At 33.8% G+C, this 140,987-nt stretch overlaps 16 protein-coding genes, 3 long non-coding RNA genes and 1 pseudogene across 29 annotated transcripts in view; 14 read left to right on the top strand and 6 right to left on the bottom strand.

Annotated features, from left to right (window-relative positions):
* Window positions 1-1,462, top strand: part of LOC144548768 (uncharacterized) — a 7,548-nt gene extending 6,086 nt beyond the window's left edge. Inside the window, exons 4-5 of one of the 3 annotated variants that reach the window (XR_013509462.1) lie at window positions 1-772; window positions 947-1,459. The exon at window positions 1-772 is cut by the window's left edge and continues 91 nt beyond it. This is a non-coding gene — a long non-coding RNA (uncharacterized LOC144548768). The other 2 variants (XR_013509461.1, XR_013509463.1) reach the window with 2 other exon arrangements.
* LOC144548797 (uncharacterized) overlaps window positions 1-5,465 on the top strand; it is a 21,007-nt gene extending 15,542 nt beyond the window's left edge. The window contains exon 3 of the long non-coding RNA XR_013509480.1: window positions 5,298-5,465. This is a non-coding gene — a long non-coding RNA (uncharacterized LOC144548797). The remainder of the gene's footprint in view (window positions 1-5,297) is intronic.
* Window positions 5,466-17,645: 12,180 nt separating this feature from the next.
* LOC144549074 (pectinesterase-like) lies at window positions 17,646-20,046 on the top strand. The gene is made up of 4 exons (XM_078297827.1): window positions 17,646-18,435; window positions 18,563-18,819; window positions 19,147-19,443; window positions 19,515-20,046. Exons 1-4 carry the CDS (start codon window positions 17,708-17,710, stop codon window positions 19,913-19,915), a joined length of 1,683 nt encoding a protein of 560 aa, XP_078153953.1. The 5' UTR covers window positions 17,646-17,707; the 3' UTR covers window positions 19,916-20,046.
* Window positions 20,047-22,767: 2,721 nt separating this feature from the next.
* On the bottom strand, window positions 22,768-24,525 carry LOC144549139 (protein neprosin-like). Its single transcript, XM_078297876.1, has 5 exons — window positions 24,404-24,525; window positions 24,083-24,313; window positions 23,918-23,971; window positions 23,661-23,813; window positions 22,768-23,377 (listed from the first exon to the last, which is right to left on the bottom strand). Exons 1-5 carry the CDS (start codon window positions 24,455-24,457, stop codon window positions 22,994-22,996), a joined length of 876 nt encoding a protein of 291 aa, XP_078154002.1. The 5' UTR covers window positions 24,458-24,525; the 3' UTR covers window positions 22,768-22,993.
* A 5,221-nt stretch (window positions 24,526-29,746) lies between these two features.
* On the bottom strand, window positions 29,747-31,082 carry LOC144548882 (receptor-like protein 45). Its single transcript, XM_078297593.1, has 2 exons — window positions 31,016-31,082; window positions 29,747-30,096 (listed from the first exon to the last, which is right to left on the bottom strand). The coding sequence occupies exons 1-2, from the start codon at window positions 31,080-31,082 to the stop codon at window positions 29,747-29,749; spliced, it is 417 nt and encodes a 138-aa protein (XP_078153719.1).
* An 840-nt stretch (window positions 31,083-31,922) lies between these two features.
* LOC144548881 (receptor-like protein EIX1) lies at window positions 31,923-33,710 on the bottom strand. Its single transcript, XM_078297592.1, has 5 exons — window positions 33,492-33,710; window positions 32,961-33,107; window positions 32,571-32,735; window positions 32,328-32,471; window positions 31,923-31,981 (listed from the first exon to the last, which is right to left on the bottom strand). Exons 2-5 carry the CDS (start codon window positions 33,046-33,048, stop codon window positions 31,923-31,925), a joined length of 456 nt encoding a protein of 151 aa, XP_078153718.1. The 5' UTR covers window positions 33,049-33,107; window positions 33,492-33,710.
* Window positions 33,711-36,357: 2,647 nt separating this feature from the next.
* GC4 (golgin Putative 4) lies at window positions 36,358-43,255 on the bottom strand. 2 transcript variants are annotated; one of them, XM_078297503.1, is made up of 15 exons: window positions 42,891-43,255; window positions 42,492-42,590; window positions 42,278-42,391; window positions 41,921-42,040; window positions 41,660-41,774; window positions 40,952-41,016; window positions 40,690-40,860; window positions 40,486-40,587; window positions 40,277-40,396; window positions 39,710-39,982; window positions 39,541-39,606; window positions 39,143-39,345; window positions 38,915-38,969; window positions 38,432-38,611; window positions 36,358-36,723 (listed from the first exon to the last, which is right to left on the bottom strand). In XM_078297503.1, the coding sequence occupies exons 1-15, from the start codon at window positions 43,125-43,127 to the stop codon at window positions 36,490-36,492; spliced, it is 2,154 nt and encodes a 717-aa protein (XP_078153629.1). In that variant the 5' UTR covers window positions 43,128-43,255; the 3' UTR covers window positions 36,358-36,489. The 2 variants fall into 2 exon arrangements, with proteins under 2 accessions (XP_078153629.1, XP_078153630.1); XM_078297504.1 differs by lacking the exon at window positions 42,278-42,391.
* A 7,527-nt stretch (window positions 43,256-50,782) lies between these two features.
* LOC144549205 (rust resistance kinase Lr10-like) lies at window positions 50,783-53,457 on the top strand. Of its 2 annotated transcripts, XM_078297934.1 has the most exons (3): window positions 50,783-51,578; window positions 52,090-52,113; window positions 52,216-53,457. In XM_078297934.1, exons 1-3 carry the CDS (start codon window positions 50,801-50,803, stop codon window positions 53,298-53,300), a joined length of 1,887 nt encoding a protein of 628 aa, XP_078154060.1. In that variant the 5' UTR covers window positions 50,783-50,800; the 3' UTR covers window positions 53,301-53,457. The 2 variants fall into 2 exon arrangements, with proteins under 2 accessions (XP_078154060.1, XP_078154062.1); XM_078297936.1 differs by lacking the exon at window positions 52,090-52,113.
* A 1,141-nt stretch (window positions 53,458-54,598) lies between these two features.
* Window positions 54,599-57,515, top strand: LOC144549233 (rust resistance kinase Lr10-like). Its single transcript, XM_078297963.1, has 3 exons — window positions 54,599-55,264; window positions 55,689-55,888; window positions 56,231-57,515. The coding sequence occupies exons 1-3, from the start codon at window positions 54,633-54,635 to the stop codon at window positions 57,259-57,261; spliced, it is 1,863 nt and encodes a 620-aa protein (XP_078154089.1). The 5' UTR covers window positions 54,599-54,632; the 3' UTR covers window positions 57,262-57,515.
* Window positions 57,516-67,764: 10,249 nt separating this feature from the next.
* Window positions 67,765-70,656, top strand: LOC144549065 (uncharacterized). 3 transcript variants are annotated; one of them, XR_013509557.1, is made up of 5 exons: window positions 67,765-68,235; window positions 68,757-68,857; window positions 69,744-69,829; window positions 70,101-70,250; window positions 70,401-70,656. XR_013509557.1 is itself a non-coding variant. In XM_078297821.1 (4 exons), exons 1-4 carry the CDS (start codon window positions 68,106-68,108, stop codon window positions 70,507-70,509), a joined length of 426 nt encoding a protein of 141 aa, XP_078153947.1. In that variant the 5' UTR covers window positions 67,768-68,105; the 3' UTR covers window positions 70,510-70,656. The 3 variants fall into 3 exon arrangements, 1 of the variants encoding a protein (XP_078153947.1); XR_013509558.1 differs by lacking the exon at window positions 70,101-70,250 and having other exon boundaries at window positions 67,767-68,235; window positions 68,803-68,857; XM_078297821.1 differs by lacking the exon at window positions 70,101-70,250 and having other exon boundaries at window positions 67,768-68,235.
* A 5,357-nt stretch (window positions 70,657-76,013) lies between these two features.
* LOC144549215 (rust resistance kinase Lr10-like) lies at window positions 76,014-78,715 on the top strand. The gene is made up of 3 exons (XM_078297946.1): window positions 76,014-76,850; window positions 77,365-77,388; window positions 77,483-78,715. The coding sequence occupies exons 1-3, from the start codon at window positions 76,073-76,075 to the stop codon at window positions 78,568-78,570; spliced, it is 1,890 nt and encodes a 629-aa protein (XP_078154072.1). The 5' UTR covers window positions 76,014-76,072; the 3' UTR covers window positions 78,571-78,715.
* A 900-nt stretch (window positions 78,716-79,615) lies between these two features.
* Window positions 79,616-82,824, top strand: LOC144548941 (rust resistance kinase Lr10-like). Its single transcript, XM_078297680.1, has 3 exons — window positions 79,616-80,298; window positions 80,757-80,956; window positions 81,564-82,824. The coding sequence occupies exons 1-3, from the start codon at window positions 79,652-79,654 to the stop codon at window positions 82,679-82,681; spliced, it is 1,965 nt and encodes a 654-aa protein (XP_078153806.1). The 5' UTR covers window positions 79,616-79,651; the 3' UTR covers window positions 82,682-82,824.
* A 2,660-nt stretch (window positions 82,825-85,484) lies between these two features.
* Window positions 85,485-87,439, top strand: LOC144549127 (acyl-lipid (9-3)-desaturase-like). The gene is made up of 2 exons (XM_078297869.1): window positions 85,485-86,603; window positions 86,911-87,439. Exons 1-2 carry the CDS (start codon window positions 85,523-85,525, stop codon window positions 87,228-87,230), a joined length of 1,401 nt encoding a protein of 466 aa, XP_078153995.1. The 5' UTR covers window positions 85,485-85,522; the 3' UTR covers window positions 87,231-87,439.
* Window positions 87,440-89,231: 1,792 nt separating this feature from the next.
* LOC144549209 (protein BCCIP homolog) lies at window positions 89,232-92,734 on the top strand. Of its 2 annotated transcripts, none has more exons than XM_078297940.1 (7): window positions 89,232-89,538; window positions 89,873-90,145; window positions 90,227-90,436; window positions 90,529-90,594; window positions 91,073-91,168; window positions 91,948-92,004; window positions 92,360-92,734. In XM_078297940.1, the coding sequence occupies exons 1-7, from the start codon at window positions 89,242-89,244 to the stop codon at window positions 92,456-92,458; spliced, it is 1,098 nt and encodes a 365-aa protein (XP_078154066.1). In that variant the 5' UTR covers window positions 89,232-89,241; the 3' UTR covers window positions 92,459-92,734. The 2 variants fall into 2 exon arrangements, with proteins under 2 accessions (XP_078154066.1, XP_078154065.1); XM_078297939.1 differs by having other exon boundaries at window positions 89,232-89,544.
* Window positions 92,735-94,865: 2,131 nt separating this feature from the next.
* Window positions 94,866-98,902, bottom strand: LOC144548942 (mitochondrial carrier protein MTM1-like). The gene is made up of 10 exons (XM_078297681.1): window positions 98,546-98,902; window positions 97,462-97,542; window positions 97,216-97,350; window positions 97,070-97,129; window positions 96,807-96,977; window positions 96,506-96,599; window positions 95,872-95,963; window positions 95,631-95,780; window positions 95,476-95,534; window positions 94,866-95,362 (listed from the first exon to the last, which is right to left on the bottom strand). Exons 1-10 carry the CDS (start codon window positions 98,762-98,764, stop codon window positions 95,227-95,229), a joined length of 1,197 nt encoding a protein of 398 aa, XP_078153807.1. The 5' UTR covers window positions 98,765-98,902; the 3' UTR covers window positions 94,866-95,226.
* A 4,125-nt stretch (window positions 98,903-103,027) lies between these two features.
* CB5LP (cytochrome B5-like protein) lies at window positions 103,028-105,321 on the top strand. Of its 3 annotated transcripts, none has more exons than XM_078297788.1 (6): window positions 103,028-103,156; window positions 103,999-104,086; window positions 104,198-104,238; window positions 104,365-104,442; window positions 104,569-104,660; window positions 105,055-105,321. In XM_078297788.1, exons 2-6 carry the CDS (start codon window positions 103,999-104,001, stop codon window positions 105,119-105,121), a joined length of 366 nt encoding a protein of 121 aa, XP_078153914.1. In that variant the 5' UTR covers window positions 103,028-103,156; the 3' UTR covers window positions 105,122-105,321. The 3 variants fall into 3 exon arrangements, with proteins under 3 accessions (XP_078153914.1, XP_078153913.1, XP_078153912.1); XM_078297787.1 differs by having other exon boundaries at window positions 103,055-103,156; window positions 103,967-104,086; XM_078297786.1 differs by lacking the exon at window positions 103,028-103,156 and having other exon boundaries at window positions 103,913-104,086.
* A 4,209-nt stretch (window positions 105,322-109,530) lies between these two features.
* LOC144549130 (uncharacterized) lies at window positions 109,531-110,938 on the bottom strand. Its single transcript, XR_013509581.1, has 3 exons — window positions 110,720-110,938; window positions 110,407-110,633; window positions 109,531-109,726 (listed from the first exon to the last, which is right to left on the bottom strand). It is a non-coding gene; the product is annotated as an uncharacterized LOC144549130 (long non-coding RNA).
* A 4,302-nt stretch (window positions 110,939-115,240) lies between these two features.
* On the top strand, window positions 115,241-117,456 carry LOC144549057 (L-type lectin-domain containing receptor kinase SIT2 pseudogene; annotated as a pseudogene). The gene has a single exon (XR_013509553.1). The product of XR_013509553.1 is annotated as an L-type lectin-domain containing receptor kinase SIT2 pseudogene (transcript).
* A 4,440-nt stretch (window positions 117,457-121,896) lies between these two features.
* LOC144549219 (desmethyl-deoxy-podophyllotoxin synthase-like) lies at window positions 121,897-125,409 on the top strand. The gene is made up of 4 exons (XM_078297949.1): window positions 121,897-122,208; window positions 123,671-124,113; window positions 124,243-124,426; window positions 124,583-125,409. Exons 1-4 carry the CDS (start codon window positions 121,933-121,935, stop codon window positions 125,201-125,203), a joined length of 1,524 nt encoding a protein of 507 aa, XP_078154075.1. The 5' UTR covers window positions 121,897-121,932; the 3' UTR covers window positions 125,204-125,409.
* Window positions 125,410-133,491: 8,082 nt separating this feature from the next.
* Window positions 133,492-138,659, top strand: LOC144549223 (desmethyl-deoxy-podophyllotoxin synthase-like). The gene is made up of 4 exons (XM_078297952.1): window positions 133,492-133,800; window positions 135,736-136,178; window positions 137,579-137,762; window positions 137,856-138,659. Exons 1-4 carry the CDS (start codon window positions 133,525-133,527, stop codon window positions 138,474-138,476), a joined length of 1,524 nt encoding a protein of 507 aa, XP_078154078.1. The 5' UTR covers window positions 133,492-133,524; the 3' UTR covers window positions 138,477-138,659.
* Window positions 138,660-140,987: the final 2,328 nt, after the last annotated feature.

Below are 140,987 nucleotides of genomic sequence, written 5' to 3'. Positions count from 1 at the left end.
AAGAGTTGCATGGTGCCTTGGTTTTTTGTTTGCTTTTTAAAAGTTATATTCTCTCTTTTTTGTTAACTTCTTTTTTCAATTAACACATCAGCAACGAAGAAAATTATTGTTATTCAAATTATGAGTCTGTGGCTTGAAATTTGTTTTAATTGATTGTATTTCCTCTAGTTGACACGGTTAAGGTTGTCTTATTAAAGCATTCACTTCATGAGATAGAGATGGTAATATTACAGGGAGATTTAAAAAAAAATTTAAATTTGGTATCAAATAATATGGAGATTCTTAAAAAAATAGTTTAATCTTGGACCTATACATAAGACTGGTGTCTTCTTATAATTTTACTGTAGCTTTTGTTTATTTTTCTCTTGGTGAAATTCAGGGAGGCTATGATTCCTTGCATCCTACTTGCTTTGGGTGGTAATCTTGTCGATGATATGTATTTTTTCTCTAATATGTTATGTTTTTGCTAAGAAAAATGTACATTGCGCACCTAAAAATCAAATTTCTTTAGAATCACTAAAATAAATGGTGATTTGGCTGTAACAAAATTCATGATAAAATTCCATAAATAATCATGATTTTTGGCAAATTTGAGATTGAATTTCAGAATGAGAATGTGCATATTTGCAATTAGGTTTAGAATTGGGAGCTTGGATTTGAAATGGGGATTGCTAGTCCCACTGGTTTTAGGATGAAAATGTTGAGGTGGTCATTGTTTGCCATATATGGAGCTTGAGACAGCCTTTCAACCCTTCTCTGGCTTATATTAAGGGTATTCCATCTTTTTAAATTTGTATAAAAGTTGATTTTTATTTCCCGAGTTTACTTTCTGATCTTAATCTGTTATGAAGTTTTACACAAAGTGATCAATTGACTTTCTAATCTCGTACATAATGTTTGATTCCCGTCCATGTTTCTATAATTCTTTCTCCTTTTCTTCATCCAGTTAGGGAGAAAAGAAATTGTGGTACCTCCATTCCTCCGTGACGGGTGCAGTTACTGGTATGGAACTGTTTTTTTAGCACAAATGGCTCTAGTTGAGCTTGTATGAAAATGTTATATTATGGTGTGGGCTAATGCAACTATTTGGCAGCAACTGCCATAAATTTTCGAGAAAAAAAAAATTGTGGTATCTCTTACTGCATGGGGAAAGGGATATAGTATAATTGTTGTTTATGAAAAAATAAATGAGCAATATGCTCTTTATTTCCGAGTTGATTGACTCATGAACAGACCAAATTGCTTCTTTTGAATAGTTCCAGGACGAAATTTATGTTTCCCAAATACAGTGGAGGCCAACTGTATGCTTCGGCCTAATTAAATTTTTAAAACTTTTCTTATTTTTCAAGATTCTTTTGGGCACTTTCAATCGAGTGAATTGGGCATTCATAAAGGAGGGTTGCATTCCCCAACTGTTTGAAAGTTTTTTTTTTTTTTTATCTTTTTCTTCATTCAGAAGGAATACCCACTGTTAGAATGTCACCATTTGCATATGGATGGTCAACTCAACAAAGAGATGTTAGAAACAGATAATTCATTGCCATATTTTTTTCATACATTAGCTTCTTCCAAATTCTAATGGGTTGCTCAAGTTTTGAAATTGAAAATTTCAGATTACATCAGTTGATGTGTCTCAAATTGAGGACTCACTTCTTGTCAGTTTTGTCCTTGTAAGTAACTTTGACTTCAAACTACGAATCTAAACTGTTGAAATTCAAGTACTTCGTGAGTGATGCATTTACATGCAAAAAATTTAAAATTTCGAATTCATTTAGCACATGATCAAGCAGTAAAAAAACTGATGAAAAAAATAAAACATAAACCAATTTTATAAAAAAATAACTTATATTCTCAAGAGGTGAAATAGTTCTCGTTTTGTACACTAATTCTAGCTACATCGAACTGAAGTGTTTTCATTTACATATATAGAGAAAAACAATGTCATCGAAAATGTTTCACAAGCGGTGAAATATATATTGTTAATGAGAGCACTAATTTGTGCTGTATATATGTTATTGAGAGCATTAAGTTTATTGAAGTTATTTTTTTTAAATGTCACTGATAGGTCGCTGGAGCTATTAGGTCTTGACTAATTAAAGTTTTTTTATTTGTTATTTTGATAGTCACACCGGCCATTTTTATTAATACCCTAAAAAAAAAAAGATTTTTTAAAAACTTCCCTTGCATCCTGTTTGTTTTAAAAAATGCCCCGACTGCTTGGCCCACGGGCGGCCCAGATCTTCTAGGTTTAGAGTGTATGCCAAAAAATAAGACATTTGATATATTTATGAAGTAATGTCGTAACTCTTTATAACTTTGATTTGGTTTGTCAGTTAGATATCACAAGTTTAAAGATAACACCAATTAAGGACTTGGCCTTGATTCTAAAAAAAATATTTTATTCAAATATACACAAGAAAATATAGTTAGATTGTATATACATATAATATATTATATATACATATATTATACCGATTTTTTTATTTATATCCAAAAAAAATATAAATTTAAAAAACTAATCAAACCTCACGTCAATTTTGAAAACTACCCAAACCGGAAATTTTTTTTCCGGTTTCAACACCAATTTCCGGAAAAATTTTTTCCTGTAAATGGATATTAAAACCGGAATAATTTTTTTCGGAATTTTTTTTCATTTTTTCGTTTTTATAATTTATTTATTTTTTGTATTGAAGTATTACAAATATTTAATATATTTTTTTAAAAATAGATGGAATACTATATAATTTGATTTATTCGAAAGACTACTACAAATAATCCGGATCAACATTTTTCATGCCGGATTTGAAAATAATTTGAAAATACCGATCGTTGAATGCCTACCGTTGAACGAAAACTTAAACTGAATTTTTGAGATACTAAATGACATTTGTTTGAAATTTTGATGCCTCATTTTTTTCATACCTCATATTTTATATTTTCGTTTTCAAATTCCAAATTGTCGATCCGAACCGTTCAACAAAATATTTATACTAAATTATGCATGGTGATGAAATTTTATATTTTTTGGAATTTTTTTGCTATTTTTTAAGATAGGTACAAAATCACTGTTTTTGAACCGTTCAAAAAACAGTGATTTTCTACCCATCTTAAAAAATAGTAAAAAGTTTTCAAAAATTATAAAATTTGATCCCTAACCATATTTTAGTATGGATATCATGTTTAACGGTTCGGATCGATAATTTAGACTTTGAATATGAAGAAAATGAAGATATAAAATATGAGGTATGATGAGGTATGAAAAAAAGAGGCATTGGAACCCTCGTTTAGTGCCTCAAAAATTCAGTTTAAGTTTTCATTCAACGATAGGCATTCAACGATCGGTATTTTCAAAGTTTTCAAAGTTCAAACAGTCGATCCAAACCGTTCAACATGATGGATATTTTAAAATGTGCTTGCAGATCAAATTTTACATTTTTCTAAATTGTTTTACTATTTATTAAGATTGGTACAAAAATTCAATAGTCTGGATATAGCGATTTTGTTAAATACTTAATAAATAGTAAAAAATTCAAAAAAATATAAAATTTGATATGCAAGCACATTTTAACATATATATTATATTATATATACATATATATACATATATTATATTATATATACATATATATACATATATTATATTATATATACATATATATACATATATTATATTATATATACATATACATATATTATATTACATATACATATACATATACATATATTATATTAATTTTTTCTTACGGCCGTAAAAAATCCGGCATAAAAAATGTTGATCCGGATTATTTGTAGCAGTCTTTCGAATAAATCAAATTATATAGTATTCCATCTATTTTAAAAAAAATATATTAAATATTTGTAATACTTCAATACAAAAAATAAATAAATTATAAAAACTGAAAAATGAAAAAAAAAGAATCTGAAAAAAAAAATCCTAAAATCGGAAAAAATTATTCCGATTTAAAAAAAAAAAAAATCCTAAAACTGGACAAAATTATTCCAGTTTTAATATTCATTTATCGGAAATTTTTTTTCCAGAAATTGGTGTTGAAACCGGAAATTTTTTTTCCGGTTTGGGTAGTTTTCGAAATTGACGCGAGGTTTGGTTAGTTTTTTAAATTTATATATTTTTTTGGATATAAATAAAAAAATTGGTATATTATACATATATACATAGCCCATGCAGCAAATGTGGCGCATGCGGCATTTGACCTCTTGTTACATCTGTAATTTAATTACGAACCTTCGATTCGAATTTATAAAAGAAACAGACTTTAAAACCAATTAAAAGAAACAATTTTTATATTCTGAATTGTTTAGGCCATTTGATTCATTCAGCACGGATCTTAAAGCGGCCCCATTAAATAAACCCTCCCTCTCTTTCTGTCCTCTCCCTCCCTGTATGTGAGACCCCCTAGCCCCGTCCCCTTCCTCTCTTCTACGCCAAAACCAGAAGGGCTCCGCCCCCTCCCCTCTTCCGTCGCCGGCGAGCCCACCAGACCCGCCCCACTCTCTCCTCTATTCTTCTCGGTCCGTGAAACCCCACCACCCTCCCCCTCTCTCTCTTTTTCTGCCTCCCCTGCCCCTACGCACCACCCCTCCTCCTCTCTCGCTAACCCCCGCCACCACCACCACGAAAACCTCCCTCTCTTCTCTCTCTGACCCGTGGACCCCCTCTCCTAACTGATCTCTCTCTCTTTTTAACATTTTGCCGCTAATTTCGTGAGAATCCGAAAACCCTAGAAATTCGGGTTGTGCCAGTATTTGCAATTTCGGTTTCGCTTGTGCTTGTGCTTTCTTGCGGTTGACATGGTGCTTGCTTGTGCCCGAATGAGACGGCCGTGAGGCGAGGCGAAACCCTCTGAACCGGTCGCTTTCTTTCGACATTTTCTCTTTCGGATAATTTCTAAAATTCTTGATTTGTGTCTTGACGAATCGATTAATGTCGTAGAACTTGAATTGACTAATTATCGAAGTACGGGTTGTTGATTTTCCCGACTCGATCGATTTGCTCGAATAAATTAAGTATAAGGGACTATATTGCAAAATGATTTTTATTAAGGGTCTGAATTGTAAAATATATGACCATTGTGATTTGTATGAATTAAATGGACTAAAATGTAAGATATGATTTGTTGAAATGGTGGCCAGCCATGTATATGATTTATGCATTGGACTTTGATTTGGCATTTGAAATAAGATTATGGTAAGGAAAGTATAAAGAAAATAATATCACTCAAGTAAGCAGATCGATCGTCGAACAAAAGAAATTAAATCAAGTATATATGTTAATATAGGTGTAGGCTCGGTTGAGCAAGATTTTGCGGGACCATTCGAGATGTCCGAATCGTAAGCGCGAGATACGCTCGTCGTAAACAGGTGCGGGATTCTTGGACTTGTTTGATACTTTATTTTCAGGAATTAAACTGTGTATTCGTTTGTCATGTTGAATATCATTGATTGCATTATTGAATTGTGTAAAACATTTGCATAGCCCAATCAAATTAAACTCGAATTGGTGTGACTTGAGTGATTTGCATGCTGGTATGGTTGTTGGTTGTGTCGATCTATTATGATCTGATTTTTGATTGAAAGTCACCACGAACTATGTATGTGAATGGATTTACGAAGTTAAGCACTTGGATCCAATGAATTTGCAAAGTCGGGCTGTATGCTGACTTTGATTCCCAGCATCCTAATGGCCTTAGGTGAACGGCCCTCAATGTTTCCCAGTACTGGTTGGGACGAGGGAGGGTGATTATGTTATGATATGTGATTTGAAATCGTGGGTGACATTTGTAACGTCTGTGGCTCGGTGGCATTCTCCTACGTGTTAATGCATTTGGACGGTCAATTGAATATTACAAACATTGGAATGATTCCGAAGAAGATTTTCTTTATATGATTTGAACCAGAGCTTAATAAACGGTTAAGCCAAGCGATTACAGATGGGTGTCAGATAAAGGGTCCAGCTCGGTGGAACGTCTGTAGGTGTCAGTAACCCTATAGACGAGGGTTTGATAAAGGGTCCAGCTCGAAAGAACATCTGTAGTTGCTACAAGCCCTAATGAGTCGAGTTAAGCCAAATATGTGTTGTGTTTGAAATTCATCTTGGAAATTTCGTTAACTGTGATTCATCTGATTAATTGTTGTCGAGCATATGCATTCCTTTTTATTATGAATATGAATTGATTTGAATTGTTGTTGTATGGTTTCATTTTTTAATATGGAGTTTGATTGCAAGTCCAATAATCTAAACTGTGGCAAATTTTGCACTGAGAATTTATTCTCACCCCTACCCTTTGGGTTATTTTCAGGTTTATTACACAGATACAGAGAGACGGTTCTGGATTTCGTGTGACAGCATAACCACGTGAAATTTGGGATGTGGTTATTATGCAATGATGTTATTGGTAATGCATATAAAAGATCCACTGCCTTGCGTATATATATGTCTTAATAAATATACGCGGCAGGCTGTTATACCCGGGATTTGGGGGTGTGACACCTCTGCTGGTAAATCAGCCAGTTTGGACTGATACAGGGACCAAAATGCAAAAGTGATTACACTAGCATGTAGAGCATTCAAAAATACATAGAATTGATACAAATTTCAATTTATTTGAATTTTTCTACAGTTAGTTATGAATTTCCAAAGTTCAGCTTTCGAAAAACTTTAAACATCCATAACTTTGGCTAGGAAAGTCGGATTTGGGCGTATGACCACTTTTCAGAAAGGGGGGGGGGGACGAGACGGATCCGAATATCGCCCAGGAATCACCCCCGAGCATCCGAAGCATCAGAATTTAAAAAAAATGTCGTTTAGTGCCTCAAAAATTCAGTTTAAGTTTTCGTTCGACGGTAGGCATACAACGATCGGTATTTTGTTTAGTTAAAAGCCTAAGAGATTATTCAATAATTATCCATTTAATTATTTTATAATGTATTTACTATTTATTGTGTTTTTTGCCTATCTCCGAGCAAATAGTATATGTTGACAGTTAGCAAATAATCCAATTATTCTCTAAAAAAAAAAAAAAAGTTGACATCATTGAGGCAATCTAACTATATTTTCTTGTGTATATTTAAATAAAATAATTTTTTTAGAATCAAGGCCAAGTCCTTAATTAGTATTATATTTAGACTTGTGATATCCAATTGACAAATCAAATCAAAGTTATAAAGAGTTACGACATCACTTCATAAATATATATCAAATGTCTTATTTTTTGGCATACACTCTAAACAAGAAAACTTTTTCTTCACAAAATTATTTAAATAAAAAATATTAAGATCTCAAAAAAAAAAATAAAAAAAAAGAGGACCGCCCGGACCCCAAGCAGTCTAGTTCCTAGTGGACTGCCCATGGCCCGGGCGGTCTGCTAGAAGATCTGAGTCCCCCGTGGACCATGCAGTCGGGGCATTTTTAAAAAAAAAAGAGGATGCAGAGGCAGTTTTAAAAAAATCTTTTCTTTTTAGGGTATTAATAAAAATGGCCGCCGCCTCGAGTTACATCGATCCTTACAATTTTCCAATTCACACGTGTTATTCAATTTCATACGGCCGGTGCATATATATATATATATATATATATATATATATATATATATATATATATATATATATATGACTAGCTAGATAACATATTAACATGAGTTATATACTTTTTAATTATCAGGTCAGTCAATTACTAGTCGTTACCACCTACTTTTTAATTATTCCCCAACATGACAATATATATGTTACTTGCAACCATAAAAAATTTGTAATAACTCTACATGGTTTCAAAGAAAGTTGGTGGATATGCTCCACTTTAATAATAAAAAAAAGCAACTCTGCATATATATAAGAATTTAGGTGCAACAGCTATATAGCCTAGCTAGCTTATTGACTGTTTTATATTTTTTCTTGACCGTCATAGACAAAAGATTTTATGATGACCTAGTTAGTACTGTATTTCATGCAGCGACGTACTAAATTCCAAGCGTGCTTCATTATTAGTTAAAAATAATGAATGAATGGATGATGTACATCGATCAACAAATAAGTTATAATTGTTTTTAAAATACCTGCCTATGACACATTCTTATATATATAAGAACACATCTTCCTTTCATTCAAGAGCTTAATTGCTATTGCTAGCTTGTCCATCTGAAAAGAAGCCGAATTTAATCTCTCTTACTGTTAGCAATTTTTCTTCTTCTTCATCTTCTTCTTCTTCTTCTTCTTCTTCTCCTTCTCCTTCTTCTTCTTTCATACACACACACACACACTTTTGCTGTGTTCAGAAATAAAGGTGATTAATTAATTCTCTTTACTTTAACTAAGGCAATTTATATATTTCTCTTCGTTGCACTTCTTTAAATTGTTTTTGTTTAGCTGTCATCACTCGATCATCAGTCGGGAAAATTGTACTGATATATACAATAAATATTAGATTAATTTCTTTAGAGAAATGTTAGTATATAATTCTGTCAAAACCCTGACCCCCATAGAGAGGGCGCGTTTGCTTCTCATTCAAATCGATCGCCTGAAATTGATAGTCAATTCTTTAATCTAGCTACCTCTCTATCATTCTGGCATACATGCATATTAATTAACAACTTTTATATTATAGATACATCGGATCAATGTTGAATTCAACAGCACTGCAGAACTCGAAGAACAAAAACTATCTCTTTATTGTGTGCAGCAAAGGGCTGGAGTTCAAATCTTGCGACAAGTGCAAGGACCCCATAAAAGATGAGATCTTCTTTTGCAACAAATGCAAGAAGTGCCTGGATTTGAAATGCTCTGGAGTCAAGAAAAAGGGCAGAATAAATGCCTGGTTAAAACACGAACCCATGCTTCCTGCACCTAAGGAGCTACCGAAGAGATGTTCTGACTGTTTGATATCTATGAGATCCATTGTTGGCAGTAATATCAACACAAACCGGTTTGAATTAATTTAATTAGTTCTAGTTATATATCATTAAGAGATTATCTTTGTATCGGAAGCATAAGTTGCATAACCAAGTTGCAATTAATTTATTTAGTTCAAGATATACATCATTGTAAGATTGACTATGTTTTTTGTGGTGTTTTAGAACGAACCCGAAAAGTGCGGCCACCATTCATCAAGAACCTATAGGACCCAGTGTTGCCAGCATCAGCAACAGCACACTCAGGTTTGACTAATTTAATTAGTTCTAGTTTTATATGATTAAGAGATTGTCTTCGCATCGGCAACATAACCATGTTGCAATTAATTTATTTAGTTCAAGATGTACAGCATTGTAAGATTGTCTATGTTTTTTTTTTGTGGTATTTTATAAGGAACCCGAAAAGTCTGGCCACCAATCATAAAAAATCCAGTGTTGCCAGCATCAGCAACAACACATTCAGGTTTGAATTAATTTAGTTAATTCTAGTTGTATATTTCTGAAAAGATTGTGCCCGCATCGCCAGCATAACCATGTTGCAATTAATTTATTTTGTTTAAGATATACATCATTATAAGATTCTCTATTCTTTTTTTGGGTGTTTTTGAAGGAACCCGAAAAGTTTGGCCACCATTCAAACAACGCAAAACCCAATACGATCCAATGTTACCAGCAGCAGCAGCAACACAAACAGGTTTGAATTAATTGAATTCATTCTAGTTGTATATCACTAATAGATTGTCTTCGCATTGGCAGCATAACCAAGTTGTAATTAAATTATTTATTTGAAGATATATATCATTATAAGATTGTCTATGTTCTTTTTTGTGGTGTTTTAGAAGGAACCCGAAAAGTCCAGCCACCATTCCTCAAAATCCTTTAGCATCCAATGTTGCCAGCAGCAGCAATGTCAGCACACTCAGGTTTGAATTAATTTAATTTCTTATAGTTGTATATAACTAAAAAGATTGTGCCCGCATCGGCAGGATAACCAAGTTTTATTTAATTTATTTAGTTCAAGATATATATCATTATAAGATTGTCTCTGTTTTTGTGATGTTTTAGATGGTTGGCCGGCGAAGTGGGAAGCTATGCGAAAAACACCCTAATTAGCGGCGCAAACAGGTTTCAATTTATTTAATTAATTCTAATATATCATAAAAAAGGTTTCTTCCCTGTTGTAGCATAACCAGATATTCAATTAGTTCAATTGGTTCAAGCTATATATCTTTAGAAGACTGCCTATTTATGCTTTAATTTATGTTGTTTGAGAAGGAAGCTGAGCAGTTCATATTTAATATGTTTGTATATTTTTACAGGATACTTGAATCGACTATTCAGCCTGACCACGAATTGTCGGGGGACAAGAATTACGACTGTTGGGTTCACATAAACAGGTCGGATCATGAGCTGCAAAAGCATAACGGAACATTCTATAGCTGTTTCGGGTGCCAAAAATATAGTTTGGGGCCCCACTATGCATGCCGGAATTCCTCTTGCTCTGTCCAGCTCCACGAAGATTGTAAGTCTCCTCATAAATTGATGATGCATCCGTTCTTTCCTAAATCGAGCTTTTCTTTCTCTTCTTCGCCGAAGATCGAGTATTTCCAACACCGCACTGTAGTCACCTGCAATGCTTGTGGAATGAATGTAAATGGTTACTTGTATGAGAGCCTCAACGGGTATAAGAAATATTTGCATCCTTGTTGTGCAAATTTGCCACGCCAGATCATATCTGGAGAGAGTAAAGCCACCATGGTGCTTCAACCAAATATCAACTCGAGCTGCCCCTATTGCAAGCAAGCAAATTCTCAGATATGGTCGTATGTATCACTGTCTGGTAAATTTCACCTGCATGTACCGTGCATCATGCAGATGTTATCTGATTTGATGAGTAGCCATGTTATTAGCAGCACCAGTCTGCTGACAATAATACCTCAGAGAACTGAGGAAAATTACAGCATGACCAAATATCAGTTCAAGATTGCAGCTGATGGCGAGAAGAAATGGGAAAATGATTTTACAAAAAAAGAAATGAAATATGTAAAAATTGCATTAGGCGCGATAATTGCCATGGTCTTAGGGGATCCGACAACCTTTATCTTAAACTGTACTGTGACGTTCGAATCCTAATTAACTCCTTTAATTTGTTACCATATGATTGTACGCGCGTTACCTATATAGTAACTAAAAGGGGGTAAATAATGTTTGTTTGCTGGTAATTAATAAGATTTGGTTTGTATTTGGCAACTGCAATGGTATTGTATATGTAAAATGAGCATTCTTATAATCAATTTGGAGAGAATAAATATGAAGTTTTAATTTCCTTTTTAGATTTTCAAATTAGGAGGAGGTTAAGATTAATTGGTTATAAGTTGCGAACTTCCCTTTCCGGTACATGACAAAGAACAAGAACACAACTCCATGCATGTCCCATTGCTCTGCTACTTATCACATTCTGATCCATTTTAGATTTCGCTAAATATATATAACTAATTTCTCTAAATTGTATATGCACAATGAGTTGTGCCATTATTTTTTTTTTGTTTTGGCTTAAAGTGAATCAGGCCAGTCTTATTTATTTTTATTTCTCTATTAGTTGGGATTTGATATGTTGTTTAATCAACATTGAAATATTCATGGAGAGGAAAGATAATCAATTCATTCTCAAATTAAAACACAAGAATACAAGCAGCATGAGAAAAAAAAAAGTGTAGATTCGATAAATCTTCAAAGAAGAGAAAAACAATTCAATTTATGATGGGAATCAACAATGAAATTGCTAATTGGTACGGAATCACGTAAAACAAGCATAACAGCAAAGGACTTGTTCATTTTTTCACTAATTTATTGTTTTTAATTTTTTCTATTTTTTGTTTTTTGTTTAAATTTTTCTGAACTAGAAGTGGCTGCATTTGGAATGCGCTGGAGTCGAGAAAAAGAGCAGAATAAACGCCTGGTTTAACCACGAAACCGTGCTTCCAATTCACACGTGCTAATTATTCAATTTCATACGGCTTAGCCGGTGCATATATTAGTTAATTAACATGACTTGTATAGTTTTTAATTATCATATCAGTCAATTATAGTCGTCACCTACTCTGTATAGCTAGATTACTCAACTATTGCCCAACATGACAAATATTATATATGTTAATTACAACCATATAATAATTTGTAATAACTCTAGCCATATATATGGTTTCAAAGAAAGTTGGCGGACATGTTCCACTTTAATAATAAAATAAAGCAACCATGCATATATATATATATATATATATATATATAAGAATTTAGGTACAACAGCTAGCTAGCTTATTGACTGTTTTATATATTTTCTTGACCGTCATAGACGAAAGATTTTATGATGACCTAGCTAGCACTGTATTTCATCCAGCGACGTACTAACTTCCGAGCGTGCTTCTTATTATATACACACACACACACACACACATTCTTAATTATAAGAACACAGTACACCCAAATATCCCAATCATTAATTACTTTCTTCCATTCATTCAAATGCTATGGTTGAAAATTGTAACACAAGATGGGTTTAGAAGCCCAATAGATTTCAGGCCCACATTCCAATTATTTTGTTTTGTTTGATGAGATCTCCATTTTTCATTTCTTTACTTGAAATCAAACCTAACTACATAAATTATTCCTCTTCAATATTAATACTTGTGATTATGATTATTTTATATCATTATATGGAGAGATAATGGTATTTGTGTGTAACATTTTGAATAAAAAGTTTGGTCTAGAAAGAAAAAAGTTTAAAATGACAAGTTATAACAACATGATCATTCACACTCAAAAGATAGAAACTTCATTTTATATCAAAATATAAGAGTCAGTAGCTCATTGATAAAAAAAAAATTTGAATGCAACAAAGCCGCTCTTCGGTTCTTCAAAACCTATCAAATCGTCTTCAAACGACAAATTCAACCCATTCAAACCAATCACTTACAACAGTGCTACGTTCACATGTTAGTTTGTTAATTTTTGTAATTTATTTTCAATTAATTGAAACGGTCAAAATATAAAGAATTTTGTATGCATTTTAATATTGAAAAACACAATCTCACCACAACAAGCCAATAACAACTCAAAGATTTTCAAGTAAAAGAAAACAAAAAATTAAAAATTGTACTCCAAAAGAAATTTATGGATCTTTTTAAATTAAAGAGATTTGTGGACTTATGGATAAAATTTATTTCTCGATACCTACAAATATTTTAGTATATATTTAAATTTACATTTTACAAAAATTCTTGAGCAATTGATTTGTTTGATATATTCCTAATTGTTTGATATAATTCACAAGTAACTTGCCTGCTCCGTACACAATTACACATCGATCTCCTGAACCATATGTACAGATCACAAAGTGAAATCAATTGATTGCTAATATGAGCCAAAACTATTCTTTTTTAAGTTAATAATTGAAACTGTTCATTGGTTAACATATTATACAACCACAACATATATACCCTCTCATTAATTAATTAATTGTAAAAAGTATAATAATAATTCATCAATCAATAACAGCCTCTCACAGCCGGTAACTGCATCCCTCAACAACCGCCACCACCACCGCCACTGCCAACTCCGTCACCTCCACCGCCTCCGTCGCCTCCACCACCACCGTCACGGTGATATTGAATTCTACTTCCCTGCACCGGCAGCTGCATCCTCTTATTTATTCTTCCACAACAAAATAATAAACCAAGAAATAAACCCATAAATAATAATACCACAAGTAATAATATTTCAATAGACTTCTGCATGCTGTCCTAAGTTTGTGGCGGGGTATATACGAGAGATTTCTATCCAGCAAAACTAATTTTGTATATGTAATGTAATTATATATAAAGGATCTCTCTCTATATATATAACTAGTGCACCACCGAGTTTGGCATATGTATTAAAATATTCCATTGCTGAAAGGTCTCACTTTGATTTGTTCAATTTTGCATGAAAGTTGAAAATGATTACAATACGTATGAAATGAGAAGTTGAAAAGGTCAAGGGAAATATTTTAGTGGTAAAATTTAAATTATGATATTCAGTGCTATAAACTTATTTTGCTAACCTATCTACTACTCACATTCTGATTCATTTTAGATTTCGCATATATATATATATAGAAACCTACTAGCATGCTACGCGTAGCATAGAGGGCAACGGCTCAATATTCGACTTTTCAAAATCCTAACGGTTGATCCGAACCGCTCATCTTGTTCTCCATATTAATATGTGTTTGGAGACCAAATTTTACATTTTTTGAAATTTTTTTACTATTTTTTTAGATTTATTGAAAATCACTATTTTTTTTTTTGCTTTGGAGCGCTGGGAGACAAAATGAAAACCTAAGTTAGCATGTCCCGACTGTATCAGACGTTTCAAGCCGTATCGGCGAGTTTCAACGAGGTATCGGCGACTGTTTCAAGAGGTAAGGATACACCAGCTCATCTGATATACCAGCTGGCGTATCAGGTACATATCGTGGATGTGTCGGTAGAGTATCCACAACAACAAAGTAGGCATTTTTCGCGAGAGAAAAAACGCATTTATGACGGAACTCCGTCGTGAAAAGTACCGTCGCAAATAGAAAAATCACGTTTATGACGGTACTCCGTCGCGAAAAGTCAATTTTTATCCTCGCGAAAAGTGCTTGTCTTTTATAGTGATCGGTGTCCAATATGTGTCAAACATGGGTACGAAGACTATCCAGAAGTATCAAGGTAACACAGCTAACATGACCTACTATTTCTAACATTCTGCTAAATCAAAGCCTGATAAAAATATATGATGAGATGAGAGGCATACAAAACAATTCTCCCCTTGACTTGAAATCTCATCCAGAAACAAAAGATCCCTATCATCCAATGCCTTCAATATCCGACAATAATAGCCATTATCCTCCGCACATGCCAAAGCACAAAACTCATGATGTCAAACATGTTCGAACTATATCATCCAAATAAAAAATCCCTAAACATCCAAAACACCAAAGTACCAAAATCCGATCTCGAAAATCACCAAAATTGGAATTACAAAGTCACTAAAGTTGGAATTACCATAACTCAACTACAATCACATAATCTACCATAAAATCATCCAAAATCTGGAAATCACTCGCCATAAGCACACATTTGAATCCATGATAACATAACCATTACCAACCAAAACACCATTTCACCAAAATTGCTCGATTATCAAAATCCTCCAATAACCAAAATACACCAAATCACCCAAATACCGAACCACTAAATCACCAATTCAAATTAACCATATTATCAAAAAATTGAATTACCTGAAAATCATGGCCAAAATGCTCATAATGCCCCATCTTTAGTCTGAATTGACTCGGTGTATAACTTCACAAACTAAATCCAAAAATGGCCATGGCGTGGCCAAAAGAATCGACTCACACGACTTGATGTATGCATTGACTAAGCAGTTCAACAAGAGAAATTGATAATTAACAATCGTGTTAACACATCCACGAACTCAGAAGCGGAAGAGGAGAGGGATCTGGATCAACATATCTTAATAGCAGAAACACATATTAAACTTCCTCCTTTTCTTCTTCTTTTTCTTCTTCGCCATGATTGAACCCTCTTCTATCTCACCAAGTTCTGATACCAATTTGATAATTTTTTTACTTAATATTTTTACATATATTTTTTTTTTATTGTTGTGCTTTCTGGACCCACTTTCTTATGTAGCCTCGCAAAAAAGAATAAAAAAGAGAAAAAAAAATAGCAGTACATAGTATTATTAGTGTAAATTTGCACTTCTTTTAAGATTTTAGTGCAGAGCTTTCTTATTTTGCTTCAAAACCCTAGTGTTGGTTTTCCTGGGGACCTGGATGTATATGTTACATATAAAATCTCGGGGCCGTACAAGTTGACAGTACACATGAACGGAACTGTAACCAACAAAGCGACACCTGTCAACCTTACTCAACATAGCTACTGGAACCTAGGCAGTCACGACAGCAGTACCGTCCTGTCCCACATGGTTACTGGTACACCTTATGATTTTAGAAAGCCAGCATCTGTTGGGAGTTGTATTGATCAAATATTGGGAGGGTAGGTGACATTTTTGGTTTTCTCCTGTTGTTAATTGTTTATGACTTATGAGTGTGCTGGTACTGTCATTAGTACCAGCAGATGTTTCTTGGAAGCACAGGTGCGTGTATCAGTATAAGTAAGGTTAAGTAACCTGTACCATTAAGAAGTCATGGTTCGAAACCCAGATGGAAGAAATCATTTTTTTTATAATAACAAGGGTATTAAATAGTTGGGTGGCTTGACCTCCAACCTTTACTCAAAAAGTAAGCTGTACATTTCTAAAGCATACAGGGGCTACTTTGGATATCAGTATTGTCATAATGATTTGCCATCACACAAGAATTAGATCAGATCTATATCAGTAGTTCAGTACTGGTACATGAATTTACTAGCTGAATTAGCAATACTGGCACGGAATGGTACAAAATAAACCAAACGAGTGGAAGTCCTTGCACAGGTTTATATTGAAATGTGGTCTAATTCCAAGATGTAAAATTAAGAAAATAATTTCATAGGTTGGTATAGACCAAGTACCTATCAGTACAGCACCTAGTAAAGTAAATCATACATTCAAATGCAAAAACAGGTATGTCATCAACTATGTGCTAAGTTCAGCCCCCAATGCACATGGGATGGGGAAGGTGGCAGCGGTTATGGAACCCGCAGTCAGGACGGGCCCTAGAGCTGTGGGCCAACCAGCCATGTTGCATGTGCTTTTTTGGGGTATTCTCTCTCTTTTTTTCAGCTGGAAAAATGACATTTGCATATAGAGTTAATTTATTTTCCTTTTCATTTTATTTTGGTGAGTTCCATATCCTGTGCTGCTGATAGCTCCAACTGACTCTTCCTTAGTTGTTCTAGTTGTTATTTTATTTGTATTTTGGGCATATAAGAAAAATGTAGAAAGTTCTCTTTTCAGTATATGATCAATCAATGGTCAATGGTTATAACGCAAAGAAAGGAAAGTCAGGAAATATGATAGGCAAGGTCATATTTGTTTTATGCTTATATTCAGAAGCAAAGTCAGGAAATATGACAAAGGGGGGCCAAAATTATATATTTTAAACATAAGTATATTTTATAATATTTTTCTAAAAGAAATGACAAAATTAAGAAGCATATTTTGAAAAACAATTTGAGCTAGATGTAGGCAAGTGCCTCCCTCTGCCACTACTTATATCCGATGTTAAAATATTATTAATTTATTTTATCCAAGTCCAAAAATGTTTAACATGGTCTTAACAACAATGAAGATATATTGAAATTTAAGTAAGAGAAAAAGAACCGTCTTAGTGCTCGGCCTTATGGAGTCTGTATCACCCTGATCTCTCTAACTTGTATAGTATTGAACATATTTTTTTTTACCCAAATGTGCTTACATAATTTACTCTAGATATATATATCTAGATATCACCAACAAGACACCCCTAAAAATGGAAAATATAAAACACACTGTTGCTCATGCAAATAAGACTGTTAATTTAACCCGAAGAGGTTCCAATGATAGTTCTATCTTTAGTTAATTAGGTAACATCTCCATGTATATATAACTCCCTTAATCCTTTCTCTATCATCACAACTTCACAAGGGAATAGTCGAAATTGGGGGAGCTTGAATCAGTTCAAGCTCTTCTGCTCTTCTGCTCTCCTGTGCTCCTATTGATCTAGCTACATCTCGCACGGAAAAAAAAATACACACAAAATGGCGAAAGAAACAGTTGCTAGTCTTCTTGCATCACTTTTGGTGATGATCATAGTATGTGCGGGTGAAGCTAGATCTGACATCCGCACCTCCAACAGGCCAAGGAACTCTTTCTGCTCAACAGCTCTTCACAAAGAATCATGTGAACTCATGTTGTTTCAACTATCACGTAAATCCTCGGGATCACAGGACAGTAGATTCGATGCCTCATTGGCTCAAAGCCCGTCAGTGCAGACTGAAGTTTTTAAAAGTTTCATCGAAGCCACGCAAAAAGAGTTGACAATCGCTGTCAACCGCTTTGCTGATGTTACTAACAACAAAATGGTTGGTAGATCAGCTGCAGCAATGGCCGATTGCCAGAAGCTCCTCACCGATGCTTTACATTATGCAAAATCTGCGGTTGATCTTTTGGGAGACAAAGATATTGAAAGTTTGACTGCTGAGGCCAATAATATCGTTCACATGTTGACGGCATCAATGACATTTATGTACACATGCGTGGATGGCTTTGAGAACAAGAAACTAAACTCAGAGATGGATCAGATTTTGAACAATGCTACTGTGACAAGTAGCAACGCTTTGGGGGTGATCAATAGCATTTCGTCATCCGTTGCAAAGACCAAATCTCACGTTGGAGCAAGCAGGAAGCTATTGGGTTATAACTTAGATCGACATGGTTATCCCACGTGGTTATCTGCTGGAGACAGGAAGTTGTTGCAAACTGCTAGGTACTTTTGTAACCAACCAAGTTAATGATGTACAACATAGAGTCTAGCGCAAAATATTTTTTAACCAAGTTTAAGGTAATTTTTTCAAAGAAAGGTAATTGATTAAGTATTACAATTTTTGTTATAGTTTGAAGCCGGATGTAACCGTGGCAAAGGATGGGAGTGGTGACTACATGACCATAAGTGATGCAATTAAGAACATCCCGACCAATTACATGAACGACCGATACGTGATTTATGTCAAGGCTGGGGTGTATGAGGAGAAGGTTCTGGTGCCGATGGACAAGCAAAAGTTGACCATGCATGGTGATGGGATGGACAAAACTATTGTTACTGGGAAAATGAGCGATCAAGGTTCAGTCACCAAGCTCGAATCCGTATTCGGTAAGCCTCTTGCTCTTCCTCTTCTCTTCCTCTCCGTCTTTCTTTCTTTCTAGGTCGAACTAACCGAAAACATTATCATTGTACATTTTGCGAACCCAAATCGATTGTGACAGTCACATATATTGCATGTGACTTTGTTTTTTCAATTCTACAATGCAATGATGCATCTACATATATCTCACAAATTTGATCTACAATTTTATAAAATATCCATTAATGATTTTTAAACATCATGTAACACAAACATATATATATATATATATATATATATATATATATATATATATATATATATATATATATATGTATGTATGTCTCACTCTGCAGCGATAGAAGGACAAAACTTCATTGCCAAGGATATGGGATTTAGTAACACTGCAGGGGCAAATGGGTTCCCGGCCGTGGCAGTTCGCACCAGTGCAGAATACATTACTTTCTATAATTGCAAAATTGATGGATTCCAAGATACCCTTTATACCCACACAGGGCGACAATTCTTCCGTGATTGCACAATTTCTGGTACCATTGACTTCATCTTTGGAAACTCCGCCGTGGTTTTCCAGAACTCTAAAATCGTTGTAAACAGTCCACAACTAGGCGCACAGAATGTCATCACCGCTAATGGTAAGAATCTCCAAAGCTCGAATATATATTAGTTTCACTTACTGGTTATTAATCGTAATTTGTTTAAACAGGGCGTACTGACCCGAATATGAAAACGGGAATTGTATTTCACAACTGTGAGATTCTTGCTGCCAAGGATTTTGAAGCAAACCGCTTATCGACTGCAAACTTTCTTGGCCGACCATGGAAGGAGTACTCCGTAACCATGATCATTGAGTCCACAATTGGCGACCTAATCCATGAACAGGGGTGGATGCCTTGGATGAACACCAATGTGGGGCTAAATACCTTATCCTATGGGGAATACGGCAACAAGGGACCCGGTGCCGCCACTGAGAAAAGGGTGAAGTGGGCTGGATTCAAAGTACTCAGGAAAAGCGATGCAGCTTATTATACTGTAGCATCTTTCATCAATGACAATAAGTGGTTGGATTCAACGGGAATTCCCAGTACTGCGGGTCTTATGAGCTAACTAATTAATTAAATTTATACGCGGGAGATTAGGCATGTCTGCCCTGTTGTAAATTTTTACGGGTATATACCTCGCTAATGCTGTGATATACGTGTAAATTTTCATATAATGATTTGCCATCACACAAGAATTAGACCAGATCTATGCCAGTACTGGTACTTCATGAGGTACTAGCTCGGTTAACAACACTGGTATGGAATGGTATAAAATAAACTAAAAGAAGGAAAGTCCTTGCACTGGTTTATATTGGAATGTGGTCTAAGTTTCAAAATATAAAACTAAGAACATAATTTCATAGGTCGGTATAGAATATATCATTACCCGCGATGCACATAAGATGAAGAAGGTGGAAGCGGTCTGGGACCCACAGTCAGGAAGGGCCAGCCATATCTATTTATATCTGGACCGTTCGATCGGAATCCAGGCCAATCCGACCTGAAATGAAATGCACAAGGTCCCTTTAATACTCGTGAGGATTCTGATAGGACAGTATAAGTTCATTGTTGAGCACAACACACACTAACTTTATTCAAAATGTTATGACACAATTCATGTCACATGTACAATATAGAGAAATTAAATTAGTTAGAATATAGTGGTTAAAACATTATTTTTTTAATATTTTCTCATTAAAATTTTATAATTTCATATTTATCAATTCAAACTCAAATACTTTATTAATTGAATTTGGCTATGGTAATATGTGTTTTATCGTGTTATGGACTCATATTTCTATTTTAAAAATTCAAAAAGTTGATATGAATCATTCAATATGATTTTCATATGGAAATGTACTTGCAAACTAAATTTTATATTTTTCTATATTTTTTACTATTTTTCTAGATGGGCAAAAATTGTTGTTTATAGATGGTCCGAAATTTTCGAATCAAGTAATTTTTTACCTATCTAAAAAAAATAATTAAAAAACCCAGTATTTTTAAATGCAGCCGCATTTAAAAAGAGACTCAAATTTGAAAAAAATACTACATTTGTGGTTCATGCGTTGCTTTCAAATTTGAAAAAAGACTCATGACTTATAGAAGTATGGTAAAGAGCACAAACCACTAAATTAGAACAACATGACATTATAAATTAATTTTATTTATATATATTCTTTTAGCAACTCATAAACTTATAGTAAAACCATTTTTTGATGACATCGGATTAGATCTTACATTTTCAAAGTCCAAACAATTGAGCCAAATCGTTCAACATAATGGATATATTAAATTATACTTGTAGATCAAATTTTACATTTTTTTTGAATTTTTTACTATTTATTAAGATGGGTACAAATATTCAATGGTTTGATAACAATGATTTTGTAAAATGATTAATAAATAGTAAAAAATCCAAAAAAAATGTAAAATTTAATCTGCAAGTACATTTTAATATATCCATTATGTTGAACAATTTGGATCGCTGTTTTTACTAAAATATATCCATTATGCAAGTACCAGTACATAGTAGTCATTTTTTTACTAAACACCAAAAAAGATAGTTTGAAAATCGCTTTTTTTTTTTTATTAAAATTCTGCACCATTAAAAATCATCTTAATAAATATTAAAAAAATTCCAAAAAATGTAAAATTTGGTCTCCAAGCACATTTTAATATAAATTAGATATCGAACAGTTTTGAACTTAGCTAGTCTCTCTCTCTCTCTCTCTATATATATATATATATATATATATATATATATATATATATACACATGTATTTGTATATATATGTGTGTGTATAAAGTTGGACTACGATGCTTCATCAAGTAAATCAAGTGTTTTATCACGCCTATATCTTTAATTCTGAAGTTTAGAAAGTCGATATGAACCATTCAAAATGTTCTATGTTTTAAAATACATACTAATTAAATTTTATAGAACATTAAGTTTAAAATAAAAGTCATCTCACAACAAATAAAAATGACATAAGTGAGTAAATATTATTACGTAAATATTGTGTATATTGTTGAAATTTAAAATAAAAGTAATCTCACAACAAATAAAAATGACAAAAGTGAGTAAATATTATTACGTAAATATTGCGTATATTGTGGAAAGTGCATATAAATTTTCATTTATTAAGAACCAAAACCCAACTCTCGAGCTCTCGCAAGTCTAACTGCCTCCGCTCCTTATATATACTATCAAACTAAAGTAAGACCCTCTTTGTGGGACTAATATGGAGACAAATATCCGAAAAATGCCCAAAAGAGCCCAAGTCCGCTTTCTACTTGTCTTATTATTTTTTCTTAAGAATTTCAATAGACCAGAAGACTCCAAAATCTGCTCAAGATGGAAAATTTTAATTAAAACCCTTGAAGTTAGAATTTTGCTCCGATTTAGTTAGAAATCCACCATGGTCATTCGTAATTCTTACAAAATATTTTATTACATGAGTAAATAAAATATTTATTTCTTAATTTCTTAAAAAAAATTTAAATTCATATGACTCAATTATCCAATAATTATTTGTTTTGTATCCGTATTTGAATCCATATTCATTGATTATCCGCTCCGTATTCGGTTAAGGTGAATTTGATTTTACATTTTAACATCCGTTTTCCTAAAAAAATCCATATTCATATGACTGTAAATTTTTTTTTACATATTTAATTATATTGTAGTATTGTAGACTGTCGGTTAGTCTGCATAATAGACAAAATAAAACTAATCTTTTATATTGTTATTTAAACATGCATGGATATTAATATTTTCAGAACATCTTTTGTTAAACTCGAAAACTAATCTCTCGTTTATCAATTATCTTTTATTAAACTAAAAAATTATAAAAATGCATACTATCAAATGTCATTAGGCAACTAAAAGAAAATAACAAAATTAAGTAAAAAAAAAATTATATGAGACATGTTGCTGAAAGTTGCATACAAAACGCTTACATAGTATGAGATACAAAATTAAAAATACCAACTAATGGAAACAAAAATGGTGCATATAAATAAAGATTGTAGATTTAAGGTCTGATGGGAGCACCTAATGTTTATTATATATTATACTAATACAAACGAAGTCCACCACATGCATAACATATTTTATGCGAACTAGCTTCCTCCTCATTTTTACTGAGTGCAACCGCCTGGTCCACCATAAAAAAAGTGGCGTTGTGCCGAATGCTTAGTTTGATACCATTGAGAGACACTATAACAAGCTGGTTTGTCTATATTGGCAAGAGGTTTATAATCTTTACCCTCAAAACCATTACCATGTTCATCAAATCCAAAGCAATCACTAATAGAAGCTGCTCTATTATTGAGCTCATTGGCGAAACGCCCACTGCCCATCGGAGGTCGTCTCTCTTTGCTGTCGTGGCTGACAAATCCTGTCCATTCAATTGTCTCTGCATGGTTTGACAAAGACTTGAAGAGTGTCTTTGGCCACCATCCTAGCAATTCTCTACCTCTAGAATCTTCTATGTACAATGACCAATCTCCAGTTTTTTCGTCCTACACTTCCGATGATAAACAAGTTCATATCGATATTCCCTTATATATACATCTGATTCCAATGATAATATTGGTCATGCAAATTAACCCTAAATCATTGCAATGCAGACTATGCATGATACAAGTTGAAACAAACCTAATATATAGTCCTATATATTGTACTTGTATGTTATCTATATATACTTAGTATGGCAGATAGTAACATATATATATAGACTATATATTATATATGCAATTGCACATGTTTAATTATTTCATTAGTTTAGGAGATAGCATAGCAAACCTTTTTTATGTTGAGTACCAACAGGAACTCTTCTTTGTCATATTTTGAAAACATACGAACTGAGGTTGCTCCAGGAACAAAACTAGCACCATTCTGTAGTACGAAACCTGGGCATAAGTTATTGTAGCAGCCTGTGGAGTAGTCATTTGTAGTCTGCAACAGAGATTAATTAATTATATATGTATTCCATATTAATTAAATTGAGAGCTATTACAAGACCATTTGCATAAAAAGAAAACAACTTTTGGAATACTTACAGTCCAGTATGTGAAGAAATGCAATGATTTATCACCATAAAGGCTAGGATTTACCTGCCAAAGAACAGATCAGTTGCTACTGGTTAGAAACTAACTAGAATTTCTTAATTAAGAAAGAATGAAGAACAAATTAAATGCAATAATAACATATATATATATATATACGTGAAATCCAGCAGCGATCATTTCAAGCCCTGGTGATTGGTTGGTTGCTCCTATGTAAGCCCCGGAACTTGAAAGACGATCAACATCATTATTTATATCCCAAATACCAAATCTTGCTTTTACGCCATGCCACAGTGTAGCCTGACTGTAGTAACCTGCTCTAATTTTATTGTTAGAACCGCTGTTGGATGTTGAAAATTTGATTCCTGGTGGTGCTCCTGTAAAACCTACCTGCATGTAGGATCGATCGATCATAAGATGTTTTAATTTGTTATGACATTTCAAGGTTAATAAAAACATAATCATATTCATGTTGCGTACCTTAAAAAGACAAAAGAGCATGGTGACAAACACTAACATCCTCATTGAAGCCATGGATCGATAAGAACAAGTAATAATTTCTGATACAGATAGTACGTGCGATTTTGCTTTTATAAGAAGGTTCTAAAATTGAACGAATGAACACAAATTAAGCATAAACATAACCACCCCTTCTTTTTTTTTCGGGGAGAGAACAGAGGTGGGCCTTGCCGCACAGTTGGCATGCACCTCGGGCCACAGCCAACCATACATGTTTTACATATATATTTTATCGTGATTTAAAATCTCATATATAGGATTGTTACTATTTTTATAATGCTGACTTCTTTACTATTTGTTTATATAGATAGAAAATTACTATTTTGAAAAAAAAATTATGGATCATTAATTATAACAATTTTTTACCTATCTGAAAATATAGTAAAAAAGTAAGAAAAATGTAATATTCTGCCTCCAAGGATATATATTTTCATATGAAAATCATGATAAGCAGTTGGGATCGATTCTTTGGATTGGATTTTAAAATTGAAAATATGAATTTCAAGTAAGAAATGACTCTTATTTCATAATGCACCATAGTCCAAGTTTAATAGTTTATAAATCTTTTTTACCGCTTTTTACTTTTATTGGATGAAACCTAGACTCAGTTTCATGTCAAGTATAATTACTGGAAGATGGCTATGAGTTTATCAGTTCCAAACCTAGACTCTGTATATTATATATGACACTAAAACATATACAGGCCTTTCTTGTCCCTGACCGTTTACAATATAACTCCCATAATCACTACTATTAATTTTCTCTGCTTTTCACAGGGATAGCGACAGCCGCCCCCTGGATATTGAATAATTTAGTGGAGATCTATCGGTCCCGATCGATTTTGTCCCCCTCTGAAAATACTTTTGCTCCCTTTGAATGTTTGATTTGTAATTCCGATTAAATTTAGAGTTTAAAATCAAAATAAATTTCTTGAATTATTATTGATAATTAAAATTATAAGGTAGAGAATCAGATATTACAAGTGTGAGTATTAGAAAATATAAGTCAAAGTATTGTTTTTTATCCAGTACATAATTAGTTAATGGATTTAAACATGATTAACTATTTAAATCCAATTCGATATTTTTTTGCCTCCTCCTGACGAAAATATGGGATCCTCCTCAACATAGCGAATTGTTATACAAAGGTTGTAATCATTTCATGGCTTTTGGTTGAAAACCCAACAAATTGAACCGTTTGAACACCCCTAACTCCAAATGCTTCATGTATGTATTCACATCACACTAGAAGATTTCCTGTAAACATTTAATATTTGTTTCTGAATATTTAATGACAGCAGTTTATACTCTCTCAAAGTGTAATAATTCCTGCAAAAACAAAGCAGCAACTCATTCTCTCGCTCTCATTTTCTCTGTCAAACAAAAAGAAAGCGAGAGGAGGACGAGCAGCAGTCAAGCTTGTCAATACCTGACTAATACCAGAATGGACCGAAATTTTTATTAATAGGAAATTAATTAAATAAATACCCATAATGGAGAACGAATCTGAGTTTTTTCGAGATATAGGGAAAACTTATAAATTAACTAAAAAAAAAATTGATGTCCGTTCTGCATTATAACGTCCAGGCATGCATATGCTTTTTCCCATATCAATATGGCCATGATTGATAATCACGGCCAAGAATTTTTTTTTTTAGTTAATTAATTAGTGTGGTGATAGTATTGCTAATCCTGGCCGTGATAGTCCATAACGTCAAGAGGACGTTATAAACTATCATGTTTTCCCTATATCTCGAAAAAACTCAAATCTGTTCTCCATTATTGATATTTATTTAAACAATTTCGGCAGAACGGATGGGTACCAGTCTAGATACTGAACCAATGAGCTTCGCTTTAATGTAACCGGTTAATAGTCCCTCCAGGACATATAGATCGATCTTCTTACGAGTAAGCTTAGCGCATAGTCGCATACTGCATCAGCCAGTGTTTGATTTGATAATAAAGCTCTCAATTCACCTAATTTGATTTCTTCCATCAGCCAGAGTTTGATTTGTTTAATTTGATTTCTTCCATTCACAACAGAAAACACATATATTATGTTAATATTGTAAATATAGATGCACTTTTTTGTAATAGGAATAATGGTTTAGTTTTGGAGTACATCCAATCTTTTAGAAAACAGCATAACAGATACAACAAGAATGAGACATCTTTCGTGAGGATAAAAAAATGACTTTTTGCGACGGACTACTTTCATTCTTCAGCTTTTTCTTTTTGCGATGGTACTTTTCGCGAGGGAGTACCGTCATAAATTTGCTTTTTCTCTCGCAAAAAGTATCTACATTGTTGTAGTTAATTAATTAAATGCATCTAGAGAATAATTGGAATTTTCGATTGAATTAACTAAGTGGAAGTACTCTTCTGGGGCCTCTAATCGGTCATTAAAAAAATAAAAATAAATGCTTCTGTACGGCGGAACCATGAAAACTAAGTTGATATTAATTAATTAATTAACTGCTAATTTTATACCATTTACTGATGTTTTACATGCGTTGATATGTAAAAGAGCTCAAATACAAAATCATAATGATACATACATACATACATACATACATACATACATACATACATACATACATACATACATGTATGTATGTATGTATGTAAATATGGTTCAAGTATATAGTTCAAGTATATCATTTGATAGTTGGCTGATGACATTTGATAGTATGCATTTTAATTTATAAAAAAATTAGTTTTTTGAGTTTAACAAAAGATATTTTGAAAATATTAATATCCATGCATGTTTAAATAACAATATAAAAGATTAGTTTTATTTTGCCTATTATATATGCGTACTAACCAACAGTCTACAATACTACAATATAAATATGTGAAAAAAATTGTTTGTCAGAAATGTATTGCATAATTATTTCTGTCATTTCTCAATTAATTTCTTGGTTAAAATTTTTATTGGCGGATTTCCAAATTTTAATTGTTTGGTTATTTATTGGTAAACAATGTTGTTGGAAGATCAAATTAAATCAGTGATCATGCCTTACAAAATAAACAATGTTGTTTTGGAGCATTTGATCCCTCTTACCTCATATATATACAGAGAGCGAGAGAGATGGACTATACGTTGTAATATGGTTTTCTTTAAAAAAAAAAAAGACTATATATATGTCGTAATATGCATATTAAAACACCTCTTTTAATGCTCATTCATATCTTCATTTTCAAATTTCAAATAGTTGATCCGAAACATTCAACATGAAGAGGATATGAGAAAAAGCTAATGAAGAGACTTATTCATCCAACGGTTCCTAAAACCTTAATTGTTTTAAGGATCAGTTGTATGGTATGGTACATGTTAAAACAATCATTGGGCCCTTATATATAGCACTACTGGTTTTGCTCTGGGGTTAGTCCTATATATACTGATATATACTGGTACCTAATTATTTACATATAAGGTAGATCAAGAGAAGCTTCTCTCTGTGAAGTGGGCCATCCTCATGGTCAAGATCTAGAAGCTTCTCTCTGTGAAGTGGGCCACCAAGAGAAGCTTTCTCCATTTGGTCGGGTATTAGCATCTGACCGCAAAATGTTTGAGGAAATCACTCCAGTCTGAACCCCAACATGATCATGTGCCACTGATTAATATTCAGGAGACATCATTGCGGTGAGCATGGATTCTGATGACCTGTATCAGGATTTCAAGCAGTCCATGCAGGAGATTCTGCATCACTACACCAAGGCCCATCATTGATTTCAAGCATCGGTTTGGGACTGGTTAGAAGAGCTATTGTTTTGTTATCTCGAGCTGAACAGCCAGAGCATACATCGCTACATAATTAAGGCCTTCGCTGATGTGGTGGAAGCTTCTCCCCGGCCCCCTCGCCACCAATTGGATTGATCCATTGATGGGGAAGAAGATCAAATTAATAATTAATTAATTTGTGATGACTCATCGATTCATGAGTAGTAGGATGCTAATTGTAACCAAAAAAACATATATTAATTGCTGTTTCTAATACATTTTTGTTATTGGTCTAATTAATTAGGATCGAATTAATATCAAATGGTCGCCTCAAATTACATAACATATGGAAAGACATTATTTAATGTAGATAGTATATATTTTGTTTAATTTCTTACAACAAGTAATTAATAATTAATCCTTGAGAGGGAGACCAGACCAACTTTCTTTTATTGTTTTGTATAAAATATTTCCTCCTAACTTGTTTGATTAGTCTTAATCAAGGTATCTTTTCAAGTATCGTAGCATGCTTCATTACCAAACTAGCTTCTCATCATTTTGTTTTCCTCCTTTTCAATTTTGGGCCTTATATGAACTGTCCATTGGAAACTCCAGTCAAATCAGGCTTCTCCTCTGTTTTTTTTAGTTTGGGTCTTAGTGTTGGGATTATTAATTGTTCAACCGAGAATTGTGCCGAAATTTTTATTAATAGAAAAAAAGTAAAAAAAATATATCAATAATTGAGAAGCAGTTCGGAGAAATTCGATATGTAAGAAACTCGTGATGATAGAGGATGTTATAGACTATTATGTCCTAATTAACAAATTTAAATTACCGATTAACGGAATAGCGAAAAAAACAAAAAGGACGTGATGCTTAGCAATTTCCAGAGAGCAGACTTCAAATCAGTATAAAAAAAGAATTTTTGTTTAAAATTTCTTTCGCTGGCTTTTTCTTCTGTTTTTTTTTTTACTCATTGGACGTTCTCAACAATAACGCTCAGATTTTTATTTTTATTTTTATTTCCAATGAATTCAGGCCATTGTTTTCTGTAACGTCCATTTTTTTTTTCAATACCGCTGAACGTGATTCTCTGTAAATGTCCAGGACCATTACGTAATTAGTTAGTTAATTATTATTCGTTAATCTGGACTCGTCTATAACATTCTCTGGACGTCATAGACCATCACATTTTTCTTATATATCAAATTTCAGCGAAATCCTTCATCACTCTCGATATTTTTTTTTTCCTATTAATAAAAATTTCAGAGAATTGTGTATGGAATCATATAATATTTCATACTTTACATAATATCTATTTGGGTCCCTAGTTTACAAATAATGACAATTATAGGGTACTCGAGAAATTTGTCAGAAATGCATCAGCATAAAATAAATATGTAAAAGTTGTCTTACATAATTTTTCAAGCCAATGAAAAAAAATTCATAAAAATTTACAATACATCATACATAAATATTAGAAATTTACAATACGTTGTATATAAATATAAGGTACTTATTCAAAAAACATATAATAAAACATATATTTCCAAATTAAAACTAAAACATATGGTCCTTCAACTACCCCCTTCGAGTTAGAGCAACTCCAATCTTTCTAGTCGAAAGAACAACCTTCACATATATCATATCACCATACTGGTCCACCAAAGTAAACAAAGCATAACGCCAATTTCTCTTAAAATAAAGAACAATCATGAAGCCCCAAAAACTGACCACAAAGAAAAGGGAGAAAGAACCGAACAATATGAGAAAATCGATGCCTTCATACCTTCGGTCCTCATTCATTTCATTCGGGGAAAGTTGTGTTGGGCCAAGAGTAGGGCCACAACTTTTTGACAGGGGAGGCCCACAGAGATTCGGATTGCCTTCATAGCTGATATTACCAAATGTACTAAACTGTGCTTCTACACCTAATGTAGGACCGGATAAGTCGTTATATGCCACAGAGAAGGATGTTAGGAAGGTTAGTTCAATCAGCTCTCTCGGTATTTCTCCCGTCAAAGAGTTGTGAGAGGTCCAAATTTTCTAATTTGTGCAATTTGGATATGGAATTTGGTATTGCACCACTTAAATGGTTGCTCGACAAGTTCAGTGTTATCAACCAATTCATTTGACCGATATCTTCAGGAATATTGCCTACTAATTTGTTCGAAGACAAATCTATTATATACACCATTGTTAAATATGGTTGCCCATAAATATTTAACCTTCCTTTTGACATAACTTCCAATCCTACACCCGAATCTACTAATATCCCCCATCTAAGATAATATTGGACATGTAACAGAAAATGGACATCACTAAAGTCCAGCTTCAGTATCCATACAATTCGATGACCATTTCCCGTAACATAAAATAATTGGTGCGCCAATTGATATTTGTAATCGTAGTATGTTGATCCCATATCAATAATACAGGATGGTATTTGTCCAGAAAAATTATTGTGTGATAGATCTAGTAGGCGTAAATATTTGAATTCACATATTTGTTTCGGTATTGATCCTCCAAACATGTTCTCTCTTGCTAGGAGCATAGAAAGATTGGAGTCCATACCATTCCAAATCGAAATCTCTCCAGATAAATGGTTTTTCCCAATGTTTATGATACTTATATAAGAACTATTCAGCCACGTTATTGGAAAGTTTCCGGTTAAATTGTTTTGGCTCAGATCTACATATTGTATGCTTGACTTATTATAGCAAGGAGGTATTGATCCAGAAAACTTGTTGTTTGAAAGATCAAGGAACCAAATGTCTTGCATAACACATATTCCCAACGGTAAGGATCCTTCCAAATGATTTCCACTTAACTTCAATTCTGAAGATCTACTTTGATGTCTAGCACTTCCAATGCAATCAGGTAGAATGCCATTTAGCTCGTTGTTACTGAGGTCCATCACTATAAAACTGGTATTGCAAATGCTAACATGAATCTCTCCACTTATAGTATTATCATTTAACAGTAATTCTATAGCTTGGGTAATGTTGAAGTTTTTAGTGAAAGATCTGTAGAAGTTATTATTTGATAAATCCAGAAGAGAGAGAAAAGAAGGAAAAATTCTAAGAAAATTGTTTTGTATATCACCAGTGAGATTATTAAAAGATAAATCTAGAACATGGAGATTACTTGTAGATATGAGTGGAAGAGGACCATGAAAATGGTTATTTGATAATATCAAGGATGATAAATTTGGAAGCTTAGTGGTAATATTTGTTGGTAATTCTCCGCTAAGAAGGTTGTCAGATATATCCAATATGAAGAGTTTTTCATGAGTTAACAACGGAAGTTGAAGAGGCCCTGTGAAGAAGTTTTTGTGCAAATTTAAATTGACCAAATTCGTATTGTTTTCTAACAACCACACAACTAAAAGAGGACCCTTGGAGCGAGTATTAGAGAGGTCCAACACTTGTAATTTATGTTGAGCGTACAAGAAAGTGGGCTCAACATCAAGAATGCAATTAGCGAGTTCAAGAACCTGAAGCTGAAAAGGCAGATTTACAACTTCGACTCGGAAGCTTGATGACTCTAAAGTTGATATCATCAAAAATTCAAAATTAGAATGATTTTGAAATGACCTCATGGACAGAGTCCCCTCAAGCTGGTTACCAGATAGGGAAAGGTACCTTAGGGACACAAGTCTATTAAAAATGGAGGAGGGAAATTTTATTTGAAATTCATTATATGACAAGTCAACTAGCTTAAGAGAGGAAAGATTTCCCATACAAGGAGGAAGATTTCAAGTTAACATGTTGCGTGAAAGATCTAACTCCTGAAGATTCTCCAGTCGGCATAATCCTATAATATTAACAAAAAAGATCATCAAATAAGATTAATCTATGTGAAACCCATAAGGTCAATTAGAAGACAGTACATTTCTTCATTTTCGGATATTTCTTGTGATAATGAGCTATAAGAGACTGAAAATATTAAGGAACCTTTGAAAATATTAGCTAATTCGACCTGAGTCCTGACAATAAGAATACTATTATTAGTTGACTGTTATATATTATACCATTTTGAGTAAATTCTATAGTGTCAAACAATATCTATGATCTACCGGTGTAGAGAGACCACAGAAATAGAACTTTGTTCTGTTACATTAACAAAAATTTATGTAATTTAGTAATGAATTGTAAATTACCTTGTGATGTTAATGTGCCATTTAGACCATTGTGCGTCAATGCAAGGGCTTTAAGAGAAGTCGACCAATTTCCCAAATAGGGAAAACTCCCATAAAATGTACATCTACTTAGACTAAGCACCTCCAATTTCAATGCACTAAGCTCTGTCAGATTATTCCATTGAAATATCGATAAAATTTAAGAAAAATAAAATAAGAGTATACTTGTCATAAAAATAAAATGGTTAATTTACGAGAGACTACCTTTGACAGCGACATCAATACTGCCTTCCATCATATAAATATCATCCAGATAAAGTGCTCGAAGTGACGATACTTTGGCTAAGGAGGAAAATATGCTTATCGGCGGGAAGTTGTCTGAAAGGTCTAGCATCTGCAGCTTAGTCAAATTGGACCAAGATTCAAACCCTGACAAAAGGATATTTGATAAAGTATATGTCATTCAATACAAAAGATGGATCATGAATACATGCATGGATAGCCTTTCTTAATCAATTAATTAAAGAAGGGAGCTCATTAAAGAAATAAACTTTATTTAATTTAATTGTGTTACCGTTGATAGGCAGACTACTGTTTATATAATTAAAACTCGATCTGGTCAAGTTTATGAAGTGATTAATTGAATATTGTTACCTTTGCTGTTGTTTATAAAATTATAACTGAGGTCGAGTGTACGAAGTGATGGAACACTCGCTAAATCATATATGATGCTTCCGTCCATGTAGTTGTAAGAAAGGTCTAAAATCTCCAACTTCGTTAAATTGGATCATGTTTCAAGTCCTGAAAAAGAACAAGCGAAAAATTGCATTAGGATTTGAATGAACCTTTCTTGATCCATTAAAGAAGGAAGCATGCACATTAAATAAATCATTAATTAACTTAATTTTATTACCGTTGATGGGCAGACTGTTGCGCATATTATAATTATAACTCAGGTTGAGTGTACGAAGTGATGGAACACCAGCTAAATCATATATGATATTTCCGTCGAGGTAGTAATTGTGAGAAAGGTCTAAAATCTCTAAATTAGTTAAATTGGACCATGATTCAAATCCTAAAAAAAAAACAAACCAAAAATTGCATTAGTATTTGGACGAACCTTTCTCTATCAATACAAAAGAAGGAAGCACATTAAATAAATCATTAATTAATTGAATGTGGTACCTTTGCTGTTATTTATTAAATTATAACTGAGGTCGAGTTTACGAAGTGATGGAACACTCGCTAAATCATATATGATATTGCTTCCATCCAGGTGGTTGTAAGAAAGGTCTAAAATCTCCAACTTAATTAAATTGGACCATGTTTCAAGTCCTGAAAAAGAACAAATGAAAAATTACATTAGGATTTGTTAATTTCTTTCTTCTTTTCTTAACAGTAAAATAAAAATGATGCATCAATTAATTGCTATTTTGAAATGATGTATAAGTACTTGTATATGTCGTTGCTGTTTGAAATAAAATAAAAGGACGAACTAAACAGGGGTTGTTGGCAAAATATATACCATATTTTCTTCCCCGAATGGCACGCAAATGAAAAGTATGAGAATATATTATTTCCATAATTAAGCCTTTCGTTTCGCTTTTGTCCATTAATTATAATTTATGGCACATCTATGTCAAGTCCGTTTCACAAGTCGTCTAGCCATCCGACCTAATTCTCTTCCACCCGATTTAATTTAATTAGAGTATATTTAATTCTCTTCATTGTATCATTCACTTGCAACGCCTACTAGTATATATATGCCGATCACGCTCACCGAGTCACGGGAAAAAGAGTATGAATCCCCTAAAGTAACTCAAATTTTGAGTTTGGATTAATTCAATCCGATGTAGAATGCATGTATGGGATCTTTAATATTCGTTCCAGAGACAAATCGGGCGGTCCGGATTAATTCAAACTCAAAATTTGAGCTACTTTATGAAATGCTTCGGATTTCATGTTATCGACCTGAGCAAATCTCTTAAAAATCCATTTAGAGCCAAGGATTCATTGTTATCTGCTGAATGTTTGGTAATGAAGTCCATATCACAAAATGATTCGAAAGGAAAAATTCAATAAAAATCATAGAAAGAAGGAAAGAGAATCTATCTACTAACGCACCCATCTAGATTATTTAATTTACAGTGGGTAATTTGCCGATTTTTTTATTAATAAAAAATAAATAAATGAAATATCACATAAGGGAATCAATTTGATAGAATTTTCATATCTAGGTGAAACGGACCGTTTATCCCATTCCATAGATGGGACAATTTATCATGTTCCGCTAATCTAAATCTAATCTCGTCAATCTAATTAACTAAGCAAAAAAAAAAAAAAAACAAACAGAACGGGACAAGCCATCCCATCCAAATAGGGGTGAAAACGGAGCGGATAACGCTGATACCATATCCGCATCCGTCGGATAATGAGCGGATACGAATACGGATACGGATACGGATAGTAAACGGATATCAAAATTCAAAATCAAATCCATCTTAAACGGATACGGATACGGAACGGATAGTCCACGGATACGGATTCGAATACGGATATAAAACGAATAATGACCAGATAATTAAATTATACAAATATCAATTAACAAAAATAAGAAAAATATATCAGAAAAAAAAAATGGAGACATCCATACAATCCGAAATGGAGAAAGAAATATTAAGAAGAATAACTTGGAGAATGGGAAATAGCTGCGTGCAGGAGCAATAAAATTTAAGAAAAGACTCCACGCAGTACTACGATTAACTGTCCACAAAAATCGGAGAAAAAACAATATCTTTGAGAGAAGACAAAAGAGAAAACATGAGTATTCCTTACGCAATTCAGGGAATATGCTAGCATGCTATGCATAGCATAGAGCCCCTCATAGCAACGCCTTGGATTTTGACTTTTCAAAATCCTAACAGTCGATCCGAACCGTTCATCTTGTTCTCCATATTAATATGTGTTTGGGGACCAAATTTTACATTTTTTTGAATTTTTTTACTATTTCTTTAGATTTATTGAAAATCGCTGTTTTTTATGGTCCATATTTGCTGAAAACAGCGATTTTCAATAAATCTAAAAAAATAGTAATAAAATTTTCAAATAATGTAAAATTTGGTCCCCAAACACATATTAATATGGAGAACAAGATGAACGGTTCGGATCGACCGTTAGGATTTTGAAAAGTCGAAATCCAAGACGTTGCATGGAAGGGCTCTATGCTACGCATAGCATGCTAGCATATTCCAAAATTCAGATATACATAATAATTATTTTGAGCTTATGTATTAAATTAGAGTAATTATAATATCCATCCCCGTCTTGTTCTCCCAATCTGTCCCCCGATCAATCTTCTAAGTCCACTTAAACTGTCGTTACTGATCCCCCGTCTCTCCCTCTCTCTCGTTCTCTTCTCCTCATCTCCGCTCGGTCTCTCTCTGGACGGCGACATGATACAGATCCATTGTTTCTCCACTCGACCTTCCTCCCTTTCACATGTTCAATGAGTTGTGCAATTATTATTTTTGTTTCGGCTTTAAAGTGAATCAGACCAGTTTTATTATTTTTGTTTTGGCCTTTGATCTGTTGTTTAATCAACATTGAAATGTTCATTGAGAGGAAAGATAATCAATTCATTCTCATATTAAAACACAACAATGTAAGGAAAATACAAGCAGCAATGACCAAAAAAATAAATGTAGCCAAATCTTCAACAATGAAATTGCTAATTACTATACTTAAAGAATGAATCATACATAAATTTCAAAAATAAAATAAATAAATCTTAAACTGGACGATAAATAGATGAAATTTCTTTAACAATCCCTCTTCAGTAAAAAATAAGGCAAGAATGAAAAGACAAACAAGCCGAAGCCGAAGACAAAGCCGGTTGCAGCTCTGATTTCTGTTTTCTTTTTCTTTTTTTCTTTTGAGTTGCCATTTCATGGATCACTAGTCTTTCATCCACTTCTTTAACAGAAAAACTTTGGGCATATAAAACTATACATGCATTTACATTGCTTTCTTTAGACACAGCCAGACAAGAAAATTACAAGAAAAAAATTATAAATGCATATAAAGGTAATAATGATCATGACATATAAACAAATGAAATAATTAACCGCACAATTATACATTATAACTAATCTTTTATAGATCAAAATAAATCCTTTCAAAGCAACTATCTTTGCGGTTGTCTCGAGTAAAAAGAGGTTGAATTGAGCGGTACAGTAGAGAACTCAGAGCTGTTTACTTGGTTCCTTGCATAGGAGAAAGCATTGCTATTACTAGTTGTAGTAGAATTTGATGGATCAGAGGTCACAGTTTTATCTTGGTTGCTTGATGAAGCTTCTCTTTTCTCTCTCTCTTCTTCCTCTTTTAGAAGGAAGTCAACCCACAAATCAGCAAATGAGTCCTGATTAACAAAACAAACACAAGCATATAAAAAGATGTGAAATTTATTCAGTTCTTTTGGTTATGTTAATGAAAGGACATATTTGGTAAATATTAAAACAGGAATTTACACTGATATTTACCCGAAATATTTATTAGAGAAATTTAGATATATACCCATCATAACTTGTTCAATTAGATATTTCCCCATCAAAACTTTAAAATTAGTTATTTCCCCATCTAAACTCCCTTAAATTATTAATATCCCCATTTCTTACTTTAATTACTTAAAAATTAAAGCTAATATTACTAAACAATTAAAAGGACAAGATTGCCCTTCAAACAATGTACTCTCTCTCTCTCCCTCTCCCTCTTCCTCTCCCTCCCTCGTTTCTTAATGTGAAAATTGATTCTCTTCTCCAAGAAAACAATGAGCCAATGACAAGAAAAATATTCTGATTTTAGAAGTTTACTCAATGACTGGAAGAACCGTAAAACATTACCTATAGAGGAGAGAAATAAAGAATTACATAGTTTCCTTGAGACTACCGGGGCAATGCATCTGTTGACCCAAAACACACATGTATGTAGAAAAACAATGTTTGATGGAAGAGGAAGAATAAGCTATTCTCATTTTTAGATAGGCTAAAATAATACAATTTGCAATGTACCGTTTTGAACTGTAACCATGAGTATCGGTGCTAAAATTTCAAAAAGATCGCATTGCTATTATATTTCAGATTTTGCTTCTTTTTATTTACTGCTCTTCTTTAGATTATTGGAATTAAATAATCAGATAGATCCAAAACCTTACAAATAATTTGCAATTTAAAAGATGCTTTAGTTCAAAATATTCTTCTTATTACAACTTCAGAACTGTATCAAATTTCATAACCTTTACAAATGCAAAGCACATGATTTAATTATTGCATATTTCATATTATAATGAAAAAACGGGTTCCTGATATCCTTGGCGGCATGTATTTCTCAAAACAAATAGCATATTGTTCATAAAAAAACAATTTTAAAATTGTTTTCGTTCAATTAAAAGATAGTTCTCATTCCTCGTACTTCTTTCTAATTCAATTCGAATTATTGATCCCAAGCCAATAGTATGTAATCAGCTGGATAGCCTCTTAAAAGTGGCTAGTCGTGGGGTTTTTAAGCTGCTAAAGCTGATACTAGATCTGAAACAGATTAATTGTCACACAATACTTTGATGTGGTCATTGACTCAATGTTTCCTTGGAGAAGAAAATCCTTTTTCACAGGAATAAACAAGGGAGAGAGGAAGAGAGAGGGAGACAGTACATTGTTTGAAGGGTAAACTTGTCATTTTAATTGTTTAGTAATATTAGCCTCTATTTTTAAGTAATTAAAGTAAGAAGTGGGGATATTAATAATTTAAGGGAGTTTAGATGGAGAAATAACTAATTTTAAAATTTTGATGGGGAAATATCTAATTGAACAAGTTTTGATGGGTATATATCTAAATTTCTCTATTTATTAATACCCTTTCAAAAAAAAAAAAATACACACCAAAACACCCCCAAAATGGGGGAATTAAGCCAATCTGCAGCCCCCCACAGATTGGCTTAGCGGCTCGGGTAAACGTGGAATTCCCCCATTTTGGGGTTGTTTTGGTTTATTTATTTTTTTTGTTTATGCTACTAATAAAAATTTCGGGATATTTACTATGTTAAAGAAACTGGAAAAAAAAAAAGAGTTCACCTGATTGTTGGGAGAAGCTTGCGTGGATGGGTGGGATCCACCTAAAATGCCACCTACTAATTTGCCAGGTAGACCCAGCACACCACGCACCATTCCTTTGCCCGCTGTAGTCTGAGCAACTCCTATTCTTTGTTTCTCTTCTTCTGAAAATCCTAGCATCCTTACCATCAGATCCAGTACCTATTTTTGAAGTAACATCCATAGTTAGCTAATGAAAGGGAATATAAAGATCATACGCTCCAAATTATACCACCAAAATAATGGACTGTATATTATCTCCTAACAAGCTCGATGTATCATATACATTTCTAGAGAATTTCTGTACTTTTGTGTGATATGATGTTTCAAATTAGGCATTAAACAACATATCTGATAACCTTTTAGCAATGAAGTATGTCATTTTTTAATGGCAGTTCTCTTTAAACACGTCAATAATTAAGGATTTATGATTTCGGTCTTTTGGAAAAAAAAAAAAACAAGTACCTCTTTGCTATGATTCCTCTGGAAGTATGTGACAAGCAATTTAATCACAATACGCCTGAAAGAAACATAGCACTCGATTAAAATTAGCTTTCCGATTAAATAACTGTTTTAGATCTCAAAATAACTAAGGGAAAACAAGCATCTGTAAGAAAATAATTTTCACAAAACAAACATAAATATGCTATACTTGTGCCTGCCCAGAGAGAGAGAGAGAGAGAGAGATGATACCTGTCGACTTGGTTATCGGAGTCGAGGGACATGCGATTAAGGGTTGTCATGCTTTTCTCCAAAGCAAGTTGCAACCTTGATTTATCATCTTCCAGCCTTTGTATGAACCTCTTTGCATCTGCTAACATGCCTTCACTTTGTGAAAGCTTCAATATTGCTTCTTCTTTTTCTCTCTTTGCTATTTCAATACCTTCATTTGCAACCTATTTTCATACAGAGAAAAAACATCTCTTTAGTTTTTCACATAAGACAAAATTAGTAGCATAATATGCTCACTATCATTCTGTTATAATCAAAATTATAGTTTAATAACAAATTGACAAATAATACAATAAATTCTTGATGCAGAATATTTCTGAATTGAAGTTTCAAAAGGTTACAATTGAGTTCTATATTACCCTCAAAGATTCAGATACTTTAGCAACTTCTTCTCTTGCCATAGCCAAGTCTCTTCCTAGCCGTTCCTAAAAATCAATGACACAATTTCCTTTAACAAAAGGTATAAAGAAATCAATAGTAAAAGGGTAAACAATTCATATTAAAAAGCATAAGATAAATATGTGTTACCTTAGCTTCACTCTCTGCATAGTATTGACCAAGGGCAGTTTGGAGATTTAGCAACTCAGTGTTTTTTGACTCAAGAGAGCTCATGCAACTTGAGAGCTTTAGTCTTAAATTGTTAATTAATTCATTTGATTTTTGAATTTCTTCTTCTCTTAAGGCTTTGATCTCTTCTTTCTTGGACATCTCTTGCCTCAAGGCTCTCTCTAATTGCACTATATGTGCCTTTTGGTTCTCCACAGTTGCCTCCAGTTCTTCTATTATTGAATCTTCATTTTCCTGTCAGAAAGAATATTGAAAAAAAAAAAATTAACTTATTTGTACATCTATGAAAAGAATTCAGAAGTCACTCACATTTATCGTTTCGACAAACACTCTCGTATTTATAGGAAAATTTGATATTTTCAGTAATATCTAAATGAAGGCTCCCACATTTCAGAAAGCACAATTTTAAAAAGTACCAGTATGCAACAAAAATCATACCATGATAAGGAACTTGTTGTATTTTAAATGCATGAAATTTAAAGTTAACAATTAATTACAAAACAAAAGGAAAAGAAAAGGTTACCATACTTTATCGAGTAAATGCTGCTTCAGCCGGCCTAATTCTTGCAGAGCCTTGTCTTTTTCCTTACCAGTTGCTTCTAAATTTTTCTCTAACAAAGCTATTGAAGATTTCATCTCTTCTACAAACTTCAGAGTATAAAATGTTAAAGAAGCATTACCAAAACTGAAGTTTCAAAATAAGAATATGTACAAAAGAGATCAAAACAAGAGAGCACCTTTTCAGAGAGCAAAACCATTCCTGTTACACCAGAAGCATTCTGATTGTTCTTCTCGCTAGTTGCACATATCGGTTCCGCTTGAAATTTATCCTTCTCTTGCTATTAGCATGTGTAGATAAGATAAATGAACAGTCAGTCCTATCTATAAAAAATGCACACAGAAATCCCAAACCATATTGAAGTTCAGGAGAGAGAAGAGACCTTGAGCACTGCAATTTCTGTTTTTAGAGCTGCAATCACATTTTTTAAAGTGTCAGGTGATTCCTCTGCTCGATCTGTTTTGGCCCTTGTGATTCTTTCATCTTCAAGTTGTTTTAACTCTGACCTCTTTTCATTCAACTCCATTTGTAACTCTCTAATGTTTGCTGACATCTGTTAACTTCCAATAATTTAATACAAAAATAATACTGATGCTACTAACAGTTATAAAGTATTTTACTGGGGGATTGTCAAATTAGCATACCCTTTCTTTTTCAACCTTCAACTCTTGAAGCTCTCTCTGAAATGATACATTCCACTTGGATTCATCTAAATTTGATTCAAGAATAAATATATCATACAAAAATAAAGAAAAATTAAAGGTGACAACAGAATTTAAGACTGTACTGCATGCATATGTCAGTACAGAATGAACTGAAACTGCAGTCAGAAGTAGGTGTTCATTGGATCTGGTTTATTTGGTTTTCAGCGGAACCGACAAATTTTGGATTAAATGGTTTGTTTTTTCAGTTTAAATGGTTAGGTTTGGTTGAATTTTTATTTTACTTCGGTTTTTTATATTTGGTTCGGTTTAATCTATCTTATTTTGGTTTGACTGATTGTTTTTATCTTGATACATATTTCTATGATTATTAGATGTAATTGTGTATGTATTGATGTTTTGACCTTTGATATCTGAGAAAAATTTTGACCTTTTGAAATTTAGTCTCTCTTATTTGGGTCAACCAAACAAACTGAAAATTACTTCAATTTTTTTGGTTCAGTTGTTATTCGGTTGACAAGTTTAATTCGGTTGGTTCGGACAGACTTTTGAAATCCAAATAAAATTTTGGTTTGAATATTTTAATTTGGTTTTAACCAAACCGACTGTTTGAACACCTCTAGTCGTAGGCTACTTTTGTAAATATTTTTAACTGAGCAAGCTCATATGTTTTAAAAAAAAATAGAGTACCTTCAAACTTATGCATTGTTGTTGTTGCCTGTTCACGCTCTGTCTTGAGTTGTTCTCTCAGTTTCTTGATTTCTAATTCAAGACGCTTGTTCTCTTCTAGCACCTCTGAATATTCCTATCTCATATTATGAAAGAAATAAAAATAAAAAAAACCAATAAGCTTACTAGCAAGAGCTATGGAGTAGTGTTGCATAGCTTCATCTGTGGTTACTTTAAACTTTACATTCACTATTTAATAAATTCATGGCAATTAATGTGTACCTTGTGGACTCCATTCATCTGGGAACTGCCATTACTTTTAGAGGCTGTCAGTTTTGATGAATTAATTCCAGTTAAGCGTGAATTTTCTTGCATTGTTTGTCTTTGCATTTGTCCATTACCCTGTGTTGATTTTTTTTTCCAGATTAGCATCCGAAAAGCTATGTAGAGCGTGAACATCAAATTAAGAAGTTGTTATCAATTTTGTCATAATATCTTCTTTTTTTTTGTAATTCTGGCTTGTTGTAACTCAATTCGGGTTGTATCCATGCAACGATTTCAGCCCAAAATGATACACAGCACAATCGATCAAGATCAGTGATTATGGTAAACTAAATGCAATACAGTCAAAGGGGTAACCTTAGAATTGTTTAAAGCTGATCTTTCGCCTCTTGGTGACATGGGGGTACTAACTTTTGCCTCTAAACTTTTCTTCAAGGTACCATTCTCGTCACGAAGCTTAGAGAGTTGTTCCTGTCATAATACAAAATAGTACGATTTTGAATGGCAAAGGCCAAAACTCAATAAAAAGCAATAGTTTTGGCCGTATGTGAAAGGGATTTCAAAAGAGTACCTCTTTCTCCTTTAGCATAGCAGCATAGTTAAAAGAAAGCGCCTTGATTTCAGCCTCTGATGCTTGAAGCTTTTGTATATCAGCTTTGTATCTTGCAATCTACAATATATATATTAGCACTAGTGAGCAACAGTAAAATAACAAAACAAGTAGGTCTGTTGTCCTCTCGAAAAGCATGAATGCTTGATGGAAAAGCAGTATTGATGTTAATTTACCATACTTTAATTGAAGCGAAACAAGGTGAAACCCAACTTATTACAATACTGTACTGGTCGAGTTGAGTAAAGCCGGTTACAAAAGGTGCATTTAGTAAACAACTGGATATCAATTCCAACTTGGAGCTGATCAACGCCTTCCAAATGCCAGAATAAAAAGTTAAAAAACAATTGGGAAACTTGCCTCGTCATAGGAGTCGTGATCAGAAGCGGATCCATTGGGAATAGGGGATCCAAGGGAGGGAGAAGGAGGAGGAGGAGTGCGGAGAGAGCGTCGACGGCGACCAACGGAGGGAGGGGTTTCTCCGGCGAAGGAGGCGGCGGCGGTGAGAAACTCCGGCGGGTCAGCGGCGTCTTCGTCAGAGAGGTCGTTGGCGATGCGTGAAAGGCTCTCCCTATAAGTCGCTATGGAGCTCCGCATCTGTACCAAATTCTATCTTCTCTCTTTGTAGAGAGATCGGAGATCTGGAGAGAGGATTTGGGGAGGAACGATGGAGTGCGGTTTTCTTTTTCTCTTCTCTTTTTCTTTCGCAAGTTTTTTTTTTTTTTTTCCTCTCTTTTTTCCTTCAACTTCAGTCCTTCCTCCTCTTCTTGAATTCGTATCCTCTGCATTAACTCAAAAGGGAAATGAATCTTGACCATCTGATTTATTTTGAGATTCGTACATACTAGATCTACACTAATATTAAAGAGTCCATATATCATAAGCGAAAACCGAACTGACTCCATTTAAAATCAGACGGTTGAAATTCATTAACTCAAAAAAATTCCTTTTGAGTTAATGCAGAGGATAAGCATTCCCTCTTCTTGGCACTTCTATCGTGTATGAGATGGATTATTTTGAGTTACATAGTAAGGATATTGTTTTATTTCATATTTTTATATCTCTCATTTTAAAGATCAAATAGTTTATTTGAACCGTTCAACATGATATTCATATTGAAATGTACTTAAAGACTAAATTTTATATTTTTTTTAATTTTTTTACTAATTTTGTAGGTAAGTAGAAAATCATTGTTTTTGGACGGATTTCAAAAAATGTAAAATTTAGTCTCCAAACACATTTCAATATGGATATCATGTTTAGCGGTTCAGATCGAACATTTAGTCTTTAAAAACAGAGTTATGAGCGTGAAGTAAAACAAGATCATTACTTCGCAACTCACCATAGGCCAACTCAATCTATATTTATATTTTATGTATTATAAGTGCAACTAAGCTTTCTTAAGCTTCAAAATTCATTGGATTGATTTCAAATGATAATCTGATAATCTAAACCGTTGAAAACACGAATATAGCATTAACATACATTTTTGAAAAGTAATTAATTTAGTATATATTAAATAAAATAGACAAACAATGATAACAAATAAATGTATTAAAATTAACTTGTAGTTCTTTTATTGCTTGAATAGATTTTTCATGAATTATAAATTTTTAATACTTAATTAATTAGAAAAATTATAAATTTTGCATATAAACGTGTCACTCGTGAATAGATCAATTTCAACAGTTTAATTTCGTCATTTGAAATTAATTCGATAGATTTTGAAGTTAAGCTCATGAAAAAGCTTGATGAGAGAAAAATTATAATAGTAATATATATTTAATATCTATATTTATAAAAGTAGTTTGTTTGTAGTATTTCTATATTTATATCTCTATATTCATATATTCAGAAATAAAAGATAAATTGACGATATTATTCTCATCCCTATGTTTCTAAGAAAGTAAAAGCAGCATTTCACCCAAAAAAATAATAAATTGATAGAAATGTTTTGCCAATACTGGATGTGCATGAAAATATGTTGTGATATTTTTGGTAAGCTAACTAGTTTGTGGATATAACCCTCAAAAAAAAAAAAAAACTAATTTGTGGATAATTGTTACTCAAATTATATAAGGCCGCACATTGGGTTGGTATTTGAAAAAGTTTTCTTTAACAAATCTTGAGGGGCGTTTGGTTTGCACTATAGATAATTTCAGAAAATAAAAAAAGTTTCAAAAATTACAATACAAAGATGTATTATTTTAAAAAAAATTTCATTACCATGTTTGGTTCGCACAAGACTATTGTCTTCAGCATTCCAAAAAATATGTTATTATTATGTTTAATTTTTTATCCACTGGTACAGTTAATGCTGAGTATGGTGTACTTAAAGAATCAGATAACTTTTAAGGTCTCTAGACTCTGGTGGCAAATTTCGTAATCATTTCTTGTCTGAAGGGTTAAAGTGAACAAGAGAAGGAAAATAACATAGACCTCAGGATTGGGCCTACGGTCCAGGAAAAGAAACTTTGAATTTAAAAAATATGGGCTGCAGCTTGATCTTGGGCCGAGATATAAAATTTAGTTCTTATCTGAACAGTGGGCTTGTATGCTTAGTTATCTAAATCATGTTTGCTTTAAAATGAATGCTTAGTTATCTAAATATTTTATGTTACACAGGATTCAACCCTTATGCATGGACCAGGGATAGCTTTGATGGATGACATGTCAGATTCCAGCTCCTCCATATCCTCTGCCAACTAGGCGTACAGGGTCTTTTTTGACTATTGGCATGTCTATGGTGTACAGGGCCGAGATATAAAAGTACGATTTTTTGAATACAAAGTATTTATTCATGTAACATAAAATATTTATCATTATGCATGACAGTATTTATCATTGATGTTTTACTGAAAGTTGCAAGTATGCCTGAGAAGTATGTAACATAAAGTATTTATCCATATAATGTAAAGTATTTACCCATGTAACATAAAGTATTTATCATTATGTCTCAGAGTATTTACCATTATAACCCTTCATGAATGAGAAGTTATGATGTGATCCCTAGTATTGAGGCTGTGATGGTGTGTAGACTGCTTGAAACGTCTCGTCCATCGGTCTTTCTGAGCAGACAGCATATCTATTTCCAAGCAGAGCAGGATACGCAACTATTATGAATATACTGCAGAGTGTGGATCCTCTGCAGTTAATTAATGTTTAGTTGATTCAGATTTTAATTGCATGTGTCCACTGTCCACTGTCCACTTCGGACTATGTATATTTTTATTATTATAACTAATTTGATATTAATGATATATAAGTTAAAATACTAATTAAGAATAATCAGTTCGTAAGGGAGAAAACATACTCTGTAGTGTGCATGCATGCAAAGGGAGCCCGACTGCACCCTTCCTCATTTGAGTTGTGTTTTCTCTTCTTGCTCAATCTCTCCAAAATGGGAACATTGTCACTATCTAACGAGCAATATGTACTATTATTAAGGGCATTTTGAAAAAAAACAAGGCAATTTGTACATTCTCTCAAAAAAAAAAATTTATGGAAGCAATTTTCATTAACTCCCTTCTATGGAATTAAAAAAAAATCCATCTTTCTAGTTCATTAAAAAATCTTTTACTTTTTCTAAAAATATTTTTTTAGGAGAAGTTAGTTTATTTCATCTTCACAATTGATAGGATATTTGCATCCTCTATCAAATTATTTTTCTTGCTTAACGCATAATCACTTGAATCAGTACCAGGTTTAGATGACGAGCATTTGAGCATTTTTCTCGCTGAACACATAATCTTTAGATTTAGTTTATTTTAAATAGATTATTATATTTTGTTAGATTTAGTTTATGTTAAATTTATTTTTGTTAGATTTTGTAGAGTAATTTAAAATTTAGTTAGATCAAATTATGTTAGATTGTTTATGTTAGTTTTGTTAGATTTTTGTTATTAGATTAAATTTGTGGAATGTTAAATTTTAAATATGTTCACTTAGATTTATTTTTAGATAGGTTATATTTAATTTTAAGTATGTTAGAAAATCCTATTAGTAAGCAATTAATTAATTAAAATAAGGGAATTAAAATTTTGTTATTCGGATCATAATGTTGACATCTTTTTTTAAGCTTATTCTATTTGAGACTTGCAATTAATGACGTTGTATTGTTAATTAGGCATTGTACGTATTTTAATTAGGATATGGTCCGAAATACGTATAGAATATTTGGGTAATTATTTATAATTGTTGATGGACCGATTAGAAATATTACAATATGGATTAGTGATAAATTATAATAATAAAATGATTAGTTTAAATTCGCATCCCCTGGTATATCTGACAAGCAATATTATGTAATAATTTGCATTATCAATACAGTAGAAATAATGTTCATAAAAATAATTATAAATAAGTAATAAAAATAACCCAAATATTCTATGTGGAAATGCCCTGTTTTAAACTAATTAATCCTATTAAGGTATTAAATTATGTTAGATTTGTTTATGTTAGTTTTGTTAGATTTTTCTATTTTTATGAATTTTCTCAGAATTTGATACTGCATTTGCAATTTTCTAGAATGTATTAAATTATTTAGTATGAACTGTTTTAAAGTACCTATCCAACTAATCAATTTTCTATTTTTATTGGGTTATTAATACAGTAGAATATTCGGGTTATTAATACAGTTCATACTAATTTTATACTGCATTTGGATAATTAAAAGTATCAATTTTTTTTCTTTTATGAATTAGTATTTCTTTTATGCTCATAATAATATATAAAAAAAAGTCACCTATGTACACGAACATTCATTAAATTTGATACTGCATTTACAATTTTTTCTATTATTTTTATTACCCGAATATATACAGTAGAATATTCGATTTTTGTGAACATTTTAATCATCGTATATGATATGTTGTGTGTGTGGTGGCATTTTTTTGTACTAGTGAATGGAATAATTAGTATGAGAGATAGCACTACTAATCAATCAAATACAATAAGTGATCCAATACTATGTTAGAACAGTTATTGTATAATTAAAAGTACAGGACGAAATTAGTCAAATTTCTTTACAAGTTACAAATCTAAACCTAAATTAATGTTAATAAATAGGTAGTTATCCAGATCGAACCACTGCAATTACAACATGGAAAAATGGAAGCGTCAAATATTTTTTTTTTTAAAGAAATGACTTAGCCACCGATTTTCATAGAACCGAAAATCATACAATAACCAGTTTATACCAATCAGGCAAGAGCAGAACAAAACAAAACAGCATATAGAAACCTCCTACAACTAGGCATAACCAAAACAAGTAAACAACAAAGCAACAAGCTATAACAACACCACAAAACACCATAGACATGCCAATAGTAAAAAAAGACTCTGAACGCCTAGTTGGCAGAGGATATGGAGGAGCTGGAATCTGACATGTCATCCATCAAAGCTATCCCTGGTCCATGCTTAGTTATCTAAATTATGTTAGCTTGATTTGGGTTTTATGAGGCCTAAGGTCCTGAACTAAGGGTTTGAGGTTTCTCCTCTCTCTCTCATAATGAGTTGTGTGCGTGCGTGTGGATCCATATCTTGCTCAATGGCTCATATTGTGTGATTTTGGGCATAACGGGTCTGAAAAGGACCTACATGCAATTTCTGGAACTTTAGGGTTTTTTGGGGGAACTTAAACGCTATTAAACTTGTTAAGCAAGAGGTTTTTGCTTAAGTACGTATTCCATAGGTGTGTGATGGTTTTTCATAAAATCCATAACGGGTTATGATGATTCTTTGAACCCATTAATTTTTATACTCTATTTTCTGAAAATGAACAATATAGATGGTGTTACTTGTGTGTTGCTTGTTTGAATCTTGTGTGTAATCTTATCTATCCTCATTTCCTTGCCGCTACCAGTTGATTCTGGCAATATGTCTCCTACTGTTATCAATTTGATGTTCAATGGACTGATCTTGCGCGACTATCTTTTCCCTTTTTAACTGATTGACCTGAACAAAACAAATCTCACCCGATGTCTGCACGTAGAGCATATTGAACAACTGTTGTACCCGAGTGAATCGGGTTGGATTGATGTCTTCAATCCATTACTGAAGGGTCTTTATAAGGATAATAGGATCCATGAAGCTGCAGCCATAGTGCTCTACAAAATGCCTAAACTAATCTTATGAACAGGCTACACACATGACCTCATGGATTACTCGTCAGAGTGTGTTGATACAAGTGTCTTTCCAAACATTCAGACGGTGAAGTCAATTAAATTAGATGAAAAATGTTGGAAAGACCCTTGTATCAACATACTCTGACGATATAATGTTGCTCATAGTTGCCATCGAGATGAGTTTATCCAGTGACTCAATAGGTTAGAAATAGATTGCTAGTCTAGTTTTCCCTATTGAAAATGTAATTAAATTTCTGGGGTTCTATTTGTATAATTATATAATATTCATTTGTTAGAGGGGCTTAATTGCGAATTGGGCTGTCCCAAGCAAGAAATAGAAAGAAAAGAAAATAGAAAGATAATTTTACATAGGACGCGTTCAGCATTGATGTTGGGTCTAATCAAATGCTAATTTGGATTTATTTTGATTGATTTATTTATTAGATGAATGTGGTTTTAGGGGAGAGTCTCTACACGACCACATGGAAGATGGTTAGACTTTCTTTTTTATTTTTATTTTGGTAAAATGTGTTTTTACTTCAATTTGTATTTACTTTAAAACCTGATTATTTGGTGCATTTAATTTTAAATTTTGTACAACTCACTGAGCCACTGTTTCAGATCTTCACAAACGGAGGAACTTTTGTGGGGTTTAAAGACAGTGGTATATTGATTTTTGGTTCCCATCTTCATTCTTAGTCTCATTAAGTTGTTGTTTTATTTGAGCGAAGGATGATACAGTTTTTCATATGGCGAGTCAGTGTACATCTAAATTTAGACTTCTACATGTTTGACAACATGAAACAGATACATAAAATTGAAATTATTGATTAAAGGCTGAGATTTAAATATGCTTTTGATGAGTGACTGAGATCTTTTTAATGAATGCATGGCTCAAAACTTGTCTGGGTGAATATATAGGTGCTTGGAACCTAAAAATAGTCAAGGTGCTTTTAGTAGTGAGGATATATATACTAATTATATTTTGTTGAGGAATCACATACTTGCTGAGATCAATAGTGAAACAGATTCATTAAAAACGGTTAATACTTCTGATCCTAAATTTTCTTTAGAGAAGAAGTCTCACGTTGATTGTGATGTGATAAAGACATCTCTTGACTCTTGGTAAAATGTTTCTCCTTAATTATTTCAATTCTCTGTTTAAGCTTGTTTCAATTCTCTGTTTGGTTTTAATTTTTTGTATAGGGTCTGGTTTTGCCACTTCCAACTTCATATATATATGCATTATATATATATGTTACACTTATTGATTTCTAAAACGTCACGCATGAACTCAAATTTTGTGTGTGTGTGTGTGTGTGACAGAGAGAGCTATATTTGTCAAAACTAGACCCTATATAAGAAAATCAAGTAGACAACTGAAACAAGCTTAAACTTGTACAAGTACTATGGAGAAATAAATATCTTAGCAAGAGATGTTGTTATCACATCACAATTAACGCGAGACTTCTTCTTAAATAAAACATAGATTGCTTGGTCAAAATATTAAGATGCGTTAACAACAGGTTTATTGCTTGGTCAAAATATTAAGCAGCGCTATTTCAAGCTTTGACAGGGTCAAAAAGATGGAAAGGAAATAAACCTGTTGTTAACGCATCTTAATTTCAACATTTCTCTTTCGATTCGAAGACCTCGATCGTGTTGACCTTTTCTATATGTACCCGGTTGGGCCCCACAAAGGAATGACAAATCAATTTTCAGCAACTAAAAGTTGACAAAGCATGCGCAAATGGTGAGGCCCACTAAGGAGGTAAAGCACTCATAAAGCATTATCGTCAAAGAGCCATTTTTTGACCTATATTAATTCTCTCCTTTCACACCTATATTTTGACTATCAATTAACTCCATTCACACTTATATATATGCCGACTTCCCTCTTAATTTTTACTTTTGAGTTTATTCAACAGGACTCACTGTGACTGTGAGAGAGATGTATGCGAAGACAAGAGTAATCTGAACAGAAGAAAAGGTGATTATAAGTTATATATGGAAGAAGAAAATTCTTAACAAGTAATTAAGATAGCATGTAAATAAAAATATTATGAAACGAACACATACCTCATCAAGATTCACTTTAACTTCCCTCCGTTCTCTATTTGGTTTTCTCCCGGCCCTCACATTGCCATGGCTCAACTCACACCGAAAATACTTGCAATCACAGCATTCTTAGTCTCCTATTACAGTACTCCTACCCTTCTGGTTCTGGTGCATGGAAAACAAACATATTTTAAAGATAATTGTCGCCCATCAAGATGCAGCAAGCACGGACCCATTGTAAGGTACCCGTTCCGCCTCGACACCCATGCACCGCACTGTGGCTATGACACCCTCATCCTCTCTTGCTCCGGCAACAACACTGTCTTAACACTCCCCTCTTCTGACAACTACAATGTCACCTCAATAGATTACAAAAAGACGATGCTGGGCATAACAAGATACTCTTGGAACCCTAATTGTCCATGGTTCCAATTTTCTGAGCCCAATGTAAATGACTCTCTCTTCATTCCTCCTATTCCGGTAGATCTCATTTGGCTTGATTGTTCAGACATGCTCACCTCTGTCTCAGATTATCATTTTTTAGCCGGTCCTATGTCGTGCCTCGAGTCTGTATCTGTAGGCCACTTCATCTATGTGGCCTATGCTTATGAAGATGTTGCTTCTATTCCTTCAACCTGCACCAAGACTAAAAACAGCACCTTGCTTACCGGACCCAAAGTAGCACCTTTAGATTCTAGGGAAGATATTTCTCCCTCTGAATTCCAACAAGTGATTAGAGACTTTGCAGCAAGACCAGTCGTTGCGCTGTATTGGAAGGACGATTTGATCAACTGCAGCATGTGTGAAAAGAAATGGTGGCATCGCTGTGAATTCAACCTCAAAACAAAAAGATCATTCTGTCGAGGTGACCTTACAAGTTGACCTTTCTTCTAATAATTTGGATGAAAATTTTGCCTTTGATTCTTTATATATATATATATATATATATATATATATATATATATCTAGCTTTAATTCAAGAATATCGAACCATTTGGCTATGACAGTTTGCATATCCTATTTGTTATATATGTGGAGTCTGGACCATTTATATATTTTGAAGTGCAAATTAAATGACACAAACTATTTCTGAATGTGTGACCCTAGCTCCTGGTCTCTTGTTTTGATATTAAGTCTTAAATTGTCCATACTGTGCATTCTGGTCCGTACGTACTATTTAACTTCAAGCAAACAGTTTGAGGAAAATCCGAATTTTACTTTGGTATTTTAGTTTTTAACTTTTTATAATAATAATATGCCTGCTAGCTGCATGTCTAACTAATTTCGTCATTTAATTTTAAAATTAGTTTACAAAAATAACGAAAATTAGCTTACTCTGAATATAACATATAAAACTTTTGCCTTTTCTTTTTCAGAATCACAGATGGTGCTGAAAGTCGGTATGATTACTCAACATCTCCTGCTATTCTGCTCAAGGATCAGATTTCATTACATTCTATTTAGCTTAAGATCCTAATCTTTTCTTCTTCTTTTTTCATTAGGTTTAACCGTGGGGGCAACATCCCTCATTCTTTTGGTAGTCTTTGCTTTCCTCTATGTACATCACCAGTCTAGGAAAAAGAAAAGTATTCGTCAGAAAATCGAACACTTCCTGAGAAACTACAGGGTGATGGATTCAACCCGATACACGTACAACAATCTCAAAAAGATGACGAATAGGTTCAAGAAAAGAATAGGTGTTGGGGCATTTGGGACAGTCTATAAAGGGGAGTTGCCTAACGGAATTCCAGTAGCCGTTAAGATGCTACATAGAACTGCTTGTGGGGGAGAACAATTTGTAAATGAAGTAACCACCATTGGAAGAATTCACCATGTACATATTGTTCGCCTTTTGGGGTATTGCTCTGAAGGAGAGAAGCAAGCACTTGTTTATCAATTCATGGAGAATGGGTCACTAGATAAGTACATATTCTCCACAAGATGGAGAAATCGCCATTTTAGCATGGAAGAGATGCTTGTAGTTGCTATGGGCATTGCAGAGGGTATCGAATATTTACACCAGGGCTGTGACCAACGCATTCTTCACTTTGATATCAAGCCCCACAATATTTTGCTTGACCATAATTTGGTTCCGAAGATCTCCGATTTCGGTCTCTCCAAGCTCTGTCCCAAAGATCAAAGCTACCTGACCATAAGTGCTGCTAGAGGTACAATGGGTTATCTTGCTCCAGAAATGTACTCCAGAAACTTTGGAACAGTCTCTTACAAGTCAGATGTTTATAGTTTTGGTATTCTGATTTTGGAGATGATAAGCGGAAGAAAGAACACCGACCCGATAAGGGGGGGAGGGGTTCAGAGTGAGGAGGTATATTTCCCAGAGTGGATTTACGAACAATTAGCTCAAGGAAAAGACTTATATCTAGTACTTGATGTGGGAGGCAATGAAGAAATTGCAAAAAAGCTGGCTATTGTGGCATTATGGTGCATTCAGTGGAGTCCAGAAGATCGACCTTCCATGACGAGAATTGTTCAAATGTTGGGGGAGAACTTGCAAAATTTGCAAATGCCTCCAAACCCTATAGTGCCTTCTTCATATTGTATAGATACTTCTGGCCAAAGGAGCTAGGTGTTAGTCATACATGGATGCTTTGTATTATCTTTTTTTAAATCTTTTTTTCTTAAAAGGAAGGATCTTTGCCCCTACTGTTACTTTGCATTTTCTGCAAATAAATAACATTGTACTTAAAAGTTCTTTTGATGAAAGATGAAATTAGTTAAACTTTGATGGTTTAAGTTAATTTATTTTTGTATGTCATGTTGTGTTTCCATCTTCCGAAACAAATTGGGGTTGAAAAATTAATTGACTAAACGAAATCCAGTATATTTGTAGAATTGCCGTCATATATTGTTAAAACTTAAAACTCAAGGTGTTCCACTATTTGAAGATTTAACTGTGGATGACTTAAACGTCTACGGTCTCTAAATTGGTAAAATATGCAGGTGCTTTTTATTTGTAATTTATCCCAGTTTTTACTGAAAATTTGTTTGTTGGATGCTTCTTTGCTTTTGTTTTTAATAGGTTTTATAATCTTTAGAGTGATCATTAAGAATTGGGTTTTAGTACTAGATAGTAATTTTTTTTTTAATAGAAAGATGGAGGTCTAGCTTTCAAACTCACGATCTCCTACACAGAGTTATGTTTCCCTTTGCCACTAGATCAAAGACTGGTTCTTACTACTATCTAGTTAGTTATTATTGTATGTAATAGTTTTTCGCTTTCTAATTGGGTCGTTTTTTATTATGTGTTAATGGAGATTTAACAACTTATTTTAAAAATGAAAACATAAAAGGGCTCCTAGACCATTCAAATAATAGGCTATAGATATTTACTAAAGGTCACATCAAGCATTTACGAAAGTTCAACTCACACGACCTCCTTTGCTTTTGTTTTTGTTCATATTACAAAAGGGCTCCTGGACCATTCAAATAATAGGCTATAGATATTTACTAGAGGTCACATCAAGCATTTACGAAAGTTCAACTCACACGACCTCGTGTGCTTTTTTTTTGTTCGTATTACAAAAGGGCTCCTGGACCATTCAAATAATAGGCTATAGATATTTACTAAAGGTCACATCAAGCATTTACGAAAGTTCAACTCACACGACCTCCTTTGCTTTTGTTTTTGTTCGTATTACAAAAGGGCTCCTGGACCATTCAAATAATAGGCTATAGATATTTACTAAAGGTCACATCAAGCATTTGCGAAAGTTCAACTCAATGACTTTGATCATTCAAAATAGCTTTTGTAATCTCATATAATACGAACATCAATATAAAGGAAAATTCTTAGATTGATACTTATTTGACTTCATTTTCATTGATGCTTCCTCATCATATACATCAGCTATTCCTAGCAACTGGTTTATGTGCTAACCAATAACAAAAAATAAGAAGCATGAAATTCTTAAACTTACTCATTGTTCTCTTCCTCTTTTACAATTTTGGAGGTTCCAGCTCTTCATCATGTGGAGAGCTTGGTAACATCACTTATCCTTATCATCTTCCTGGAAATTGCAAGTGGAAGCCCTTTGAATTGCAGTGCGATGGCAACGATACCGTCCTATACATGGGGGCCACCAAGTATCTTGTAAAAGATATGTCCATAGAAAACATGACACTTAGGCTTGTTGATCCTGACTTACCAGTGGGGGGCTGCCGCTTACCAGATCAACAGATTCTTTCTAAGCATTATAATTTATTTGATTGGTACTCGGGCATTAATATTATCTACTTCTTCAATTGCACGGAAGAAGTAGACGACTCAATGTACAAGCCAATACAGTGTATGGATGGTCCTCGTTCAAGAATTTATGCAGTATATTCTAATGATTCTTATTTGTCACTGAGTATCACCCCCAAGTCATGTAGGTGTGTAGCAAGCTCTGTTGCCGATTCTGAGGTGGTAACGCATTGGAATGACACTGATGGTAAAGATATGATGCAGATGCTGAATCGGGGAATTGTGGCAGGCTGGGGCTCGGACGAATCTTGCTCTCCTTTACAATTTTGCTGGAGTTCTACCAAAAGGTAAACAAAAGTATCTCTTTTGCAGCTCTCTTAGCTTTCTACCCGGTTTACATGGCTAGCAGATATTTGCACTGAATAAAAATTGGTCGAATTGGTGCTTCAAAAAGTCGGATCGTGGACGAGTTTTGTACAGAAACTCGATGGATTCGGTGCACCTGCTGAAAACCTACTGATTTTAATTTAGTAGATTCATGGTTTTGGGGAGGGAGGAGTGAATAGAACAAAGGTAGAAATATAATGTTCTCCATCGCATCAAACAGATTAATTTTAACAATATTTCTGAAGAAACTCTCTATTCTTTTAATGTTTGTTAACATCTATATATTCACTGCCGTAATCTTGAGAAACATAATTAAACAATCACATAAGAAATAAATCAGCATATAACCTTCTCTCTTCCAAACTATTTTGGTTGTCAATGCAGAGACTACTATGATGATATAATGAACGGCTATGATCATTATACTACTGGCGACAAGCTTCTTGAGCTTCTTTCCGTTCAGACACAATTTTTGACTTGCATTTATAACTTGCAAAGGAATGAACCGTATATGAGTTCGCGTGTGGTGTTTGGTTTCATGCTCATATTGCTTCTTCTTTTGGACATTCTTCTCGTTTTATTAGGTAAGCAACGTACCTTTCTAAATGAAACCCCACACGCACATTAATTAATACTCTAACAAGCCAGGTCCAAATGACAGGTTAGATCAATTTTAAGTATATTACTCAATACAATTAATTAAAACATTAATACTTTCCACTTTCAATTAATTTTGAAGTTCAATATCATACTTTTAAAAATATTAAATCCAAGGAGCGCTAGTGCTCCTTCTACCTGAACTTTGGCTTTCCTACTGCAATTTCCAAGCTTGTAACAAAAAATAGTTGTTCCATTTCAATCATCACTCTCTCCGAGTACATTTCATTCGCATATCCATGATCTTTCTTTAACCTTTTTTTTTGCAGTAATAAGGCTTACATTACTTCCACTAGCAATATTTTCGTATCTTCTTCACAAGTACAAGCAAGTTTCTCTATCAATCAACTCTGTTGAAAAGTTTTTGCGTAAACATGAGATGCTTGCTGTTAGACGGTATGATTTCATAGAGATCGCTATAATGACAAACCACTTCAGAGAAAGGATTGGGCAAGGTGGCTTTGGATCAGTTTACAAAGGTAAACTCTTTAGTGGTTGTGAGGTTGCTGTCAAAATATTGACCAATTCATTGGGCGACGGCGATGATTTCATCAGCGAAGTGGCAACAATCGGTAGAATTCACCATGCAAACATAGTTCATCTTATTGGATTTTGCTCGGATGGCTCAAAGCGGGCACTCGTATATCCTTATATGTCAAAGGGCTCACTTGACAAGTATATTTTCTCTTCCCGTAACAATTCTATTTCAGTAGAGAAGAAAAGAGAGATAGCCCTAGGCATAGCGCGTGGTATAGATTACCTTCATCGCGGGTGTCAAATGCAGATTTTGCACTTCGATATAAAGCCTCACAATATCCTATTGGATCATGACTTAACCCCAAAAATTTCCGACTTTGGACTTGCCAAATTATACTCTAGAGAATATAACTTGGTAACAATCAACACAGCACGGGGGACAATAGGATATATAGCTCCTGAGCTAATATCAAGGGCCTTTGGTGTTATATCATACAAGGCAGATGTTTATAGTTTTGGAATGCTACTCATGGAGTTGGCGAGCGGAAGAAGAAATGTCAATAATAATGCAGAGAGCTCGAGCCAAGTCTATTATCCATCATTGATCTATGACCAGATGAAACTTGCAGATGAGACCCTTAATTATAACTTGCACAATAGTGTTGTACAATTTGGAGAGAGAGAAAGAATTCTATATAAGGTTGCCTTGTGGTGCATTCAAACGAGGGCATCTAACCGACCCTCCATGAGCAGAGTGATAGAGATGCTGCAGTGTGAAGCAGATAGCTTGGAGATGCCGCCGAGACCTTTCACAACAGGCTAGCCAAACCAGGTCTGGATCTGTGAGATGCTCTCAAGTTTATTCATCTAGCATAGAGCTGTCAGAAATTTCAGAGGAAATTAGTTTGCTTTGATTAAACAAAAAAATCATAAATAAGCACGTGCTGTATGTGAAGTACGTGAAGTATGTGAAGTATATATCTATGTATACCTTATGTAACTAGATTAAATAATTAACGCTGCCTTAGCAGCTTTGTTATTAACTTAAGACAGAGATTTAAATAATTGGGAGAATTTCACGTATACCCCTCAAAAACTTCAAAATTACGTATTTCCCCCTCTAAAGTTTGAAATTACGTATTCCCCCCTCTAAACTTCAAAAACTCACAAATTTACACATTTTATTGTATTTTATATTAAAACTCATTCTAAAATCTTAAAATACCCATTTTACTCTTTATTAAGACTACTTAAGTCCATAGGTATGAATACTATACCTGTCGACGATGAATAAAATTGCGTTAGCCCTACTGGTTGCCGGCAGTTATTAGATGTCCAAGTCAGTTAGTGGTCCCCTATCGCACGTTTTTTATCTTTAGTCGATCCCTATATATATAACCATGCATGCAAGAGTTTATACATTACCCTGGGACTCTTATTTATGCAAAATAACGCCAACAATATTATAAAATAATTGAAGTCAATCCAAAAATTAACAAATTCAATATATAGTTCATATTAATCTTAAGGCAACAAAGTGATTGTGGAATAATATATATAAACCCTCACCTTCACCGTAATTTTATATATGTTAAGGAGTCAGACTCCTCGTAAAATATCAAATTTATGCTTATAAGTTGATAGTTAGACTTTTATTTTATAGTGTGGAGACTTGAATTCAAATTCTAACTAACACACATTACATTATGCACCTTCAAATTTAATTTTGTAGATTCTTTTCTGATTATCCATTTACCTGGAAATGTTTTGCATTTACATTTGGTATGAGTATGTCTATGTAGTTTGAGTTTGCGTGAGCTATGATCAGTTGAGCGGCAAGCTACATGCATGCTCGATCGATCGAAAGCTACGTGCTTAATCTTATTTAATTTATCTCTTATTAGCTTACACAGCGATGAGAAATTAAGTTCCTTTTCCTCTGTTAATATCGATCTGTACCTACCTGTCCAATACTACTAATATACTTGATATACAGAAAGCAAAGGTCCTCGATCGATCGTCGTATTAACACCATTACCATTAGTTTTAGTTACAAAACACTGGAGGCAACCAATTACAAGTACGTAAGATCTGTATAAATTGTTAAAACAAAGAAATACATACTAGTCAATAATTTAAAAAAACCAATATTAATTGCATTGATTGTGCTGCGTCGTTTTACTTTAATAACAAATTAATTACATGTTAATTTATCATTACCTCTAGTCTAGCTAAACTATATATACCAAAAATTATAATGCAGGATCCATTCCTCCATGTCTCTTAGAGGATTGTGCTCATTGAGCATTCACAATCACTACTACAATTCTCAGTAATAGCAACGGTAGCACTTGCTATATATTTGCAAGCGTAGGAAGGGTAAGCACTTGCAAATATATATGTAATGGCTAATGTCTCCTATTGATCCTTACAATTAATTAATTTTTTGAAAAGTTAGTAGTAGCTAGCTAGGACCCTTGCAATTAATTGAGAGAGACAATTCCCCCTAAATAATTAATTGGGAAATATGTAATTTAGCTAGCTAGGACCCTTGATAATTAATTGAGAGAGACAATTCCCCCTAAATAATTAATTGCAGTTAGTAGTAGCTAGCTAGGACCCTTGAAAAGTTAGTAGTGGCTAGCTAGGACCCTTGCAATTAATGGGAAATATGTAATTTTGAAGTTTTTGAGGGGTATACGTGAAATTCCCCCTAAATAATTTAGAGTAATTATTACATTGATTTCTTATAATCTAAAATATTCAAACTTCATTAGGTACTATTGTAGATATATAACTATACTTAAAATTGAAGGGTATTATGTGCATAAGTTTTCTTCTCCTACCATATGAAGAGCGGAGAGCACAACACAGGGGAGTGGCTACAGCTGAAAAATGGGAGATGTTAAAGCCTTTATACAACCTTCACTTGAAATTAAAAGAATGAACCAAGTCCACGTCTGACTCGTCTATAATTGTTCTGTATGAACCCTCGACTTTTTCTGATCTGCACGATTAGATTTGAATGGTCGTGATATGCTCTACCCTTGATCAAAGGGCTGAGATGTGGGCCAGGTGGCACTATTCACTACTACATAGAAACACATCACTGTCTGGTCAAATCTCACTTTGCCAACAATTTTTGAACCAATGGTGATTGGCCTGATAATGGTATACACCTATGTCATCGGTTGGAAAAACCGATGGGGTTGACTGTCTTTGCCAACGGTTGAATAAATAGACGAGCAACTAACACCATTGGTTCGAGGTGATGAACAGATGGTGCTAATCGCGTGTTCAATTGTTAAATAAGCCATTAAAAAGAGTAATACCATTGGGTCGATGTGATGCACTAGGGGCAGGAATCGGATTCAAATAGCTTAGCGGGTTCAAACACATTAGCTTCACAACCCGTCCTGGTGGAGGGCATCTGTAGAAACCTAAAAATTTGGGAATTCATTTAAGAAATTTATCCAATTAATTTCTTAGAAAATTGGCCGATTCAATGCCTTAAAACCTAATTTTTTATAACAATGAATGTAAACCGTTTAAAACACGAATACTGCATTAATTAACATACAAATTTTAAAATTAATTAATTAATTAGTATAAATGAAGCAGACAAACAATGACGAGTAGAACTAGGGTGTTCTTAAGTTCACCAAGCTCTTTGGTGAACTCAAGTATAAAACCCATCAAATTGACTTTAAATGACGAATCTGAACCGTTGAAACCCGCCTACCTTACGAGTGATGTGTCTACATGTAAAAATTTTAAACATTCGAATTAATTTAGTATAAAGTCAAGCGGTCAAAACATGTTCAAAAAATGAATGCATTAAAATTAATTTATTAATCTTCTAATTTTGACCGATTGATTTTATACTAAATTAATTTGAATGTTTAAAAATTTCAAATGTAGATGCATCACTCGTAAGATAGACGGGTTTCAACAGTTTGGATTTGTCACACCCCGACAACAGGGTTGACAACCCGCCGCGCTGTCAGCACAAGGCGATTCAATCATCATACACAATCAAATATATACATAAATTACCAATGACATAGACAAGAGCCACATTGCATGAATAAATTCAAATTGAATAAACCAATTGAAAATAAACCTACTACGGTATAAAATATGCAAACGAAATACCATAGGAGATTTATTTGAAGCAAATAATTCACTCTGTGGCAAATCCCGCATATCTTCAAGTTCTACAACTTGTACCTGGAACCCATCAAAATGGAAATGTGAGAGATTGAAAATCTCCCAGTACGGTATTCAGTTCCAGTCGAGTTATCCGCAGATCCGACCAACTGAAACCAAAACAGCACTGAGTACCACTACAACAATGTAGATACTTTTTGCGAGAGAAAAAACAAATTTATGACGGTACTCCCTCGCGAAAAGTACCGTCGCAAAAAGAAAAAGCTGAAGAATGAGAGTAGTCCGTCGCAAAAAGTCACTTTTTTATACTCGCGAAAGGTGTCTCATTCTTGTTGTGTACCAAAAATATAGACTACAATAATAATATAAGAATCAAAGAATCTTAGCTACCAATTATCATCAATCAAGAAACTAAAATATAAGTCCACTTCAAGAAATGCTCAATATCGCGAAAGAAAATCAGCAAGCTATAGAAACAATTTATAGCAATAACAATCAAGCAAAATAAATATTATAACATGCAATGCTCATGTGCAATAGATGTAAAAGTTGAATCAAATTTAGTTGTGCAACCATATCATATAATTATGCTTTGTTCAAGACTATCCATGATAGAATAAAATATCATTATATTAGGTAACCATTTTGGTGTTAACAATACTCAGTCATGCGCTACAAGTACAGCGCCTACATGACCCCGGTCATGCGCTACAAATTCAGCGCCTACATGACCGTCAAGATTCAGGTATGAGGTTAACCATTTTGGTGTTAACAATACTAGGTCATGCGCTACAAGTACAGCGCCTACATGACCCCGGTCATGCGCTACAAATTCAGCGCCTACATGACCGTCAAGATTCAGGTATGAGGTTAACCATTTTGGTATTAACAATACTAGGTCATGCGCTACAAGTACAGCGCCTACATGACCCAGGTCATGCGCTACAAGTTCAGCGCCTACATGACCGTTAAGGTTCATACAGGACTACGATCATGCGCTACCACGAATATGGCGCCTACACAATTTCTGTTATGGCCGTAACCTGAAATTATGCGCTTACCCCGAATAGGGCGCCTACATGACTAAAGTTATGCGCTACAAGTTCAGCGCCTACATAACCGAGTCATGTGCTACCACGAATATGGCACCTATGCAATTTATGTTATGCGCTACAAGTTCAGCGCCTACATAACAAAAATTACATGCTTATCCCGAATATGGCGCCTATGCAATTTATGTTATGCGCTACAAGTTCAGCGCCTACATAACAGAAATTACACGCTTACCCCGAATAGGGCGCCTACATGATAATTCATATCATGCTATGTATCATGCATTAAGTATATCATGCAAAATTTATGGTTCAACTCATGTCATGCATTTATGAAAATTACTATGCATCCATATTATGCTAAGGTTCATTTAAATCAAACTCATGCTTTAGCTAATTTGCTTTGTACCATATTATTCACCAACTTATGAAATATATGATCATGTCACAAAAACAAATTAAGCATTCAAAACATGTAGTTTCAAATCCATAGTAAACATTCAAATATAATCTGACCAACGAAAAGGAGAACAACAAGCAATAATCAAGAAAAGTAGCAATCAAGTTAACCAAATCATTTTTCAACTAACCAATTAAATTCATGACATGCTCTGGTCTCAACTTAAGATTCATGCATGCTCATTTTTCTAAAATTACACTACCTTCATGTCTATAGGTTGTCACCATACCGATCGATTTGGTTAACCTAGTACCGAGGATGTTATTATGAGTTCTACAAATTTTGGCATTTATATCAATTTCAGTGCAATTCCTTTGTAATTGGTCAATACCATATGTTATGCTAATTATACATGTCTTCCAAACATGAACCATTACCCAATAATTGATCAATACTTGCTATATGACAATAAAACAACCCAATTTAACCATTATAAGCAAGCAATAAAAATATTAAGCAAACAATCAACAATCAAGAAAACTAAATCAATAATTATAATCTAACATCAACAATCAATAAAATTAGTTGGATGGAGCTAAGAATAACTCGAAATCCGCACCTTAGTAACATCATGACGATGTGATCAGTGCCTCGCTTCAAATGTGTACATGTTTGACAATCGTTCTTAATCCAGCCACGCAGGATTTACGTCTATGTCGAATTAGTAAGGCTTTAGTAACTACAGCCCCTAGAGCTTGCATAATTCCTGACTGAGGCTAAGAACAAACAAGAGATCAACTACGATATAATGACACATCACATAGCCCCTCTTGATTACCTTTAACTGGAATTTTACTAATTTAGGAGACACATCATACAAAAGTCTTAATATGAATAAAATCAGCTTTTGGGCAAAGTAATTATTCATTTTTTTCTTTCTCCAATCAGGTTGCATGAAAATAAAATAATATACTTGAACCATCAGAGGAGTTAGCAAATAGTACTTTGTAAACTTTTTCATATTTCACAAATTTGCCCAAAACTAGATTTATTTCAAACTCAAAGACTCTTTTGAAGTTCTTCTCAATAAGCCTCATTTTAACTTACAAACATTCACCAATTAAAGTGTGTGACACACAATAGAAAATAATGCACCATTAATGGCAGCCAAGCATAATTCTAGCAAAGACAAAGAGCAAGAGAGATAAAGAGTACCATGAGTCAAGATCAAGTGTCAAGTAGTAGCACACACCAGTACACTTCTTTCTATTGCTTTACCCAAGCTAGAACCCTTTCAATTTCTTGACAACTCCAAAATTTCAATTAATGTATCAAGAGGGAAATAGATAGTATCAAGAGAGAAACGCAAGTGAGGTAGGTAAATAGGCGGACTGGACGAGAACAGTAAAATAAAAATGAGTCGGTCTCCAGTTGAAGGAAAATTGTGCCTAAGCGGTCGCCACTGTTTATCTATGTAAAAAGTCTAAGTTAGTTATTTGATAATTTAAATAAGGCCGACAATTTATTTTTTCTTTTCAGATTTTAATGAAGGCCCAAGAGCCCAAGTTGTATGTCATGCTGAGTTTTTATGTTTTCATTTAACTTCTCTATTTAGTACTCCTAGTAAAAGTAATTTACGTATTTTATATAAAAATAATTCCAACTTACGAAAACTCACAAACAAAATCTGAATCAAAGCGATTTATATTTTTACGATCAGAAATTAAATTAATAAAATGTTACATTATCAATTCTATGTGTGTGTGCGTGTGTGTGTATATATACAATGTATAAATTTTAAATTTCTGAAATACATAAGCTTATAAATAAGCTCAACATTTCAGATTATTTTATAAAAGTCAAGCTCGAAGGGTCTCAAGATAGTACTAATATATATATTTATAGTATATTGATTTCAAATTACAAAAATACAAGGTCTATAAACGTACTAGAAAATTAATATTGAAATTTTTCAATGCATTTCACTTCAAGTTGGAGAATTATTATTTTCCGAGTTTTCGAAAACTAGGATGTTACAGGATTCATCATTTGAAGTCGATTTGATGGATTTTTTACTTAAGTTCACCAAGAGGCTTGGTGATCTTAAGAACACCCTAGTTCTACTCAACAATGACAACAAATAAATGCATTGTAATTAACTTACATTTTTTTTATCCCTTGAATAGATTTTACATAAATTATAAATTTTTACTACTTAAATTAATTCGAGATAAGTTATAAATTTTAATATAAACATGTCAGTCGTGAATAGATATTTCAACAGTTTAGATTCGTTGGTTGAAGTCTATGTTGCATGGATACGGGTACGGGTATCGTGTCGGATACGACACGGGTACGGCGACACGGCAATTTAAAAAAATCTAGGATACGACATATTTATTATATATATTATTTTTTATTAATTTATATATTGTATTTAGATAATTATAACTTAAATTAAATTTGTTTAGAAAATAAAGACTTCATATAAGTATATTAAGTATTACACTTACTAAAATATAACATATATGAGTGTTTGGTGTAATGGTTAAAGGTTTTGACTCCCATTTGAGAGGTCCAAGGTTCAATCCCACCTCCAGCAAATTAATTTATTTGGTCCACAGTCGCGGTCCACAGGGGCGGGTGGGTGTCCACGGGCGCGGGCGCGGCAGGGGTCAACCAAGTGTCGGAGACCGTATCAGACGGGTAGGGACACGCCAGCTCACCTGACACGCCATCTGGCGTGTCAGATACGTATCGTATGCATGTCGGAGGCGTGTTGGTGTCGGATACGTGTCGGACACGGATGCAATGGCTTCCTAGGAGTGTCAGGGTAACATAGGTTGAAGTTAATCCAATAGATTTTGAAGTTAAGCTCGTGAAAAGACTTGTTGAGAGAAAAATTATAGTAGTACACTAGTACAAAAAACCCCTTCACCGACCCTTAATCACCGACTATTTTAAGCAAAGCATCAGTGTTGCTCACACTACACTGACTCTTTTATTAAATAATAGTCAGCGTTGTTGTTCAACACTGACGCTTTATAAACAGTCAGTGTTGGTTATCAACACTGACTGTTTTTCCAAAAAGAGTCAGTGTTGAACACCAACACTGACTGTTTTTCAAGCGTCAGTGTCGATTACTAACTCTGACGCTTTAAAAACAGTCAGTGTTGGTGATCAACACTGACTGTTTTCTGAAAAGAGTCAGTGTTGGTACTCAACACTGACTGTTTTTCAAAAGAGTCAGTGTTGAGTACCAACACTGACTCTTTTTCAAAAACAGTCAGTGTTGAGTACCAACACTGACTCTTTGTAAAGCGTCAGTGTTGAGTAGCAATACTGACTCTTTAAAAACAGTCAGTGTTGGTCATCAACACTGACTGTTTTTGAAACAGTCAGTGTTGCTACTCAACACTGACTGTTTATCAAAACAGTCAGTGTTTAGTACCAACACTGACTGTTTTTAAAGAGTCAGTGTTGAGTAGCAATACTGACCCTTTAGAAATAGTCAGTGTTGATAACCAACACTGACTGTTTTTTTTTCGTTATTATTTTTTTTTCAAATATCATAATTAAAAATATATTATTTTGTTTTGAACATTTCATTGAACACATGTAATACATGAATTTATTTAATAATATCAAGTTAAAACTTAAAATCTTTCAAGTTTTTACAAATACGAATTTAATAATCACAAGATAATACAAGAAGACGGAGAATCCTAAAGAAAATCACGAGTTAATTATATGAAATGTGATTTCAACCGGGTTTTTGCTTTCATTGACAAATTTGATAAGGGAATCCAATTAAGTAATTTGTGGATATTTTACAATACAATTAAGTCTTCCAAAATTTATAATATATTTTTAAACTTTGATTAGTTGTTAAGAAAGTATGTACATAAATAAATAATATGATAATATAGTTTATGTTGAAGAACATAAAAATAAAAATATGTTAATTAGAAACTTAGAATTTTGTAAATTTAAATTGTAAATTTAAAAATAAATTGTTAAATAATTTTGACACATAAAATTATATAGCATTACATGCATGTTGCATATATGAATTTTGCATAAATTAAGGTGGGTTGTTCTAAATTCAATTTAATTCTAACTTCAAATTTTGCATAAAATTATTCTAATGTTGTGTATATATTTATTGCAGAAAAAATTGGATTCACCCCAAAGAGAACCACGCCCATAGAGAAATAAACTATCTGAAATTTTAAATAATTTTATTTGTACATTTATAAATAATTTGTTAGGGTGGAATTTTATTTAAAAATAAAAAGTTATCTGTTTTATGTGAATTTTATTTAACAATTATATTTTTTTTTCGTATTTTTTGTTTGTTTCATTTTTCATTCTATTATACATCATACTGTGTGTGAACACACTTAATTTACAATTATAGTTGCTGAAATATATACCAACTATTTATATCTTAATTAATAATGTATCACCCAACGAACATGCATCTCAACACAAAGCAACTAAAGTTTAATTAGGATGATAGAATTGATTTATACAAAAAATATAGCATGAGACAAGTTTTAAAAAAAAATAGTCGGTGTTGGCACCAACACGGACTGTTTTTACAAAACAGTCGGTGTAGGGAACCAACACTGACTGTTTTTAAAAAACAGTCGGTCTAGGCAACCAACACTGACTGTTTTTTAAAAAACAGTCGGTGTAGGCAACTAACACTGACTGTTTTTTAAAAAAACAGTCGGTGTTGGCAACCAACACTGACTGTTTTCTGTGGGAGTCGTCGGTGATTTTCATGAATTTCATTTCCCGGCTCGTAACTCAAAATACAGATACAAAGGTCCAAAAAGGTACAAGTTCAGATCCAGTGCGGTATCATACTGTGTAGAATGAGATATGCTTTTAATCTTGTAAAATTTCAAATTGAATCTTTTTATAATTTAAATAGAAACTGTTCTACTTTTATAAAATATATAAACATATGTGCTTGTTAATATTTTATAAGAAGCTTAAACTTGAAAATTTCTGAAACATCAAACATATCATTGAAAAATATTTTTTGAAAGATGATCACATAATATAACAATTAATGCACTGAATTAAAGTATACGCCACCATTGAACTTTCATCGGTAAAAATCAAAATTCTTAATTTCAATAAAATACCTCATATTATTGCTGGTTAATATTAAGAGATGGACTTAAAAAGAGAGAGTAGGGCTTAATTGATCCTAATTTTTTTAATAATTTTTTTAATAATTCACCCCGAAGGGAAGGTAACAGTTGCAATTATGTTAAGCACAAGCAAGACAGAGAGCATATGTTAAGCCAGCACCAAATTTTCTGTCTGATCCCACGTATAATTGTGTAACACATGCTCATGCAAACTTGGATCCGTTAATTAAGGACTTAATACCCAACAACAAATATTCATGCATATATAATAATGCAAACTAAGATCAAGAATTTTTTTCAAATTTTTGTCTGACGCGGAGGGAAATGAAATTTTGAGTTACAACTTCGGAAAATAGAATTTAGCGTCAAAAATCACCGACGGCTATAAAAAACAGTCAGTGTTTACATCCAACACTGACTGTTTTAAAAAAACAGTCAGCGTTAAATCTCAACACCGACTGTTTTGCATAACCGTCGGTGATTTACATCCAACGCTGGCTGTTTTGCGTAGCCGTCAGTGATTTATCCACTCTGAAAATTTCATTTCCCCGTCAATTTGCGCCATTTCCCTTCCTTTATGTCCAAAAATTTTCTTCTCCCCCGCCCTCTATCTCTCTTTTGTGAAAACTCTCTCTTGCTCGATCTCTCTCGCTCTCTTCAGACCTAGCCGCCAGACCGCACCATCCCTACCCATCTCTCTCTCGCTCTCTCGCATCAGATCGGCACCATCCCTGACACACCATCTCTCTCTCGATCTCTCACCAACACAGACGCATCAGATCGGCACCAGCACAGCATAGACGCGCTCCCATTCTCCTTCTCCTCCTCTCCACCGACCACCTCCTCTCCGCTAAGTAGCGAAGTGGCCCAGCCGCCGATGTTGCCTCTGTGTCTTTGGACTCTGCAAGCAGCGAAGGTGAAAAAAACTCGAAGCAGCGAAGGAGATAGCGGCACCGAGGGAGAAGAAATTGGAGATCGATTTTGGCAGAATCATTCACCAAACTCGGGTAATTAACCCTAACAAATTGGTGATTTGACTCTCTCGTTTTGACTGATTTGGCTTACTGGTACGGTGGTACCTGTAAGCAAAATACTGGTAACATAGTACACTCAGATACAATTTGCTCACTGTCACAAGTATACAGATGCAAACAAAATACTGGTAACATAGTTTTTATGAGGCCTTGTTCTAATGAATGATTGGAGTGGTAGAGACCTTTTTGCATAGTTAACCTTAAAAAATATCTTGCTTGCGCACCCTTGAAAAAATTTACATTAGAACAACCGATAACGGCCAGAGATATTCAATTTTGGGAATGTGTGCCTCTTGGTCCTTTCCTTGCCAAGAGCTTTAGTGAGTGTCTTTCCTTCTCTTTTGTTTCTTTTTTTGGAAAAATATGTATCAATAATTAAGATATTGTCATATTGATTGTTGGTTTGCAAACTATGACATTTCCCTTGAGGTATGCACTTAACATTATTTGATGGTCATATGCTTTTTCTTTTTTTATCAATTGTGCAATTCAAGAGAAGTCGGATGGCCCACTGTGGTACATTTCTTTATCAATTTGTAGGGTTTTATATGGGAGATTAAAAGAAGTTCAAAGTATAGCCGGATGGCCCACTGTGGTACATTTCTTTATCAATTTTTGTATTTTTCATAAATCTGAAATTTAGAAGTTAAGAGCACAGGAACAAATTTGCAAAATTAGCATAAAATGAAGTTGATAAGCCATCTGTTGATTGTATTTCTCCTGATTTCTTTTAGCAAAATTTAGAAGTTAAGAGCACAGGAACAAATCTGAAATTTAATAAGATGGGTATTTATAACCAAAATTTATTGATTTGTTATGATCAATTACAAGAGGATTAGATGGGTATTTAGTGTTACCTGTAGATACCAGTTAATTGTATTGTTTGTGTTTAATTGGTTGATTGAGACTAATATTGTAAAAGTTTGAGGCTTGAATGGCATTTGGACTAAAATACAAGCTCAATTCTAGATTAAAAGATTGTATACACATCTTTTCCATTATCAAGGCAATACAAACCAGAACTGTTCGGTACCAGTTTCAATTTTGAGGGGTTGATTTGATTAAATAACTGTCATGATTTTGGTACTGATATGTACCTAACCCCACCATATCATACGTAACCATGCACGTATCAGCCACCACATTTTGGAGTAAACCTTGATTTTGCATACTTTGTTTGTTTTATGATTTTGCACTACTTGAATGTGTTTAATTGCACAACTTGTGGAGAAGGATTAGATGGAGTATTGAATGATGCAACATAGTGAAAGCTAGGGGTAATCGAGTTAAATAAAGTTGAATTGAAAACTTAAATTGTGGAATTGAGGGGTTTGTTTTAGCCTAGTTTAGAGGATTGAAGTAAACTTATTTGATTTGGCCTTTATTTACTTCTAGTATTATACCAGCAAGGGCTTGACCTTTAAGTGGTTACTGTAATTATACTTATTATTCATTTAACCTTTATATATTTTATTTATTAGGGAGAAACACTCTCACTTTGGTACCGCCAATTAGCTTATTCAGTTCATATGACAAAGGAAGTGCAAGTTGCTAAAGAGATATTGAGGTTTGTTTGTGAATTTTTTTATATTATTTGCTGCTTGAGTTTAGATAAAAAATGACAAAACCCTTGCAATATTTGGTAAGTGCATAGTTTAATTTAGCATGGTTAGTCCTATTTATTACTAAAGGTTTCTACAAAAGGAGAGAACAAATTTACCAAATCATAACGAGGTATCATCCATATTTTAATAAGGTTTAAAGAATCATATATATGTAAAGACTTAGCATTGGTGTGTAAGAGTCATTTTGTAAGTCTCATGTAACTTATTGTTCAGCATACTACCAGAAGGTATTCAGATCCAGTCACGTACATGACCTGGTAGAATGAGATATGGACTGTTTATTTTAATCTGGCACGAATCTCAAAGACCCCGTGAATCTAAGGCAGGCCCGAAAAAAAAATTGCTCAGCTGGGATCTCCTCAGGTAGGGGATACTCCTACCAAAAGTACAAAAAGATAACTCAAAACAGTATGATTATTGTTCCCATAAAGATAGGCAATTATTTCAGTTCTCTAATAGCCTTATATATTTCTTAATTTCTCCTTTTCTTCTCATTTTTTAATTTTGTTGTAGGTATGCTGAGATGGGAAATTTTAAACTATTCTTTAGCACAGTAGCAATGGACTTGACAAATCTGCAATTCAGCCTTATAGAACCTTTCCTTGATGATTTTCAAATTTAGGGTTTTATGTTTGGCCATAGTATCACAATAACAAGGCAATTTGGTGCATGGGTTTATTGGGGTTTAGTTTAACACCTTCCATTGTAAGTATTGTGTGGTTTTTTGTAAATGAATATATTATGTTATTAAATTGCGTTGTCTTTTGTTTATGTTGTCTACGTTATTTGCATGATATTTTATTTAATGTCAATGAATGTCGTATATTAATATATATGGCTAGCAAAAATATGGAGGCTAGCCCCGATATAAGCAAAACCATGCCAAAATTTTTACGCCAATACCGACTGTTTTTAGGACGTAAATTGACTGTTTTTTAACCATCAGTATAGGATACCTACAGTGACTGTTTTTAAAAACAGTCACTGTAGGCTGCCAACACCGACTGTTTTTAAAAACAGTCACTGTTGGCTGCCTACACCGACTGTTTTTAAAAACAGTCACTGTAGACTGCCAACACCGACTCTTTTTAAAAACAGTCAGTGTAGGCAGCCAACACCGACTCTTTTTAAAAACAGTCAGTGTAGGCAGCCAACACCGACTCTTTTTAAAAACAGTCAGTGTTGGCTGCCTACACCGACTGTTTTTAAAAACAGTCACTGTTGGCTGCCTACACTGACTGTTTTTTAACAGTCAGTGTAGGGTAACTTTCACTGGCGCTGGCTTTACTGACGCCGCTATAACAGTTGGTGTAGGGGTATTTGAAGAGTCAGTGAAGGGGTTTTTTGTACTAGTGGTAGTTCATATTTAAAATCTATATTTATGAAGAGGGATCCACTTATACTCTTTTTTTGTGACACCGAATTACACTCTACATTTTCAAAGTTTTCAAAGTTCAACAGTCAATCCAAACCGTTCAACATGATTGATATATTAAAATGTACTTGCAGATCAAATTTTAAATTTTTTTACTATTTATTAAGTATTTTACAAAATTATTATTTTCAAACTATTGAATTTTTGTACCCATCTTAATAAATAGTCAAAAATAATGTAAAATTTGATTAGTAAGCACATTTGAATTTATCCATTATGTTGAATGGTTTGGATTGACTATTTAGACTTTAAAAATGTAGTGGATCCCTACTCATTTATGAAGGTAATCAAGTTGTTTATAGTAATCTATATTTATAACTCTATTGTTTTGTCAATAGTTGATGTGCATGAAAATATGTTGTGAGATTTATTATGTGGGCCAACAAGTTTGTGAATAATTGTTACTCAAATTAGGTAAGGCCGCACATTGGGCCGCTATTTCAAACTGTTTCCTTCAACAAATCTTCAAAGCTGTTAACGAAATGATATTTGTGTTTTGTTGTTGAATAATATTGTGGTTTATATATGTAAATAAAAATTTGTATATAAAATAATATCTATTGCAATTGTATCGTACGTGATTGGCTAAATGGTACTGGCAATGGATATAACACCAGAAAGAGGAGTTTGGAAGTCCTTATACCATGCGATATCAACTGAGCAAAGATCGATGTTGCCGAATTATAGCTTCTTTCAAAAAACAATCATCCAGGCGGTCTCATTTTGTGTGTGCTTCACCACAAAAATTATTGGCAATGGCGAATCAATCCAATTATGGTCGCACGACTGGGGACTTGGTCCGTTGAAGCATGTCTACCCAGAACTATATTCAAAAAGCACATACCCTTTCATATCTATCAAAGATACCTTCACAGTGCAGAATCTTGCACAGATGTTCATTGCTGAGTTATCAACAGACGATTTGCAACAGCTGAATGATTTGGCAATACGGTTGTCACACCAACCGGATTTGACAACAAGAGGACACATACAAGACAGAGCGCGCTGGAACCTAACTAGCTCAGGTATATTCACTGTAAAATTGGCATATTTAGGTATGAAGAATGAAAACTCAATCCAATCACACATTCACATTCATAGAATCTGGAAACTAAATGTTCCTCCAAAGATGAAGACATTTGCGTGGCTATTAATCCAAAATAAGATTTTAACGGTAGACAACCTTATTAAGAGAGGATGGAGCCTTTCCAACACGTGCATCATGTGCAAAAGGGATGCAGAATCGGTGATGCATCTTTTTGAAGAATGTCCGCAATCTATTGCAATTCAGATTATGGCACTAAATAGATTCTCAATCACGTACGATGAAGTCCGAAGAGGAAATACTACTATGATTCAATCTCTCATGAGCAATGACCGAAGTAAGAAAACAAAGGAGATTATCTTGATCATACTATTCATAATCTGGAGAGAGCGATGCACAAGACTTTTCAGAGAGCAAAGCAAAACGCAAGTTGAGCTAGCAGAAGAAGTATATCAACAATGGTCATTGCTAGGATACAATAGAAGCTCAACCTAAATCTGTATTTTTAGACCTCCGTTTTTTTTTACAACAATGGATTCTACCTTCAAAATCCACATTTTGTTTGTAATATCAGGTTTTAGTTCAAAACCTGAAACTCCTTTTTCCATGATATCAATATATAAATAAGGACTTGATTCTTATTTTTTATCAAAAAAAACTTTTAACTAACGGTTGCACCAAAGATAACTAACATTAATTACCTCAACCCACCAAAATGAACTTAAGCCCAGAGAAACAAAAACAACAACAGCAATAACAGTTCACTTCTATTTGATCCCTAGAGTGAAAAACAGCCCTAATAAACAGCATCAAAATTTACTTTATAATTTGAGAGCTTTTTTTTCTCATTTTTGACATGGCCATGACCATGAGAGAAGAATATAAAGAAGAAGATGAGGTACGAGAAGAAGAGGAGGAGAAGAAGGAATGGTATTTTAGTCATTAATTATTTAGAGTGGCAAATTATAAATTAATGAAGTTTAGAGTGGCATTATTACAATTTCAAATTTCGGAATGACATTTTTCAAATTTGAAGGTTTTGAAGTGACAAATAACCAATTTTCCCAAAATATTTTGTTGAGAAATCACATACTCATGAGATCAATAGTGAAACAGTTTCATTAAAAACGGTTAATACTTCTGATCCTAAATTTTCTTTAGAAGAAGTCTCACGTTGATTGTGATGTGATAAAGACATCTCTTGGTAAAATGTTTCTCCTTAATTATTTCCTTGCAGTTTAAACTTGTTCCAATTCTCTGTTTGGTTTTTCTTTTATAGGGTCTGGTTTTGCCGTTTATAGCCAACTTCATATATGCATTATGTTACACTTATTTGATTTCTAAAGCGTCACGCATGAACTCAAATTGTTTGTGTGAGAGAGAGAGAGCTATATGTGTCAAAACTAGGACCTCATATAAGAAACCAAATAGATAAGTGAAACAAGCTTCAACTTGTGCAACTACAAGTACTATGGAGAAGTGTGTTATTTACGAGTTAAGATTGTGTAAAGTAGGATAAAAAGCTCCCGTTGGGAAATATAAATAAATTTTTCTTATTCAATATATCGACAGCTGGCTACTGGCCAACTGTCCTTCAAAAAAAAACAAGTACTATGGAGAAATATCTTAGCAACAGATGTTGTTATCACATCACAATTAACACGAGACTTCTTAAATAAAACATAGATTGGTGATTTTGAAAATTCTTTATGAAAATTGGACTAGAAATTTGATAGAGACAAGTAACGAAGACTGTGTGTTGGAGATAAGTTTTCGATACATCGTGGGCCCACTTAGGATTGACAAATCAATTTGCAGCTTCTTTCAGCATAAAAAATCCAAGCAAAACTCCAATTCTTTCACTTTAAATCCAAGCAAAACTCCAATTTTTTCAACGGTTAACGATTTAATTTCAAAGAATAAGAAAATGTTTTATGACAATAATTTATGGAAGCTGATAAGAGTACCCGCACTCCAGTACCCGTATCTTAACTGTCATAACTGCTTGGGGACCACAAAAACTACAACGCTGAATTTATTTTCTAAAGTATTTATACATATGCAAGGAATTATGTATACCTATGCATGGAAATATTTATATCTATAAGATGAACAATTTTCACATAAATAATTGTCTCCCCAATCAAATCTCCCAATACGTACCCGCACCATAAAAACATGTGGGGACCACTCAAACTGCATAGGGCATACACGTTTTTAGAGGTGGTTTTTTTTTCTCTGTTCAATCTCGTCCATATTTTTGATAATCTGTGAGAATTTTGCGAATCTAAAATCACGAATGACTTCTACGTAATTTTTTTTTCAAATGAGATCCATGAGGATGTACTTTCAGGCTCGTCGTCAGGCAAGTATTTATACATCATTGTGTAAGTACAGCTATCATTTTTCTTATTTCGATAGAGAAATTTTAGTATTGCAACATAATAAATTATATTCGTTAGAAAAGTTTCCATGGAGTCTCTGCACCTATCTTTAATATTAGATAAGAAAAATATATTATTTCTTATCTAAAATAAGAAATATTTTATATATTTCTTTTTCTTAAAAAGAAGATTTGGCTCAAGATTGCCCATTTTTAATTCCAGAGTTTCTCTGAATTTGGAAGTTAACACTTAGCAAGTTTTCATACCAAGGCTCAATTCAATGCAAGTCCGCAACGTCTACCATTTTCACCATATCCCCTCTTTTTGAGACTAAAATGTAATTTTCATTTTTATCCATTTCTCTACTATAATTATTAGTTCTTTTCCATTTATTAATTTTTTTTAGTTTAATTTAGTCAGAAATAATTTAATTAATTAATTATTAATTTTCAACAGTCTAAAGTTCTATACATTGATTATTAAATAATCGAGAGTTCTATATTTATATTTTTTCAATTTATTCACTCTTTTTTTCAAATGAAACTCAAAAATTGATTGAATCGAATCTTAGATTGTATCTTTATCTATTATTTTTTCTTTATTTTTTATTTTTTTTTATACCTACACTTGCAAGTATTTTTTTATATATGAAACTGGATTATATTTGAAAGTATTAATATCAAATATTGTAAGTATTTATACCTATGCATTAAAGTATTTATACCTATGAGATCAACTATTTTTGTTAAATAATGATTGGCGCGGGAACGATTGGAAAAAGTTGATGCAAGGATATGGGATTCCTACTACCTCATTAGAAAAAGGTTGACACAGAGACGATTGGGAACTGAAAAATGGGATAATTATATCAAGTTACGCATGGAAGTATTAATATCTTATTTTGCAAGTACTAATATCTTATGTTCCAAGCATCCCATCCCTGTAATCCAACTAGATGGGGACATTGCGGCTTTAATATCTTGTTTTGCAAGTACTAATATCTTATTTCTCCTTCCCTTTTCCCAATCGAGTCATCGTCATCGCATTTAATTAGATGATCACTTAGTCTTCATTATAATTAAGACTTAGACTGGAACCCACTGTGACTGTGACTGTGACTGTGAGAGAGATGTATGTGAAGGCAAGAGTAATCTTAACAGAATAAAAGGTGATTATAAGTTATATATGAAAAAAAGAAAATTCTTAACAAGTAATTTAAGATAGCATGTAAATAAAATTTTTATGAAATAAACACATACCTCGTCAAGATTCACTTTAATTTCCCTCCATTCTCTATTTGGTTTTCTCCCCTCACATTGACATGGCTCAACTCACACTGAATATACTGGCAATCACAGTATTCTTAGTCTCCTATTACAGTACTACTACCGTTCTGGTTCTGGTGCATGGAAAACAAACATATTTGAAAGATAATTGTCACCCATCAAAATGCAGCAAGCACGGACCCAGTGTAAGGTTCCCATTCCGCCTCGACACCCATGCACCGCACTGTGGCTATGACACCCTCATCCTCTCTTGCTTTGGCAACAACACTATCTTAACACTCCCCTCTTCTGACAACTACAATGTCACCTTAATAGATTACAAAAAGACGATGATGGGCATAACAAGATACTCTTGGAACCCTCATTGTCCATGGTTCCAATTTTCTGAACCCAATGTAAACGACTCTCTCTTCATTCCTCCTATTCCGGTAGATCTCATTTGGCTTGATTGCTCAGACATGCTCACCTCTGTCTCAGATTATAATTTTTTAGCCGGTCCTATGTCTTGCCTCGAGTCTGTATCTGTAGGCCACTTCATCTATGTGGCCTGGCCTTATGAAGATATTGCTTTTATTCCTTCAACCTGCACCAAGACTAAAAACAGCACCTTGCTTACCGGACCCAAAGTACCACCTTTAGATTATAGGGGCGATATTTCGCCCTCTGAATTCCAACAAGTGATTAGAGACTTTGCAGCAAGACCAGTCGTTGCTCTGTATTGGAAGGACGATTTGATCAACTGCAGCATGTGTGAAAAGAAATGGTGGCATCGCTGTGAATTCAACCTCGAAACAAAAAGATCATTCTGTCAAGGTGACCTTACAAGTTGACCTTTCTTCTAATAATTTGGATGAAAATTTTGCCTTTGATTCTTTATATATATATATATATATATATATATATATATCTAGCTTTAATTTAAGAATATCAAACCATTTGGCTATGACAGTTTGCATATCCTATTTGTTATATATAATATAATTATATATGGAGTCTGGACCATTTATATATTTTGAAGTGCAAATTAAATGACACAAACTATTTCTGAATGTGTGACCCTAGCTCCTGGTCTCTTGTTTTGATATTAAGTCTTAAATTGTCCATACTGTGCATTCTGGTCCGTACGTACTATTTAACTTCAAGCAAACAGTTTGAGGAAAATCCGAATTTTACTTTGGTTTTTTATTTTTAATAATAATAATATGCCTGCTAGCTACATGTCTAACTAATTTCGTCATTTAATTTGAAAATTAGTTTACAAATTAAAATAATGAAAATTAGCTTCTCTGAATATGACATATAAAACTTTTGCCTTTTCTTTTTTCAGAATCACAGATGGTGCTGAAAGCTGGTATGATTACTCAATATCTCCTGCTCAAGGATCAGATTTCATTACATTCTATTTAGCTTAAGATCCTAATCTTTTCTTCTTCTTTTTTCATTAGGTTTAACCGTGGGGGCAACATCCCTCATTCTTTTGGTAGTCTTTGCTTTCCTCTATGTACATCACCAGTCTAGGAAAAAGAAAAGTATTCGTCAGAAAATCGAACACTTCCTGAGAAACTACAGGGTGATGGATTCAACCCGATACACGTACAAAAATCTCAAAAAGATGACGAATAGGTTCAAGAAAAGAATAGGTGTTGGGGCATTTGGGACAGTCTATAAAGGGGAGTTGCCTAACGGAATTCCAGTAGCCGTTAAGATGCTACATAGAACTGCTTGTGGGGGAGAACAATTTGTAAATGAAGTAACCACCATTGGAAGAATTCACCATGTACATATTGTTCGCCTTTTGGGGTATTGCTCTGAAGGAGAGAAGCAAGCACTTGTTTATCAATTCATGGAGAATGGGTCACTAGATAAGTACATATTCTCCACAAGATGGAGAAATCGCCATTTTAGCATGGAAGAGATGCTTGTAGTTGCTATGGGCATTGCGGAGGGTATCGAATACTTACACCAGGGCTGTGACCAACGCATTCTTCACTTTGATATCAAGCCCCACAATATTTTGCTTGACCATAATTTGGTTCCGAAGATCTCCGATTTCGGTCTCTCCAAGCTCTGTCCCAAGGATCAAAGCTACCTGACCATAAGTGCTGCTAGGGGTACAATGGGTTATCTTGCTCCAGAAATGTACTCCAGAAACTTTGGAACAGTCTCTTACAAGTCAGATGTTTATAGTTTTGGTATTCTGATTTTGGAGATGATAAGCGGAAGAAAGAACACCGACCCTTTAAGAGGGGCAGGGGTTCAGAGTGAGGAGGTATTATACTTCCCAGAGTGGATTTACGAACAATTAGCTCAAGGAAAAGACTTATATCTAGTACTTGATGTGGGAGGCAATGAAGAAATTGCAAAAAAGCTGGCTATTGTGGCATTATGGTGCATCCAATGGAGTCCAGAAGATCGACCTTCCATGACGAGAATTGTTCAAATGTTGGGGGAGAACTTGCAAAATTTGGAAATGCCTCCAAACCCTATAGTGCCTTCTTCATATTCTATAGATACTTCTGGCCAAAGTAGCTAGGTGGTAGTCATACAGTGATGCTCTGTATTATCTTCTTTTAGATCTTTTTTTCTTAAAAGGAAGGATCTTTGCCCCTACTGTTACTGTGCATTTTCTACAAATAAATAACATTGTACTTAAAGTTCTTTTGATGAAAGATGAAATTAGTTAAACTTTGATGGTTTAAGTTAATTTATTTTTGTATGTCATGTTGTGTTTCCATCTTCCGAAACAAATTGGGGTTGAAAAATTAATTGACTAAACGAAATCCAGTCATTTGTAGAATTGCCGTCATTGTTAAAACTTAAAACTCAAGGTGTTCCACTATTTGAAGATTCAACTGTGGAGGACTTAAACGTCTACGGTCTCTAAATTGGTAAAATATGCATGTGCTTTTTATTTGTAATTTATCCCAGTTTTTACTGAAAATTTGTTTGTTGGATGCTTCTTTGCTTTTGTTTTTAATATGTTTTATAATCTTTATAGTGATTAAGCATTGGGTTTTAGTACTAGTAATTTTTTTTTAATAGAAAGATGGAGGTCTAGCTTTCAAACTCACGACCTCCTACACAGTTATGTTTCCCTTTGCCACTAGATCAAAGGCTGGTTCTTAGTACTATCTAGTTAGTTATTATTGTATGTAATAGTTTTTCGCTTTCTAATTGGGTCATTTTTTCTTATGTGTTAATGGAAATTTAACAACTTATTTTAAAAATGAAAACATAAAAGGGCTCCTGGACCATTCAAATAATAGTCTATAGATATTTACTAGAGGTCACATCAAGCATTTACGAAAGTTCAAATCACACGACCTCCTTTGCTTTTGTTTTTGTTCGTATTACAAAAGGGCTCCTGGACCATTCAAATAATAGGCTATAGATATTTACTAAAGGTCACATCAAGCATTTGCGAAAGTTCAACTCAATGACTTTGATCATTCAAAATAGCTTTTGTAATCTCATATAATACGAACATCAATATAAAGGAAAATTCTTAGATTGATACTTATTTGACTTCATTTTCATTGATGCTTCCTCATCATATACATCAGCTATTCCTAGCAACTGGTTTATGTGCTAACCAATAACAAAAAATAAGAAGCATGAAATTCTTAAACTTACTCATTGTTCTCTTCCTCTTTTACAATTTAGGAGGTTCCAGCTCTTCATCATGTGGAGAGCTTGGTAACATCACTTATCCTTATCATCTTCCTGGAAATTGCAAGTGGAAGCCCTTTGAATTGCAGTGTGATGGCAACGATACCGTCCTATACATGGGGGCCACCAAGTATCTTGTAAAAGATATGTCCATAGAAAACATGACACTTAGGCTTGTTGATCCTGACTTATCAGTGGGGGGCTGCCGCTTACCAGATCAACAGATTCTTTCTAAGCATTATAATTTATTTGATTGGTACTACGGCATTAAAATTATCTACTTCTTCAATTGCACGGAAGAAGTAGAGGACTCAATGTACAAGCCAATACATTGTATGGATGGTCCTCGTTCAAGAATTTATGCAATATATTCTAATGATTCTTATTTGTCACTGAGTATCACCCCCAAGTCATGTAGGTGTGTAGCAAGCTCTGTTGCCGATTCTGAGGTGGTAACGCATTGGAATGACACTGATGGTAAAGATATGATGCAGATGCTGAGTCGGGGATTAGTGACAGGCTGGGGATCGAACGACTCATTGCTGGAGAATTATTGCTCTCCTTTACAATATTGCTGGAGTTTTACCATAAGGTAAACAAAAATATCTCTCTTTTGCAGCTCTCTTAGCTTTCTACCCGATTTACATGGCTAGCAGATTTTTGCACTGAATAAAACTTGGTCTAATTGGTGCTTCAAAAAGTCGGATCGTGGCCAGAAACTCGATGGATTCGGTGCACCTGCTGAAAACCTACTGATTTTTAGTAGATTCATGGTTTCGGGGAGGGAGGAGTGAATAGAACAAAGGTAGAAGGCAGTCCATGGTATTGATTGCGAGCTTAGAGAGCCTTGTCCATTTAATATAATGTTCTCCATCGCACCAAACAGATTAATTTTAACAATATTTCTGAAGAAACTCTCTATTCTTTTAATGTTTGTTAACATCTATATATTCGCTGCCGTAAACTTGATAAACATAATTGAACAATCACATAAGAAATAAATCAGCATATAACCTTCTCTCTTCCAAATTATTTTGGTTGTCAATGCAGATTCTACTATGATGATATAATGAAAGACTATGATCATTATACTACTGGCGACAAGCTTCTTGAGCTTCTTTCCGTTCAGACACAATTTTTGACTTGCATTTATAACTTGCAAAGGGATGAACCGTATATGAATTCGCGTGTGGTGTTTGGTTCCATGCTCATATTGCTTCTTCTTTTGGACATTCTTCTCGTTTTATTAGGTAAGCAACCTTTCTAAATGAAACCCCACACATGTAAATCTCCTTTATGTTCTAGTTACTGGTTATAAAAGATAGTGGAATCTCCATAATTACCCCCACTTTCAATTTCAAAATTAAATAAAGATTTATTGGACCAGCAGGGTTTTATGGCTTCTCTATAATTTGAAACTGTGTTGTGTGATTTATGTCCAGTGTTTGGAAGTTGGTATTATTAAAAGCTTTTGTCCCAAAATTATAGTCATTTAATTTTCACCCTCTCCACTATCAACAAACCAAAGGAAAAAAAAATCCATCTAGACCAAAGCACATTAATACTCTAACAAGCCAGGTCCAAATGACAGGTTAGATCAATTTTAAGTATATTACTCAATACAATTAATTAAAACATTAATACTCTCCACTTTCAATTAATTTTGAAGTTCAATATCATACTTTCAAAAATATTAGATCCAAGGAGCGCTAGTGCTCCTTCTACCTGAGCTTTGGCTTTCCTACTGCAATTTCCAAGCTTGTAACAAAAAATAGTTGTTCCACTTCAATCATCACTCTCTCCGAGTCCATTTCATTCGCATATCCATGATCTTTCTTTAAACTCTTTTTTTTGCAGTAATAAGGCTTACATTACTTCCACTAGCAATATTTTCGTATCTTCTTCACAAGTACAAGCAAGTTTCTCTATCAATCAACTCTGTTGAAAAGTTTTTGCGAAAACATGAGATGCTTGCTGTTAGACGGTATGATTTCATAGAGATCGCTATAATGACAAACCACTTCAGAGAAAGGATTGGGCAAGGTGGCTTTGGATCAGTTTACAAAGGTAAACTCTTTAGTGGTTGTGAGGTTGCTGTCAAAATATTGACCAATTCATTGGGTGATGGCGATGATTTCATCAGCGAAGTGGCAACAATCGGTAGAATTCACCATGCAAACATAGTTCATCTTATTGGATTTTGCTCGGATGGCTCAAAGCGGGCACTCTTATATCCTTATATGTCAAAGGGCTCACTTGACAAGTATATTTTCTCTTCCCGTAACAATTCTATTTCAGTAGAGAAAAGAAGAGAGATAGCCCTAGGCATAGCGCGTGGTATAGATTACCTTCATCGCGGGTGTCAAATGCAGATTTTGCACTTCGACATAAAGCCTCACAATATCCTATTGGATCATGACTTAACCCCAAAAATTTCCGACTTTGGACTTGCCAAATTATACTCTAGAGAATATAACTTGGTAACACTCAACACGGCACGGGGGACAATAGGATATATAGCCCCTGAGCTAATATCAAGGGCCTTTGGTGTGATATCATACAAGGCAGATGTTTATAGTTTTGGGATGCTACTCATGGAGTTGGCAAGCCGAAGAAGAAATGTCAATAATAATGCAGAGAGCTCGAGCCAAGTCTATTATCCATCATGGATCTACAACCAGATGAAACTTGCAGATGAGACACTTAATTATAACTTGCACAATAGTGTTGCACAATTTGGAGAGAAAGAAAGAATTCTATATAAGGTTGCCTTGTGGTGCATTCAAACGAGGGCATCTAACCGACCCTCCATGAGCAGAGTGATAGAGATGCTGCAGTGTGAAGCAGATAGCTTGGAGATGCCGCCGAGACCTTTCACGACAGACTCGCCAAACCAGGTCTCTGTGAGATGCTCTCAAGTTGATTCATGTAACATAGAGCTATCAGAAATTTTAGAGGAAATTAGTTTGCTTTGATTAAACAAAAAAACATAAATAAGCATGTGTTGTATGTGAAGTATGTGAAGTATGTGAAGTATCTATTTATACTATATGTAACTAGATTAAATAACGCTGCCTTAGCAGCTCTTTGTTATCAACTTAAGACAGAGATTTAAATAATTTAGAGTATTTATTACATTGATTTCTTATAATCTAAAATATTCAAACTTCATTAGGTACTATTGTAGATATATAACTATACTTAAAATTGAAGGGTATTATGTGCATAAGTTTTCTTCTCCTGCCATATGAAGAGCGGAGAGCACAACACAGGGGAGTGGCTACAGAACACGTCTGACTTGTCTATAATTGTTCTGTATGAACTCTCGACTTTTTTCTGATCTGCGCGATCAGATTTGAATGGTCGTGATGATATGCTCTACCCTTGATCAAAGGGCTGAGATGTGGGCCAGGTGGCACTATTCACTACTACATAGAAACACATCACTGTCTGTTCAAATCTCACTTTGCCAACAATTTTTGAACCAATGGTGATTGGCCCGATAATGGTATACACCTATGTCATCGGTTGAAAACCGATGAGGTTGACTTGTCTTTGCCAACGGTTGAATAAATAGACGGACGGTGTTGAGCAACTAACACCATCGGCTCGAGGTGATGAACAGATGGTACTAATTGTGTGTTCAATCGTTAAATAAGCCATTAAAAAGAGTAATACCATTGGGTCGATGTGATGCACTGATTCAAATAGCTTATCGGGTTCAATCAAAGACATTAGCTTCACAACCCGTCCTGGTGGAGGGCATTTGTAGAACCCTAAAAATTTGGGAATTCATTTAAGAAATTTATCCAATTAATTTCTTAGAAACTTGGTCGATTCAATGCCTTAAAACCTAATTTTTTAAAACAATGAATGTAAACTGTTTAAAACACAAATATTGCATTAACATACAAATTTTAAAATTAATTAATTAATTAGTATAAATGAAGCAGACAAACAATGACGAGTAGAACTAGGGTGTTCTTAAGTTCACCAAGCTCTTTGGTGAACTCAAGTATAAAACCCACCAAATTGACTTTAAATGACGAATCTGAACCGTTGAAACCCGCCTACCTTACGAGTGATGTGTCTACATGAAAATTTTTAAACATTCGAATTAATTTAGTATAAAGTCAAGCGGTCAAAACATGTTCAAAAAATGAATGCATTAAAATTAATTTATTAATCTTCTAATTTTGACCGATTGATTTTATACTAAATTAATTTGAATGTTTAAAAATTTCAAATGTAGATGCATCACTCGTAAGATAGACAGATTGCAACGGTTCGGATTCATCATTTGAAGCCAATTTGATGGATTTTTTACTTGAGTTCACCAAGAGGCTTGGTGAACTTAAGAACACCCTAGTTCTACTCAACAATGACAACAAATAAATGCATTGTAATTAACTTACATTTTTTTTATCCCTCGAATAGATTTTACATAAATTATAAATTTTTACTACTTAAATTAATTCGAGATAAGTTATAAATTTTAATATAAACATGTCAGTCGTGAATAGATATTTCAACAATTTAGATTCGTTGGTTGAAGTTAATCCAATAGGTTTTGAAGTTAAGCTCATGAAAAGACTTGTTGAGAGAAAAATTATAATAGTAGTTCATATTTAATATCTATATTTATGAAGAGGAGGGATCCAGTTACACTCTTTTTTGGTGACACCGAATTATACTCTACATTTTCAAAGTTTTCAAAGTTCAGACAGTCCATCCAAACCGTTCAACATAATTGATATATTAAAATGTACTTGCAGATCTAGTTTTATATTTTTTTTAATGTTTACTATTTATTAAGTATTTTACAAAATCATTATTTTTAGACTATTGAATTTTTGTACCCATCTTCATAAATAGTCAAAAAATGTAAAATTTGATCTGCAAGCACATTTGAATATATCCATCATGTTGAATGGTTTGAATCGACTATTTAGACTTTAAAAATGTAGAGTGTAATCTGGTGTCAAAAAAAAAGAGTGGAAGTAGATCCCTCCTCATTTATGATAGTAAGTTGTTTTTACAGTAATCTATATTTATAACTTCTATATGTTTTGTCAATAGTTGATGTGCATGAAAATATGTTGTGAGATTTATTACGTTGGCAATAATAAAAAAATCTAGTCATTATTATATCATTGCTACATGGCTTTTCATTACAAATAAATTGAAAACCTACAAGCTTCGAATTAATGCATTAAGCACATTTTTTTTCACAAAAGCAAAAAAGTTAATAAACCAAGGCATATATCATTTCACATAGCAACGGAAGCTATCGTTGAATACATTATACACAAATCTCAAAGTACAAATAATACTGCCCCTGCTGCATCCCCGATCAGGCACCGTATACGGAGACGCTAAGAAGTAAGAACCAGTCTCCGTATCATTCTAATAAGTCCAAGATTCATTCATTGGATCCGATTCCCAACCAATTAAGCACACACAGACAGCACGTGTCATTTCAGCCGTCCGATGAACTTCAATATTCGTGCGCACGAAATTTGACCCAAACTATTCTCTTAGATCGGACGGATCGGAGGGCCCCTTCTCCATGCCTGTCTGTCCTCGCATCAAAACAAACAACATCTATCTGTTCACTACAACACTACCAGAGATGTCCCCGCACCGTTTGGGTCCGATGCGCATTCAGGAGCCGTCCGATTCTCTTCAATATTCGTGCGCACGAATATTGACATTGGACCCAATCTCTTCTCCATGCCTCTCACTACAACACTGCACAGAGAGATCGAAATTAGAGAGAGAGAGAGAAAGGAGATCTCAAAGCAAATCAAATCAAAATGCCTCCTCCTTCTCTGGCCGACGAGGGAGAGAAAAAGGGAGAAACCACCACATTCTCCTCCGCATTGCCTCTCATCACCTCCGACGAACTCCGCCTCCACAACACCGCTACCTCTCTCTGGCTCTCCATCCACGGTCTCGTCTACGATGTCACCAAATGGGTCCCGCTCCACCCTGGAGGTGACCTTCCTCTCCTTTCTTTTGCTGGCCGTGATGCCACCGATCCATTCCTTGCCTATCACCCTTCCTCTGTCCATTCCTACCTCACCCCTTACCTCATTGGCCGTCTCTCCGATCGCAAAGTTTCCCCCACTTCCCTTTCGTACCGGAACCTTATCGGAAGATTCACCTCTGAAGGACTCTTTCAGAAGAAAGGCCTTGTCTTTCCTGTATCCATCCTCGCCACCTTCCTTCTCCTTCTCACTTCTGTTTCTCTTGTCATCTTTGTTAAGGAAGAATCTTTCTTTCTGCATCTCTTGGCTGGACTTGTAATGGGTTGCTGTTGGATTCAATCGGGATGGCTTGGTCATGATTCCGGGCACTACCAGGTTATTCCAAACCCTAGACTGAACCGTATTGTTCAGATTCTTACCGGTAACTGCCTTGCCGGTATATCCATTGCGTGGTGGAAACGAAACCATAATGCACATCACATTGCTTGTAATAGTCTTGATCATGACCCCGATCTGCAACACATGCCTTTCTTCGCTGTTTCCTCCCGCCTTTTCTCATCTATCAGGTCATATTTCTATGAAAGAACCATGAAATTTGATCCCTTTTCAAAATTTCTGATCAGTTACCAGCATATCACCTTTTACCCTGTGATGGGTTTTGCAAGAATTAACCTTTTTGCGCAATCGATCATTCTTTTGTTGACAAAGAAGAATATACCGGATAGGGGAATTGAGATCTTGGGTGTTTTGCTGTTCTGGGTCTGGTACCCGATGCTGGTATCCTGCCTTCCCAATTGGGGCGAAAGGATTGCTTTTGTCATAGCGAGCTTTAATGTAACTGGAATTCAGCACGTGCAGTTTTGTCTCAATCATTTCTCATCAGTGGTCTATTTAGGAGCACCTGGAGGTATTGTGTGTGTATTTTTTTTACTGGTACAAGAGTTGTGGATCCAAGTAATATAATGTGCAATACCAGATACTTTTACCAGTTGTGAAATTTTGACTAAATCTATACCATTTCTCATCAGAGGTTTATTTAGGAGCACCTGGAGGTATTGTGTGTGTGTGTTTTTTTTTACTGGTACAAGAGTTGTGGATCCAAGTAATATAATGTGTGATACCAGATAGAAGGCTTTGTAAAATTAGTACCAGTTACATTGCCCTTATCCTAACTTGTACCAGTTCACTAAATCTGTATCATTTCTGTTTGACAGGTAATGACTGGTTCGAGAAACAAACAATGGGTTCGCTGAACATCTCATGCTCACCATACATGGACTGGTTCCATGGTGGTTTACAATTCCAAATAGAGCACCATTTATTTCCTAGACTGCCACGTTGCCACCTGAGAAGAGTCTCTCCTTTTGTGAAGGAATTGTGCAAGAAGCACAATTTGCCGTACGACATCGCCACCTTTTGGGAGGCCAATGTCAGAACCGTCAATTCGTTACGGGCCGCAGCCATTGAGGCCCGCAAGGTGGGGTCCGGCAACGGGAGGAACTTGGTATGGGAGGCAGTTAACACTCACGGTTGATATATTCAGGTGAAATTTTTCGAGAATTAGAAATTGAGGTGTTATTTGGAGGTTGTAGCCTGACTTATTTCGAGTGGAGAAATTTTCGTGTTGGCTTGGCTGTTTTGTGATGGGTGGTGCTATTAATGTGCAAGTATTATGTATCTGAATTAGATATTCTGTGTTGTGATGTGGTAATCTAACTTGAGCATTGATGATTTACACTTCAATTATGATGTAATATGTATGTATCTCTCTCTACTTGCATGATGTTGCTCTATCTCCTGGTGCTTCAATTGTGTTGATATTTCTCCAATAAGTTGTTTGGACTTGGGAGGTTGAGAAATTCAAAAGTTGGCAATTTGAATATATCACAGTAACAGTAGTAGGTTATGTAACTGATCAATTTGATTATACCAACTTAATATATTTCATGATATATCTTTTTTGTTAGATTTTAGATGATGTTGATTTGGTCAAGATCAAAGAAGGTTTCATTCTCCTGAGAAAAAGAAGTGGCCTAACCGGTTTCAGGAAGCATCAAAACCAGAATACAAAAATTAATCTAGTTACCAAAAATCAACAAGTCTAAATACCAGTATAATCCTTGCTGAACAAAGAACAACAAAATTGCAAGTTAAACCCTACAAGTTTCACAAACAACGAATGGATCACTACTTCACTAGTATAGTGATTCAGTGAAACTGGTGAAAATCCTTTTTATTAATTTTGTGGGTGGTTGCAGATATTTGTCGTCGTCTTGCAATGCAATTATGCAAAGTTGCAAATCTCATCCCTGAATCCTGATCCCTCCATGTGAGGTGCTATATGATATTAATATATGGTCTCTGGTAAACGACAATATCTATTGACCACATTCACAAAATATCTACATTAGACAAAATTATATTATAGAATAGATTTAGGGAATATGTCAGTAGAGTATGAATATGCATATGCATGTTGTTCTGTTGGGCTATTAGTGTTACTGTGTTAGTGCGTTCATGTCTGTCACGTGTTGCCTTTTTCTTTTCTTTTCTTTTTTTCCTTTTTTTTTGTGAAAGTTGCCTTTTCTTTTCTTTTTTTCCTTTTTTTTGTGAAAGTCATGGAAAATTGTATTGATAAAAAAGTACAAAGCAGTTGTTACGTAGGATAGTGTCTATCATAACATAGAGCTAAATAAAATTAAAATCGCACATATCCAGTGGACACAATTTGATCATCCTTACTTAATTAGAGTGATAAGAGTCTAGTGATGATTTTCTCTGTACGCATATCATAGCTGAGAAGACATTGAATTCAAACTGAATCAAAAACTGAATCAACTAGACTAAAAACAGAGAAGACACTCAATCAAATTAGATTGAGAACTGATTGAGGTCCAAAACAGTCACATCTAAGTAAAAAAAAGAAGAAGAAGCTGCAGATGGGCCGCTGGACTTGAATGCATTTCAAACCTCAAAGCCCAAACTTTAAATTAAAAAGAAGGAATTGTAAAAATAAGGTGCCTATGACAGCCTGCCACGTACACACTTGTATGGTGAATTGCAAAACGACGAATCTCATTAGATTACTGGGTTTAGGGTTTACGAAGAAATTGCCAAATTTTAATTAATTTATTTAGCCATCTCTAAATTCCATTAAGAGAAGAGAACCCTAGCCGTTCTCCGTTCTTCCTCCCCGCCGGCGCCGACGCCGGTTCTCTCTCTCGCCCTCCCTCCGCTGCTCTTCCCTCGGCCATAATCTAATAGCTGCAGCATAGGTATTGGATAGAATGGCAAACTTTTATTACTAGCTAAATTGAGAGATTTAATTATTTGCAGAGGGGATGTATTAGTGTTGATTGGGCCTCTTTTAGTAACTCTGTAGCTAGTAACTTGAGAGATTTAAAACTGATGCCTGGGTGATGGGGGTATTGGGTTCAGTACCACCCGTTTTGTTGTATATACTGGTACCAATGTACCATACAAATAGTGAGTAATTATGGTGATTGAAATGATAATGAATAATCTAATTCTGCAGCATAGGTATAATGAAATCGAAGAAAGGTGTTACCTTTCTCAACCTAAACGATGATCATGATGATGATAAGCATAAACAAATGGCTGCACAATCTCGGGCAATACCTATGAAGAAGACGAAGAAGAAGAGGCCGAAACCTATGCTCACTTTCTCTTCCTTTGCTAGATGTAGCCTTCTCTCTCTCCCCAAATTCACTACTTCTTCTTCATCTCCTCACTCAAATGCAAACTCCCATAATACAAATCCTAACAGCATTAAAGAAATTGACTTCTCTAGTGATGATGATGATGATGATGAAGATCAACAGGTACTTGTTTAATTAACTCAATTTTGTTTACTTAATGGTGTGTTTGGGGGCCAAGGAATAGCAGGGTTAGTTGGGTTAGCAACTATTCCAAATTCAGGTTAGCGACTATTCCACGTTTGGGTTGAAAAAATAGCTATTCTCAACAATTGGGTTAGCCGCTATTCCACTAACCCACTGAAATGTTGGGTTAGAGGCTATTCCAAATTTGGGGTTAGCACGCTATTCTTACTAACCTCACTCTCAATCCAAACATACCCATGTGATGGTGTGACGAAGCCTATATTTACTCTCAATTTGCATCAATTGAATGTTGAATTGTGTATAACATAAATAGGAAGAGGAGATGGTGCAAGTAGATTTTGAATTCTTCGACCCAAAATCGGAAGATTTTCATGGGGTGAAGCTCCTTCTCCAAAAGTACCTTGACAACTACCAATGGGATCTCTCTGGATTTGTTGAGCTCATTCTTGCACAGACAACAGTCGGTACAGTTGTCAAATCGGCTGACAGTGAAGGAGACACTGATGATTCTGACGGGAATAGAGATGGAGGTGACGAACAGGAGCTGTTTGCTGTCATTACCGCACTCAATTTTGGCCGCTATCAGGTAAAATATGTCTGACTGATGTGTGATTGCTGACAAAGGATAGAAGTGATATGTCTTTTCTTTTGTTGATTGCTGTGTCAGGATAACCAGTGCATCAAGGAGCTCAAACAGTATGTTCTAGGCATGTGCAAAGAAGAAAAGACAAAAGTGAAGTTGAGGCAGGTATTGGAGGAAGAAGCAAAGGATACTGGTTTGCTAATGTGCCAGCGGTTTGCAAACTGCCCATACCAACTCGTGCTCAAATTATATGAAGCCCTTTTTGATGAGATATCGTGGGCTACTGAGGATGAGGTCTCTTTCTCCCTCTGCTGGTACTGTTAATTTACATTGCTATGCAATTGTAGTTTTATTGGGGACTCACTATTTTGTATTTTTCCCTATAGCCCACAGCAGTTCTTCGTGACTCTTTCCGGTTCAAGCATTATTTCTTGATCACAAAAATCTTAGAGGTACTACTTCAAAGTTCTTATGCTCAATTTGTAGTTTCTTATTTTGTTATTAACTCTGCTATAAAAATGTATAGGCCATGTCCAAACGGCTAAATTGTCCTTGTATATTTCTTTATTTTAATTTTCATCAGTGTTTGAAATACTTTCTAACTGTTTTGTTGTAGATTTGCCAAGTTTTGTTGTTAGTTTCTTTCCTCAATGACTTTTGTCAGTTTTTGATTGATGCATTTGCAAGATGAATGAAATTAGTTTAATACCGGTTTCTCCTGAGAAATGATCATATTAGATGCCAAATAATCACTTAATAAATGTACAATGAAATTGTTGAATATACAAGTAATAAGTCTCTGAACAAATTGGGATTGAATTGTATGCGATTTCTTACTTTCAACTGACATGACTGAAATTCATGCACATCTATTCCTGATTTTTCTTCCATATAATAGAATGATTAGTAGAGTTCTTATTTCATGCACAGAACAAGGCGCAGCCCCAACAAAGAGCTGTAAAGAGAAAAGCTGATTGGGATGAGCCTGTTATTTATTTAAAACAGGAGGATGAGATATTCCATGAGGTACTTGATTAATCTTCTCTAAAATAATTTCTACTTGACAAAGATTATAACTAGTATTTGCATAAAACCAAACTGTCATACATTATGACAGGAACTCCTCATTCTTTAAAAGCCTCAGACTAACCAATCAAATTCCTGTAACTTAGAATATTAACAGATGCCAAATTGCAATTCAATCCAAGTGGTTCGAAGTATTGCATCTGTAGGTCCTTAGTAGTACCTTAGTTTGCTTTACTAAAGAATATGATTGTTACTTAGTAGTAAAGAGAAATGTTCAGGTGCTTTATGCACTTCAAATTTCTCTAACAGGATTAATGAGTCTTTTTCATACTGAAAATGGGCGGTCTTTTTGCAATATTTGATGCAGCTTTATTTTCCTTTGTGAGTAATTTACTGTGTGACTGAACTAAACCAAAAGCCCCTAGTGGTAAATATAGAAATTTGTCGGGGTGTTTCTTCACAAAATACCTGTCTCTTTAGTCCTTCTTGGCAATTGTATATTAAAATGAGGCAATAGAATACTTTTGGCATCTTTTGAAGAAGGGATGCGATTCCCGTAACTTAATTGACAGATAACAAATTGCAATTCAATCCAAGTGCTTCAAAGTATTGCATCTGTAGGTCCTTGGTAATAGCTTAGTTTGCTTTACTAAGGAGTATGATTGGCTTAGTTTGCTTTACTAAGGAGTATGATTGTTTTTTTTTAAGGTTCAAGGGATATGATTGTTACTTAGTAGGTAAGAGAAATTCTAATTATATATGATTTTATAATTCTTCAGATGAGTTCATGGTCTTTTACATTTGAACTATCGGCTGAAGAAGTGGCTCCTCCCGAGGTAACTTCAAATTTGAACTATCCATCTTTTGCAGAAAAGAAATTTCTTCCATAGATGAGTTCATGGTCTTTTACATTTCATGGTTGTTATTATTATACTAACCATTGAGATAATGAGAGAGGTTAGTTATTGTACGAATGCTGTTAGCTAATTCAGGGTTATAACAGTCATTTGATCAGAAAGAAGATAGCCTTTGCCAGGGGCAAACTGAATCAATAGGGGTTTTAGTTTAACTTTTGCTCATAAAAAACCACAAATTCCAAATATTTTCAGAATTAAAATCTGTGCGGGATCAGTTATGTTTTTTTATATTTAAATTTCTTGTAGATATTTGATCATTTTCTTTTTGGTGCAGTTGAAAAGCTATAAAAAAGTGGGTTTGGCGATGGTTATCAAAGCTGAGGTAATCCCCAAATTCCTTGAAAAACTGAAGACTTTGGTGGAGCACTTGTGATCCTGCATAGTTTGTTGAGTTTGTATTCTTACTTGCTAGCTTTCATTTTAAAGGTAGGTTCTAGAAGTGGTTTTTCTCAGTTCTGTCAGAACTAATTGAAGTGCATTAGATTAAAAAAAATATATATGAGTTTTTGTACGTACTTCATGCGAAATTTTGTATTGAGCAGAAAAAATAGGAGATAGAAGTACAAAATTTGGAACTATTTTATTTGTTTAATTGAAGATGGGTGACTTAAATTATAATCCAATTTGATATGATGAGAAGTCAAGGCCATGTTTATTCTTGAAATATCATAGAGAATGTCTTGATATGTGAACAAAATAAGTTGCTACTGTTGGATTTCATGGTCTCTAACAAGTCTTACCAATGAAGCATCTGTGCATACTCTATTAATTTTATAAGAGCAGCTGGATAGTATCGAACATTGCTTTATAGTTCAATTTTATTTTTTGGAAATAAGTGATAGTCGCCACATGTTTCACTGTTGAAATAAAACAAAATGTACATTGAAGCATATTCATTCTATATTACCCTTTTTGCAGAATTCTCAGCAATAATACCAGTATCTTCTCTGGCTCTCTTATATTTCTAAAACCCAGCCTAAAGTCTTGAAAAATTTCATTATATTTGCTATCAGTACCAGAAAACAAAATATGGAAAAGAAAGCTGGCCATCTTCCATTGCCTCTTTCGTATTCCTGTTACCAAATCCATGCCTTCCAATCCTGGTGCATTCCATATAGAACATGCAATACTGAGTAACCATAAAAATGCTTGCATCTTCACTGGAACTTTAATTTGCCAAATAGTGAAGAAAAATGTACCATTTTTTTTTTACATTTCCAACTGATCATATCAGGTGTATCAGAAAGGGAATCACAGGACATAACCATTGAATACAGAGAATACCATTGTTGCAATCAGTGTTTTAAAATGCGGCCGCATGGGCCGCATATGCGTATGCGGTTGGCAGCCGTGTTCAGAATGCCCATGTGGTTTTTCCATGCGGCCGCATATGCGGTCCGAATATGCGGTCATGCAGATTAAAAATGTGGCCATGCGGTCTGAATATGCGGCCATGCGGATTGAAATATGCGGTCATGCAGTTTTTCCATGCGGTTTTGACAATTTGAATGTATTTTAATTAAAAAAATTAAAAAATTATTTTGGTTATGTTATTATGTGAAAATAAATTCAAATATATGAATATGAATATATATATATATATATATATATATATATATATAGAGTTAGGCTGGGTTGCTATGGATAGCATAGTGGCCTCCCGTGCTACGGCTCAATATTCGAGTTTTCAAAATCCAAACGGTCGATCCGAACCGTTCATCTTATTCTCCATATTAATATCTGCTTGGAGACCAAATTTTATATTTTTCTGAATTTTTTTACTATCTATTAAGTATTTTACAAAATTGTTGATCCAACGGTGGCTGCACAAAACAGTAAAACCGTTGGATTAGCGATTTTCAAAGTGGCTTAATAAATAGTAAACAAATTTAGAAAATTATAAAATTTGGTCTCCAAGCAGATATTAATATGGAGAATAAGATGAACGGTTCGGATCGACCGTTTGGATTTTGAAAACTTGAATATTGAGCCGTAGCACGGGAGGCCACTATGCTATCCATAGCACCCCAGCCTAACTCTATATATATATATATATATATATATATATATATACGTGAATTTTTATTTTAAAATCCGCATGAAATCCGCATATGCGGTATGCAGTGGCCTTCCGTATGCATGAACAAAACCGCATTTTAAAACACTGGTTGCAATACTATGCCATGTAGCTGTCTAGTAAATTTTTTTATTGAAACTTAGTATTGACTGCTTCAGCAAACAGTAATATTGACATTGGTGCAAATTTGAAACAATTCAGGGAATTGTGTACATGTAGCAAAACCCATTACACCGTGAGTATAGCCAAAACAGCACATGATGCCCTGAACCCAAAATGCAGTTAACCCCTAGCTACTGTAATTATGTGTTGCATCTCCCCTAACATGTTGTGTGTTCTTTTGGGAAAAACATTCAGTATGTTACTAATGTGCTGGTACTAAAGATGATATATTGCTGGTAATAAACATATTTTGAGAAAAAAATATATTTTTTTTTTTTGGGGCCCAAACTTTCTACTTTCCTTTTTGTACATTTATTTAATATAAACAATAAACATGAAAAAGAATTACTGTTCGTACTGTGCTTGTGCTGAACAGTAAAGTAAATTTCACATGAAGTTCCGAATCTCTACTACCTTCAAGTTTAGAACAACACATTTCGTGGTTAAAATAATAAACCCTAAAGGCTAAGACGCATCAAAATACAAATCTCCACTGCAAATTTAAACCTCACTGTCGACAAACCAACACATTGAAAAGGGAAAAACTAAAAAAACATGTAGAAATTTGAGGCCATGACAAAGCTTCCCCATGTACCAAATATTCAACTTGAAAAAGGGAGCTGAAAACCTAAGCTAAAATTTACAGCAAAAGGTACAACATGCGATCCTTGCACTAATGTTACACAAGGATCCTAGCATTACCAAAATTGGAGCATCTCTCCTTGAACTACTAATATAAATAGGATGCAAAACAAATAGAAAAAAAAAAAAGAATGTATATTTCGTGTTTATTCAGATAATATTTGATCAGGCTTTGTTAATGAGAGACCAACAAACATTGCTAATGCAAAAATTGATCTCCCATGACTATTATATCTCTGTCGTCAACTATTGGCTGGAAATTATGATGAAGAGGCATTCCTTTGATTGAGAGCATATTTAACCACCTCATAAAAAGAGATTACTATCCCGACAGATGGGCCCGCGCGGCCAACACGTGGCCCTAAACCTGTGAACAGACCCTTCACCCCTTCAACCCTGCACAGTACAAAGATGCAAAAAGATATTAACAAAAACAGCACGAATACTGACAAACCAGTGTTGCATCTGTTATTAATTTTTTCTTTAAAAGAGAAGAGGGGGGGGGTTACCTCCAAATGTCCACCAGCGTTTGCCTCGTGGTCATCTTAATTGCTTTTTGTGGATCGTACTGTTCATAAAATAAAAACAGATTTTAAATTTATAACAGCTATGTGTCAGTACCAGTATGGTACAATATCATAACAAAAGAAATAATAAAAGAAACCTCAATCTGTCTACGAGTTTTAGCAACATCAAGAGGACAGGTGGCAGCTGCCGCTAAACTTCCTGCAACAAAAGCGGCAGAGAAATTTGCACCAAGTACACTTGCTGCATTCCCTTCCTCTCCTACAATACCCAACAGCTTTCTCCTTATCTGCAATTTCACGAACCCAAAATTTAACCCTCCAATGGACATGATAAAGAACTCAAACTAAAAAAAAAGAACAATGAGAAAGAGAACATACTGGCTCAAGAGTAGACCAGCAAATTGCAGAGAAAGGAACATCACGTGCCAGCTGTGCTCCCACACCCGTCCACAACAGTCGGTAGTTTTGAGCTATATTTATTCAGAAAAGAAAGAAAAAGAAAAACCAACTCAAGAGAGGGAAAAGAAAAGAACTTGGTTATGCAAAAACGGATTTATTTAACATCAACAGGAAACAGCACAAAAAACTGGAATAAAACCAGATCCAAAATTTAATATGTTGCGCTCAACTTTTCCCATTATATGACCGAACCTCTTCATAAGTGCTTCACAAGATCAAGCAACTTAGTATTTAAATTAGGCAGGCTTGATGGTATTTCAACTTCGGCTTATGAAATCAGAAAAGTCTTTAAATAACAGGAAGTTTGTTAAAAACTTAAAATTTATGGAATAGTATGATACCAAAATGTTGGGTAGTTATATTATAAAGGAAAAAGATTAAAATGCTGGATAGTAGCAAATATGAGGGTGTTCATTACAGATATCATGAAACACAAGGGTGGTACTTGGACAAAACAAATTTTTAGTCTCAGTACATTGCTATTTGTATGCATAAGAGATGTTTCAACTTCAATAGACAATAGTATTTGTAAACAAGAGTGAGCAATGCGTACGGGTAACAGTGTTGCCAGAGAGAGGAGAAAGAACACCGAGTAAAGTCTTCCACATGCCAGGAGGCTTCACTCCAGCTCTCATCTCTTTATATGCCTTTGTTGCATCATCCAAACCAACATTAGTTAACAACCTTATAATATTTGCAGTCATTTTATTAGGGCCATGAAAGCACAAAGCATATGCATGCTTGGAAGTTATAGGGTAATAGATAAGATCGTTTCATCTCTATTGATCATCAGACAACCTCATGAAATCATGATTGTTAATCAAGTGAAAAGAGGATGAGATATGGTGAAGTACCTGCATACGAGTACGTGCCAGCTCGATAGGAGAACAAGCTATACATGCTAATGATCGAGCAATAGAACCGGCAACAAGGGGGGCATATGGGGTCAAGCCGGGGGCATTTACCCTTGAGAAATCCTCCATCCAGTTTCTAAATACGTCATAACATGGTAAATATATTCCTACCTGTTTACAAGAAGTTAAAAGTACATATATTATCAAACTATATACTGGTTTCAGAATTCACAAGAAGCTAAATGCTAAATTAAGGAACTAACCGTTGGGATAGCAAGAGCCAAGCCAGCATTCGTACCTCTCCACAACCTACTAAAACCCTCCTGTTTCATAAAAATTAAATGCATCATTGCCATCAAACAAGAACATATTTTAAAAAAACAAACAAGGCGAATACATTATTACTAACCTGCCTAACAACTTTGAAAAAGACATCAAGTGTTCCCTTATACTGGAAGCATTCAGGAGGGCAAACTGGTAATGGTTCTGTACCAATTACCACACCCCGCGGACACGTCGCAGAGCATCTAAACTCTGAAAACATCTGACATATACACAAATTGCCAAAGTTAAGAAACCTCAAAAATCAAGAGAGAGAGAGAGCGAGCAAGAAAGAAACATGTGTAGAGAGAGAGAGAGAGAGAGGAACTATTACAGAATTGGGGCCAAGAGAAGCCATCTGGGGACCATACTGGCTGTAATAAGGTACTCCTGCTGCTTGTGCTTGCAACCTTGTCTGTAGTTATATACATAAATACAAGTATGAATAGGCATTATTGGCAGAGAAATTAATATTATGCAAGTAATTATAACAAAATAAGAACATGATAACACCCTGAAAAATTAACAGATTGCCACTTTCTCATGTATACTTATTTCCTAATAAATCCTTGGGTCAAATGACTTCACTTTTTTTTTTTTATTCTTCTAGCAAACTATTATCCTGCATTTATCAATACAACACCATACTAATTCTGTGTCCTTGGATTGGTCAAAATTATTCTAAGCATACTGCCACCACGGCACTTTTCATTGCACCATTTCACTCTTCACCATTTCTCCAATCATGTTAAATCCTGTCAAACTAAACTGTCATCTTATAAGTTGAGGTTTCCAAGACCAAATTTGCATCGATCACCCTCTTAAATGGTGATTTTGAAAGACTGGTTACTGGTTATTTCAATTGACAGCAATTTATTCGATAATATTCGATTCTCCCCTCAAGTTTTTATTCAATTTCTCATCTACCATTTTGTTGTTGTCATCATTGTTTGTCATTATTACAGCACAAACAAGATATTCCTTTTTTCCCCATTTTTCCAGGGGAGAAATTAACATTAAGCAACTAATATTAACTAAATATACATAAAGACAATAAATTTATACACATAAATACAAGTATCAAGGTATTATTGGCAGAGAAATTAACATTAAGCAACTAATATTAACAAAATATGAACATGATAACACCCTGAAAAAATAACTAATTACACAACCAAATTGCGATTTTCTCATGTACACTTGCCCCAATAAATCCTTTGATCAAATAAATTTGCATCGATCACCCTCTAAAATGGTGAATTTGAAAGATATTACTGGTTATTTCAACTGAAAGACCATTTTGTTGTTGTTGTTGTTTGTCATTGTTTGTCATTGTTTGTCATTACAGCGCAAACAAAAGATTCCTCTTTACCCATTTTGAAGAAGAGACAATTCAATGCTTGTTTGAAAGCAAATACCTTTGCAACATCAAGCGGGTTGACGATAATAGCTGAAATAAACGCCGCCCCAGCGGCTGAAAGAGCTCTCTCTCCTAAACCTAAACCTGAATCCGGCGAGCCACCGTTGGAGGCACCGTCTGAGTCGCCAGCGGTGGAAGGTCGAGAGATGTTGTCAAAATCGAGGCGTGTTGCCGCGCTCATCCACGTGGGTAACCCATTCTTCGAGCATCCAACCATTTGGAAGATGCTTCTTCCAATCCTTCGATCCCTTGCTCTCTTTTATGTATAGAACGAGAGAGAGAGAAGGGGCGCCGAGAGCGAGAGGGAAAAAAAAAGGAAGGGACTGGTGCTTTCTCCCGAAACAGTGTTTTTTGAATGGACAAGTTCTAAACGAGCTTAATGACACGTGGAGGCCTTAATGGCCATGTCGATTCCGGTGTATCGTTGGTCAAGTGAACACCGAGTTTAACCGAAAGATCGAACTCATGTTTTGGCTTTCTAGAAACTACGCCTCTTCGTTTTTCTCGGTCTTATTAGGTCATCGCTTCCGTTTTCCGTAGAATTAGGAATGCCCGTTAAACTGTTTTACAGTCCGATAACACGAACCAATCCGTCTTCTGCGGCACTTTCGGTCTAATATCTTGGTAGCGAATCATGCATGTAGATAAATTTTTATTTCGCTACACAAAAGAATGCATAATAAAGTGACAAAACCTAAGGTAATTTCTACCAATCCGTATTCTGCGGCACTTTCGGCGTAATATCTTGCTAGCGAATCATTCAGACAAGTTTCTTAATTCGCTACACAAAAAAATGCATAATAAAGTGAAGGCAATCTTTTACACATATCTCAGAGGATACGAATTCGTTCGGCTCTTCCGAATCCGTGAAATTTGGAATGAGTCCGATGACCCGAACCATCTGGTTTTCTGCGGCGCTTTAGGCGTAATTTCTTGGTAGAGAATCATTCAGACGAGTTATTTTAATTCGCTACACAAAAGAATGCATATTAAAGCTATACAATTTAAGGTAATTTCTACCAATACAAACTTAAAAATAGAAAAAGAATACTTTTAGCTGCTCATCTTAAATTCTTGAAGAGGAAGACAGTTGGTTTTGTGATTTCATTGCTGACATCAGCATTCTCCAGTCCAACTTTATTTATTTGTTTGGAGAGCATTTTCGACTTGAACAACTTTAATGAATTCAAACGAAGAAAAGAATACAAGTCTTTAGTCTTTACATTTCAAAGTTCAAACGTTTCGTAAAGGGCAAATAATATAAGAAGAAAAATCAATTATTCAAAATTAAAGCCATCTCATAGAACAATCAGCTAAACAAAGAATCAAGCTATATATTTAGGGATGTTCATTGGGTCCGATTTATTTGGTTTTGAACCGAATCAAATTAGTTTGGATCAAATGGTTCGATTTTTTCTGTTTAATAGTTCGGTTCGGTTTGTTGTTTAAAACCGAATTATAACTTCAGTTCGCTTCGGTTCGGTTTGAAAATTCTCAAAACCGACATAACCGAACCGACCGAACTTTTTATATATTATGAATTTGGTCGGGACCGTACTGGTTTATTTCTTAATACTCCCAATTTATTTCTTAATATACTTTGATTTATTATAAGAAAATTGCTTTAAATAAAAAATTAATGTATTTTGGTTTGAACTGAACAAACCGAACAAATCAAAATAAAACTTTGATTCGGTTCGGTTCAGTTGCAATGTTAAATCCATTCGGTTCAATTATATTTTTGAAACCAAATTATAACTTTAGTTTGCCTAGTTCGGTTCGATTCGGTTTTGAAACCGATGAACACCCCTAATTATATCTCACTACAACTGCTAAAGCCACATCAAAAAAAAAATGCAAATATTTATACAAGTCGATGAATAACAAAAAAGCCAGCACTCGTTAGCTTTTTCGGAGGCAGCTACTGATTTGTTTGAGCATCTTTTAAATTGACAAGACATTGAATATACCACCTAACAGAACTCAAAAGCTCCCACAAGATTTAATCAAATTTTTTACTTTAATCAAAAAGCTCCTACAAGAATTTTGAATTTTCAAATAACAACACACAGCAAAAATCAGAAAACTTAAAAAAAAAAAAAAAAAAAAAGTTGCATATATAAAATAAATATTTAAAAGAAATGGAGAAAAAGAAAAATCAACCTGGGGGTCCAAGAAGAACAACAAAGTTTCCATCATTCACAATATTTAAAAGAAATGGAGAGAAAGTCAATAGCAAGTTTTATTCAGTTGCTTTGCCTATATATGCACTATGCAAAGCAAGTTTTATTCATTTTAATTTCACAATTTTCAAAGTTCAACATTTTGTAGAATGAACTGTAAAATGTTTAATTACCTGCATGCTACAACCTTTAGTGTCATCACATCAGGGGCTGAACCACAATTCAAGTATAATGAGAATTCACATCCTCTAAGATATCTCAAACTTTGAGTGTTTGTTTAGAATATCTTAACTGTTCAAATACGTTCTGCACGAATCTCAAAGCACAAATAATACTGACCCCCGTGCTATCCCCGAAAGGCACCGTACACGTCTGTCACGCAAAAGTTGAGATATCTCAAAGATTAGATTAGCTATTATTAATTTTTGAGTATGACCTTTCTAATTTGGAAATAGTTCTTTACTTCATTTCCACTGTGCATACAACCCGATTACTCAAATAGAAATGAAGCCAGACAGCCAGTCTGTGATTTTTGTTTTTACAGTTTACTTTAAAACCCTTTTAACTTTTTTATATAATTATAGAGGGGTCTTATGCATATAAAAGGACACAAATTAGTAAGATTTTTAAATACTTTGTAATTAAAATTTTAAAAACTTGGGGTGGCTTAGCACCCCCCAATCACTATTATGATCCGCCCCTCAGTGCCCTTAAAATAGCATCAAAAAAACAATATGAATAATATAATAAGAAACTATGCTGGTATACTACCAGTAAATATACCAGTAAATGTACAGCTTTGAATTATACAACACAAGACCAAAATTTTGTTGAAATGTAAGGAAAGAAGAAGCGCATATCCTGTTCTTTTATCAAATACATCCTTGTTTGAGCATCCTGCCACAACCTAAACACAGATTTGAAAAATTCAACAAAATCAATGCCAATTCCAGTTTCAGATCCTAACAAGGAGCAAAGCTTTACCAGCCGGCGACATAGAAGGAGGCCATGCAAGCGAACATGGCGAGCATGAGAGCTGTGACTCGAGATCACAGTCCGGGCCCCACCTATCGGTGACCTGAACCTCAGATCTGCATCACTCCTCTTTTTTCATAAAAATACAATCATATCTAATCTTGCAACTAAAATCAGCTGCGAGTCTTAAAAAAAAGAATTTTTTTTGTCTATAGAAAATATTAAAAAACAAGAAACACAAACATAAAAAGTACTTGTAGATTTTCATGAATAGAAAGATGAATAGAAATTTTACCGATTAAAAAATTTGTAAAAGTTTATATCAGTAAAATTATTACCGATCTAAACCAGGATTTTTTATTTTATTTTTATATTTTCTTTACTAAAATATGAAAAGTTTTTAAAAAATAAATAAAATATTTTAAAATTAAATATATTAGAATGACTTCATCTATTTTTTTAAAAACTTTTTATATTTTAAGAGAGAAAATTTAAAAAGAAAAGAACAACTTGTTTTGATCATTAGGAATTCAATCGATTCAAACAAATTCAAACTTTGAATCGGTAAAATTATTTTTACTGATTTTTCTACTCATATAAATTTGCAAGTACTCTTTCTGTTTCTTTTTAAAAAAAAATATTTTATACAGACAAAAAAATCTCTAAAAATATGCATCTGATTTGATTTAAAAATCTCAGAATTCCTTATGTTTAAGAGTTTGGAAATAAATAAAAATGCATCCGCTATGTAGTATAGTTCTGAACAAGTCAATTGGGCTGGGTAGCGAAATAAAAGAAGCCAATTTGATCCATTTTTTTTTTAATCAAGCACTTTTTTTAAGCTGTTCAAACAAGAAACGCCAAAATTGAGCAGAATATCACATGTTCCCTGTGCAATTATCATTTAAAATGGGTTGCAGACTTACAGATACAAAAACAATTACAAAATGTTATAAAGAAACGAATGCATGCATATTTTGATAGATCAAAGCTTCTGTAACTTATTAAGATTCGTGAAAAAGAGCTTCTTTTTAATGCACGCGCGGTACAGTGGTTTGTGTTACTTTTTGGCAAATCTCAACCGTTCAAATACGTTCTGCACAAATAATACTGCCCCCTGCGCTAGCGGCTAGCCGCTGTCCCCGAATTAATCAATCATGCAAAGTTGAGATGAATTCTCATCCTCTGAGATATCTCAACTTTTGCGTTTTTTTTTGAAAATCTCTACCGTTCAAATACGTTTTGCGCGAATCACAAAGCACAATAATACTGGCCCCCCTGCGCTATCCCCGAATAGGCACCATACGCGTTGGTCACGCAAAAGTTGAGATATCTCAGAGGATACGCACTCCATCACGCTGCGATCGCATCTCCCTTCCCCTCTCCTCTCCAGTAAGAGCCTCTCTTCATTCGCACCGAAAGTCTCTCTTCATTGACACTCCTCTTGACGGGTATCCATCTCCTCCCTTTATCGATTTTTTTTTTTTTTTTTCTTAGGATTAAGAATTCGAGTATTTGAAGATAAAATGTCGTAACCTCTGGACTTGGTGTTGAACGCGCTAGCAATATTCCCTATAGACCTCAATTGGTTACATTTTGTAGGGTTTTTGAGTAGAAACCCTGGAACTAACCTTTCCCTTTTTACTGGTAAGCAAATGCTTCTCTTTTGTTTCTTACCAGTTGTGCAATTTCTGAATGTCATTACTTGGTCCTTAGAAATTGAAAATTAAGTTAACATGAAAACTGAAACTAAAATTTATTAAACACAATTTTTATATCTAGCAAAATGAAAGCTGTAATACTTGAAAAATCTTGGAAATGAAAATTACAATGTGAAATTTTGCTAGTACTGAAACTGTTAAAATTGCCCCCCAAGATTTTTACAAATTTTGTAAAAGAGAAGAAAAATGCTTCCACGGTCTAATTTGTAAAAATGGTAGCTGTCAACATTTGTGACCTTAGAACTGTTATAGTGAGGTTCTCACAACAATTGCAAAGAAGTTATCTTTCTAAATCATTTTTTTTTTCCAAACGTTATTGTTTGTATTAATAATTTGATATTGCAATGTGGTACCAGTATCATAACGATAATGGTCATAGCTGGGTTTGTGAGAAGGCTTATGAATATAAAGAACAAGAGATGTGAAGGGAGGAAGAGGGGTATTTAGGTCTTTACATATTATAACATATATTTTACTCGTGCTAAGTCTTTCTTTGTAATACCTTGTTAATACCTGACTCTACGAATCAATCCTCTCCAGTCTAGACTAGATCTAAGATTTGCTTGCTACAGATGGAAACAATTGCTCTACTGGCACTGATTGTGCTTCTTTTACTGGGAGCAGTGCTCTTTCTCTTCCCTAAATCCAACAAGAACAAAGGTATTAATATTATTAACCATTTCTCACATTTCACCACCTAAACTCCTCAATTGCATCTCTGCTTTCTCACTTTTACAATTAGGTCCTCAAACTTTTCAAATTCTTTTGCAGGTAAGGGAAAACACACTCAATTGAACAGCAGCCTAGTCAAGGTTTTCCTTCTTCTTTTCTTCTATATTCTGTGTTGTGTGATCCATGTTGTTACTTGGCAATTCTTGATACTACTGGCACCAATTGTTTCTGACTTGTTTCCATTCCCCAAATTATTTTGAAAACAGAATGTGAGAGATTATACCAAGGAAGAAGTGTCGAAGCATAATACCAGAAAAGATTGCTGGATCATTGTCAAAGATAAGGTTTGACACATTGGCCCTTCTTTCGTTTTCATGTAATTACTATAAAAGATATGCAAATTTGCTCATATGCCCCATAAAAGATAGCAAAATACCAATCTTTTTAATCTTGGAATAGTATTGATGTAGGTATATGATGTGACACCATACGTAGAGGAACACCCAGGCGGTGATGCAATCCTTAACAATGCCGGTCGTGACTCTACTGAGGGTTTCTACGGGTACATATGAGCTTTCTTCATCTTATAAGCATTTTTTTCTTTCTTTCTTTTGTCATACAGGTTTCCTAGTTACTGTGAAAGTGGTTTCACAGTAATATGATTGCTATGTTCAACATAGCAAATGTTATTTAATCTTAGGTACAGTTTCATGTGCATGCCTAATTCCCTATGCTTATGTATACCACAATTGCCAATTTGTAATTGATTCCCAAACCAACTATGCTACAAATTACATGCATAATTGCCCCAACTTTTCTTTTCTTCTATCACTTTTTCTGTCAGAATTCTTTTTTCTTCCAGTATTAACCCCTCACAATTTACCTTCATGGACCTATAATATGTTGTTAGTACTGGTATGTGATATTTATATTACATTTCTTTTATGGATATACAGGCCACAACATGCTACCAGAGTTTTCGATATGGTTGACGAGTTTTACATTGGTGACTTGAAGAGTTAATTTCCCATTTCTTGTGAGGTGTCAATGATAATAACAACTACAAGACTGTAATTTCTGAATTTTGTTTCAATTTTAATTTTAGATGTGCAGGATAATATCGTTGCTTAGTGCTTTTTTATTTCATGACTTGAGAATTTTGAGGAAATTGTATTTGGTACTATGGCAAAATTTGTAGAGCATCTGCTTGCTTTTTGATTTCATGACTTTTATGGGCCTGGCCCAGATGTTATCATTTCTTCTATACTATAGATATTAGATAGCGAGTGAGTCTATGGTACTATGCATATCACGGGTTGTTACCGTGCTACGGCTCTATATTTGAGTTTTCAAATTCTAACGGTCGATCCGAACCGTTCATCTTGTTCTCCATATTAATATGTGTTTGGAGACCAAATTTTACATTTTTTGAAATTTTTTTACTATTTTTTTTAGATATTTAGAAAATCACTTGATCTGAAAATTCTGGACCATAAAAAAACAGTGATTTTCAATAAATCTAAAAAAATAATAAAAAAAATTTCAAAAAATGTAAAATTTGGTCTCCAAACACATATTAATATGGAGAATAAGATGAACGGTTTGGATCGACCGTTAGGATTTGAAAACTCGAATATAGAGCCGTAGCACGGTGCCAAATCGTAATATGCATAGTACCATAGACTCACTCTTAGATAGCATCTAATTTTGAACATATTCTGGTACTATAGATGAACAATACTCTCTATAGTAAGGATGACAGGTGGGTCCCACTACCCACTATTCTCTCTCTCCCCTGAACATTCTATCCTCTTTCAGCTCCAACTAACCTCTCTATTCCGTTGATTTTGTGGTTTACCTCTTCAATTTATTGAAGGCATTAATCCCACAGTTCTCAGAAAAAGTTTTATGAATTGCTACTTTCACTTTTGTGAAATATAATAAACAAAAATTGTTGATCCAACGGTGGCTTTTGATTTTATTATTTTGTTAAGCCACCGTTGGATTAGCGATTTTCAAAGTGGCTTAATAAATAGTAAAAAAATTCAGAAAAATATAAAATTTGGTCTCCAAGCATATTTTAATATAGAGATTGACTTGAACGGCTCGAATCGACGTTTTGAACTTTAAAAATAAAAAAATGAATTGGTAGCACCAAAGCTTAGAAACTACCACTTTGATTTTAGCCAATCCTTCTCTCTCTCTCTATATATATATGAGTAGAACTAGGGTGTTCTTAAGCTCACCAAAGTGTTTGGTGAGCTTAACTTCAAAACCCATCAAATCGGTTTCAAATGACAAATCCGAACCGTTGAAATCCGCCTACCTTACGAGTGATGCGTCTACATGTGAAAATTTTAAATATTCGAATTAATTTAATATAAAGTCAAGCGGTTAAAAACGTTCAAAAAATGAATGCACTAAAATTAAATTATTAACCTTCTAATTTTGACCGATTGACTTTATACTAAATTAATTTGAATGTTTAAAATTTTCACATGTAGACGCATCACTCGTAAGGTAGGCGGGTTCCAACGGTTCAGATTAGTTATTTGAGAAACCAATTTGATGGATTTTGGAGTTAAGCTCACCAAACACTTTGGTGAGCTTAAGAACACCGTAGTTCTACTCTCTCTCTCTCTCTCTATATATATACTAGTAATTGTGCCCGTGCACAGCAACGGGAGCAAATTATGTAGTAGAAAATCTAATTTGCTGAAGTATTTTTTTTCATAAAAAATAGAGAAAATAAATATCGCTGAATGTAAACCAAAGATATTATTTATGAATTGAATATAGGAATAAAAAAACATAGCATTTTCTAATAAAAACCATAAACATACAAAGCTAACTTGGTTTTGTTTTCAATTTTTGCTCATGGAGAGAATTATCCTTTTATAATTAATCTCAAGTAATTATAATCTCATAAATCGATAATTGTATCCCATTACATATAAATCATGACAAACCTTGTAAACATTCATAAGATTTTTTTTTTTTCATTCAAATGACCATAGACTTGCATCCATTTTGAATATACATATTTGATTGTAAATATAAAAGATCCGTTAAAATTCATTTAAAGGCTACCGTAATCCTTAAACACCAGGTATGTAAACCCCTCATAATTCCAAAATTTGTTGTTCATGTAGAAGCAACACACTGATATCTTTGTTCTCAACACCTTCGAGATAGTCTCTCTAAATGTTGTTGCGTTAGTTTGCAGTGGACAACATGCCATTGCCTTTGCTAAGTCACCAATTTCTTTCTTTTCTCATTCCACTCCAAATATTGATTTACATCTGTATCACAAATCACATGAATAAACAAAACAAGAAAAAATATCCGTTAAAAATGCCAAAAAAAAAAAACCCATGGGGTTGAGCACCCTTTCCTTTTAAGTACGGCAACGGGATATGAAATGAATAAATTAATTTTTGAGAAGCAACATAGAATAAACAACATGAATTTTTAAGAACTAAGAATGAATAAAATATTTTTTGTAGAACAGAATGAATGAATAAAATTATTTTTTAGTAACTACTTTGAAATCCTAATATATGCACAATCTAACATCAGAACAAAAAATGCAAATCATACCCAAAGAGAAATGGATGGAAGTGACTGAGAGGCTTTTGCCTGTATTAAGAAATCATTTAAGATTTCAATTTGAAAACACAATTTTCTTTTCAATCTAATAATTTTTTCGAGTAATATCATTTATTATACATAGTGCTTTTAAGAGTTGCTCTTCAATTCTTGTCTTGTCTCCAATTGCTTTAATACGGTTGAATGCTGCATATTAGAAAAACAATACAGTTTAAACATCAAACCAAAATCCATTACAGCTTATAAGAAATGAACAACTAATAGGCCATTTTTTTTTAATTGGCAACGTACTTGAAAATGATCACGTGATCTGGTTTTCTCCTATATAAAATAACATCCCTAAGTTATGAATACATATAAAAGAATAAAAAAGAGAAGATAAAAAATAAAATGAAATGTGTATTGAGAAAGAGGAACCTGTAGCTTAGCTCAAGTGCTTTATGAGGTTGGCAATACCACCTTCGTACTCAGTTATGTTCTTTAACCTAAAATCCTAAGTGTTCTCCTTAATTTTTTTATAAAATAATTGTAAAATGGACACACATAATCCTATAGACCATAAAAAATGGTAAGTGTTCTCCTTGAAAAATATTGAAAATAACTTGCAAATTGACACACACATAGTAAAAACATACCGCTCAGAGATCTAAGTTTATCAGACTAAGTTTAACGTAGCTGATTTATAATTTTCATATTTTTTTTTCTATTTGTGTATATAACAGTTTGTATTTGAACCAGAGTATACTTATATGTCTTCACATTGATCATTTTACCCTTAACATACCCTTTGATAAATAATATTGCATACCCGAAACACATTTTTTTTTTTTTGGTAAAAAAGGATTATAAATTAGTAGTGATATAGTCATTTTACCAGCTATTACAACTCAAAACAAAGAAACTCATCTCCTAAGTACCAAGAAAAAAATAATTAAGGTACCACATGCCAGTACCAAAAAAGGATGATTTATTATGTACATATTTTGTTTGTATTTGGGTATATACCAGCTTGGTATTGCATTTGTACCGGAGTAAACTTGTATGTCTTCACGTTGACCATTTTATCCTTATAGGATATACACTTTGCTAAATAATATTGCATATCCTAAATGCATGGATTTGTCAATACAGTCATGACAAAGCCCGTACTATCTCCGTTTTCAAAGTCCAAACAGTCGATCCGAACCGCTCAACATGACCTCTATATGAAAATGAACTTGAAGACCAAATTTTACATTTTTCAGATTTTTTTTTACTATTTTCTTAGATAGCTAGGAAATCACTTGATCTAAAGATTTTCAAACTCATATCCCTGAGGTAATAGAAATTTTGAGTTTAGATTCAGACCGTCCGATCTGCTTTGGCATGAATATTAAACGGGCACGTGCATTCCACCTCAAGCCGAATTGACCCGCATTCTGATCGGGCAATCCAGATTAAAACTCAAATATTCTGTAGGACCATTCAAGCGCACACATCTATCCACACCCATATCTGTCACACAGAATTTATAAACAAACAATATACCAAATGAAGAATTATTTTTCTAAAAAATGAATAAAATTTTCCGACCCATGCAAAAACATTAAGCAAGCTAGAATTGTTATAAAACTCGACAACTGACGGTAAAACTGATGTGGGGCCAAACGATTTAACTTGCTTGGATGGTAATTAACAATTGAATATATAGTCTATTAAAAACTCATTTTTTGTCATAGAAGACAGTAACCGTTATTTATTTGCTCTTGAAGCTCTTGAAGGCAATATGGTACTATATATAGTTCGTGATTTGCAATTTAAATCTGGTACCATATATTTGAATAAAAATATTAACCTTGTTCAAAACCTTTAATCATGAAAACAAATAAAGGGAAACAATTCAATAACCCAATAATTTAAATCATAGACGGGGATCGGAAAAAGGGGTAGGAAATTGACCTGAAATTGAAGAAGAGAAGAAGAGGAGGCGAGGTGAAGTTCTTCACAAAATTAATACACTTGATTCTGATATTTGTTAACCTGACAGTACAGCCATAACTAAAGTCAATACAGGTTTATTTCATAAAAAACTAACTCATGAAAAATGTCACTTCTAAAGCAACCAGTAAGTATCCTCAAAGTTGAAAGCATGCATCACTTAATTTTAACAGTGTTTTACAAAATCACAAATAAACTCAATTAAATTTGTTCATAGCCCAATAGAATTTTCATAGTAGTTGCAAACATGCAAACTTGTATCACTTATATTAACAGTGTTTTACAAAATCACAAATAATCACAGTTAAATTTGTCTCGTAGCCTAATAATTTTCTCAACAGCCTAGTAAGGGAAGCACGTTACTTCTTAGTAGGGGCGTCCAAATGATCGGTTTGGTTAAAAGCGAATTAAAATAGTCAAACCCAAAATTTTATTCAGTTTTCAAAAATCTAAACAAACCAACCAAATTAACAACCGAACCAAAAAAAAACAAAGTATATTTCAGTTTGTTTGGTTGAACCTAAAAGGGAGATTAAACCAAACCAAAAATAAAACACTAAAGTTATTCAACAATTCAACCGAAATGAACCATTTAAACCCAAGAACCAAACTTTTAATCCAAAATTTGTTGGTTTAGTTGAAAACCAAATAAACTGTATCCAATAAACACCCTTACTTGTTAGTATTCATGGTTAGATTTCTCAATGTAAAAAAAAAATTACCAGAGGGGTCATGACATCAACCCAGCTCTCTTCTTCACTGGAATGAACACTGCTATTCTAGCTAGAACCATGTAAATTCTCATCTGACGAAGCGGGACCACATTTGACTGTGCAAAGGTACTCCTTTGTAGAATTTCTTTCTGCATCCTTTGTATAATATATCTCAAAAATCCTTGCACTCGTTTGAGCATAAACTCTCTGAATTTCATACTTTCCCTTAAAGAACACTGCACAAACCAAAATTGATCGATTGAATCCAAAATTGGTAATAAAAAAGGAGGATTTGTAAGTGATGAAGTTGTTGTTGTTTTACCAGTGACTTCACACGACTGAGGATCGTCGGAGGCGGATGGTCGGAGTAGAAGCGTCCTATCGGAAGTCAAATCGGGAGCGTCTTCGTCGAAGGTGTCGACAGAGATGGAAGCTTCTATGGACGACGATCCCTCCGCCACTGTCCAGTTCGTCTCGCAACTCCATCCCTTCGCCGACGATCCTTCTTCCCCTTCTCTCTCTATCTCTACGGCGGTTTGGTGAAGAGACGGAGAAGGGTGAAGAGACGGAGCGGAGTGGGGTGAAGAGACGGAGCGCCAGAATTTCTTTTTAGCGGAGTGAAGAGATGGAGCGATGGAGCGCCAGGAATTGTTTTAGGTTTTTAGGGATGATATGTGGCGCGAACAGTGGGGTCTTAAGTGTTGAAGAGCAAAATTTAGAAAATTCTGCTGTATGTGATCTGAAAATTGAATGGCTGATATTAATTCCGAAAATTTAACTTTTAATCACAACCCTTGCAGGATCTAGACATTAAGCTCCTTAATAAGGTAGGGAGATATATATGAGTAGAACTAGGGTGCTCTTAAGCTCACCAAAGTTTTGGTGAGCTTAACTCTAAAATTCATAAAATCAATTTCAAATGACGAATCTGAACCGTTGAAATCCGCCTACCTTACGTGTGATGCATCTACATATGAAATTTTTAAACATTCGAATTAATTTAGTATAAAGTCAAGCGGTCAAAATTAGAAGGTTAATAAATTAATTTTAGTGCATTCATTTTTGAACGTTTTTTGACCGCTTGACTTTATACTAAATTAATTTGAATGTTTAAAAATTTCACATGTAGATGCATCGCATGTAAGGTAGGCGGGTTTCAACGGTTCGGATTCGTCATTTGAAATCGATTTGACAAGTTTTAGAGTTAAGCTCACCAAAACTTTGGTGAGCTTAAGAGCACCCTAGTTCTACTCATATATATATATATATAGGGTAGTCTAGATTAATTACACTTAGCCCATATTATTTACACTAAGTGATATGGAGCGTAATTTATTTAGGGAAATTTAGAAAAATGTCACCCCAAAATATAAAATTAGTTATTTGCCACTCTAAAGTCATCAAATTTATCAAATTACCACAATTATACAAATTTCATACCATTTTAATTATAAAATAATCTGTATATAATTTATTTTGAGATGTATTTTGGTATTTCTAATTTTACCTTTCATTTCATCATCTTCAACCACCAGATCATTCCCTTGAATCATTTCATGAGCCCTGCTTCTTCCTCAATCGATCCTCCTCCTCAATCGCACCTCCTCAATTGATCCTCCTCCAGTTCTTCTTCCACCCTCGTCCTCCAATCCGTGCAATCGGTCTCCACGCGATCAAGCAATTTACGTGCACGGTTAGAGGACTCTAAATTGCACAAGTGTATAATCAAATACGGGACACAAAATTTACATAATTTGATGATGAGGGGCATTATTGTCAGTATGATTAATTTTAGTATTTTTATTATATAAATATAGAACAATATAGTATAAATGGTAATTAGCTAAATAAAAAGGTTTTGCGGTGGCATTAAACCAATTTCATGTTTTGAGGTGACATTTTCCTAATTTTCAACTTTTGGAGTGACATAAAAAAAATTTCCCCAATTTTTTATTATCCTCATGTGATGTAAATAAATGAGTTGTAAACTTTTTTTTTCCTTTTATTAATGAAAACCAAGCTTACTTACCTTCAAAAATAAATAAATTATGTTCTATTTTTGTTTTACATTTGTCCTTTTTTTTTTTTTGGCTGCTATTTGTGGAATTACGCTATGTACTTTCATTGTTCTTTTATTCCTTTTTGGTTTAAAATTATAATCCTTTGTCATGTAAAAAAAAATTTGTACATCAATCTAAATAGAAGTATTCAACACGGTATATATGGTGCAGTGATCAAAACACGACAAAGGTTATAAGAGTCATTTATCACAATAATAGTATTTTAATGAAGAGAAAGTGCAACTATTCCAAATGTTGAGCACGCTAAATAGAATAATACATTTAGAATAGACTAGAAGAGTGGTCAATTCTCAATTCCATAATTTTTCTATTCTTCTCCTATTCCTTGCCCAGCCAAACTGGTCTTAGACGAAGAGGAAGAGGAAGAGGAAGATCCAAGGCGGCATAGATGATAACCAAGATTTTTTTTTTTTTTTTAATGTTGAGCAAGTTATAACAATCAAGATTTACTCAAAATTCTAATTTTAGAACAAAACATCCAAATTATTTAAAATTAAATTCAAGCACTACCTTCATTAATATTAAAAAAAAAAAACTAGCATCAAGCCAAATTACATATGAGTATTAATTCAAGCACTACCTTCATTAATATTATCATTTGTATAGTTGAACTGAAGCATAGTTTAGTTCTTATGATAAATCATGATCAAGTACTTACAATTTGACTCGATCAGTTGGACTCAATTTAATTAAGAATCCTTTACTTTTAAAATTTTCAGTTAATATTCAGCATTAATTAGATCAAAAAATTATTTCAACAAGCTACATTAATTCTTAATTATTAATTATACTAAATTAATTTATAACACTATTAAGCTGAAAGGTATCAAATCAAAAAATATCAGCTCTCGCTACAAAAATGTCAATTTAATTAGTAGGCTTAAAAAAAGGATACGAGGGTAAGTTCCATGAGCATCGATCAAACCTACTTTAAGTTTGATGGACTTCAAAACCGTCTGATCCATTTTAAAATCTGTGCGTTTTGCTTTTTAATTTGTGGACATACAAATTTTAAAGCAGATCGGATGACCTTGTAATCTATCAAACTCAAATGTCCATCAAACCTATTCTGTTTTCAAAAGGACTTATCCAAAATATCTTTCTGCAATTTTCATAAACTTCTCTATCAAGTAGAAAATCACGGGTTGTGGTCCATAAAGCATCAAATAATTTTCTTTGTCGCAACTTGTTTTTTTCAAGGTGTTTGTCGCAACTTGTAACAATAAACCAATTGATGATGACTTCAGTTAGCGATGTATACATGATATATGCATGCATGTATGATTAGCAAAAACATCTAGATATTTTGACTTTTGGAATAACTTTGATTGTTCATATATATCCTTAATTTTATTTCATTGTTGTTCACATATTTTCATCTTGATTTTTGCAACTTAAATCAATTAGCATTCGGAAATGTCTTTAATTAATTATTGGTGAGACATGAGGCTACACCACTGAGTAATTAATACACAAATCAACATGTACTATGAATTTATATTTTTATTTAAAAAATTCAAACAGTTGATTTAAAACTCTTAGCATAATTTTCATATGAAAAAAATACTTGAAGACAAAATTTTTTAGAACAAAACATCCAAATTATTCAAAATTAAATTACACTTTCAAAAACGAACGAGCAAATTAAAACTATCCACAATAACAACACAACAAAATAAAAAAGAAAATACGAGAGATCGAAGACCAGAAATTTTATTTTATTTTATTTTATTTTTTTGAGAAACTTGGTAGATGCTAATTGCACACACGGTATATAAATATTTATTTTACATATGTATTATTTCAACAAGGTGCATTCTTATATAATTCATTATACTAAATAATTATAACGCTATTAAGGTGAAAGGTATCGCTACCAAAAAGTCAATTTAGTAGGCTTGAACCTAAGAGCTTCAAAAAGGACTTGGAATCGACTTAATATATATCTTGATCTGAAAATTCTGGACCATCCAAAAACAGTGATTTTCAATAAATCTAAAAAAAAGTAAAAAAATTTCAAAAAATGTAAAATTTGGTCTCCAAACACATATTAATATGGAGAATAAGATGAACAGTTCGGATCGACCGTTAGGATTTTGAAAAGTCGAATATTGAGCTGTAGCATAGGCCAAATCGTAATATGCATAGTACCATAGACTCACTCATGAATATATATCTTTATTTTAAAAATTCAAACAGTGGATCTAAAACTAGATCTTAACATGATTTTCATATGAAAAAATACTTGAGGACAATTTTTTTTATATTTTTTCATATATATTTGCTATATTTTAGATAGGTAGATTATATCTTGATCTAAAATTTCTTGACCATATGCATCTAAAAATTGTAATTTTATATCAATCTAAAAGAATAGTAAGAGATTTAATAAAAACTGTAAATTTTGATCTAAATATACATTTTCATATGGAAAATCATATTAACCGATTTAGATTAATTGTTTGAATTTTAAAAATAATAATATTAAAACATAGTAGATACTAATCTACGCATTTTAAAATCCATAATTAATCTCACTCAATAATTGGCCATTAACTCACCAATTTATTCTACCAGTGCTCCTGCAAAATTTTCTGTTTCCATTTATTTTCTCTAAGCTTACTTCTTAGTCAATATTTCTGTGTGAGCATACTGAAATAATTACAAGTAGAAGCTTCTTTTAATTGGTTCCTTAATTATCTCTCACATAAATTAATAATATCCAATCACTATATATTCTCAAATCCACAACTTGCTGCAAAGAAATACGCCCTTCTAAGCAAATAATTTGTTTCTTTAGTCATGCTTATTAAAAACTTTGCTTTGAGTTTTCTCTTTCTCTTAAAAATAGCATTCTCAGTCAGCCAAGAAGTGGAATTTACATTCAATGGATTCGCCGGTGCAAATCTAACCCTGGACGGTGTAGCGTACATCGAGTCGAATGGCCTTTTGAGGTTAACTAACGACACGTTTCAAATGAAAGGTCATGCCTTCCATCCGTCTCCAATTCGCTTCGGTAGGTCGACCACCTCTTCCTTCTCAACCACATTTGTATTCGCAATTATTTCCGAGTACCTTGACCTTAGCGGCCATGGTATTGCCTTCTTCATCTCCCCCTCGAAGAATCTCTCCTCTGCCTTGCCAAGCCAATACTTGGGTCTCCTCAATAGTCAAAACAATGGCAATCTTACCAATCATATTTTTGCGATTGAGCTTGACACTATATACAGCTCTGAGTTCCAAGATTTAAATGATAACCATGTTGGCATTGATATAAATAGTTTGAAGTCGAGCCAATCTGCTTCCGCCGGTTATTATACCGACGATAATTCCGGTGCTTTTAAAAATTTGAGTCTTATCAGTCGTAAAGAGATGCAAGTATGGGTTGAATATGAGAGCCAAGAGACACAAATTACTGTTACCTTATCTCCCATTGGAAAGTCTAAGCCAAAAAAACCTCTACTCTCTTATAAATTCAATCTCTCAACAGTACTTTCGAATTTCGATTCTATGTATATTGGTTTTTCTTCTTCCACTGGCTCTGTCCATAGCTCTCACTACATTCTTGGATGGAGCTTCAAACTAAATGGAGAAGCACCATCCATTGACCTATCAAAGTTACCAAAGCTCCCCCGAACAACCTCCAAAGGCCGATCAAAAGTTTTCGACATAGCGATGCCTTTTGCTTCAGCTGCCTTTGTTTTTATTTTACTTGCTTGCCTTTTTCTCTACATGAAGAGGCGGTTCAAGTACGCAGAACTGCTTGAAGATTGGGAAGTTGAGTTTGGTCCACATCGCTTCTCATACAAAGATTTGTACCGAGCAACGAATGGGTTTAAGGAAAAAGAGTTGCTTGGAAGTGGTGGCTTTGGGAAAGTTTACAGGGGGGTTTTACCTGTGTCCAAATTGGAAGTTGCAGTCAAGCGAATCTCACACGAATCAAGGCAAGGTATCAAGCAATTCATTGCAGAGGTTGTGAGTATTGGCCGGCTCCGGCATAGAAATCTTGTTCAGTTATTGGGTTATTGCCGGCGTAAAGGGGAGCTCCTTTTGGTATATGATTACATGCCAAATGGGAGTCTTGACAAGTATTTGTATGGTCAAGAAAAGCCGACTCTTAATTGGATCCAACGGTTCAAAATTATCAAAGGAGTAGCATCAGCTCTTTTATACCTCCATGAGGATTGGGAACAAGTCGTCATCCACCGAGACATTAAGGCAAGCAATGTTTTATTAGATTGTGATTTAAATGGTAGATTAGGTGACTTTGGCCTTGCAAGACTATATGATCACGGTACCGACCCTCAAACCACTCATGTGGTAGGTACAATGGGTTATATTGCACCAGAGCTTGCAAGAACTGGGAAGGCAACACCTCTCACTGATGTGTTTGCCTTTGGTGCGTTTCTGTTAGAAATTGTTTGCAGTAAGAGGCCGGTAGACCCCGGTACACAAGGTGAGCGAACAATTCTAGTTGATCAGGTGTTAGAGCACTGGAATTTCGGATCCTTTGCTGATATTGTGGATCCAAAATTAGACGAATGTTATGTAGTAGAGGAGGTAGATATGGTGCTAAAACTTGGTTTGCTTTGCTCACATCCACTACCTAGTGTCAGGCCAAGCATGCAACAAGCCGTGCAATATTTGGAAGGAAACGCAGCCCTACCCGACTTATCAGCAATAAAATCAAACTTTAGCATGCTTGCAATGCTTCAGAATGAAGGGTTTGATTCTTATATTTTGTCACAACCATCTACAATGACATCTTTCTCTGGTTTATCTGGTGGTAGATGATAAGACTGGACCCTTTGTTTTCAAATTATGATATAACTTATTATATATATTGTGTAATCAGATATTATGTATATAATTAGTAGAATGCCTTGCTTTGCTTTGGAAAAAATAATCGAGATAAGTTGTATGAATGTTTGATGATATAGCAAGAAAAGCAGTATATATAATATAAGAGTTAGTTTACATGCGTATTGGAGATCGATGTTTCAAGGAATTGGATAGCCTCATTTAATGATTTTAGTTTTAACTGTTCCAATCTCTCTGACTTGTAGTTAATTGATGCACAAATCCCTCTTAAAGATAAAAAAATTGGTTCAGCTTATTAGCTGGGCTGTGTTGTGAACAATCTGACGATATTGTTTGAAAGCTCATATGTCCATGCACTCAAATTGACTGGTGATTTACCAGAAACTAAGCTAAAGCTCTTCAACAAGGAATTGATCACTTCTGTTCAAATTGAAGATACAAATTTCACGTACCTGTTTTGATCGAACTAAAGAGCTCACTGGTACAAATCCGATGCAGCTGTCGCCAGTAGGGGCCATTTGAGAAGGCAATATCAGATTATCAGTGGTACCATACATGGAAACATTTGCTGCATTTTTGTATAAATCATAATTAACTATGAGTTCTGTATAAATTTGAATATGTGCAATATTAATGTATGTCATAACAAATTTGAACATTATTGATGTTAATTTGTTAAAAATGAAATTAAAACACTTAATTAACACCTATCTTATCTAGAGGTGCTATTGGGTCGGGTCGGGTCCGGATACTATTATATTTGGACCCGTACCCTAAAAGTGTTAGGGTACGAATTTCGATCCATACACTTATCTGTTTCAATTCGGGTCAGGTCCTGATCTGGATACCCATCTACCCGTAGATATTTCGGGTCCAGTCTTTCGGTTCCGGGTAGATAGATATCCATAACTTGTTTGTAAATTATCGGGTTTGGTTCGGATACGGGGCGGTTTTGGATCCGGAGCGGGTATATGTCACAAAAAAATCAGGAGGATGGAGAGAAAATAACTTTTGAAAATAAAAATATTGAAGAAGATATATAATTTTTAAAAAGTAAAATATTAGAGATGATGATTTTCTTTTCTATGGTTCAAAAAAGCTATGAATGGAATATTAATAATTTGTAGAAATGACATATCAATGAGAGCAATAAATTTTCATTATTATGCAGAGGATATCAAGACAAATATTGAAGGATGTATTCATAGTAATAAATTTTATTTAAAAAATTAATGCGGCTGTTATGAAATGAATAAATTTGGCATCCATCTATGTGTATAAACATAGTGAATATGTGACTGCATTCTATTTTCTCACATTTAAAAAAGTACTGGACTCACCACGGCTTATGTAAAAATTAATATGCAAAGTTGTATTTTTATATATTAATAGTTATGAATATATGTTTTATCGAGTATTTATACGGGTATCGGGTCGGGTTCGGTTATGGGTCGGATAATTAAATGAAACCATATCCTACCCATTACAGTATCGGTTCCGATTCGGATCCAGGTAGGATATTAAATTATTAATTTTGTAACCATACCCATAATTTAACCGATTATATTTTTTAAACCATACCCTATTCAAATTAATTGGATCCGGATCGGTTCCGGGTCGGATCCGGTTCGGTTCCAGATCAGATCTGAATAATCGGGTAAAAGTAGCACCTCTAATCTTATCCTCTCCTTGATGCTTTACACCTTTCTTTTTCTTCTTTAATTTCAACTTTTATATATCAATTAGCAAATTTATTTTCTATCATGGGCTTTCAAGTCAAGGCCCAACTGATTCTATGCACTCCTTGTGTTATGGACTTGGACCCAAATGAATAGCTTGGGTTCTATGCTGTGAAATACTCGTTCAATTGGGTCTGGACTAGGCCTACCCAAGGCCCAAATGCTGCATTATTCTAACTAGTGTATATAATTTAGATTTTAAACAAAGCCAATCTCAAACTCGAAAAAAAAGATAAAAATTTATAACTGTTAACATACTTTTTGGACTTAGTTTTCTATTTTAACCAAATTTTTAATATATATATATATATATATATATATAGAGGAGGGATCCAATTACACCTTTTTTTGGTGACACCGTATTACACCCTATGTTTACAAAGTCCAAACAGTCGATCCAAACCGTTCAACATGATGGATATATTAAAATGTGCTTGCAGATCAAATTTTACGTTTTTCTGAATTTTTTTACTATTTATTAAGATGGGTACAAAAATTCAATGGTTCGAATATAGCGATTTGTTAAATACTTAATAAATAGTAAAAAAATTCCAAAAAAATGTAAAATTTGATTTGCAAGCACATTTTAACATATCCATTATGTTGAACGGTTTGGATCGACTGTTTGAAATTTAAAAACTTTGAAAATGAAGAGTGTAATTCGGTGTCACCAAAAAAGGGTATAATTGGATCCCTCCTCATATATATATATATATATATATATATATATATATATATATATATATATATATATATATATATATATATATATATATATATATATAGATGTATAGAGTACGGCTAACCCGTTTCGTCTAGTATATCAACAATATACTTCCGGCCTTCAAAATCTATCGAATCGGTTTCAAACGACAAATCCAAACCATTCAAATCGATCTCCTTAATGATAGCTTCGTTTCCATATAATTTCTTTTAATTTTCAAATTTATTTGCTATCAAGTCAAGCGGTCAAAATATGAAGGATTGTGTGTGCATTTTAATGCACTATTTATTCTTTTTTTTTATCACTTGACTTGATAGTAAATAAATTCTAAAAATATATATATATATATATGGAAAACAAAGCTCTCATTAAGGATATCAGTTTGAACGATTTGAATTTGTCATTTGAAGCCGATTAATTCGATAGATTTTGAAAACCGGAAGAATATTATTGATATAGTAGAGAAAGCTCATTAGCCATACAAATGTGAAATATATAATTAATGCACCAAAAATATCTAAGTAAAAGTAAGTATCAGTTGCTGCCGCCTTTATTGAAATTCATCTCTCTCTATATTTTTCTTATCTTTCTTCTTCCTCATGATTTGTCTTCTTTCTTTTGAAAGTGGCTGTCAACAATCTTCCTCATTTGTGTTGTCTTTACTTTTTGACTGACTTTGCTATATTTTCTGCATTAAACCTTCTTGTTTAATTAATTATTTTTCTTCTTTAGTTTTAATAACTTTTATATATCTACCAAATTTATATTCTATAGACTATAGAGCGCGTGAACTTTCGGCTGTACGAATTCTCTAATTAGATATCAGTATTACTTTTGTTAATTATGCCTATGAACATATCAAAGAACAGATCGATATCACCATCTCTTAATAAAATAAAAATTATAATTAAGTTTGGAAATCCTGCACTTGCAGGAACTTATTTTTTTTTTTTTAAAAGAATAGTGGATTCATGATCCACTGATTTTTATTAGAAACCATAAATACTAAGTATAAATATCTAAAGCAGGTACCTAAAACTTAACCAAATTGTTTAGTTACAAAATTTTACTGCACAAAAACTACACAAAATAAAAGACAATTCAAAACACAGTATAACAACAACTATTAGTAATCCAACAAGTCCCAGTCCACATCATCATCATCATCAACTAACCCCCATTTTTATTTTTATTTTTTTTTGTGTACGTTTACCTATGATTTTTAATATAATTTATACTAAATTTCATGGTATTGTAAAATTGATCCCCATTAATTCTCCATAGAAAATTTTTATATGATTGAATCTAATTTTGTATTTGATCCCCATAGTTTGAAAGTCTAGCTCTGCTCCTGATGAGGTTCAAAAAAGAGTCCTCCTCCATCTCTGCCATGGACGCCAGGATCTCCACTGCCTCCTCCTCCGCCTAGAATTGATCAGGTAAGTTCTTAATTAACATCAGAGGGAATTACGAGGCTCAAATTTAAGTAAAAATCATCATTCTGAGACTGACACCGAAAAGTAGTTAACAAATTAATTATAGTACCCAATTTCTTAGCTAATGCAGAAATTAGAACCCTTAAAACAAACCTTATTACGTTTAAGCCAAACATTCAAAATAACTACGCTTCTAATCATTTCAACTAATAATCTATCCTTAAATTGTATTGCTTAATCTAACAACCATATGTCACTAATTATTGCAGAACATGTAAAAGTAAAACCATTATAAGCTGCTTTCCAATCCCAAATTAGTTTAATAAGAGCATTATAAGCTGCTTTCCATCTATCAGTTATACTGTTGTTCAGAAATCTTATCCACCACTTCACTAACAAAGCCTTATTCATTAATTTTAAATCAATAACACCTAAGCCCCTTGATCTTTTCCTTTGGACACATCATCCCAGGAAGTAAGAGAATATTTTCTTCTAGTTGAATTACTACCATGCTATAAAAATTTACATCCAATACATAGGAATTGTTGAAATGACAGAGTTTAAAAGAGTAACTCTGCCTCATAAAGACCGAAAATGACTCTTCCAACCTTGTACACATTTTACAATCTTATCAATTAGCAATTGCCAGTCACTATCACATAAAGCCTTAATCACTTGAAATTATGTTAGGAAGTTTTATCTCTATCTCATACCAAAAAAGAAGAAGAGTAGAAATGGAACTCCTGCTTGCACTTGCACTCCCTTGTCTTCTCCTACTATTCGTGCTCTCCCTTCGATTCCTCCAGAAGCAAGCTACACATAATTCTAAATCTAATCTCCCTCCAGGACCCCAGACCTTTCCATTTATTGGAAGTGTACACCACCTAGCAACTGCCAGTTTGCCACATCATGCCCTGTGTGATCTTGCCCAGTTGCATGGACCCGTTATGCTCCTTCGTGCTGGTGAGACGGACCTTGTTGTCCTCACTTCTCGTGAAGCTGCAAAGGAGGTGACTACTTTTTGTAGCTGATCTTTTATTTTATTTTGTGAGTGAGGCTATATATATATATATATATATATATATAGGAATATGCTAGCATGCTATGCATAGCATAGAACCCCTCCATGCAACGGCTCGGATTTCGAGTTTTCAAAATCCTAACGGTCGATCCGAACCGTTCATCTTGTTCTCCATATTAATATGTGTTTGGAGACCAAATTTTACATTTTTTGGAATTTTTTTACTATTTCTTTAGATTTATTGAAAATCGCTGTTTTTTTATGGTCCAGATTTGCTGAAAACAGCGATTTTCAATAAATCTAAAGAAATAGTAAAAAAATTCCAAAAAATGTAAAATTTGGTCTCCAAACACATATTAATATGGAGAACAAGATGAACGGTTCGGATCGACCGTTAGGATTTTGAAAACTCGAAATCCGAGCCGTTGCATGGAGGGGTTCTATGCTATGCATAGCATGCTAGCATATTCCTATATATATATCTATATATATAGTAAGGCTACTCATATATATATAGAGAGAGAAAGAGAGAGTGACTAATGTTCATTTGTATGCATATGACCCAATATGCATACGGTCCAAATTTGAAATTTCAAAGTCCAAAACGTCGTTCCGAACCGTTCATCTTGTTCTCCATATTAATATGTGATTGGAGACCAAATTTTATATTTTTCTGAATTTTTTTACTATTTATTAAGCCACTTTAAAAATTGCTGATCCAACGGTGGCTTAACAAAACAGTAAAATCAGAAGCTTCACGAGAAGTGAGGACAACGAGGATCAGTAATTTTCAACGGTGGCTGCTGATTTTACTGTTTTATTAAGCCACCATTGGATCAGCAATTTTTAAAGTGCCTTAATAAATAGTAAGAAAATTCAGAAAAATGTAAAATTTGGTCTTCAAGCACATTTCAATATAGATATCACATCTAATGGTTCAGATCGACTTTTTGGATTTTGAAAACTAAAAAATGACTTATAAGCATATACCCTCATATGCATGTAAGTAGAGTAGCCAACCTCGTAAATAAAACTATATTTTAAAACCTGATCGAGTCAATTGTTATCGCTCCTGGAAATTTGGTGGTTCTAAAAGGTACCATGTGAATAGGGTTTGCATATGCAAGACATAAGAGTAGAAAAGTTTAAATGATGTAAATTAACGTATTCGAACGTGTTATTATTAATTACATCTAATAATAGTTTTCTTCAAAAATTCAAACTTGGGACAATCCCTTCATAACGTCCATGTGCTTTTCTTTTTGCATAATCCCAATTAGTAAATCTACAGGGTATAATTAGGGAAGGTGTGAAAAGTAATATTAATTAAGAAACACAATTGCAGCTAATTACAAAGTTTTGATATGTATCATTATATATATATTTGTGTCTTATATTGGAGGAAATTATATTATATGTTTTAACAATATTAATGCATACAAACTGCATAGGTGATGCAAACACAAGATGCAAATCTTGCGAACCGCCCTGAGCTATATGCAGCAAATGGTATCTTATATGGAAGCACGGATATGGGTTTTTCAAATGGGCCCTACTGGCGTCAGATGCGTCGAATTTGTGCCAGTGTGCTCTTTAGTTCAAAACAGGTGAAATCTTTCTCCTCAATTTGGCAAGAAGAGATCAATTCAATGTTGAAGAGCTTCAGTTTAGTTTCTGGTAAATCACAAGTCAATTTGAGTGCATGGGCATATGAGCTTTCAAACAATATTGTCATTCGCGCAGCATTTGGAGGAAATTTTAAAATGAGACAAGTGTTATTGGAAATGTTAAAAGAGGTAGGAGAGGTCTTGTCCGGGTTCCACCTATCTGATCTCTTTCCCTCATTGAGCTGGTTGGATGTGAAGATGAGAAGAAGAGTTGCGAGACTCCACCGGTAATTAATAAACCACATTTGATCGATGAACTTAATATATTTCTGCATTAATTCCTGATTTTCTTCTTAATTAATCTTTAATGTTTGGCTGATCGAGACTCATATGTTAATTATAATTAATACATGTAGAAAAATAGATTTGGTACTAGAGGAGATTATACAGGAGCGTTTGAAGAATCGACAACAACAGAAGGATTCAAAAAGAGGAGAGGATAAGATTCAATATGATTCCATCGATGCCCTTATTGATATAAAGGAACGTGGTGATTTGGAGCTGCCTATCACTATGGACAACATAAAAGCTATTATCTTGGTATGTGCATGCCTGATTAACATTAATTTTCTTCATATAAACTATTGTAATTTATAAATGAAGAAAGAAAATACACATTATCTGAAAAATATGAATATAACCCACCTTAAAAAAAATGAACTAATTTTATGTTCACTCTACTCTTAATTTATTAAGGATGTATTTAATGGAGGAACTGAAACATCAGCAACAACAATTACATGGGCCATGGCAGAACTAATTAAGCACCCTGATGTAATGGCAAAGGCACAAACAGATATAAGGCAATTAGCTGCAAAAAATAGTGATGAGAATACCAATACAAATAGCCTCAGTTTTCTGCAATTAGTCATCAAAGAAACCCTGAGAATGCACCCTCCGGCGCCATTTTTATTGCCACGACTATGCAAGGAGAGTTGCCAGATACTTGGCTACACAATTCCCACTGGGGCCCGCATTGTAATCAACGCTTGGGCTCTGGGAAGAAATCCCGAGTACTGGAACGATCCAGATGAATTCAAACCGGAGAGGTTTGAAACATCTGGTATTGACTTTAAAGGGCAGAATTTTGAGTTTGTGCCATTTGGTGCCGGGAGGAGGATTTGTCCCGGACTTAAGTTTGGTGAGACTGTGATAGAGCTTGCTCTGGCAAGTCTGTTGCTGCACTTTGATTGGCAACTACCTGATGAGATGAAGCCAGAGGATGTGGACATGACGGAGAGCTTCGGACTTGCTGCTGCCAAAAAGGAGCCTCTGTATTTGGTACCAACATTGTGTGTTCCTTTGCCTGATATTTAGACTTTAGATGTCCAAGAAACTCGATCTGCTCAATATGATATCTGTAATTGATAAGATTGTATTAAAGTGATATCTGTAATATGATATCTGCTTAAAAAAATACTGTATTAATTAAAATATATTGAAGTAATTTCACTGGTAATCCTAGGGGCTTGCATGTATGTCTGACTTTGATTTTCCAATAAAAATGTGTGATTTTCCTACAATATATAGTAGTAAATTATGGTTATACGAATATATGTGATCTGTTTCTCATCTAGGAAGTACTTGGGAAAAGTTCTGTGCTCAAGAGAGAGAGAGGGAGGGAGGGAGAGAGAGACTAGAAACTATTGTTTGTGAACTCAACTTTAAAATATATCAGATTGGCTTCGAATGATCAACATGAACTATTGAAATTCATTTACCTTACGAGTGATGTGCCTACATACTGCAAAAAATTTTAACTTTTGAATTAATTTAGTATAAAGTCAAGCGGTCAAAATTAGAAGGTTTATAAATTAATTTTAATGTATTCATTTTGAATTTTTTTTTTATTTTTACCACTTGACTCTATACAAAATTAATTTGAAAATTTAAAATTTTCACATGTATACGCATCACTCATAGATGAATTTCAATTATTTGGATTCATAGTTTGAAGTCAATTCAATATATTTTAGAGTTAAGTTTACAATGATACTTGGTGAACATAGGAACACCCTAGTTCTACTATATATATATATATGAATAAGTTGAAGAAAGAGATTTAATGACCAGCTCATGAATCGATCGGTTCAAATAAATTTAAGAATCTTTTACTTTTAAAATTTTCATTTAATATTCAGCATTAATTAGATAAAAAAATTATTTCAACAAGGTCCATTAATTCTTAATTCCTTATACTAAATTATAACACTATTAAGCTGAAAGGTATCCAATATAAAATATCAGCTCTCGCTACAAAAATGTCAATATAGTAGGCTTGAACGAATAATTGGTCATAAATTCCCATCAAGTAGAAAATAACCGGTTGCGTGCCAAAGCATCAAATGATTTACTTTGTCGCAACTTGTTTTTTTTCAAGGTTTTTGTCGCAACCTGTAACTATAAACCAATTGATGATTTCAGCCGATTTTTTTAAAAATACCTATTTAATAAATAAATTAAATTAAAATACCCAAGTTTCAACAAAATTTATAAAAATACCCCAACCGCGGATTTTATCCGCGCTCCGGAATTTTTATTCCGGGGCGCGGATAAAATTCGCGCCCCGAATAAAAAAAAAAAAAAAAAAAAATTTTTTTTGGTCCCGAGCGCGGATAATATCCGCGGGCCGAATTTTAAAATAATTTTTTTTTTTTTTTTTTTTTTTTTTTTTTTAGAGTCTGGAGAAAAAAAAATTATTTTTTTGGTCCAACTTTGGACCTCTGGTTAACATATCAAAACACCTTCAAAAATCATGAAAATTTACCGACATGCATTCTTGACTTCATAGAATAAGACTGTAAAGTTTCATACAAAATCTCAAAACAGATCGTGAGATATCGGCTCTCAAAAATTGCCCGAACTGCTGAAGGAGTGCTTCTGACCCCAACTTTGCACCTCTGATTAACATACCAAAACACCTTCAAAAATCATGAAAATTTACCGACATGCATTCTTGACTTCATAGAATAAGACTGTAAAGTTTCATACAAAATCGCAAAACAGATCGTGAGATATCGGCTCTCAAAAATTGCCCGAACTGCTGAAGGAGTGCTTCTGACCCCAACTTTGCACCTCTGATTAACATACCAAAACACCTTCAAAAATCATGAAAATTTACCGACATGCATTCTTGACTTCATAGAATAAGACTGTAAAGTTTCATACAAAATCTCAAAACAGATCGTGAGATATCGGCTCTCAAAAATTGCCCGAACTGCTGAAGGAGTGCTTCTGACCCCAACTGCTGAAGGAGATCTTCGGGCAATTTTTGAGAGCCGATATCTCACGATCTGTTTTGAGATTTTTATTGAAACTTTACAGTCTTATTCTATGAAGTCAAGAATGCATGTCGGTAAATTTTCATGATTTTTGAAGGTGTTTTGGTATGTTAATCAGAGGTGCAAAGTTGGGGTCAGAAGCACTCCTTCAGCAGTTCGGGCAATTTTTGAGAGCCGATATCTCACGATCTGTTTTGATATTTTGTATGAAACTTTACAGTCTTATTCTATGAAGTCAAGAATGCATGTCGGTAAATTTTCATGATTTTTGAAGGTGTTTTGGTATGTTAATCAGAGGTGCAAAGTTGGGGTCAAAAGCACTCCTTCAGCAGTTCGGGCAATTTTTGAGAGCCGATATCTCACAATCTGTTTTGAGATTTTGTATGAAACTTTACAGTCTTATTCTATGAAGTCAAGAATGCATGTCGGTAAATTTTCATGATTTTTGAAGGTGTTTTGATATGTTAACCAGAGGTACAAAGTTGGACCAAAGAAATAATTTTTTTTTCTCCAGACTCTAAAAAAAAAAAAAAAAAAAAAAAAAAAAAAAAAAAAAAAATTATTTTAAAATTCGGCCCGCGGATATTATCCGCGCTCGGGACCAAAAAATATTTTTTTTTTTTTTTTTTTTTTTTTTTTCGGGGCGCGAATTTTATCCGCGCCCCGGAATAAAAATTCCGGAGCGCGGATAAAATCCGCGGTTGGGGTATTTTTATAAATTTTGTTGAAACTTGGGTATTTTAATTTAATTTATTTATTAAATAGGTATTTTTAAAAAAATCGGTGATTTCAGCGATGTGTGCGTGTGTGTGAATATATATATATATATAAAGAGAGAGAGAGAGAGAGTTGAACTAAAATGAGTCATGGAGTAAAATAAGTTTGTACTCCATGGCATTATATTTGTATTTTGAAAATTCAAACAACTGATTCGAACCGTTCAACATGATCTTCATTTTAAAATGTGCTTGGAGACCAAATTTTATATTTCTTGGAATTTTTTTACTATTTATTAAGCCACTTTGAAAATCACTGATCTGGCTGTTCAGAAATTTTTACCGTTCACAGTAAAACAACAATTTTCAAAGTGGCTTAATAAATAGTAAAAAAAATTTCACAAAATATAAAATTTTGTCTCCAAGCACATTTCAATATAGAGAACACATTGAGCGGTTCAGATCAGTTGTTTGGATTTTCACAATGAAAATATGACGTGGAGTACAAATGTGTTTTACTCCATGGCTCATCCAAGTCAACCTCATATATATATAGAGTCCAGCTAATGTCATAATGTTATAATTTCAACCTAAGTTATAACAAGTCAGTTTTTGAGATTTCAAAGTCCAAATAGCTGATCCAAACCGCTCAACACAATCTCCATATTAATATGTGTTTGGAGACCAAAGGTACCGTTGGATCAACGATTTTCAAAGTGGCTTAATAAATAGTAAAAAAATCTCAAAAAATGTAAAATTTGGTCTCCAAGCACATATTAATATGGAGAACAAGATGAACTGTTCGGATATGCTATTCGGACTTTAAAATCTGAAAAACTAACCTGTTATAACTTAGGTTGAAATTATAACGTTATGACATTAGCCGGACTCTCTCTCTCTCTCTCTCTCTCTATATATATATATATATATATATATGGACACACACACACACATACATACTAGTATCGTGTCTGTGCGTTGCTACGGGAAACGGAGACATATTATATATAAGATTTACCATTAAGATTAAAAAAAGAAATAATACAATAAAAGAAACAAGACCAAATAAATGTTTGAATTCATCAAAATTATGTGTATCTCAGTGCATACACAATTTTTTTTATTTTTTTTAGAATTATTTACAACACAAATGAAAAATATATACTAAATTTGAAGTTGAATAGGAACTTATAATTGCTTTATTTCTTTATTCATGATGGAAAAAAATATTCTTATTTACTCAATTGATGATGTCTTAGAAATATAATTTTCCTTACTATTTAAAACAAGAAAACAAACACAATCGTTTGAGATCTACAACAACAGATCAAATATAACATGAAAATAATTCTTGAAGTATCATATTGTCTGTGTGATCCTCTTCGATATAGTCCAACATTTATAAAAATGAACAAATAAAATCTATATCTGGAAAAAAAAAATGACCTGAGAGCATCTCCAACAGTGATTGCTTATGGATTGCTTATGCTGATGTGTCAATTGTTTTTGTAATTGCTGGGTTGTATAGCTATTGCTTATTTAGCAATTGTTGGAAAGAATTGCTTAATAAGAAATCCTTTTCTAAAGATGAGTTGGCCAAATGTTTAATTTTTATTGGTCAAATGTTTAATTCTCAATTGTTTGGTTGATTGCACCAATGTAAGAGTGGATTGCTTAATTTTTAAAATTTTCATAATTGCTAATTTAGCAATTAATTTCAATTGCTGAATTGGAGATGCTATGAGCCTCAGCACAAGCAACAAGAAGAGAGACAGCCGAGAAATTGCAACAGTTCCTTCATGCACAGCTTCGCAGCACCCCCAAATTTTTAGGGTTTATGTACATACCACCTGTCTTGCGACCCATTCTACATCAACATCCAAAAAAAATTTAATGGTTCTGTATTTTGAATCCAAAACATACTAAAATTTGAGAAAAATGGTGCATTGGTTCAATCTATACATATAGAGGTTAGCTAATATACCAACATTGGTATAGAGCAATTTTTTTATACAAAGTGGGTTTTGTCATTTCAAAGTCCAAATAATCAATTTGAAGTGCTTAACGTGTTCTCCATATTAAATGTGCTTGGAGACCAAATTTTACATTTTTTGGAAATTTCTTATTATTTTTTTTTTCGGATTGTTGAAAATCACATGGTCAACATGATATCCATATTAAAATATGCTTAGAGACCAAAAAATATATATATATTTTTTTACTATTTTTGTAGATAGGTACAAAATCACTGTCTTTGAATATATATTATTTGAATTAAATTTCAAAACGATGATAGATATGTGGAGCATGGTATTGGTCCCAAAGGCACATAGAGGGTTAGGGAGGGGGGGGGGGGGGGGGGGGGGGGGGGGTGGGGGTGAATTGGGCCTTTTTAAATTTTAACCAAAGTTATAAAGTTCAATTGTGTACTAAAGTTATTCTTGGCAGAAATTTAGAATAACTTTGTCCTAAACTAAAAGTATAAAATAAATAAAGTAAAGAGTGGAGTTTAGAAACACTTGAGACAAGAGTTGTTTACGGAGTTCGGCACTAACGCCAACGTCTCTGGGGCTCACGACCTTCGAGATGGCGCGCCTTTCTTTACCCAATGAGAAAGGATTACAAAATGAAACCGGTGAGCCCTTACAATCTTCTGGGAAGTCACATGGCTAGAACAAGGAGCACTAAAAGTTCAAGGAAGACAATCCGATTCGTGATGACTCAAGATTGCTGGGTGAGCACAAAGGCTCAAAGTAGTAATTAGTTTGATCATGCAGGATCACTCTAGGAGTTGTTTGATTAATTGAATAAGCTTGAGATTGATTGTGAGTATTGAAATTTAAACACACAAGCAACAATGGCTTTCTCTAGATCTGTAAATACAAAATATTGAAGTTGGGGGCGGCTAGAGTGTCAATCCAAACCTTGGTATAGCTTCTATTTAATAGAGATGTCAAAAATGAAGTAATTAGTGTTGATGACCGTTGCAACGGTACATAGACCGTTACAACGGTAGGGTAGTTCGAACAAGTTTGGATGGTCAACGGTCTCCACAACAGAAGTATTTGTCTCAATAAGCAGCTGCAGCAGCTTGATTTTGATTTAATGCGGCGCAGCATATCTGCGAATTTATTTATTCTGTTGCAACGGTTCCTGGACCGTTGCAATGGTAGACCTCACTTAGTTCAGTCTCAAGCTTATTTTACCAATTTTACAGATTGATTATCCTTAATCTTGAGTTATGCTTTTTCTATCCATATTCTTGTGTTTCATGACCACATCCTTGATGTTATATTGCAGTTCATTGATTCATCATCGATGTGTATTTATTATAACTCCAATTATCATGAACTTGCACATGTCTCAAGAAATAAAACTGTAAAATGCAATTATATATGTTTTGCAAATCCAATCAAATGAGTAAGTCGAGGGCTCCAAAAGTCAACACATGGTTGTGACGCAAAACCAATGGTGTATTTTATACCTACTCAATATAATTATACCCTAAATATTTTATTTGTTGACCCGATTGTATCTAGATTTTATGCAAGTGTGCATATATTGTTGCACTCAAGTTTTGTGTAAATACATTTTTAAGTGTAAAACACTTATTAGCTGGGTTGTGTAATTAACAATCTGGCTGGAACATAATAATGTTTGTTTTAAGGACTCTTATGTAAATCCCTAAACAATTTAGGTCCTAAAATTATTGCCTTCACCACTTCTTGTGCAAAAGTAATCATGCAATGGTGATGATTCTTTGTTTAATCTTTCTTTAATAATGATTCCGTGTGCTAGGGTCTAAAAATCTATCGTATAAACTTCAAACTTCAAACTTCAATTTAAGTAGCTCAATAAATTTATTATGTAATAAACTTGTAGAATACTTATTTTTACTTCTTTTTTTAATTTATGAATCATGAAAGATGAAAAAAATGGCCTAAACTATTAAGAATTTTCTTTTATTTTTAAGTCATTTTTTTGTCATCTTTCACAAATCATAAAAAATATTAAAAATTTCAAAAATAGTAAAAAAGGGTATTCTACAAGTTCATTATATAATCAATTTACTTAGCTACTTAAATCAAAATTTGAGATTTATTTGAGATGTTTTTAAGACCGTAGCACAGATAACTATGCTATCTATAGTACACCTCCAAGTCATCGCAGCATTCAATTCCTTTACACTGATCAATTCATGGATGAAATCATAATCAATCTCTTCCTCCCCTCTTTTCTTTTCACAATCTTCTCCTGTACCATATCCATTTTGCTACATGTATTACTAATTCACAATACTTAATTGTATCGGTGGAGTATCTCAGTAACACTTCTTCTCATCTTCACATCCAACCTACTTAATTAATGATGGAAAGACATCATCAGATATACAGAACGTCCCAGATGCTGACCTCTCAACATATTTAAACATTTGTGAAGATGACATCTCAACATATTAAAACGTTTGTGAAAATGACCTCTCAACATATTAATGATCGAAAGAGATCATCACATATACAGAACCCATATATGCTGACCTCTCAATATATATATATATATATAGAGAGAGAGAGAGAGGGGGGTTGGCTAATATCAAAACGTCTGTTCCGGAGCTATGGTGCAACCAATTAGTTTTTTAATTTTCAAAGTTCAAACGGTTGATCCAAATCATTAGATGTGATTCCTATATTAAAATGTGCTTGGAGACCAAATTATTATTATTTTTTTTGGATTTTTGTTTACTATTTATTAAGCCAATTTTAAAATCATTGATTTTAATAAACAATGAAAATTTTTCAGGATCGTTGAAAACAACGATTTTAAAACAGGTTTAATCAATAGTAGAAAAATTCAAAAAAAAAAATGTAAAGTTTGGTCTCCAAGCACAATTTATTATAGATTAAATGTTGAATAATTTGGAGTTTGAAAATGTAAAAACCAAAGCGTTTGTTCCATGGTCTAGGAACAAACGTTTTGACTTCAAAAAGACACACACACACACACACATATATATAGAGTTAGGTTACGGTGCTTCATAAAGTAAAATGAGTGTTTTACTTCGCGTCTATATATATCATCAATTTTAAAATTCAAAAAGTCGATCTGAATCTTTGTATTGAAATATTCTTGAAAGCCAAATTTTATAATTTTTAAGAAATTTATTACTATTTTTTTAGAATTTTTTAAAATTACTATTTTTCAGAAAATTGTGGACCATAAAAAATCAGTGATTTTAAAAAATTCGAAAAAACTACTAAATTTAAAAAATAATGTAAATTTGGTCTCCAAGCACAATTTAATATGAAAATTAACATGAACAGTTTGGATCGATGTTTTGAACTTTGAAATTGCAAAATACGAGTATGAAGTAAAACACTCGCTTTACTTCGTGAAGCACCGTAGCCCAACTCTCTATATATATATGTTAGATATGCGGTCATTATAACCACATCTTATAATATTCATGTACAAACAAATAAATATAAACAAACACACAATGTATGCCCATCATCAGCAAGCTAGCGCATATAATTAAATAAACCGTAACCATATCTTTCTTCCTCATAATTTGTTTCATCTCTCTCTCCTCATTTGTTTTCTCTTTGTTTTTTGAGGTTTAAAACTAAAGATAAAAGCAGAAATGGAACTACTACTTGCACTTGCACTACCTTGTCTTCTCCTACTACTCGTGCTCTCCCTTCGATTCCTCCAGAAGAAAGCTACACATAATTCTAAATCTAACCTCCCTCCAGGCCCTCAGACCTTGCCATTTATTGGAAGTCTACACCACCTAGTAACTGCCACTTTGCCACATCATGTCCTGCGTGATCTTGCCCAGTTACATGGACCCGTTATGCTCCTTCGTGCCGGCCAGACAAACCTCATTGTCCTCACTTCTCGAGAAGCTGCAAAAGAGGTGACTACTTTAATTTTGTAGCTGATCATTTTAATTATTTTATGAATGAGCTATGCTATATATAGTACTTGCTATGCATATAGTGCACATTGGTATGTACTTTGAATCAATACTTCTGTTTACAAAGTTCAAATAATTAATCTGTTTAACATGCATGATTCTCATATAAAAAATGTACTTGTAGATCAAATTTTATATTTTTTTCATAGAAGGCAAACTGGGCCGAGTTGGACCAGAATTGGATCGGAATTGGACCAGACCAAGCCAATTCCAGTCCGAGTCCTATGATTTAGACCGATTCTCAAACTTATGAACCGGATTGAGCTCTAGCTTGGCTTGACGTTTTTGGTGAAAATCATTATCCTTTTGTACTTCTATTCAAGGAAGATAATGGTGCTCGAAGAAATTGAAGATGTCTGTGTTAGAAGGAAGAATCATTAACTTATTGTTTCGAATAAACTTGGTGCAATACTTTTTACTATGATAAATTTAAAGTTTCTAGTGGTTCATGGTGATCAACCTTGACCATTTTAAATCTGAACGCAATAATTTGGAAGTTTCAAATGTGAGATTGACTCTTAGACTCTTAGTCTCTCAATAATTATCGCAATGTTGAATAAACATATAAATTATTCCTATTTTTTATACTTCTTTGTTTCTCTCCATTTTGTTTGTTAATCGGCACCTCCATTTTGGTCTTTTTTTTTCTAATATATATTTTTCCTTTACGGTTTCCTTTTTCGTTTTTCCTCTTTGGTTTATTTTTCTTTATTATTTTTCTATTTTTCTTTTCTCAGGGGTCAACAAGTGGACTTAACATTATTTGGGGACCAATTATTTTTTTACAATTTTTGTTTTATTTTTATTACAAAACAAGCTTAATTATGATAATCAAAATCCGAGTTTCTGATCCGATTCGGTCGATTCTAACCTATTCATCAAATTCTGATTCCACGGTCAAGTAACTTATTATGATTCTGATTTCGATTCCGATTTTGCCTTCTATACGTTTTTTTGCTATTTTTTTAAGATACATAAAGACGGTTTTGGAATCATCTTCCCACGTTGTGTTGGCACAAGTCGTCGTCGAGTTTTCTTCTCTTGACGGATCACCTGAGGAGCTACATATCCTTGGGCAAACTCCCGTCCTATAGTCTTCTCCACAACAGTGACACTCTTGTGTGTCGTCTCATCATCATTAACCTCCGTGATGATGGCCTCCAACTCAGTGCTTTCTTCTGACTTCTCCTCATCAGTCACTGCACAACTCACAACTATGATTTCCTTTTCGACCGGTTCTTCAATTGGTTTTTCTTTTAATCGGGTGAAACCAAAAAAAAAAAAATCTTCAATTGGTTCGTTTGGCAAGTCTTAGTATAGGTTCGTTTGAGGCATAGTTGATCCTTTTTTATTTTCATTTTTTTTAAAAGCAAAGAATAAAAGGATTAAATTATGTAAAATGATATCAACATAATTATTTGACAAATTATTTTTTTTTAATTACCAAGGTCTTTCTATTTTTTAGAGAATGATAAGATTTGTCACAAAAAAAAAAAATCTAACTTTCAGATTTGGTTCGGCCGATTCTGACCGACACTTGATTCTGATTCAATGATGAAGAGACCGATTATGATTCCAATTTTGATTTTACGAATCAAGAATACATCTAATAATATTTTTCTTGAAAATTCGAACTTGGGAAAATCCCTTCATAACATCCATGTGCTTTTCTTTTTGCATAATCCCAATTAGTAAATCTGCAGGGTTTAATTAGGGACGGTATGAAGATTATTATTAACTAACAAACATAATTTCAGCTAATTACAAAAATTTGATATGTTTTTATATTTGTGTCATTATATTTGTGTGTTATATTGGAGGAAAATTATATGTTTTAACTTTTAACATTGATGCATACAAACTGCATATATATAGGCGATGCAAACACAGGATGCAAACCTTGCGAACCGCCCTGCGCTATATGCAGCAAATGGTCTCTTCTATGGTACCACAGATATTGGTTTCTCAAATGGCCCCTACTGGCGCCAGATGCGTCGAATTTGTGCCAGTGAACTCTTTAGTTCAAAACAGCTGAAATTTTTCTCCTCAATTTGGAAAGAAGAGATCAATTCCCTGTTGAAGAGCTTCAGTTTAGTTTCTGGTAAATCACAAGTCAATTTGAGTGCATGGACATATCAGCTTTCAAACAATATTATCATTCGCGCAGCATTTGGAGGAAAAATTAAAATGAGAGAAGTGTATTTGGAGGCATTACAAGAGGAAATGGAGCTCTTGTCTGGGTTCAACCTATCAGATCTCTTTCCATCATTGAGTTGGTTGGATGTCAAGATGAGAAGAAGATTTGCGAGAGTCCATCGGTAACATTCAATAGATGAACTTAATATATTTCCACATTAATTCCTGGCTGGTTTTCTTCTTAATTATTCTTTAATGTTTTCTTCAAGGTTCTGAAACTCGGAATCGGAATCGGAATCGGATTTTTGACCGCCGAGTCAGAATCGGATGAATCAGCCGGAATCGGAAGAATCGGATCAGTAACTCGGGTTTTTTTGGCAGAACCCTTGTTTTGTAGCCAAAAAATAAGAAAAAAATTCATAAAAATAATTTGTAAAAAAACTATGTTAATTAAGACAATATTACACTCACATAATTTACTAATTATATAATGTATTACAAACATTACAAATAGAACACACTTAAGAAAGAAAATTCGTTACCATCGTGAAACTTAAGAAAGAAAATGAACCAAATTAATTCAATTCGTGAAAATAAATAAATATATTGAGTTCTAATTAGGAAATAAAAATACGAATCTCTCGTACTAATAAAAATTATAAAAGTTACAAATCTCGTTAATAATGAATTATATAGCCAAATTAGATATTTATATGCATATATGAATATTATAACGAAAATTTTCTTTTCAAACCAATTTAGTTGGAAACCCCATTTTAATTCTGGATTTATCTTAACCCTTGGATCTCATCATAGCACGGATCTTGAAGTCATCTCAACCTTTGATTTTGAATTAGATGAGTTCATATTGAAATTCTGAATTTTTTTGAACCTTTGGATTAAATCAAGCACAAATCCTAAAGCAATCTCACCCTTTGATCTTTGAATGGAATTGAAAATGGGGAATAAGCTCCATTGAGTTAAAATTTCGGGTCCATGACCCATTTCTCTTTTCCTTTCTCTGCCGACGGGCCCCACAGACCCCCTTTCTTCCTTTTCCCTTCTCCTTCTCCCTTTCACGCAAGAGTGGTCTCTCTCTCTCCTTCTCTGCCACTGAGCACGGGGCCCACTCCGCCTTCCCTCTCTCTTTTCCTTCCTGCCAGGAGAAAGAAACGACGGGATTTGATTTCCCCGCTCTCGCCTCTATGCCGTACGAGCCCGTCTCGTCGGCTGTTGGCAGAATCGGCCGATTCTACACTGTTCAACCCGTTTTTTCCTCCAAAACCCGATTCTTCTCTTCTCCTCAGCACAACTCAGCCTACGATAATCGGACAAAACTCGCACAGGTTAGTGAGAATCGGGCAAAATCGGGTAAAACTCGACTGACTCGGCCGAAAAAATCGGAAATCTCGGCTAACTCGGCACTGTTCATCCGAGTTTTGCCGAAAAACTCGCACGGGCGCGAGAATCGGGTAAAACTCGGCTCGGACACCGCCGATTCCGAGTCGACTCGGCCGAGTCAACTCGGAATCGGCCGATTTTCGGAACCATGGTTTTCTTCTTAATTAATACATATATGTAGAAAATTGAATTTGGTACTAGAGGAGATTGTACAGGAGCATTTGAAGAATCGACAACAACAGAAGAATTCAAAAAGAGGAGAGGAAGAGATTGAATATGATTTCGTCGATGCCCTTATTGATATAAAGGAATGTGGTGACTTGGAGGTGCCTATCACTATGGACAACATAAAAGCTATTATCTTGGTATATATATCCACATATATGCGCTTGCCTGATTGACATTAATTTTTGTTGTGTGTATGTAGGAAATGATGCATGTACTCTTAATTTATTCAGGATATATTTAATGGAGGAACTGAAACAACAGCAACAACAATTACATGGGCCATGGCAGAACTAATTAAGCACCCTGATGTAATGGCAAAGGCACAAACAGAGATAAGGCAATTAGCTTCAAAAAGTAGTGATGAGAATACCAATACAAATAGCCTCAGTTATCTGCAATTAGTCATCAAAGAAACCCTGAGAATGCACCCTCCGGCGCCATTTTTATTGCCACGACTATGCAAGGAGAGTTGCCAGATACTTGGCTACACAATTCCCACTGGGGCCCGCATGGTAATCAATGCATGGGCCCTGGGAAGACACCCCGAGTACTGGAACGATCCAGATGAATTCAAACCGGAGAGGTTTGAAACATCTGGTATTGACTTTAAAGGGCAGAATTTTGAGTTTGTGCCATTTGGTGCCGGGAGGAGGATTTGTCCTGGACTTAAGCTTGGTAAGACTGTGGTGGAGCTGGCTCTGACTAGTCTGTTGCTGCACTTTGATTGGCAACTACCTGACGGGATGAAGCTAGAGGATGTGGACATGACAGAGAGATTTGGACTTGCCGCTGCCAAAAAGAAGCCTCTGTATTTGGTACCAACATTGCGTGTACCTTTGTCTGATATTTAGACTTTAGATATCCAAGAAACTCGATTTGCTCAATGTGATATCTGTAATTGATAAGATGTGTATTTTTTTTTTTTAAAAATACTGTATTAATTAAAATGTATTGAAGTAATTGCACTGGTAATCCGAGAGGCTTGCATGTATGGCAGAGTTTGATTTTCCAATAAAAATGTGTGATTTTCCTACAATATATAGTAGTAAATTATGGTCATACGAATATATGTGATCTGTTTCTCATCTAGCAAGTACTTGGGAAAAGTTCTGTGCTCAAGAGAGAGAGAGAGAGAGAGAGAGAGAGTAGAACTATGGTGTTCTTAAGTTCATAAAGTTTTTTTATGAACTCAACTTTAAAACATATCAAATTGGCTTCGAATGATGAATATGAACTGTTGAAATTCATTTACCTTACGAGTGATGCGTCTACATGCAAAAAAAAATTAGGGGAGTGCTATACTGAGGGCATCTTTTCTAATTTTGAGAGCTAAGAGAATTTTTTTCTCAAAATACCGATTTTGTCCTTCCACCCTCTCTCTAATCCAATTAATAAGAGAACTATTAAAGGAAATAATTAGAATTCCCTTATCTTCTACCGATGATATATGGAATGGATTACACTTTCTTCTTCATATATACTCTTACAATTTCTGTTTCTATGCTCTCTTATTAATCTTTCAGTGTGAAACTGAACCAAACCAAAGTTCAAGTCAATTGATCCACAATATCACATACTACTAAACTACAAGTCAAATTATATATGCAAAGATAAAAGGCTACCAATTGATGTGCTAAATTATATATGCAACATTAATGCAGTCTTCACAGAAACTAATTATTCTGTGCATTTATGTATCCAACATTCCGATGGCTGTTCTTTAGGATGAAATTCTTTTACCATTACTGGTACACGTACAGTGGTCGTGGATATATAGTACATGTAAATACTGTGATTCTTGATTGATATATTAAAAAAAACGAACAAAAAACTGTCATATTACAAAAGTTGTATCTTTCGTCAGGAGCTGTACAAATAGGTTGGACTAATAAGGTGTACTTTTTGCTTTTGCTGTAAGCGGGTTACTGTAGTTGGGTTTTGTTGTACCGATTGTAATTGTCTAACTAAGCATGTTGCACCTATTGCAGCATTCTTTTACATTTCAATGAAAAAAAAAATAGAGAGGAGAGAGTTGTCGAGCATGCATATGTTGTACTATTGTAGCACTCTTTTGTCACTTGGCTTTACATTTTTAACTTTTGTTGGTGCTAATTTAATTGTTTTTCATTATAAAATTTGTATGAAATATTTATATTATTACATGATTATTTATGTTGTCACTAATTTTAAATTTGTCATGTCTATGCTGTTGTCTTTACCGACATTTCAGTTTGCAAATATGCTGTCTTTAGCTGCATACAAAAATAAATTTCAACGCTTATAAAATTTCATGCTCTCTCACAATTTTTGTTTATTATGACATGTACTTAACTAAAATACTAAATAGGCAATCCCATTTATCTTTCATCATTCTTTTTTAAGATATAAATAAATATAATTGTTTCCTTTTATGTACACCGTATATATATTAATGAATCTATGCATATTTAGAAATAAAAAGATGTGAATATTAAAGAGTAAGGGTAAATTGGGTATTGAAATGAAAAATATTCTGTCAGCTCTCAAAATTACAAAAGATGCGCTTAGTATAGCGCTCCCCAAAAAATTAACTTTCGAATTAATTTAGTATAAAGTCAAACGGTCAAAATTAGAAGGTTTATAAATTAATTTTAATGCATTCATTTTTGGATTTTTTTTTTTTTTTTTTTTTACCACTTGTCTCTATACAAAATTAAGGAAAATTTAAAATTTTCGCATGTAGACGCATCACTCGTAAGGTGGATGGATTTCAATAATTTGAATTCATCATTTGAAGCCAATCTAATAGATTTTTAGAGTTAAGTTCACAAAGAGACTTTGTGAACTTGGAAACACCCTAGTTCTACTCTATATATATGAAGAGGAGGGATCCACTTACACATTTTTTTGGTGACACTAAATTATACTCTACATTTTTAAATTTTTCAAAGTTCAAACAGTTGATCCAAATCGTTCATCATGATGGATATATTAAAATGTGCTTGCAGATCAAAATTTATATTTTTATGAATTTTTTACTATTTATTAAATATTTTATAACATTATTGTTTTTTTATCATTGAATTTTTGTACCCATCTTAATAAATAGTAAAAAAAATTAAAAAAAAATGTAAAATTTGATATGCATGTACATTTTAATATATCCATCATCTTGAATGGTTTCAAATCGATTGTTTGAACTTTAAAATTGTAGGATATAATCTAATGTCATCAAAAAAGATTGTAAGTGGATCCCTTCTCATGCAATCTATGTGTGTATTTTTTTTTTTAAAACTGTATTAATTAAAATATATTGAAGTAATTGCACTGGTAATCCGAGGGGCTTGCATGTATGGCAGAGTTTGATTTTCCAATAAAAATGT

This window comes from Carex rostrata, chromosome 34, assembly GCF_964058835.1.
Source record: "Carex rostrata chromosome 34, lpCarRost1.2, whole genome shotgun sequence".
NCBI classification, from domain to species: Eukaryota; Viridiplantae; Streptophyta; class Magnoliopsida; order Poales; family Cyperaceae; genus Carex; species Carex rostrata.
This window is presented reverse-complemented; position numbering and strand designations above follow the sequence as displayed.

Excerpts from the sequence above, each read along its gene's own strand:
- LOC144549074 (XM_078297827.1), top strand. The coding sequence starts at position 17,708 with ATGGCGAAAGAAACAGTTGCTAGTCTTCTTGCATCACTTTTGGTGATG. Across the intron at positions 18,436-18,562 it reads AAGTTGTTGCAAACTGCTAG|TTTGAAGCCGGATGTAACCG; the intron begins GTACTTTTGTAA and ends TTTTTGTTATAG. Across the intron at positions 18,820-19,146 it reads CAAGCTCGAATCCGTATTCG|CGATAGAAGGACAAAACTTC; the intron begins GTAAGCCTCTTG and ends CTCACTCTGCAG.
- LOC144549139 (XM_078297876.1), bottom strand. The coding sequence starts at position 24,457 with ATGGCTTCAATGAGGATGTTAGTGTTTGTCACCATGCTCTTTTGTCTT. Across the intron at positions 24,314-24,403 it reads TGCTCTTTTGTCTTTTTAAG|GTAGGTTTTACAGGAGCACC; the intron begins GTACGCAACATG and ends TCCTACATGCAG. Across the intron at positions 23,814-23,917 it reads ATTTCTTCACATACTGGACT|ACTACAAATGACTACTCCAC; the intron begins GTAAGTATTCCA and ends TCTCTGTTGCAG.
- LOC144548882 (XM_078297593.1), bottom strand. The coding sequence starts at position 31,082 with ATGGACCTCAGTAACAACGAGCTAAATGGCATTCTACCTGATTGCATT. Across the intron at positions 30,097-31,015 it reads TGGAAGTGCTAGACATCAAA|GTGTAGAAGCACAGTTTAGT; the intron begins GTAGATCTTCAG and ends GTCCTACATTAG.
- LOC144548881 (XM_078297592.1), bottom strand. The coding sequence starts at position 33,048 with ATGGACGGAAGCATCATATATGATTTAGCGAGTGTTCCATCACTTCGT. Across the intron at positions 32,472-32,570 it reads TATTGATGTCGCTGTCAAAG|AGCTTAGTGCATTGAAATTG; the intron begins GTAGTCTCTCGT and ends ATAATCTGACAG. Across the intron at positions 31,982-32,327 it reads TGGCACATTAACATCACAAG|GATTATGCCGACTGGAGAAT; the intron begins GTAATTTACAAT and ends TTAATATTATAG.
- GC4 (XM_078297503.1), bottom strand. The coding sequence starts at position 43,127 with ATGCGGAGCTCCATAGCGACTTATAGGGAGAGCCTTTCACGCATCGCC. Across the intron at positions 41,775-41,920 it reads AGATGAATGGAGTCCACAAG|GAATATTCAGAGGTGCTAGA; the intron begins GTACACATTAAT and ends AATATGAGATAG. Across the intron at positions 40,588-40,689 it reads CAGAAATTGCAGTGCTCAAG|CAAGAGAAGGATAAATTTCA; the intron begins GTCTCTTCTCTC and ends ACATGCTAATAG.
- LOC144549205 (XM_078297934.1), top strand. The coding sequence starts at position 50,801 with ATGGCTCAACTCACACCGAAAATACTTGCAATCACAGCATTCTTAGTC. Across the intron at positions 51,579-52,089 it reads AAAAAGATCATTCTGTCGAG|AATCACAGATGGTGCTGAAA; the intron begins GTGACCTTACAA and ends TTTCTTTTTCAG. Across the intron at positions 52,114-52,215 it reads ACAGATGGTGCTGAAAGTCG|GTTTAACCGTGGGGGCAACA; the intron begins GTATGATTACTC and ends TTTTTTCATTAG.
- LOC144549233 (XM_078297963.1), top strand. The coding sequence starts at position 54,633 with ATGAAATTCTTAAACTTACTCATTGTTCTCTTCCTCTTTTACAATTTT. Across the intron at positions 55,265-55,688 it reads TGCTGGAGTTCTACCAAAAG|AGACTACTATGATGATATAA; the intron begins GTAAACAAAAGT and ends TTGTCAATGCAG. Across the intron at positions 55,889-56,230 it reads CATTCTTCTCGTTTTATTAG|TAATAAGGCTTACATTACTT; the intron begins GTAAGCAACGTA and ends TTTTTTTTGCAG.
- LOC144549065 (XM_078297821.1), top strand. The coding sequence starts at position 68,106 with ATGTTGCCTCTGTGTCTTTGGACTCTGCAAGCAGCGAAGGTGAAAAAA. Across the intron at positions 68,858-69,743 it reads TAGCCGGATGGCCCACTGTG|GGAGAAACACTCTCACTTTG; the intron begins GTACATTTCTTT and ends TTTATTTATTAG. Across the intron at positions 69,830-70,400 it reads GTTGCTAAAGAGATATTGAG|GTATGCTGAGATGGGAAATT; the intron begins GTTTGTTTGTGA and ends ATTTTGTTGTAG.
- LOC144549215 (XM_078297946.1), top strand. The coding sequence starts at position 76,073 with ATGGCTCAACTCACACTGAATATACTGGCAATCACAGTATTCTTAGTC. Across the intron at positions 76,851-77,364 it reads AAAAAGATCATTCTGTCAAG|AATCACAGATGGTGCTGAAA; the intron begins GTGACCTTACAA and ends TTCTTTTTTCAG. Across the intron at positions 77,389-77,482 it reads ACAGATGGTGCTGAAAGCTG|GTTTAACCGTGGGGGCAACA; the intron begins GTATGATTACTC and ends TTTTTTCATTAG.
- LOC144548941 (XM_078297680.1), top strand. The coding sequence starts at position 79,652 with ATGAAATTCTTAAACTTACTCATTGTTCTCTTCCTCTTTTACAATTTA. Across the intron at positions 80,299-80,756 it reads TGCTGGAGTTTTACCATAAG|ATTCTACTATGATGATATAA; the intron begins GTAAACAAAAAT and ends TTGTCAATGCAG. Across the intron at positions 80,957-81,563 it reads CATTCTTCTCGTTTTATTAG|TAATAAGGCTTACATTACTT; the intron begins GTAAGCAACCTT and ends TTTTTTTTGCAG.
- LOC144549127 (XM_078297869.1), top strand. The coding sequence starts at position 85,523 with ATGCCTCCTCCTTCTCTGGCCGACGAGGGAGAGAAAAAGGGAGAAACC. Across the intron at positions 86,604-86,910 it reads CTATTTAGGAGCACCTGGAG|GTAATGACTGGTTCGAGAAA; the intron begins GTATTGTGTGTG and ends TCTGTTTGACAG.
- LOC144549209 (XM_078297939.1), top strand. The coding sequence starts at position 89,242 with ATGAAATCGAAGAAAGGTGTTACCTTTCTCAACCTAAACGATGATCAT. Across the intron at positions 90,595-91,072 it reads TGATCACAAAAATCTTAGAG|AACAAGGCGCAGCCCCAACA; the intron begins GTACTACTTCAA and ends TTTCATGCACAG. Across the intron at positions 91,169-91,947 it reads AGGATGAGATATTCCATGAG|ATGAGTTCATGGTCTTTTAC; the intron begins GTACTTGATTAA and ends ATAATTCTTCAG.
- LOC144548942 (XM_078297681.1), bottom strand. The coding sequence starts at position 98,764 with ATGGTTGGATGCTCGAAGAATGGGTTACCCACGTGGATGAGCGCGGCA. Across the intron at positions 96,978-97,069 it reads TGGCTCTTGCTATCCCAACG|GTAGGAATATATTTACCATG; the intron begins GTTAGTTCCTTA and ends TCTTGTAAACAG. Across the intron at positions 96,600-96,806 it reads TGGCACGTACTCGTATGCAG|GCATATAAAGAGATGAGAGC; the intron begins GTACTTCACCAT and ends GATGCAACAAAG.
- CB5LP (XM_078297788.1), top strand. The coding sequence starts at position 103,999 with ATGGAAACAATTGCTCTACTGGCACTGATTGTGCTTCTTTTACTGGGA. Across the intron at positions 104,443-104,568 it reads GGATCATTGTCAAAGATAAG|GTATATGATGTGACACCATA; the intron begins GTTTGACACATT and ends GTATTGATGTAG. Across the intron at positions 104,661-105,054 it reads TCTACTGAGGGTTTCTACGG|GCCACAACATGCTACCAGAG; the intron begins GTACATATGAGC and ends ATGGATATACAG.
- LOC144549219 (XM_078297949.1), top strand. The coding sequence starts at position 121,933 with ATGGAACTCCTGCTTGCACTTGCACTCCCTTGTCTTCTCCTACTATTC. Across the intron at positions 122,209-123,670 it reads CTCGTGAAGCTGCAAAGGAG|GTGATGCAAACACAAGATGC; the intron begins GTGACTACTTTT and ends CAAACTGCATAG. Across the intron at positions 124,114-124,242 it reads AGAGTTGCGAGACTCCACCG|AAAAATAGATTTGGTACTAG; the intron begins GTAATTAATAAA and ends TAATACATGTAG.
- LOC144549223 (XM_078297952.1), top strand. The coding sequence starts at position 133,525 with ATGGAACTACTACTTGCACTTGCACTACCTTGTCTTCTCCTACTACTC. Across the intron at positions 133,801-135,735 it reads CTCGAGAAGCTGCAAAAGAG|GCGATGCAAACACAGGATGC; the intron begins GTGACTACTTTA and ends GCATATATATAG. Across the intron at positions 137,763-137,855 it reads ACATAAAAGCTATTATCTTG|GATATATTTAATGGAGGAAC; the intron begins GTATATATATCC and ends TAATTTATTCAG.